Here is a 144179-nt window from a genome sequence, read left to right as displayed (position 1 = left end):
AACATACAGAACCTCACTGGTTTTAGATACCTGTTGGTTCAGTAAAAGATAAATAGCCTTTTTTTCCCCCTCACGTGTAACAGGAAGAACTTCCCTTAGAATTCGATGTGACCAGAACGGAAACCAAATGGAGGGGTAGAGCTCATCTGCCTTGGAATTATTTTCCACCAGGCATTAACAAGTTCAATGCCTTTGCAATCCACGGCTCAGAAGATCAAAGAAAATATGAAGCACTTTATCCTGTGCCTCGACACAAACTTCAGGAAGGCCAGAAACCAGACTTGTAAGCATAAAATCAGTTCTTCTGTAATATATTTGCACTCTTCTTGGAGTACTTGTAGAAGACACCAATCCAGGTGCCACTGATATTTTAACTATACTGTTCAGCCTCAGATCCACTGTACTTCGTGTAAAGAACTTCCAGATAGCAGTAATTAGAGCTTGATTTCTGTGTTATCCCCTAGCTGCACAGCAAATGATGCATTCAATGTAATTTGCATCTGTTATCACCTTCTCATCTAAAAAAAAAAAAAATCAGAGATGGTCTGCTCTTTTCTCCTTGCCTACAGCACCTCTTGAAGTGCTATTTAATGTTAATTGTACCAGAGTAATAATATCCAGCGGGTCTCTTTTGCCTTAGAGATGGCTCTGAGTTATGGAAGAACTAGAGAAGACAGATGGAATTGGAAGTGTAAAGAAAGGATGCCCACTATGAACAGCAAAACTAGAGCATGTTTACATTGTGCTGTGAGTGGACTTGTTTATTTTCAGAGTCTGCAACAAGTTAATAAGGCTGTTACTTGTGTGTGGGCAGTTAGTGCAAATGAACTAGCTGTACAAGAGTGCTGCAGTTCTCATGAAAACTTGGTACTCAACATAGAGATAGATGAGTAAACTGCAGAATGCCTGTAATAATTTTCAAGAAGGGTTGTTTTTTGTTTTCTAAGAGTATGTCTTCATAGAAATCCTGACTTGTTCAGAGATGAACAGTAAACGTATTTATGGGAAGAGGTCGCTCCATGCTGCTTTAATTGCTCTTAGCTGGCCTTCACATGTAAAATGGACACTACTTATTTAGAGAATTTCATTTACTTAAATGATGCTACCAGCTGTTCTATTTACTGTTTGGCAGCTGTTTAAGTATTACTAAGAAATGAGCCTCAGTTGATTCTGCTTGGCAATGCAAAGGAGAATTCCTAGCAAGAACCAGTTTGTAACGTTTGAAAGTGAGATGCGGCCTTACAGGAGAAGAATACTTATTAGCTTCATTATCCTGTTCTGTCTCCCAGTTTTCTGTAAGGAGAGGTTCTCCTTGTGCAATGACTTTCCAATTGGTCAAAAGTTGTAAACGATATTTGGCTGCAGTGCAGATACGTTGTAGAGCAGGTAGTCATTTTGTGTTTGCTCTGACTGCATTTTTGGTCAACGTAAGAGCTCACCTCTAAACTCTGCCTTTTAACTTTGTACCATTGTTCCTGTTTGTAGCTCAGGATTTTGCCTTCTTTCCAGTACAAGATTTTCAGAAACAGTGTTTACATTCCCAGAAAGGATGGGAAAAAACATCAGTTAAGCCTACTGAGAATGTTCTAAGATGGTACTTTGGAACTTAATGTTTTTTGTTTCTCCTTTGTCTATAGTCATCGCCTGGAATTTTTCCAAGAGTTGAATCTGAAAGAACTAATGGGAGAAGACTGGAAGCAGCCTGAATCAGACATATGGAAGTCTCATACTAAATAGCAAACTGGATTGAGGCTTACGTTTTTGCTCGCATTAAGTTTGGATGCAAGTGTATGAGAACGAGTGATGTTGAGCAGAAACTGTGGGAATGGAATGTTGTTTCTGCACTAGAAACTACATTAGAACTAATGAGATAAATATTTTTCTACATAGCTCTTTTTGGGAAGGTCTTTTTACTTCACCAGGGGTCTCTGATAGTCTTCGCATGCTCAGCAATAGGTGAAGTAATTTATAGCCACAGAAATTAGGTAGATGGAGTAACTTGTAGGTACACAGACTGCAGCTCTAGTCTGTCCAACCAATTCTTTGAAAGATATTTTTTCAACTACAGCGTCTGTTTGTTAAAGCAAGGAAAATTGCCCCTCCTCAGTCACTGAGACACAGGTTATGATGCTCACCTTTCATTCTGATAGCAGACTACTTGGTGCAGGACTTGGTGACTGCTTTGAAATCTACATAGTTTAAGTTCTAGATGAATCTTGCGATGCAAACGAGCTGGCAGACTTTGTGCAGACAGTAAAACCGTAGGTCAGATGAACTGAGACAAATCTACTCTTGGAGAAGTTTAAGGTTAGCTTTAGTTCACTCACTGTTGATGAATTATAATAACATAGATTTTGGCACTGACAGTAACCCATTTTTAAAGAATTATCTGCAACATTATCGATCATACTCAACTGTGTGTAAATTGTATTAAACTATCTACTAAACCACAATGTCTCAGTATTGCTTTTTCTCATAAACTTTCATTTAAATAAGTAAGCTTTCTTTCAAAAGCCCGTGTCCAGGAACCGCTCCTGTAATTTCCATGACAAGTTCTGAACCAAAAGTAATGCATCCAAATCCTTTTTGTTTGAAAACACTGATCATCCAAGAATCAGAAATGTTAACATGTGACCAGTAGTGCTAAGAAAGGAGCATGTGGAGAACCACACCAAACAGTCCAAAGGCCCAGGGGAGATGAAGTAGTGCTACATCTTCTAAAAAAGCATACTATGCTAGAAGTTTTCTGGCTTAGTCTTCCTCCAAACCTTGCCTGGAGCCATCCGTTCTTACAGCATAGGCAGGGCTAGAAATATGCCTCACTTACCCTGCTTTTCTGCTTTCAAGAACAAGGAGGAAGAAGGAGGTATGTTGAGATCCCTGCAGTGAGGAACTTGAAATTGTAGGGGAGAAGAAACAGCTACCTGTTTCTCTGGTTGCAAACAGTGGAAAGTAGTGGGAAGGACTGAGGGCAGGAGGAGGCTATGTGAACAGCCAGCAATGAGACAGAAAGGCTGACAACAGGCGCGGACAGAACCAGGACAGAATACAGCATGCTGCCCACTCAATCAAGGTTTTTTCATTCTACAAGCTCAAATTGCTGCTTTCTTAAAGCTCCGACCCAACTACACAGGCAAAAAGGAAGGAGATGTGTTATTAAAAGCTCCTTTGCAAATAAAGGAGCAGTGGCACATTATTTCCTGCCTACTTAAGCACATACTGGGACACAGACAATTTTCTAGGTCTGAGAGAAGTGAGCTAAGAAAGGAATCCGTGTGGGCCACCTGGTGGCTGCAATTCATTTTATACCACTTTCGTACATACCCTAAAAGAAGACAGTTAGCTAGACTGTGCCTTTCCCACACTACAAAACAAGGCTACAAAGCAGACAGCTCAGTCCCATAAGCAGTGATTCCAGTAAGGAGAAAGCTTAGGATTTGCCTGTGGAGGTCGAAAGATATCCCAGCACGGGAACACAGCAGAGCCAGTACAGGTATCTGTATATTGCTGTTGCCTGTTTCCTGAGCTGAAAGGCCAGGTGTACAGAATAGGAGGGAGAAAATTATGACTATTTGCTTGCATTTCTGGTAATAAGGTACTGCTGAGATTCTTAAGAAGAAGTCCAGTTCTGCACGTATGAATTTTTAAAGGTTCAAGGGAAAAATACCACGACAGAGCTCTCTCCTGCACAAGCAGCTTGTTAATACTCAAGTTTCTTTCTCGCTGCATGTCTGATATTATCTAACAGAAGCAGGAAGCCATCTATCTAGAAGCACCTCCTGAGTTTGCTTGGCTTCTCCCCTCACAAAGTAGTGAGCAGACATCCCCAAAAATCAGCAGACAACTGCAACCTGTTCCAGAAAGCTTTCATACATCCCTTTCCCTCAGCAGCTCCTCCACAGAAAGCTGAAAGAACACTGCAGAGAAGCATTCACTCGTGGGATGGTTTCAGCTTTCATCCCTCTGCTTTTTCCATCAGAACACCAAGGCAGAAATCCTAATTAGCAATCTGAAAGCACTGCACAGGCAATGAATATTTACATTTGCCACCGCGTTTGTAATATTTGCACGCTGTTCTGGTGACTTGTGATTACAGAAAGGAGGAAGAGGTCTGAGTCTGCCTTTCAAGCCTTGTGGCAGCAAAAGGAGGGCTGTTATCTGAAAGCTACTCATTTTCTGTATGCTGTGCGCTGCTTGCTGCCCGTGTGCAATACAACACAGCTGCCAGATTTGATTTAACCACGTCAGCCTGCTTCCTCCATTAAGCTGCAGAGATGACAGGGTGAAGTAGCCAGCGTGTTCATCTGTAGCTGTGGCCACTTTAAGCCTTGAACGAATATCATGAGTTTATTGCTCATGAAATAAGAGATAAAGAAATTAGAAATAAGAAATAAAACCAACCAACATTACTTGCAAACAAACAAACAAACAAAAACAACACGCAAAAGCATTTCAGAAATGTGAATCCATACTTGCCTTCAGTGACTCTAAAGCAACATTGAAGAAATGGCTGTTCTTTTTTGTCAGTTAACAAATCCTAGGACTGGAGTTAATTCCTTTTCAAGACACCCTGATCTTTAAAGATACACGTTGCCGAGCAGCACCTGCTCATACCTCCAAAGAATGAAATCATTCACCAACAAAACAGTTGAGAATTACTCCTCTCCACGAGGAATGATTTCCATACTTGTCTTTGCTGACTTCTCTCAGAAAAGCAGAGTCAATACAAGGGGGAAATTCTCATTTACTGCAAGATCTTTTCCTGCACAGCATTTCCCAGAGACCTGGACTTTCTTACCAGATGCAATCGCTTCCGTGCCAAAGCAGAGCATCTGCACAACCAGTTCAGTGGAAGGGAGGGGCGGGCAGAGGTTACATGCCAAGAGAAGGTGCCAGTCATACAGTCCAAATCTGTGCACTAAAAATAAACCCTGTAACGTGCGGCTGAACTTACAACAGGGCAGGGATGCTGCAGAGATCACACGACATCTGTGTGCATCTCTCTCTCTCGTTTACATTTCCCTCACTTTCCCTGTCTCAGCAAGGAGTGGTTTCTGTGGGAATACAGACAGTCGGTTTTCCCCTCGGAGAAAGTGTCGCTACAGCAACCTTACGCAGCGTATGTGGCCAGGGTATATTACTTCACAATAAAGCAATGGCCTTGAGCCCACTGCCTCCATATGCCCTTTCTCACAAAGGCTGACTGACAGGAGGCAACTTCAGTACTTAAAGGTCAAATATTCAACTCTACCAGCATCCAGATAAAAATGTAACCAACGTTCCCTTTTTAAAATGAGACCTGTACAGGTTATTCTAAGGTAGGATTCTTTCTGAAGCTGTTCTGCTATTAGCAAATACTGAAAGGAGTGAAGAAGAGAACAAAGATCGCTGTGTAAAGCACTAACCTAGAGAGTCCTGCATCTGCTTCAGATATTGGCTGCTCATCAAGAATAGAACCAAACTTCAGCATCTCTCATGGTAAAAGCATTTACAAAATCAGTCAGAATAACTACTTTTAGAGAAGACAGGCAAAATGTCTTTTGTGATGGTTCTGTGATGTATCTAGGTAATAGAGATGCTGAGTTGCTGCTGTGAATGTCTCCAAACACCTAGTCTGTTTCAAAGATCTAGATTTCTGCCTGAAGTGCTTAAAAGGACTGTTAGATACTTGAGGCCATGTCTACAATGTGGGAACAGACACAGCTGAGCTGGGAGTGATCCGTGTACTGACTCATAAACCTGCAATTATGGAGAAGTCAGTGCAGAAACAGAGGTACTCTCACTCTGTGCATGGTCATTGAAAAGCTGCTGCACTGTGCATGAAGTTACACTCTACTGGGGGACATTTCCAGACCGAGGGTTCCTGAATACCAGCCTACCCCAGAGAGTACGTAGATCCTACATCTGATCTCAATCCCTGCATGGATCTTCCCTGAGTTCAGCCAAGGAAGTGGTCATTATGGGGATTAAAACTAATTTGATATCATCTAGCCTAGAACAGACAGGTACAGACCAAATTTCTGTTTCAGTTCCTCGTGGATTTCCATTTCAATCAACGCTCCCAGCTGCAGGCCTATTTTTTCTTTGTTTTAAAAGCAGAGAATATTGCCAAGGCTGTGGCAGTCAGGCCAGAAAACAGTGACAAATACTGTAATCAGATCTGGCAGGCTTCATTAAGGCAGATTGTTGGTGTTTAATCCCCAAGGTTTTTGTGATACAATTGCATGATGTGGCCAATGAACCATTCACTCCCTAGGATGACACGCGGAGATGACTTTCAACTGCTGAGGTTGTGGAACACGAACTGCTGTGTGAAATTATACGTTGTGACAATGTAACACTCAAAGTGCTATCTCTAAACAAAGCTCTTCACTACAAAAAGCCCTGCCCTTAGTTGGATACAAGTTTGCCCGTTCCTAAGAGGGCTAGTTAAATCAAGCCACCTGCATAAAGTTTAAGTGACAACTCAACATTTGAGCCCTGAACTCGGGATGTTACGCTTTTTTTTTTTCTTTTCCTCCAATGTTAAGTCCATAATTCTCATAATATGAGATATTTTTTTCCTCGAGAAATATTTGAAAATGGTCACCCCCTTACTGGGTCAAGTAGTATTACATCAGAATGTCAGTAATTAGGGTTCTCTTATTCCTTTGTTCTTGTCAAGATTGTCATGCCTTGGACCTAAAACAGCCTCCAAGTTCTACCACCTACTTGCAATCTGATGGTTTTCCTTGTACTACAGGGTGATAGATCCAGCTCTTCTATTCGAAGACTGCAGGATAATATTTCCCTTTTCAAACCAAACTACTTACATCACTAGACCAGATAAAAGGTTACAATCCCAAATACTATCACTTCACACTCTGTTTTACTTGATTCTTCCTAATCACCCATTCTATCCAAATCAAATGCATATGGAACCAAATGTTTTACAAATAATGTTTTTTTAAGTCACACAACATCAAAAGAAATATGTTAGCTGGTGATCTTGATCTGATTTGTAGGCACACAATGGATATAGCAGAAAGAAGCTGTACTGAGTACACACAGCTGAAGCAGAAAAGGCTACATTAAGGTAACAACAAACAGAAGAGTAAAATTTACCATTTACTATCTGAAATTGTAGAGTTCTAGTGTTCATCCATGCCTCGCCACTTTATCTAGAGAGGCAGGAAAAACAAATACATAACCATTAACATAATACTTGAAAAGTGGGAAAAAATTCTGCAAGATTCCATAGAAGAGAGGATTCCTAATTCAGTCAGAAAACTGTCCAGGTTCCTTCTTTCTCTGATATGATCTGGATTGTACCTATCAGCAGAAGTTCAGAAGACAAAAGAAGAACTGTTGAAGTTGTCTCATACCCAGAGAGCACCACATTTATAAGACAGAGATAATTAGCTGTCTCACAGCTTTGGCCTCATCTAAGACTCTTTCAGTGTTGCAGTTTATACCTTTAACATCCATTCATGGTCTGAAACACATCTGAAAATGTTTTAATGGGATTATACCTAGCAAGGGACTCTCAAACACAGTACATGCGGCATTCCATTTTCAGTGGTCTACCCAGCCTTTATTATTATTAAATAGATTGTTCAGTTTGCTTACCATTACTAAAGGACAGCAGGTAGAAATGAGTTACTAGTGTACACATGGTAAGGTGTATCTGTAAAAAGCAAATACAACAGTTTTATATGAAAAGCATATGAGCAACCAGTGTCACTTGTCTTGTCTGCCTTCCTCATTCTCCCTGCATTCTAGTACCTCTGCATGCAAAAGATGGAAATTACTCAATACCTTCATTATAACTGATACCCACAACCTTCCACAATTTATCCCTTTCAGACAGGGACCTAAGAAAACAATAAGAAATAATTACATTTAGCTCTTTTGCTTCATTGAGTCAGCACAGACACTTCTTGCTTGCTATGCCCATTTGTGCCCTAAAAGTTTGTCACAGTGTTATCTAGAGATCTGTGCTCATGATAGGGACATTTTCAGTTCTGTACTGAAATGAAGGAACCTTCCACAAACACCACTTCTCAACTTGGAATGTCTCCCCTTGTGGTTTTTATTTTCCAAATACAAGGAAGCAAGTTAAAACGAAAACCAACATTATTCTCTAGGAAAGTTATATTCCAGTGTGGCTAACACATTCAGCTACTTATACCTCTTTATGTCTTTATCTCAAATTCAGAATGAATTGAGTCACTTGCTGGGCGTGTGATTGTTCCAAGTGGAATCAAAATGATAAAAGCACTCATTCAAAACACTTGTTAGTAATCTTTTCCAGCACTTCAGTCCAATTCAGCTCTTCAAGGGAATTCCTTGTAATTTACAAGTCACACACTGTGTCATGACTGCAAAAATGAATTCCTAAAGAGAACCAGAACGCTGCAGAAGTCACTGAAGATTAAAATGAAGATTATTGATAACGAGAAGAAAGAGCTACAGTGATATATGTTTGCAATACCATTTCACTTCCTTAGACTTCGCAGAAGTCTTTTTCCATGCACAAATTGTTCTTTTATTTCTGTACGCGAGCGCTCTGGCTTGGTGAGAAGGAATCAAAGGTGTGAGCCTATTCCTGCTATCACTTTCTGTATATAACAGAGATTGATTTAGACCTCAGATAATCCCAGTGCCTGGAACTCCTGACAGCAAGAAAGTTTGGATGAAATCCTGTGCTCACTGTTTTCTATTGGCCATTTCTACGCTGAGCGTGCAGGTTTTTCATCGATCCCTCGAGGGTAGCTAATTCTGGTTCCCAACTGTTGAGTCTAAATGTAATCTTCACAGCTATTGCAGTGCAGAACTAGAATTCATCAAGTAGATATTTCCCATCTAAAAGAACTGCATCCATGTTAAAAGACTAAGTTGTTAGCCTTATTTCTAAGCAAATTCACAGTAGCATCTCAGGATGTACAGAGGTACTCCATACGATTCAAGCATATAAAAGTTTCTCCCTAATCCCTGCACTCACTGAGTATAGCCAAGTTCTTGCTTACACAGCTCAGATGCAGTATCATATGCATCTGAGCATCCCTGTGTTAGGAATACCAGATCCTAAAGAAGTCAAACATTATCTTTCTCTCCTGTCAAGCAAGTTATTCAGATACAACCAGCAGTATACCCAAACAAGCAATGAATTTAACAGAACATAAGCAAAAGGGAATTAAAATCTCATTATTGACTCATGTGTGAAGCAGATAAATAGTTTTCCTCTAGCATTAGCACCTCACTTGCCTTATATTACCCCTCCCCTCCACCCCAGCGCCTGCAAAGAAAAGCCCCAAATTAGTTGAGAAGAGCCCACAGTTCTCAGCTAAGCATCTGCCTCCAATTTCTGTTTGGGCACTTAGTACACAGTGACTTCACTCCTTCTTTAATTAAGGAAACTCTAGCACAGATTTCCACAAAAGCATCATTTTCTTACTACGAACAACTTACATCTCACCATAAAAGAATTTCAAATTAATATTATCAAGTAAATATTTAAAGTCCATTCATCTTGCTTCTTTAAGAATATCAGTTGCTTCTTTCAGACCTTATTGAAAGCACCAGGGAGGGTGATAAGGACACTCTCATTTCATATTCTCCCAGTCCCCTAAACCTTACTTCAAGCCTACACACCTCCATTCTGGTACCAGCTGGCTCCATAACTGTGCTGAGCCAATTAAACCCGGCCATCAGAACCACATTCAAAGTTACTGACTAACAGAAGATTGAGGTCATAACCACTGCCAGATAAGCAGCTGGTTGTTGTGATCCCAAGTGTAGATTTTCACCCTTCTTTTGTGAAAAGCCATAGTTTTATGGATTCCCTTTATCCCTTGCATATACGCAAACAACAATGCATGGTGATTGCCGGGTTACTAAGAAGAGAAATTGTACTGCCATCTTCTGACTCCAAGGAGAACTACGCCCTTAGAGCACCTCCCTCCTCTATTAAGTCACTGCATTAAGTAATCTCCTTCAAACCAGTGAATGAAACAAATACATTTCGGTATGAAAACAAAGGATGTCCAGCACAGTCTATGAGCTGAGTCCTTTACCAAAAGCAATTTGGTTTGAATGTACCCACAAGAATGTTTGTAATTTTGGACAATCACATTACACTCAAGGGAAAAACACCAGACTTACAAGGGACTCAACATATCTTACTAAACTGCTTGGAATTAGCTCCACTATTACAGCTCCTTATTTTCTCTGGCATTTCCAGTCTGCATAAGTACAACGGTGTTCAGTTCTCAGACAGACCAGCATAGATCAGAGCTGGTGCTGATTATACTCCTACTCTCAATGAACAGTTTTTACCTAGACCTGTTTAGAAAAGAAGGACAGTGTGAGTTTCTGAGATGCACAGAAATCTATATAAAATTATTTTAGTTCCTAGGGAGGTGTCACACACAATTAATTATCCTTGAAGCCTTAGCACTCTGAAAAGAAACCATTAGCATTTACAGAGTGCTTTATAGCACATGCGGTTTTGTAGTGCTTCACCACTTTATAAATTCAGGGCAAAACCTTGGCTTCATTTAAGTTAATAGGATATTTGCTACAGGCTGCAGTGGAGCTGGGCTTTCATCCACAGTATCTAAGAACTGAATCTATGGTCTGGAGAATAACAAAGGAGAAAACTGTTTTTAAAAACAGTGTGCAGTCTTAAAGAACTCTCAAATGTTTTTACATATTTAGAGATGCAAAGAAAATGGAAACAGTATGTATGTACAACCAGACTGAAGTCAAGGCAGGCGTTATCTTTCATTTACTTCTCTCATTAGCACAGCTCCACTAACTTGCAGATCCTCTGGTATAACTGAAATTATATATGATGGTAAAGAATGGAGCTACTAACTCAATTTTTTTGTTGTTCTCAGCTGAAATGTTAAGTAAAGGGAGCAATTCTATTGCAAAGGAGTGATCGAGTCACATTTCATTTTGACCTCTAATCCACATCCTTTCCATAAGACTTTACCTACCGTAGCACAGCAGTGGCTAATGCCTTCACACTGGGCAACCAGTGTATGTGTTTAACTTCTACACCAGCTGGATGGAGATAACATTGGACTGCTGAATAATTCTACAAATTCACATGGAATCAAGAAAAAAAGACTTTCTACAGCCCCCGCCCCTCAGCAGCACTGAAATCAATGTATCAACTCTCTTAACTACACAGATCCTACTTTTATCCTGGGTATATTTAAACAGAGCAGAACTCTTTTTCTGGCATTAGTAACAATGTTTTTCTGCTTAGGCACAGAGTCTGAGAAGTCAGTCCACTCCATTTTTATCTCTGGGTTCAGACAATAACTTATCACGGTATTTCTCAAGGCCTGAGGATCCTTGATCTCTAATCTAGTTCCTCACCTAAGACATTGGTTATTGGCAGGTTGAGCCTCCAGAAGTGGTAATGCACAAAACTTCTGGTCTGCACTCAGTATTAGAAGCGTTTGTTTACAATGTTATGTAAGCAGCTATGCATCACACAGCAGTTCCCTCTACCCTCCAGAGTGGAACGGGGGAGAGAATTAGGAAAATATATATATATAAACTTGTGAGTTGAGATATAGATATTTTAGAAGGATGGAAAAGTGAAAATAATAGTAGATTACTGGTACACAAAACAAGTGATGCAAAATGGGTTTGCTCACTGGCTGCTGACTGATGCCTAGCCAGTCCCCAAGTGGCGGCAGCCCTCCAGCCAACTACCCACAGTAGTGCTGTACCATATGACACTATACGGCATGGAATGCATCATATCATCCTGTATGATAAATGTTAAAACCGACCTCTAAGAAACCATTGCATTAAAAGAAAATACGAGGAGTGTGAATCCGAACAGAATTATAAGAAAAGTCTGGGCATCTATCAGATAGAGGTAACCCCTAAACAGAGTTTTCAACAGTGATATTTAAATCCAGAGCAGCGTTCTTTCTCTGAGAACTGGATGCCTCCCATAAAGCACCAAAGTATTCTGACTCTTTTGCTAGCAAAAGTTGAGCTGAAACACAGGCAGATAGATAGAGATGTTTATTTTGGCTAGTCTCTTTACCTACTAACTTTGTTGTTTATGTTTGGTTTATTTAAGTAAATTATTCTTCCACTTTTATCTTCTGGAGGATTTTAGGTTAGCTGGCAATAATTAAAACATCCCACTCTCTGGTGGGTGTGGGTGATCATTAAGACATGGGGATTGGATCACTTCTCAGAGTGCCTATGTCATACAAAATTAAGAAAAGGTAAGGATGGACTCCTTCTTCTAAGCTGCTTTGCCTGACTTGGAAACTGGCAGCATAGGGGTCACCGTGAATGGAAAGACATCCCCACTGACTTACATCAGCTGGAGACATTCCAGCCTGCACAGGAACAATGGGGAGAATCCAATGAGCTTGCTCATCACTCAAACTTTGTCAGTGGTTCATATAATATTACTCTACTGTGGCTAGACAGCACCAAGAAGGACTCAGATACGCAGACGTGCATTCCCAAATCAGAAAGATGGTATTGAAAGCTCCTGCTGCTTACCCAGCAGTAAGGCACAGACGAAAGATGCTTTCAACTCTGAAAGTACAGTCATCAAACAAATCCACTACATGACAAAATTGCAGTGTAAGTATTAGGTGCTCTCGTTAAGGGGAACTGTTAGCTTCTTTATTATATTCTTTCCTGAAATTATAAATAACACAACCAGCCAGACAAATGAAAAAGCAAAGATCTGAAAGATTATGTATTTCAGGGTTCACGAGCTGTAGTTATTTACACATTCTGTATCATGTTTGAATGGAGATTTCTTTAGCAGTTTTGGACTTTCAAGTTACAAGACTCAACTGAAATATTTGTGGTGACATTCCCAATGTTCAGAACAAGGACTCTTTCTATTTCATGTGGAAATTGAAATAAGACCCCAACTGAAAAGACCAGTCCAATCAAAATAAAAACTACTTGCTTAGAAAACTGACCCATGAAATAGCATTGTCCACTACAAAGGCAATACAATATTTCATGATTTTTCATATTTACAGAAATTATTTATATGTATTCAATCACAGGCTAGAGTGAACTCTGAGATTCCTCTGCATGCTACAGCATGAAACTAATAATCTACGTTTGATCCTAGACGCCCTGAAGGTCTGTGTTGTGATATGCCTTTTGTCTCTTACACCATTTTTCTTCAAAAACATAGGCTTCTTTTTGCAATATATTAAAACCACCTGCTTTATGCATATGTTTTCAAGCTTTTATACTATACCAAAAATACCTGGAAAATAAGATGACAGCACAAGTAAATATCTAAAGAGATTTAAAAAAAAATCAGGACTGGCAGTATATTCTGGAAAATGCCAAAGGGTTTGTGGAATAAACCCAGTTTGAAAACTTCAGAGATAAAAGAATCCAGCTGCTTTTGAACACCAAATACACCACTAAAAGGTCTCTAAAATTGCAGAATTGTCTTAAAATCAACAAAACACATCCTCCTACACAAAACAAGAACAGCAGCAACAAACAGCAACAGAACATTCCTATTTAGATAGACTTCAGAACTAGATGTTGTCAAAAAAAAAAAAAAAAAATACACGAAGCTCAAAGGGGTGAGGGACTTTCTGTTGCTTCAGGCTATGGCAAAGCTAAGCAGAAGATGAAAACAGTTAGGTCCCTCAGCAGCATGTGTAGAATAAGGAACCAGGCTGAGGCACATAGTGGCTGGAACCCCCTCCAAAGCTTTCTATCCACTTGACTATTTAAAAGACTGCATTAATGAACATGGTTTAGAGCTTAAACATTCACTGAAATAAATTGCGGCTTTCTACAACTTTTAAAAGGCCTTTGGATCAGATGCTAAAAGAGTAAGATCTGTCCATTTTTGTATCCTTACTTGCACTGTGGAAAACTTAAAATTCGAAGTTTAGGTATAACTTGTTCAAATGATTCCTGACACATCGAATATGGAAGCATATGTGTGCAAAACACACTTCCTTCTAGCAAACACTGGAACTTAGAAGTACCTAAGACAGAGACTAGCTCCTTCATTGTAATGGTAGAAAATATTTCAGGAGCAGCCTACAGAAGTGACAACGCTGCTCTCTTAATTCTAAAGAGATTCTGTATTGTCAGACTGCTATCCCTTGCCATCTCCAAAAGGATATCTAGTATAGTAGGTTCCTAGCTCTGCTTCTCACAAACACAGCCCTTAGGCAGAAAATAACATCCTGCCTAATTCACCTACTTGTGCGACCGCACTCAAAAACAGTGCTGCAAAATGGATTGGTCCTGCTGAAATGTAAACGTATTTTATTTCAATTTAAATGGACCATTTCCCAGATCTAGTTTTGAAGCCAGTCACACCAGCACACATGAAAGCAAGGTAACCTCCACTAAATGAAGACAAATGAGCCAATGGAAGCTACAGAGAGATAACACTACCCTGGGATAACAGCCTGGGTGTTCAAAAATCCAGCCAAGATTCTTCACAGAGAGCCCTCTCAGCAGATAACTAAACCTCATAGGTAGCAATTTCATGAACTCTAATACGACATAAAGAATCTGTTAACTGAAAGTCCCTAACGCCTCTGCTTCTGATATAGGTTGTGTGAAGTTTTGAAACTCACATTTCAAGCTGTGAATTTCCAGGTGTCCTTAAAAAGGTAAAAGTACAACCTAAGCAAAAGCAGGTAAGTAACTCCACTGTGTGAAAAATAAATATTAATGTTACTGCATCTAAACACACAGCCATACAAAGAATGTAAAATTTGGCTTACCTTAAATGCCCATATTTCCCTCCCCATCACATTCCGCTGTCATAAAAACACGCTTTGAGCTAACTGAAACAGTCACAAGCTCATCAAGCAACACTACCTGGTGATCAGGGATGAATGTTTTTAGCTGATATACTTTTATTATAGAACATAACATTAGGAGGGATTCACAATAGGTTAAATACATGCAGGAAGATGCTTATGACTCAAATCTACCCATACAACAAAGCATTGCCGTAACAAGTACAGCTTACAGAACAAACCTCACAGAAGGTCAGTGGAAGCTCCAGATGCAGACCAGAACAAGCAACAGGAGCCAAGCATGGTGATAGCTAACATGCTCTCAAAAAAAGGAGGCAAGGATAGGGCTTGAATCTAGAGAGCATCAGGTATCCAGCACAGATGAGCAAACATTCAGCTTTAACTGCTAAGGATCTGTAGGCCTCTACAGCAATGAGAGTGAATGTGATTTATCAGAACTGGAGACAAATGACAGGATGAACAGGGGTACAAATCCTATCTTACATCAACATAGAAAAGAGTTTGCTACAGTTACTTCAGCATAAGAGATTGAGGGCTGTGCTCCCAGTCCTTCCAGGCGAGGTGAGAACAAATTAAAGAGGTATGAATAGTCTCCTCACCTACAATGCCTTCGCCATTCACAACAGGATGAGTGCAGACCTTTGGGTAAGGTTACAGATTCCAAGTCCCATCAAGAGTGAGTTGGTACAGCTGATTTTAGAGGTAAAAGTCTCACAGTATGAGCATTTACTACTGATCAAGTTTGAGACAAAGCACCTATTCAGAGACTTCCATTCACCTACTTTAAAAGGCTTTTCAGGTGTGGCAGGTAAGAATTAGCTGTGCTTCACTGCTGAAGTCAAATGAGGAATTACCCCATAGGGTGGTTGTTTTTTGTTTTTTGTCCAAAACACCTTGAAGTGCCCTTATGTCTTGATCCCCTCCCTCCTGAGGCAAACCGCTGACAAGACTAAATATTAGAGGTCTCTCCCTGAAAAATCCCATCACAACAGGTACTTAGCGTTTCTGAAAATGCTATCAGAGTCTGAAGATGAATATTACAAGCTAAAATTTCCAGATCCAAAGCATAATTATGAATATACAGTCCTATGTGTCCAAGACCACGATTCCACAGAAAATTGTCAGTAGAGTCAAACACCGTTCAAAGATGTTTCTCCTTCAAAGCTAGTGTAAATGCAGGCCAAGCTGCATGGTCAAGCTGCCCCATGTGGCCTTTTTGCTCAACAGAAGTAGCAAGAATAATTTTTATGTGGAAAACTTCTAAATAAAACGGCATATGTTGGCATGAAAATACATTAAAGAACTACAGTGCAGAAATACAACAATAATAATAATACTGGGGGATCATTGTGAGGGCAATGGTCTAAATTCTCAGATGCAGTTTCTCAGAAATAGGAACAAATAAATCTCTCTTAGCTGAACTTGCAGCACTGACCCTCAAAGCTATTAATAAAATCCCCCAAAGAACTAGAACAAATAAAAGATGCTTTTGTTGCACTCTTTCTTTCTTAACTTTTCAGGAATATTTCAGGGCTAGAAAATTTACCAGTTTCACTGATGGATTTTATTTCATCTGCATTTTGTTGTTGTTGTTGTTTTTACTCTCAGTTTATTTTTTTTTTGTCATCTTATATCTTTGGTTTTGCTTTCCGATCCTTTCCTTTTTTCTTCCTAAGTGCTTCAAAATAACCATTTGAAAACAAGCTAACAGGGCAGTGGGTTACAGTTTTCAAGAACAGGGACGAACATTGCAAGAGGGGATAAAAACATTAACACACTATGCCCTGTGTTAGGTCAGCCACAGTGCAACATGACCTACCTTTGGCCTAGCTCAAGCCACCCGGAGCACCTTTCCTCTCTGACATACTGCAGGCATACTTACATTGAGGGAGCTAGACCTGCTAAAAATTCAAGTCCTAGCGTGTTAGGTTCTCTGGGTGGTTCCCCATACTACCCAGTGCTGGTCACAAAAAACTGACACCTCCGGCAGAAAAGGCCGCTAAAAATATATCGTATTTTAAACTTCAGTGATTTTTTTTCTGTCCAGGAAAATAAAGCACAAGAATTTTAGTCTAATCCCTGATCAACAGATGTTCAAAAGGATGAGAATCAAAATTCATGAGAATCAAACTCCAAACACACATATTTTGCATTCTGTTTGAAAACTTACTTTCTTCCTCTTCCAAAGAACTTCCTTTCCCTTGCTGCCAGAGTTTGTGTTTTGCCTAAGGCTTCTCATAATCCTCAATTCTTTGCAGTTTTGCATTTTTCTTCTTTCTTCTCTCACCTCAGTGAGACCTTCATCATATACACTTCATACATGTATTTTTCTCTTTTTTCCTCTCCCTCTCTGGCCCTCTCTTCTGTGCTCCTATTTACATCGAGCAATGTTTCATACTTCCTTGCTATTACTTTCCAAAGTATCTGTCCCATTTTGTAAAGAATATGCCCATGTTGCTTACATCTCTCCCTGAGGCACCCTTTCTAATCTATATCAATTCCTCTCTCTTTTTTTTCAGTAAGTTTTCTCTTCAGCCTTACATCACCCTTCTGTGCTCTTACCACTATCAAACTGCTAAATTGTTTCTGTGGACATCTGGGAGGCACTTATTTCTCTGAAGTTAGCATCCATTCAGAACAGGGGATGTTGATGTCACTCCCCCTACTGAGTTCTGACACACATTAAAGCCCAAGAATTGTTGTCTTACAGCTGTTTGAGACCAAGGAAACGCCCCTGTAGATGCAATCAACTTTTGGGAATTCTGGAATTTGGGATTGAAACGGGATTACAGCATTTCATCAATATTAACCCTTCTCTGGTCTTTAGAACACATTTAATTCTGATCAGTACAGCTTAGGTTATGACAATTTTTATTTACTTCGAAGTTATAACCTCAGCTCAGTAAGGTGCCACTGGCTATGGCATAAAGCACTGTGATAGCAATCATGTCAAGACTAGTTTATTATCAGGCAAGGAAACAGCAGGTGTAAAATTTGTGTCTCTCTCTTGCTAGGCAGAACAAAGCTGTCAGATCAGCATTCTAAGAGGTGAAAATGTGCAAAATCAAAGTTTGCAGATAGAGCTAGTAAACATCACTGAAACACATGTATGTTTGCATATTATTTGACATGCATGCATACATTTTTCTCTACACATTTATCCAAACAATCAGTGTGCAAGCACACATTAGATGAGACATTCTCCCAGGAGCATGGAAAGAGGTTTTTAACTTCTAGCTTTGCAAGCCAGGGCAGGGGAGGAAAAGGAGATACGTGATCAAGTTCAGGCAGTGCAGTTCTTCTTACAATAGCCATTATGAGAAGCAACCCCATGGCAAATCACGGACTGAATTCAGATTTTCCTAAGAGCCTCAGTGCTTATAATCTACTCTACTGTTCCTCTGAGCAGTTTTTTCTCACATCACATTAGCTTTGCACGCCAAATGAAAAGATGCAAGCGCTCACACACACCTATTTTTCCTTTTAAAAAGACCACTGCAAGGTAGCTGTAGCCTACCAGTTTATTTATTGTAATTTAATTCCTGTTTTAAAATCATCTAATAACTTCTAGGCTTTTGTAGTTATAAAAATAAAAAAAATAGAACAAAAAACTGCTGAACACTACAGTTTTGTAGCTCTAGTGAGTGAACTGAAATCAAAGTAAAGTTTGGAGAGCTTTCTATTTTCTTAATCATGTTTTAGCTGAAGTAATTTCCCAAGTAGCTGCTATGCAGCTATACTTGTACTATACTGCTTTTTCCTCAAAATATCTTACGAAGGTAGCAAAAATTTGTTGAGCACATTTGAGGAAAAGTTTTCCCTACTCATCTTTGCTTCCATTGAACTCAATCCATTTCTTCCCTTACTTTTCAGTTACTTGCTTGATTTAAAAAAAAAAAAAATCTTTTTGCTCAGTTGCACTGATTTTTGCTCACTCACTTTGGCTGCACACACACTCTCCTCCTCCATCATTTCTATTCACAGTCTTCAGAAAACAGAAAGGAAACTTCTTAAATTAAGATGTAGGGGGAGACTTCATTCTGTAATTCAAAGAAGTAATAGTTCTGCATGAAAGTCTAATGCATTCGTTTGATCCAGGAGCAGAGAACCAAAATCTTAATGCTAGCTCATTTACTGATCTAACAATTCACTTCAAAAGGTAACTGTCCTCTTTCTATCAGAAAGTACTACTCCAAAAACATACTGTGGTTGAATATTAACTCAGGAGTGACTAAGTCACTTCCAGAATTATGCAACATTGGTTCTAAGTTTAAACATACTTTACAAAGAAGATTTTAAAACCTCCACACCATCTCTTAATTCTGACAAACTGGCAAAAAAAAAAAAACAAACTGTAAGGTTTTCAGTAAAACATGGAAAAGACATAAATGTAAATCCTCCGTGCAGTTGCAAATACTGAAACTGTAAGAGCACAACTTACCATCCAAAAAATCTTAATATGTATCTTCTATGTTTCTAACTCACTGTTATTTTTAACATCTGCTCACTAATAGAAAGACATGGTTACTTACATATAATCTTTTTGTGAATGTGTGCCAACAGAGAAGGACTGGTGGGAGAAGTGAAGGTTTGGGACTGTCTTGGGCAGAGCGACCACAGAATTGCAGAATTCTCCATTCTTGGGGATGTCAAAAGAGTGATCAGCAAAACTACCTTCTTGAACTTCCAGAGGGCGGACTTTGACCTTTTCAGGGCGCTTGTAGCTCAGGTCCCTCGGGAGTCACTTCTCAAGGGTAAAAGGGCCCAGGAAGCCTGGATGCTCCTCAAGACAGAAATCTTAAAGGCACAAGAACAGGCTGTCCATGAATGCCATAACGCGAGCCATAGGGGAAGATGACTGGTGTGGATGAGCCGGGAACTACTGCTGAAACTCAGAGAGAAAAAGAGAGTCTACCTCCTCTGAAGAAGGGACAGGCTACCTGGGGAGATTACAAAGAAGTAACTAAAGGTATGCAGGGAGGAAGTTACGAAGGCAAAAGCCCAACTTGAGTTCACGTTGGCCTCTGCAGTAAAAGACAATAAAAAAATCCTTTTATAAATACATCAACAGCAAAAGAAGAACCAAAGATAATTCTCATCCTGTACTGATGCAGCAGGGAATGTGGTCACTGAGGACAAGGAGAAGGCTGAGGTCCTCAATTTCTTCTTTACATCTGCCTTTAATAGCCAGGCCAGTTAACCTCTGGGCTTTTTATGCCCTGATCTGGAAGTCTGGGACTCTGCTCAGAATGTGCCCCCAGTGATTCAGGTGGAGACAGTTAGAGAGCTTCTCCTCCATCTGGACTGTCACAAGTCCATCGGACTGGATGGGCTACAGCCTTGGGTGCTGAGGGAGCTGGCAGGGGTGATTGCCGAGACCCTCTCGGCCATCTATCAGCGCTCCTGGTTAACTGGTGAGGTCCTAGAAGATTGGAGGCTTGCTGACGTGACTCCCATCTTCAAGAAGAGCCGTAAGGAGGATCCGGGGTACTATAGGCTTTTTAGCCTCACCTCAGTACCAGGGAAAGTTATGGAGCAAGTAATCTTCGATGAGATTGCACAGCATGTGCGTGGTGTCCAAGGATCAGGCCCAGCTAGCATGGGTTTGTGAAAGGCAGGTCGTGCTTGACCACCCTCATCTCCTTCTATGACTGGATGACCAGTCTGGTACACGAGGGAAGGGCTGTTGATATAGTCTAGGTAGACTTCAGCAAAGCCTTTGACCAGGTGGCCAAGAGGACCAAGAGCATCCTGGTCTGCATTAGAAACAGCGTGGCCAGCAGAAGCAGGGAGGTGATCATCCCCCTCTACTCAGCACTGGTAAGGCTGCACCATGAGTACTGTGTTCAGTTTTGGACCTCTCATTACAGTAAAGATGTTGAGGTCCTGGAGCGTGTCCAGAGAAGGGCAATGAAACTGGTGAGGGGTCTGGAGCACAAGTCTTATGAGGAGCAGCTGAGGGAGCTGGGATTGTTCAGTGTGAAGAGGAGGTTCAGGGGAGACCTCATAGCAATCTACAACTTCCTGAAGGGAGGTTGTGATGAAGAGGGATTTGGCCTCTTCTCCCAAGCAACGAGCAGGACACGGGGCAATGGCCACGAGTTGTATCAGAGGAGGTTTAGGTTAGATATAAGGAAGAACTATTTATCTCAGAGAGTGGTCAGGCACTGGAATGGCCTGCCCAGGGAGGCTGTGGAGTCGCCATCCCTGGCAGTGTTCAAGTGGCATCTGGATGATGTGCTGTGTGACATGGTTTAGTGCTTGTGGTGGCAATGGCGATGAGGAGATGATTGGACTAGATCTGTTTTTTAAATCAGGTCTGAAACTAGCGTACACTGACAGGAAAAGAAATTGAGAAGGTTATCTCCCACTGACCTGTCAGCTTCTTCCTCACAAAAGCACTGCAGCTCCAGGGTTGAACATTCTTCAGTCAAATCTCAACAGCTCTGTAAACATCCGCATGATGGTTCATCAATTACCCTTCCATGCTTTCTGTCATCATTGAAGTTTAAGGAGAAATTCCTGAGCATATCTGTTTGTTGGCTTCACTACAAAATGACTTTTCTGGAATGAAGTCTTTTTGTTGTTGTTACACACCTAAGAACAGAATGAAGAAACACAGTCTGTTTGTAAGCATTATCAACTGCCTAACTAGAGGTATTCTTCTCCATTTTCAGCAGGCTTTTCAGTTTTTCCTCTCTTTTTTTAAAAAAAAAAACAAAAAAAAAACAAAAAAAAAAAAAACACACATCTTTAGGTCCCTAAAGATGACTTTCAGGTTTGCTGTCATTCAACACTGTGAAGCTGTTGCACAAAGCAAGACGGGGCAGTCACCTCAGTACAAATTTCTTCCACAACCAGTCCAGGCTAGTACACAGAAACACCCTATGATAAATTTTCTGAGCAGCCACATACTTGTCACATAATGGGGACAAACTTTACATGTTTTCAAAAGGCAAAGTTTAGTCTACTCATTGCCTCAATTCTACCCATGTAAGTAAGACATTATTTCCAGTGGCACTGAAGAACAGTTCAACTAAAGGCTGTGATTCACACAAGTCACCAGTCAGCCCTTTCAAGCAAGGTTCTTTTTTTCTCTCTACGGCAGGTAGCTTCACCATATCCTGACCTAAGATAAGGGCTTTGATGCATATAACAAAAAAATCAATACCAGTGTGTGTTTAAAGGCCCATCTGTAACTTAGGGTGGAAAGATAAATTGCAAGAAAAGAATCCATGGCCTAGAGGTGATTCTCACATTCTCATTTACAAGACCTTACAGCCTTGATCCATGATCTATGCCCTTTTAATCCTCGTTCTCCTTTTGCATCCGTGAGGAATTGTTATCCTTTGTCTCACTCAGCTAGAGCTGCAAATGTAGGGAGATCAAATCTTTGTAAAGTGCTTCACCTGCATGTGGCAGTGTTACAGTGGCAGCTTTCCATGGCTACATTTCTCTGTGGGAGCAGGATTATTTTCCCCAAGCAGCAGGCATCTGTCTACTAACCCTTATCATTACAGAGCACTTGGAGATCTTTGACTGAAAACCACAGCAAAGTATCATTGTACTCATTTTAAAATACAAAAGAACCTATGCTCTCATTTCAATGAAACTGATCCACGTCTATAGTTTTTCAGGATCTTAACTCAAAACCTGTGATTACAATACTTTTTGTTTCAGAGTTACCACAGTGTCCCAGTGTAACACAGCGCAAAGCACAGCAATGACAGCAGAATAGCAAGTTCCCAGGCAGCACCAAGGACAGATTTGCTCAAATCATAAAATCGTAAGTTTGGAAAGGACCTATAAGATCATCTAATCCAATCATCCACCTATCCACCATTACTATCCACTAAGTTACTAAACCGTATCTCGTAGCTTCTCATCCAGACGCCTCTTGAACACTGTTAGGGATGGTAACTCCGCCAGCTCCCTGGGCAGGCCATTCCAGTGCCTGACCACTCTCTGAGAGAAAAAGCTTTTCCTTATATCTAATCTGAATCTCCCCTAGCACTTGTGGCCTTTTCCTCAGGTCCTATTTGGTGCCTAGGTGAAAAGACCAACCCCCCTATGCCCCCTCATCACAACCTCCCTTCAGGAAGTTGTAGAGCATGATGAGGTCTCCTCCAAGCCTCCTCTTAGCCAGAGTAAACAAACCCAGCTCCCTCAGCCACTCCTCCTAAGACTTGTGCTCCACACCCTTCACTAGCCATGGGCACACAAATGAAAGAAAGAAGCTACTTACCTTCAGAAGGCCTCAGTTACACAAGGATCTGCAGAAAGAATCACTTGCCTCCAGTGCCAACACTTAAATGAGGTCTGGCAAGGGGTGCGTCCTGGCTCCACCTCTTCTGCTCACTCAGGTACATTGCATGCACCTGAGCTCCCCTGGGTTGGCCCTGCCTTCCCACCACGTGCTCAATCACTGCTTCAGGCAATGACTTAACATTTCTACTACGCTCAAAAAGTAAAAACACAGATAAAAACATGCCAAAGAAGTCTCCTATAGAATCTTAATACAATAATTATTCATTTATTTAGGACCTGTGGACCCAAATGCTGCTTAATGAGACAACCCAGACAAACACTACAAATCAATAAGTTAGTCCCACAGCATTCTTTCCTCTGTAACCAGCCAGGTTGTGCTCACAAAGATGTGTTTGTTTAACCTGTGACATAGGGGCACAAACAAGACAAACACAAAAGAGTGAATGGAAGAATGTAGACAAGAGAAGATGATTTTGTGAGAATCTAGGCAGAAACCAGCTAAGATAATTAATGGTACGAAGAGTTCTTCTCTTAAGAAGGGCTATTCTCATTTCAAACTAGAAATTGTAACATTCATTTGTAATATTGTGAGATCAAAATAAAAAAAAATATGCAATGGAAATGGACAATTCTATCTCGCTACACATGCACATGTAAAGAAGGAAAGAAACTGAGCTCAAATCTATGCTTAGCTGCTCAGAGCGTTTGCTGACTGGTAAATACATACTGAGTGAAAATGTTTAGGGATTCATTGGCAAAGAGAAAACTCATCATCTGCATTCCTTACAGCTGCTGATACTCAGCCAACACACCCCTACTCTGATGTCAGTGGCCTAAATGAGGGCCATACCCTAACTGACAGTTTAATCCCAGGAGATCTCTGTTGAATTATTAGCTGAGCCTTCAACTTCCACAACTACATACTGTTCCTCAAGCAAACTGAATATTTCCTAGTTTCTAATTCAGGCATGAAGGATTCTGCAACCATTAAACTCTGCTCAAATTCCAAACTTACTTTCAGTATAAGTATTTTTTTTAAAAGAAAACACATTTTCACTGCCGGTATAAGCCCTCAGCCAAAGGAATAGAATTGTCCAGTCCCCTGGGTGATTAGAACTGGGCTGTGTCCATAATAATTATTAACTGCTGCAAAATGTCGCCTTGGCACTGAAGGAAGGTATTCAAAATACAAGAAAATATTGCAACGGTACTTGATCTTCCACCCCTCTGGCTGGAAAGCTGGTCTGTTCCACTTTCAGTCTCTTGTGGATATAATCATTCATACATAAATGGAAAGCTTCTTCATGACTCATCTGCCTGTATTACAAAGACCATTTTTTAGTCTAGTAGCCAGGCGTTCATTTTGAGGGCTGCTAAGTGATTTACACTGATTGAGTATGCACTGTGTGCAGCTCTTCCAAATTTTATATCCTGGCTGTACAGAGAATGAATGCATGCTGATTATGGCCCAAATAGCAATGAACCAAATTATCTAAGCCACTAACTCCCAGTAAGGAAGCCTGAAATACAGCTGTTGCTTCGCTGCCTTAAAGAAACATGTGCTGTTTTGATCTCAAGTACTCACAGTACTACTGTACATTGAAATAAATGTCAGATTTATATTAGAGAAGAACTGGCCTCTGAGTTTCTTCTAATAATTGTTACTTTCTTGTGCTCCAGAGCTTGCATTCCACAGCAGAGCCTAACCCCAGATTCAGGAAAGCAGACAAGAATCCAGCTACTTCATGACTGTGAGTGACTTATGACATGGAGCCACAAGGATGAAAAGTCTGGGGAAAAATATATACATTGCAGATATGAAACCTAAAAGACATTTCTGAATTAGCTTGCATTAAAAAAGCCTGAATCCTGTCATACGCAGCCAGAAAGAATTTCATGTAAGGAACAGGTGAGAAAGACTGCAGAGTAATTACTTGATAAAAGAATTTTGGCTGAAAGCAATGTCTGGAGGTCACCTAGTCCGAACAACTTTTTCACACTATGCTAACTTCACTTCAGATTTTGAGATCCTGGGCCTTGCCTCTCTGAGTTCCAGCGTACAGGGTCTGCTCTGAAAGTAATGCCTCCTGTTTTACAGCAGTGAGTCTGTAAATGTTCAAGAACAAAGAGACACTACTACCACAGGAAACAGCTGCGGTTCTGCAGGTTGAGGGCAGCTAGAAATTTAGCCAAGAGCCTCACTTAATAAGCTCACATTGCACTTCAGGGTTCTCATGCACATGTAATGACATCACTTCAGAACTCTGCACCCACAACGTTGCTGAGTCTGTGCTTAAGGAAAAGTCTTAAAGCTACGACTGGAAAAACAGGAAAATCAGAGGAGGATGAAGAACAAGCTTACTAGTCAGTTCACTGAGCATCCTCAGCGGTCACATTCTCCAACGTATCCATTAAGGGATGGAGATTCTCCTTAGCCCTGCTCTTACTGTTAACTTACTTGTTAAAAAATAAATGAATTTTTGCCTTTTGCTACAGTGGCCAAGTTGAGTTCAAGCTGGACTTTTGCCTTTTCAGTTTCCTCCCTGCATATCTTAGCAACTTCTTTATACTCCCCTCAAGTTGCCCACCCCTTCTTCCACAAAAGGTAGATTCTTTTTCTGCCAGAATCTCAGCAAAATTTTCCTGTTCACGCATGCTTAGAAAAGATAAAAGATCCATGTAATTGAAATTTTATTCCTCTACTCCTGTTCACTGAGCACATTATTAAGACTAATGGTCATATGGCTTCCTAGACCAGTCAATAATGAAATTGCTGCCCATGGTCAACAAGATTTTCACTACCATTCTGGGCTCTGAGGTATATCCACAAGATTGCCACTAAAAGCACAGAGGGTGAGGCACCCCTCATACACAACACCAAAGACAACCTGAGATAGTTCTATGCTTAGCATCACAACTGATCCAATAAATAAAGCCAGAACAACTCTTAAAACAAAAACAAAACACTTTTGCAAGTAAAAGTTATCAATCTTCAAAAAAATCTCCAAGTGTTTTGTTTGGTTGTTTGGTTTTTTTTTAATAACAAATTTCATAGATGAGGCTTAAGCATATTTTGGAATCTAAGATGGCTGTCTGCACCTATTCATTAGGTTTGTGAACTGGAAATAGAACATAGCACAAAAATACAGATTCTCCAGTTAGCAAAACGCACTGTATTTCAGCTTCATCTGAACAGAATAAGGCAAAGCAGAAATAAATTAATCACAAATCTCCTCTCTACAAATGTGATTTGTGGATTCAGTTTATATTCCTTTTTCTCGGGAAAGGCAGATAAGGTACTTCAGAGGATCGTTTCAGGCCAGTGTACCCACCTATTGTCCCTTGTGTTCTGCATCTTTTAGATTACTCTGTACAGGGCCTAGATAGGAGGATATGAACAGATGGCTGTTTGCACTGATAACCATGTTTGCTCCTAGTTAGATTAACTGGTTAAATCCCAATTAAAGATTACAGCTTGGCAAAACGATACAGACAGTACTCATTCACTCTGCACACTCCTGTAAAAAGATTAAAACATATTTCTATAAATAAGAACTGTTTCAATACATATTAAGGGCTGTGCAAAACACGTTGCTAGAGCACAACAGTATATGCCTCTCAAGCGTACAGTTTTAAAAGGCATGAAATTTACGTAAATATGAAGGTCAAATGGAAGTTTAGAGACATGAGTCAGTCATGAGGATGACTAGGATATAGAACAGTATCAATATCATGACTACTAAAAAGTAGTAGTTTAACCAGACCTTTGGAATCAAGCAGCTCATGAGACTTTGACACTGCAGTATTATCTAATATCTTACCCCTTCTAAATACGCTGAGAAGATATTTGTCTTCAGAAAAACAGGGACCATGCCAGAAGACTGGAGCATCGTGCTAATACTCACTGAAAAGGAAACTCTGTTGACCTTAGCAATTACCTTCAGTACAAGACAAGAGAGTGACAAAACTATGCAGTGCAATCAGTAAAGAAACAAAGGAAGGGAACATAAGCAGGGTAGTCTGCCCAATTAGATGGAAAACAGATCTGAATCATAAACCTGATCGCATTCCCTGAGACTATAATATGGATTGCTAATGGTAATTGTAAAAATGTAAAACCTTTAGCAGAGTACTTGACATAACGTTGCATGATACTCTATTTAAAATACATCTCTTGAAGTACAACAAATGGATTAAAAACTCACTAACTGGCAGAGCTTACAAAGACAGTGAAAAAACATGACCAAGTGGGAAAGTTTCTAGCAGAGTTCTCCAGGGTTCCATTTTGGGTATATACCCCATAAAAGCTATATAAGGATTTTGGGGTTAGGCAAAATTAACAGATTCACAGACATTTCTGTAGAAAGCAACATGAGTGAGTAAAACTCTGTAATTCTACTGTGCTGCAGAACAGAGAAAGGGAACAGCAATGGAAGAGGAGCTCATTTCTCAAACATTTGATTAAGAACAGGGGACGAAGCAGAAACAGTTGTAAAGAAGAGTATGAGAAAATGCTTGGCAGAAGAGGCCCGTGGAACCTCAGCTGTTCAGGCTACCAAAAGGAAGACAAAGAGATGGTGTGGTAACATCACATAAGGCTTTTGCAAGGAGAAAATGTTGATTTTTTTTTTTTTTTTTTTTTTTTTTTGAGAGCTCTGTAATAAAGCAGAGAAATACACAAAACTCCAATTGTTCAAGCCAAGCAAATTCAAACTAAATTTTAATCTGCAAAGTGATTACCATGAGTAGCAAAGTACTTGGGGGAAGATTTTTCATCATGAAGAACAGAAGCATTAGTCTGGATTAATAAGAAAACAAAACTAAAACTGCCAAAATCAACAGCTTCAGCTGTCGTGACCAGCCAGCTGTTGACTTCAGAGACCTCCTCCCGAGTGGCTGAGAAAACCTTCAGGAACACATCCTGTACATTCTTTATCCACAAACTGCTTTGTTTGTTAGTTTTTTTTCCCTGCAAAACCAAAAGTGCATCTTTACACAGTGTAAACAACAGGCTCTCTCAGCTCTTTGTAGAAACACACACCTCTCCTTCACTCCCTTCCATTTTTTCTCCGTGCGCGAAACAGATGCAGGGTTAGATTGCCGCTCTCAGGCGCAGCTATCAGCTCGGTCATCATCATGCAGCGGCACAGCGGAGGCACAACCAGCAACGCACAGCACGGCACCAGGCCACAGCCACGCAGAGGCTAAACGGCGGCTGACCCCGTGGGCACCTTTGGCGCCACCCAGCGGGCACCTCAGGCCACTGCCGCCGAGGGAGTCCAGTCACTACTGGATGCTACGCGCAACCCAAAAGCGCAGCCTGTCCCTCCCTTAAACAAGCGGCAGCGGCAGCACACAGGTGTTTTTTAGTGAGCTCAGCTAATGCCATCTGCTACCCATTTGCCAGCTGCTAAACGGAATTCCCACAGGTGCTCCCCTTCTGTCAGAGAGAAAATTCATCTTGCACCAATGTTTTTAGATCTAGCTCCCAACACAACTTTGACCAAAAAAAAAAAAAAAAAAAAAAAAAAAAGAGTCTGTGCCCCCAGCTGTGAGATCTAGGCCTGCAAATTTGCTACATGATTTTTAAAAATGCGATTTGATTCCAAGAGTTCCTGCCAAAGTTTGGTGGTAGGACTGCACCGGGGTGGGTGCGACAAAGAGGCACAATGATCTCCTCAGATGCCTTTGGACTTACCGCCTCCTCCAACCTCTTAACTGATATAAACAGCTAATTGAAAGCTTTTCTTTTTTTTTTTTTTTTTTTTTTTTTTAATATCACAGAGGTGCTGCTTGTAATAGCTTAACACATTTTTTGATATAATATTCAAATCCCTTATCTAGCATCTCAACATATGTAGGAGCTAAGCCATAAAATATAATTGTGCCTAAAGTGCATACTTCAAACTGAGTCTGGGCTGACTCTGGTTTTCTGCCTTTTCACCCAAGAAGCACGCACCTTCCATCATTTCTTCCTCTGTCCTTGTGCTGCTTTCTCACCTGCAGCACCAGCAGTTCAAACCCTTCCTTCATCTCCATGGCTCTTCCCACTGCTGTACACTCCTGTCCTCCTAAGTTATATGCTCTCTCTGGCACAGCTTCGTTAAGTCCTGTTTTGATAACAATGAACAGATCATTATCAACAGACAAGACAGCAATGCAGTGTTTCCCAGTTGTTCTAGTTTCTATAGCCTGTCATTTTTATGATGACAGGGATGGTCTTTTCGGTTACCTGCAAAGTGGTCTAGTAGCCTAATTGTATTCTTGGTTTCCTCTGACCTTCTCTAAGACTTTTCCTTTTTATAATCCTCTTTCCACATGCTGAAAGTAGCATTTTTCTTAGCATTGCTGTTAAGTATTTGTCTTTTGAACTTTATAAGCCTCTTCCCTCTATGGAGAAGAACATTAATACATGTTCCAGAACACTCTGCCCTTCTCTACCACCTGTGGTACACTTTTTAATAAGCTATTTTTCTATTACTTAACTGCATCAGTGATCATTGCCAGAGACTGCTAGCAAAGGAGCTGTTTATCCACTCTTTCCCTTGGAAATGGCTGTCAATGGGCAAGCATAGTTTGTACCCACACAAAACCTTTCTAGGTGTGTGGTGTGTGTGGACCTAGGCCCACATTCCTGCAAATACTTGTGGGCACAACCAAGTTACATTAAGTGTTGTCTTAAGATAACATTTCAGATAAGTATTTACATTTTAAGATGAATATTGTCTCAATTTTACACTCTTTAAAGCATATGGACCATCTTGCCATCTGCTCGTTCAGCGCTTGCCACTTTGGTGTCACAGGCTACCAGAACTGCCAGATACTCTGCCAATACAAACAGGTACTAACAAGCAGTAAATTGTCATATGGAAACCTCACTGTAAGTTTTTCTCTGGAGATAGGACACAAAATAGCATATATCCTACATACAAAGGAGAAGTGCCCCAGCGATCATTTTTTATGTGTTCACTTTGAGGGAAACACAGGTGAGTTTGAGTCTGATTTTCAGAATTTTCAAGCCTGTATAATGCCTAATCCCCACAACAGCCAGAGAGAGCTGAGATGCCTACACTTCTGCAAGGACATCCACATGGACAAGGGGAGCTCTGTATTCCAGTGCTGAGCATTCTTCTAGACTGTGTATTAGAGACGAAGATCAGGACATTGATTTTGCTTAATACATGGCTGACAGTCCCGTTTTAACACCAACATCCTCCCTCCTAATGCTTTTAAAGAATAAGGAGCCAGAGCTTGTCAATTAGATTAGCCATATGTCAGCTCCTCAGAGCGCACAACAGCAGAGCCGTAGTTAATCTCAAACCTTGATCACAAGCCAAAGGGAACAATTATATAACTTAGAAATCTGAAAGATGAATAGAACAAAAACAAACAAGAAAGAACAATCATCCTGACTCGCATGTGCACATTTTACTACAACTTTAGGCAACCAAGATTGTCATATAATTGGCTTTTTTAAATTAAAAAAAAAAATGATGGAAGGGTTGCAGTAATTAAAAAGCACAGACAAGACGTTGAAAGATGATAAATTACATACAGTGCAAATGAAGCAGTACCTTTACAAGGATTTATTTGCTTCTCCAAAATTTAGAGAACTTGTGGATTTGCTGTCTGTTCCTGACTCCTATGGACAAGCCAGTGCCAATGTGGTCGGAGGGACATGTAGCCCACAGAAGGAATCAAGTATTAAAATAGAATATGATTTTTGAGAAATGGTATCAACCATTTCAGTGGGAGTGGGTATTTTCATTGGGACGGATTGCATAGGCATGTTCTGTGGCACATGTCTGAATTTGTCATGAACATCCAAAGCAAACTTCTAAAAACCAGTGGAAGGAGAAAAAGATCTGTTAGCATTATTTCTCCCACACTGTTAAAGGAGATGATGACACGATTTATTCAGCTTGTTCAGTAGGACAGTGTCTAGAGCCCATTGACATGGTGCATTTTTATGTTAGGCACATGAAAACAGAACAGATTTCTGTCCCAAAAAGGCTTATACTCTTCCTGTACAAGGCTGAAGAGAGGAGGATAAAATAGAAACCAAATCAACTAGCTGTGGAATTGAAATTAAGACATTACTCTATGAAACACACTGGGAATTATTCTAAGGAGAAGGTGTCTACTTCAGTACAGGAAATGCCAGCCTTTCCACATTGCCTCAAAGCCATCCTCCAGAGATCTCCTAGAGAAACAGAAGTTGGCATTGCATCACCCAGGAATGTCTTACAGGATCCTACCTGATCACAGCAGATGATTTTCCATAGAATAAAAATGCAGGAAGCTAATAGTAAACCTGCTGCTCTCAGGGTCCTGGTAGCAAGGTTCCAAACGTGGCAGGGAGCTGAACACTAGATATTCAGATAGATGTTCTAGTACCCATTGTCTATTGAGAAATTATTTGCAACACATTGTTTGCAACCAACTCATTTGAATTTGCAGCTTCCATTGGTCTCTTTTTCCTTTTTTTTGTTTTGTTTTGTTTTCCAAAGATGACTTAAGTTGCATTGCCATCCAGCACTTCACTTACACATTTCTGAATCCACTGTGGATATGTGGCACGGCTTCTCACTAGCATAGGTGTACGATTTTTAATAAGTAGTGCTAGTAAAAATAACACTTCTTCTCTTCTTTTGCATCATCCAGCCACTGAACAAAATAACCATCAAAGCTTCTTGGAAAGTTTTTTTCTAGCAGCATTCCACATTTAACAAAACTACCCATTTGCGCTGTGCCCAAGTTCTCGAGTTACTGCAGTGTAAGTGCTATGGTAAGCTAAGCAGAGAAATGTCAGACTTGACATCATCTCCACTTCAACGTACGTGTATGTATACACAAGCCTATAAACTAGGTGTGTGAGTTGGGCAGATGAAATCACAGATTATGGTTGCTATAATCGTGGTTGTTTTTTTCACACATAATGCGATTTCAACGAGAATAACCCTTAGTTTGGATTAAGGAACAAGGAGAAAACAACCCAAGCAAAATATTAGTGAAAGAAAAATACAGACAATTCTGTCTGCTAAGCCTGTTTTGAACTGGAGACAAAATGGCTGGCAGGCTTTCTTACCAACTTAGACATTAACAAGAGACAATGAAGCCAAAGCATTGCACGCCTGTCTCAAACTCAGAAAACCTGTGCTCCACAAGCTTCAGCTGACTGACATAACGCATACTTCCCCGTGTCTCTCTTTCCTTTCCCACCCATTGCTTCTTTTGTAGATTGTGAACTCATCTGGATAGAAGCTGGCTTTTTAATTCTGTCTGTGCGCAACAGAGCCCTGATCTCAATTGGGCCTCTAGGCAGTGGGTTAATATGTATAATAACAGCATGGTACAAAAAAAATCAAAAGCATAACAGTTTCATGATGGAACGCATCTCAGATGAGTTAATATGTGCAAAGCACTTTGAAGTTGAAAGGTACTGCTGCATGTGAAAGCTGAGCAGTACTTTCCTATGGATTTGTTGATCTGGGGGACTCAAGAAGCCACTCAAATTATACCTCTCCTCAGCAAGGCACAGAACTCAAATCACTGCTATACATGCTGATCTCCAGTTTGAGAACTATGTCCAAGAAATTCTTACTTGAGGATGTCATTAATAAAGCTCACTTCACTATAAGCAAACATCCTCACTTTTTGCACCTCTCCATATTAAAAACGAGCATCCCTGGGGAAAAAAATGCAAATAGGCTTTTCACAATCCTGCTGATTTTGGCATTATCTCTCCTCCAGTGCTTTGAGTCACTTGCTTTCTGGTTCTCCTACATAAATTGCCATGAGAAATAAAAAAATTCACAGAAGGAGAGTTACAGTCTGCCAACAGATTGACATGAATCTTATCCATTCTGGATCTTGGAGTGAAACTGACTCAAAGGCTCACTGAAGACAAACAAATTCCCAGCCAGGAGTGAAGAGCATCTTGTGACTACTTCCAGGCTTCTTGGCTGGGTCCTTTCACAGGTCTGAGGCTGAAAGCCAACCCAAGCACTCCCCAGAGTGACTGCAGACCTAAACTGCTACTTAGGGTCATGGTTACTCAAGTTCACCATGTCTCACTACCATTTAAAGGGTTTTAGAAGCACCAAGCAGCCTATGTTAGGCTTATAGACCTGCCTCGTGAAGGACACCTAGCAGTGGCCCAGGACTGCGATGCAGCACCTGAACAAAATAGCCCTTGAGAGAAGACACAGTAGTTACAAGAGAAAAGGGGGGCTGCACAGAGGAGCTTTGTCCCTAAATTCTGCCTTACTTCAATACTTCAGCACCGTTTTGTGCACCTGTAATACATAGCAATCTGCACCAGTATGCTTACATACACATGCATACACCCAAAAGGAGAAAACAGTAATCAAATAAACCTGATGGACACCCACCAGCACTCACCCACGACCACGGCTGTCTCTCCAAAGACGATGCCACTAGGTGGCATTACAATTACTCGCTAGTCATGTGCACAGCTGCAGCATCAGCGGCATTGCCTAAACCACAGGTTTAAACACGTTTCTTGCTTACCGGGCACTAATGTTGTTTCCCCAGCCAGTTGATACAGGGACAAGCTGTGGCGAATTGTCATTAAGAGATTGCAAAACCCTACTCCCCAACCACACTGATTCAGCCTTAGCAGAGGATGATGTCAGCCCGGGTAGATTTGGCAGCCAGAAACGTGCTTGGGAAACGAAAGGAGGGGCTTCTACATGCCGTGCTTGTTTTAGGCTGGAAGGGCTCATCTGCAATGGCTACTTTTGGTTATGTAGGGAACAGGAAACCTGGCAGGTTTTGAACCCTCACTGTGCTCGTTTACAGCCTCCCAGGAGCTGGCAGATGAGCAAGGAAGGAGCTATTTGCTTCCCGGGGCTGCCCTTCTAGCCTTTGTTGTTGCCTCCAAAGGGCAGTCCTAGCTTCCAGATGGTCCGGTGACAGCACACTAGACACATAGCTGTCTTATCTTCCTTGGTGAGGGGTACAACTATGGGGAGAAATACAGGGAGTAAAGCAAGAACACAGTCCTGCAGGCCACACAACAGAAAGTTCAGGGAAATTATTTAATTGTGGGCACCTGTGGTAGCAAAATGGCTGTCACTGTACTCTTAAGTGGGTGTGGTGACAAGAGGCTGAAAACCAAAGCTATGGAAAAGCACAGCCCTGGGACTCCCCGCCTGCAAGAGGAAACAGTGCCAGCTCTTGTTCACCCAGACCTCTTGCAGTGATTTGCCTCCATCACCAAGCAGAGCTTGGTGTACACAGCTGCCCACAACAAAAAGGATTATCCCACCATAAAGGTTGTTTAAACCATTCAGTTTATTTTGTAAACTAGTTTACATATAACCATGTCCATACCTAAACAAATATGGTAGGAGAAAATCTGTTTATAACTTCTTAAAGACAAATGAAGGGGGATGAAGGTAAAAGAAAAGCATTAGCAAATCAATTAATTGCAACAGCAAAAAATCATTAGGATGCAGATTGTCAGGCTAAAATTGAATGACATCAACTAGTAAATATTATGGACTGTGGTGAGGAGGGAGGAGAATGAATACAGCCACAACTTTTAGCACTACTTAGGTTAGTTGTTGAAATGGGAATAGGGATTAACTAAATCTGCATTACAGTGAGAGCTGTACACACAGATTGAATATAAGAGAGTTTCAGAGGAACTAGTGTGAAAAGTCAGGTCTTGAACTTTGTAATGCACTTACACAAATTACCTGGTCATGTGAGATAAAAAAAAAAAAAAAAAAAAAAAAAGACATCTACTAAATCATTAGATAGATCCGCAGATACATTTTTTTCTGTCCAAGCCTAAAAGTACTACCCAAAAAGCAGCCTGGTTTTGTATTTACCTTGTCAAAGAGGTGTACCTCCAGAGGTACTATGCAATTCCACGTGGGCCTCATATTTTTACAACCTCAGTTTTCAGTTATTACAAAATGAATGATTTCTGCATCCCAGTTCTCTAAGTGCAAATGCCTTCAGGCAAAGCACCATTAGCACGCATTAATGGTACATCATGCAAAGCCAGTGGTACAGTCTAGTCCCTCATATGTAAACTGTCAGAAGGCCACTTTCTGTCAAACGAAAAACTCCAAGATGCTTTTCAGTCCAAGCAAGTCAAAGCCTGCAGGAAAGGGTGTGGTAGGCTCAAAGAGTGTTGATGGTCAAGGTGTGTCTCCAGTGAGTCATTACTGTCACACTGCTCAGCTCCCTGGGACAGATGACGTTTGGTTGCCGTGTTAGCAAACAGAAGCACTGGTAAGCCTTGCTACCTGCAGGCACTAGGGGGTGAGGTGACCATCTCGGAATTTCAAGGAGCATGAAGGAGCACAGCTGGACTCACTTGGAGCTCGAGGGTCATCACTTAAGGAGAGCTGGGCCCTCTGTGCCGTTCTCTGCTGAACAATTATGAGGAGACACAGGGTGGTCAGTTTCCAGGTTCTTGACACTGTGATGAACAGAAATAGCTTGGCAGTATGAAAGTCCTCAGGGCTGTTCTCCCATGCACATGGAGGGTGTCAGCCCTGGGCTCACCTTGCACTGCTGCCCACACCCCAGGCCTGCTAGAACTCATCTGCCTCCCTTGCACACTGGCCTCTTGATACAATTCACCATCGTTTCAGCAATGAACACAACCCAGCCGTGTTTTTCCCTTCCTCTCTGCCTTGTCACTACCAGGACTGGCTCCTGCACTTACAAAGCAGCCTTCTGTCCTCCCAGGACATCAGAGAGGCTGTTTAAAAGCCTGGCCTCTATCATTCATGGTTTACAGCCAAAACTTCAGCTTTGAGCTCAGATCAATGCCGTTGCTCGAAGTGCTGGAAAATGTGCTGTTACCACCAGCCTTCCTCTCATTTGTTTGTATTCTTATGCCATGTGCTTCAGCTCCAGGCCACAGGCCTGAGTGTCTCAGTGCAGATGTGCCCAGCAGGTGCTAATGCTCTTTCCTGGATGGGAATCTCCTGGGGTGCCTGCCCTTACCATGTCCAAAGACCCCAAAACAAGATGAGAGGTAGGGGGTGGTAGGTGCTGCAGCAAGATATACTGCTGCCAGAAGCCACATGCCCTGCCGTAAACTGTTCCGACCAGCATTCATAAGGAGCTAGGGAAAAAACAGCAAGCCACAGGTGTGCTTGTGGCTGAAGGGATAAGGTCAGCTTAGGCAGCATGTTCTGGGAACAACTCAGTAGTTCCACATCACTTGTAAGAAAGCCAAACAAACCCTTGCACAGACAGAACCGTTGCTCTGGCAGCTCCTAGAGGCAGCTACCTGTGTCGCACCCGGACTGGCGCAGGGGTCCCTGAGGCTTTTGAAGGATCAGTGCCCATTTCAGAGCATGCACCATGATGCTGGTAGTCCTGGTGCCTCCACTGAGCCTGTACCTGACAGAAAGCGGACAGGAGAAACACAGCCCCACACTGCTGTGAGACAGCTGGGGTGGGAGCACAGGTTAAAGCCACTCATTTATGTAAACTGCCTCCAAATACCAAATGCAAAATCAGATGCTTAGAGGCAGAACTGTCATACCAGTTTCAGTCAGGACTGGTGTGTAAAACGAATTATATACATGCCAAATTTCAAACAGGGTTAATTAGGACGGGCTGAATTCTGCCCACATCTTAATGACCTGAATAGATTACTCTCTCCCTCCTTGCTACCTGGAGCAAGCTTACTGGGGACTGTAACTACAGAGCTTTTCACTTCGTTTTGAACCATAAAACACAACATCAGCTTCATGCACAGAGCTGGAGGCTGACGATGCACTGCTGCACCTGAGGAGCTCTGGGGATTTGCAGGGACAAACAAGGAAACAACAGGGTGGGACAGGCTGCTCAAAAATGAGTGTTTCTATAGTGCTCCTCAAGCATCATCACAGGGAAAAAAAAAAAAAAAGAGAGAGAATAAATGGAGGAAAGATGCAATGTAGGAACGCTAATTGGATGGAGAGTTTCAACAAAAGCTACACTGCCCACCTCACACAGATTGGCTTTGCCAGGCACTCACTGCCCTTACCAACCATTGGTAAATAATCCCACACCTGCACACCTTGGTGCGAGTGCATTTTTCATGGGTGAATACAGATTTTCCAAGTGATCAAGATAGGCTAACCGGGAGTAGGAGACTTGATTATACAGCAGGGCTGTTGAATTTTCACAGAGGCCCAGGAATGCTGTGTCGCAGGTATGCACTGCTGTCACCTGTATTATTTTCCACAACTGGTTTCCAAAGGTGATTTTCTGCTTTACAATAAACAGTCTTGGAGTAGCTCTGACAATATACTCAGCCAGGAAAACAAAACATTTGCTTGGGAAGAAAATATGAGGGTTGGTGAACCTCAGCAAGCAAAGCTGAATGTCATTTATATCCTTGTCTGTTTTTTCTTTGTAGATCTCACCTATTGACTGTTTTCTTATGCAGCAGCCAGTGTCCTTACAAGCCCAAGTCGACTTGAGCATCCCTTCAAGCCCGGGGCAGTGCAGAGAAGGCAACCTGGTGCAGTCCACGTCCCACCACTCTCTGCCAGGCAAAAAGTGCTGCTGTTTGGCTTCCCATGTAGTTTTATTTTACCCTCTTTTATGCTAAAGCTCTGCCTGTTTTCTTTAATATAATAAACAAATCACAGTTCTTGCTTTACATATCACCTCACATGAAATCTCTTTCCGGCACTTTGTCTAAAAAGCACCTAGCAGACTGCTGCATTAAACAAAAGTGAAGTCAAACTTGGAGCGCCTCTACCCAGAGCCCCGGGGTTTTACAGAGCCTTCTTTGTGCCGTTTCTATTTCTGTCTGATTAAGCTATCTAATTCTCAAAGATAAAGCTATCTGAACTGACAGAGCACTGGAGTGTTTAAAATGTAAATGCACTGGGCTTTAATCAGCCTGTAGACTGCCCCCTCTCTCTTTCCTCCTGCATATGCATGGGGGCTATTTCCTTGCAATTTCTGCACCTGTACATCCCACTGTTAGCTAGAGCTGTGCAAATCACATGGAAAGTGCCTTGGGGATCGCTCATCCTGCAGAATAGAGTGAAGTGGAGGCACGTGCGCTGAGGCCCCTGCCTCAACTCCTTGCAAAGTACATGGCAATGTTGGGGACGTGGAGATTTCTTTCTATATTGGGAAAAACTACCTATGGTTGGGGTATTACAAATTCTGCATGGAGAACCCTGAGAGGAGAAGACACACTGTCTGGGCTGCAGCTCTGGTCATGAGGGGAGAGCAGCTTCCTAAGCCACAGGCAGCATCTGCAGTATCAGCCACACTCGGCCTCTGCTGGTTGCTGTCCCATTAATTTGCCTAATTGCTTTTGAGCCAATGTATAGTTTCGGCACCTGAAGCATCCCGTGGCAATGAGCTCTGCCAATTAATTATGTCCATGTGAAAAAGACTTCCTCCTCAATGCCCTAAAAATATCTGGTCCATGACTTCATTTAACATCCCTTACATCTCATGAGCAACAGCTCCCATTCTTCCTGCTATTCATCATGCCCTAGGCTCCTGCCATAGCCCCCAGCCCTCTCTTTTCGAGGCTGACATTGATGGATGGGTTCTCCTATCGTAGAGGCAGCGTCATACACCTACAGACATTCCTGCCTCCCTGCATTTCCCCCAACAAACAGTGGGATCACCAGGAGTGCAACGCAGCCATCATCCTATGTCTGCTCAGTGATAAGCTCGGCCATTGGGCACCCTGTAAGAATAACATAAATATGTTGTTGAGCAATGAAGCTGGCCATGGCTACCCCAGCAGACATGCTGGCCTGCTTCCCAGATGGGCAGCCCCGTGCTGCCTCCAGATGGGATCACCTGATCACCTCCCAGTGACACCCACAGAATGCTGTTGTTTACCAGCATCTCCATCTATAAGCCAGCAAATGATAGGTTTCTGTCCCAGTGTTTGTGGCTGGGATCACAGGCACAATGGAGGCAATATGTTCATTGGGCAATTAGAGGTGTTACATCAATTAAATGCTTGAGGGCATTTGCAATAGAAATACTGCAGATAGGAGAAGAAATGACCTCAGACAGGATCAAATATTCAAAGCTAACTGCAGCTTGGGACTTCTCCCACAAGGCAAACAGGCAGCTCAGTCCCCGTGCCTGGCTTCGCTGCAAGCCATGTCTGAGGGATGGCCCTACGAAACAGTGGGATCTGCAGCTGCAGTCTTGGCTGAGCCGTGCTACCTCTGGCCTTTTGCTAGCTCAGCGTGTTATCCACCCTTGGTTCAGCACAGTTGGTTTCCCTTAGGTAGCACTACTGCTCCCTGCATGACGCTGCTCCATGTATGGAAAAGAAGCGGCATAAGCGCAGGGCTGGCACTGCACCACACCAACGTGCCCGTGCTGCAGCTGGGTGGCTCCCGACAGCGCCAAGCTGCCGCTGACAGCTCCTTTCTCCAGCAGGTGAACCAGGTTAGTGCCAGCAAGGACCTGCCCATGGTAAACCCCAACTTCTCTGCTGGGGCAGGGACTTTTCCTGAGGCTGCCAGAACAAACTGCAGCCCGAACCTCCTGTTTCATTAGCAGGAAGCAGTCACAAATCTCTGCTGCTCCTTCTCTCACATTGTTCTACAGAAGCTGAGTGAAACAAAGGAATTGTTGGCTCTGCAAGAGTTAGGCAGCTCTTCTGTTGAGCAGAGAATTTTGATCATGTCTTGTTATTTCATGTCTTTAGAATATTCACCAGACAAAGCAATTTTCTTGTCTCTGAGCAATGCTAAGCTTTCAGGCTCCTTTTATCTGAGCAGAAGGTAGTGCAGCATCTTCCCCCTACACGGTGCTTTTTTTGGGAAGAGAAAAAAGAAAAGGAAGAATAAGGAAAAACACAACAACCCAACACCTCCCTCTCCACGCTGGTCCCTTAAAGGTACACAGTCTTCCAGAGAGAGCAAGAAGAAAATCGTGGCTGTTCATTGAAAAGCCTCACAGCTAGGAGCTGCCTGCTGCCTGTGGCACCCAGCACAGCCAGCCCACTGGGTAACACAGTATCAGGAGGTTCATTAGGCTGCTGGACCAAAATCCTATCCTGCAAAACTCACCCTCATTTGGAATGAAGCAGCAGTGGGGCTGAAATTGGGCCTCAGACAGGGTGGGGGGGTGGGATGAAGGGTGGGGGCAGAGCAAGGAGGGATTACCCAGAGCCCTCTCCCACAGGCAGCAGAGACACTGCCCGTGTTGTTTCATTAATTGCAGAAACAATGCGCTCTTTCACAGGCTGCAGGTGGCTTGGGGCATGGCAGAAAAGGGACATTATGGCTTTTCACCATAGCCTGCTTGAAAGGTTTGGAGCCTGATGCACAAAAAAGCCTTTGCTGAGGGTATAGCTGCTGCATCAAGTATCAATAAAAGCTGCGTAGCTGCTGCCATGAATCTGATCGCCATAGAAAATGAATGGAAAGCATTAAGAGCAGCAAAGAGTATTTTGAGCTGCAGTGAACAGCATCCAATTCATCTCAGGAGGCCTGGGTCAGCGGAATAATAGCTTTGTTTGAAAGAAGTGTAGAGTCTGTGGAGGCAGATGGGCAAAGGAGCCAGAGATGAGAGCACTTCTGGATCCTAGCAAAAGTTGTGTGCATGAGTGTGAGCACCCAAGGGTATTGCTCTGTATGTGAACAGGCTGTGAGGGCCTTCCGCAGCCCTGAGCAAGGGAGACAGAGGCTGGGATCCCAAAGGAAGCATGGATGCACGGGATTAAAGCCTTGCCGGCTGCCACCACAGGGGCATCACCCTCAGCACAACAGGAGGTTATCGAAGCAACATCCTAGGCTTCAAGAGGCTCTCAGAATGGGAAGATGAGCAGGACCTGGCTGCCAGTGTACTGGAGGCTCCCACGTGTGCTGCTGGATCAGGGGGACACTCGGGAACATGTCCCATCTGCAAGGGCTTGGAGAGTGCAGCGCACATGACTCAGCTTTACACATCTCTTGCATATAGTCTACTGCAGTCCAGGGACAGGTCTGGGGATGCACCCATCCACTCTCTCTTCTGCAGTCCCGCAGACTCAAAATCCAGAGCACAGTGAGGCTCAGCACAAGCTTCTAAGTGCAGAAGATGCCCAAGAGCTGAGCTGCCTCATTTTTTGTTGCTTTGATAATTTGTATCCTGTTTTATAGTTGTTGATGTTACAACTCCTTCAACATGAAAGATGGCAAGGCCCCTGCCTTGCAGAGCTTGCAGCCTAGTACAGACAGGTAAACATAACAAGTAGAAACATTAAACCTGAGCTAGGGAGGGGGGACAGGTTGAGGGAGTATGTTAGAAATTATCTTTGGCACATCAAAGAGCTGGAAAAAGTCCATCAGAGGAACCTTTAGGCTATTTATGTATTTCAGGTAGTAAGATAAAATCATGAATAATGAGTTCCTTCAGCCTCTTTGCAGAACCAGCACTGAAGCAACGCTTACAGAGCAATGCTCGACTCACCTATGTCCTTCATTTGGGGAACAAGGAACCCTCCCCAGGTTTACATTGCTGACTTTGAACCAGTAAAGAACAGAAGAAGCACACCCAGCATTCTTCTCTGTGAGGATCTGGTCCTTATCTGTAACAACCACATGTGCAACTGCCCAGAGCCATCAGCATATCTCTTTTCTTCTTACTTTTCACAGTTTATCTGTTTTCTTAGACAGCTTATTCAGAACTTCAGTCAAAGCTCTCAACCTTTAGTCAGCTTCCTCTGGCTTTACCCAGTCCATACTCCCGTGAAATGCTGCAGAGCCAAGCAAGCTGCACACCAAGGGAAGGAACGACCAGACGTAGCTTCAATCCATCTCCTGTCATTGAAGAAACAGTGTGTGCACAGACCATTTCCACTAGTGCATCCCCACACTGCTCCTCTGGCCAGGAAACAAAGCCCTGGGACCCAACCCTGGCAGGGTTTGCAAACCCTCTGTTGCAAAACCCAGGGATTTGGTAGGGAAAAAGCAATTCAGACAACTTGCTCATGCTATACTGCTGGGCTGCAGGAAGCTCAGGCTCATGCGGCCTTGAGACAGCTCTGGTGCAGACCCAGGGAGGATTCCAAGTTTATTTTTATCATTTGTGGGGACTCTCTCCTAAATAAGAGTCAAGCAGACTGACATAAGGCACAAGCTTTCTGACACAATATACAGATATATCATCCAAGAAAGACAAACATACGTGGCAGCACTGTTCACTGTCTCACTGCTAAACAAACTGAGGCAAAAATGCAAGTTGATCAAGCCATGATGACACCCTGTGTTTACAGAGGTTGTGCATGCTTTCCACCAGGCTAATGTACCGACTGCCAGTACAAGCCTCAGTAGCTATGATGTGGAATTCAGCAGAACTGACACAGAAAAATAGAGGCCAATCTGCTCCTACTGTACCAGCCCCAATATTAGTATAAAGAAGTAGGTGAAACAAGAAAAAGATCCATCTGAGAAACAGCCTGACAGATCCTCCGGTCCAGTTTATCCTATAGCAGTGCAGTAGCTGTGGGCTGTACCAAGCCAAAGGCTGCTCAGACTCCATCCTTAATCAACCCCCGGGTTACTGGGTTACAACTTGAAGGCAAACCATTGCAAGAGATTGCAGCTGTGGGGTTGATTTTGTTTCTCACACGTTTTAACCTATCTATCAGTTGCAGTATCTCCTGTGGTTTGTGGCAGATGAAGGAGCTTTGTGCCATTCGACCGGAGCATCATAGAATCATGGAACATTCTGAGTTGGAAGGGACCCACGAAGATCTGTGAGTCCATCCAAAATTGAAACCCTGTGTCTGAGAGCATTGTCCAAATGCTCCTTGAGCTCTGGCAGCTTGGGACCATGCCCACCACCCTCTGTTGAGAAATTTTTTTCTAACACCCAGCCTGCCCCTCCCCTGACACAGCTCCATGCCATTCCCTCTGGCCCTGTCTGTCACAGAGAGAAGAGCTCAGTGCTGCCTCTCCACTCCGTGTGAAGAGCTGCAGCTGCCATGAAGCCTCCCCTCAGCTCTTCTGCTCTGGGCTGAGCAAACCAAGGCCTTAGTCTCTTCTCATACTTCTTGCCCTCCAGACCCGTCACCATCTTCACAGCCTGCCTGGACACTGCAGTATTTTATTATAGTTCCCTTCAGACAACTTGCTCTGTTTCTTTGCCCCCAGCCTACAGGCAAAAAAACCTAGGGGAAAACACCCAGCCCAATAGCAAACACCACTGCCACACAGCTTGGATGGTGAAGGGGCTGGCTGACTGGCTGCTCCCCTTTGCACAACTGGTGGCACATGTAGCTAATAAGAGTCTGCCTTTAGCTTCCTGACAAACCCTGAGACAACTTCCTAAGGCCTTTATCCCTCCTTGTGTCATTCCCCCCAGTGCCAGTGCTGGAACCCTTCTCTCCCTGCTCCACTGCAGTGCCAGCCACATATTAGGTAAGCCACCATCCACCTCCTCACCGACAGCCAACATCCCCTGGCTGCCCTGCTGTTCTGGCAAGCTGTGGGACAACTGTGAGAAGGCAAAGGCAGATCTCTACCATCTCCTCCTTAGGTGGGAGAGCAGCAGGGAGAAAGTGCAGTCTCATTCAAGCAGTCACGTAGATCTGTGGACATAGAGCACTGTAGGCTGCAGCTCTCTGAGCTGCAGAGCCCGGCATTTTGCTAAGGGCTATGCTGATGCTTTCTGGACACCTCTGATATAAAATCCAAATCAGTTATCTGATAGCAGTAGCACTGCTTGAGCAAGCCAAATGACCAATTGCTTCAAAGCAAAGTAAACAGTCAGGGAGAAAAAAGCTTGCAAGTGGATTGGCTTAACCCATGCCTAGAGAAAAGGATGTTTGTTGCACAAATAAAGTGAGTGGGAGCAAGTCTTTCCTGCCCGACTGGTGGAAAGGTCCATAAATCAAGACTGGAACTCCCTGCTGCATATATGAATCAATTAAAGCACTCGATGAATCATTTATTTTCAACATAGACAATCAGCAGCCATGGTTTGATGTTCAATTGATTTCTCATTTGTCTTGCTTCTCTGAGTAATGACACACGGCTCAACCCTTACACACTGCATGTCCCAGCTCGGCTGCTCCTGGAGAAGCTCTTCCTGCAAAGCAGCAGTGAACACCTGTTTCTGACACTTGGTCATTGCACTGCAATGCCTGTGGCTCTGCTCACCTCATCAATCTCTTGCCCCACTATGTTCTAGTTGGAACCATTTTCCTTTCTTTCTTTGGCAAATTAAATGAATAAGGACATGAATGGGAAGCTGCTCTGGGTGGCCCTGCTGGAGCTGGTGTTGGTCCTGGTTGACCCAAAGGGTCCTTCCAACCTCAGCCGTTTCGCTGAAGTCATGGTCATTAAGACCCCAAATCAACAGCATGGCTTCCTATAACCAAAGAGTTAACTTTAGGGTGTGCAACTTACACAGCCCCAAATATCTATCCTGAGACAGGAAGGCCTGGCTGCTGCTGCTAGGTGCTCCCCAGCTGATATGAGGCACCACTGGGATGAGGCCAAGGCACGCATTAGCATAATCCTTTTATGAAGAGTAAACTGATAAAAGACAGGCGGAAAGAATGGGGCACGCTGAGCTTTTCCATTCATGAAAACAACATGCCGCAGTGCTTAGCACACAGGACCAAACACCTATGTGGGGGCACATAAGCCAAGTACCCCGGGGGCTATCAAGACATTCAGCACATTCCTGGCCTCCAGAAAACAAGAACCTGAGCTGCCCTGCCTATTCTGGAGCAAAAACCAGCAGGTTTCCTCCACACTCAGAGCGATTCCAAATGCTCTTGTTTTTCAGCCACTTCCCCCTGGAGAACCGCTCCAAAGACCTCTACTACTTACAGCCAGAATTCACAGATTGCAGCTCACGGCTCTCACACATTCACACTCTGGCAGTGTAGCAGAATAACACCTGCACCTCTGGGATGGCCCAACGTGCACATGAGGCTTTTAAGGCATCTCTTGGAGCAAGCTTTGTGTCACATTCTGCAAACAGCTCCAGATGCACCTCTGGAGAGCATCCAGAGCTCACCCCACCTGCACTAGCATTGGCTGCCTCATGACATTGCAGCTATGGTGCGCATCTTTATGATCTGAGACACAGCAGGGACACAGTGGTCATGCAGAATGTGCCCAGACCACACCACATCTGCCTGGTGTTCTGATGTATTCATGCACCAACCGGAAAATGACTCCTCTGGAAAAGGCAAGGGACTGCTCCCGTGAGGTTTTCTACCTGACCTGAAAATTGCTCCAGAGCTTCCAGAAAGAGCAGCCTGCATGTGCACAGTGATACTTTGCCCCTTCATACCAGCTTATCATACTTTTCAGTTGAAACATGAGGCTGCCCCAGAATGGGCAAACATTAAAACCAGATCAGGAAGATGAAGGGAAGGAAGAAAACATGCCAAGCCAAGAGAAGACATCCCCAAACCTGGGGGTCCCTGGGATGAAGCTTCCTCCTCTTTCTTCTGGAGCTTGAGTTCCAGCTACCCATCTCTGTGTGACAGGGACATAAGATCTGCTTGGAGCCACTCTGTTGTTGCACATACCTCCAGCTTTAGCAAAATGCACCCCATCAGCCCCTCCTGCCACAACATGAGATGATTTTTGATCATGGTATATGCCATTTCAAGACAATATTAAAAAACTTTACCACTTCTCTGCATTTGTTTTAATTTTGAAAGGCAACGTCTTAAATTTGTAATAGCAATTTTCGTAAGTTCTTCACTTTGTCTTTGAAGGAGGAAAAGAGGGTTTCTGTGTTTTATGTTTGAATTTGGAAAAGGCCTCTTGACACCTTCTCAGAAATGGGTAAACTCTTTGAAACAATGGCAGATCCCACGGAAAGGTTGATGTGATGAAAGAGGCAAAAGCACTTGACTGCAGTGGAGTGGAGTGGCTCCTTCAGATGGGTTCAGCCTGCTGGCTTGAGCCAGCACTGTGGGAACTGGGATCCACTGGCAGGAGGACACAGTGTACAAAGATGACACCACAAGAGTTTCTATCCATGATGACAGGGGATATAATACTGCTGGGAGAATCACAAAAGCAAAGTAGGAAAAGAGACACCAAACTAAATTCTTTAAACCAACTCCTCCATGAACCGTCTGCTTCATCATCTTGCAGGTTTTGCTGCGACAGAGTGAAGCATATGCACCTTGCCACTCCTCCTTGCTCCCCTATGGGAAGTGTCTTTGTCCTGTATATCCCGTAACACCAAAACGCGTGCCCAGCTGGACCACCTGAGAGCCTTTCCTGGGAGCTTCCCGCTCCCAAAGCAGAGATCTACATGACTCCATCCACGTGGCAGGTAGTGGTGTCACCAATGCCCTCCTCCCCGTGCCGCAGGAAGTGCTGCAAGTCTTCTCAGGCTGCCGTGACTCACGGCAGAGCTGCCAGAGGTGGCTGAGGTGAAGCACAGCCCTGTGACTCACTCATGCTGGATCAACACCCCCAGCCCAGGCAGCATTTTGGGGCCTTCCTTCCTCCTGCTCCAGTTGCCATAGCACAGGACTGTGTAACAGTATCAATAAAGGAGACCTGGGATGAGGCCATCTGTGTGACAGCTCCCTGCAGGCACCACAGCAAAGTCATAGTGCTTGGTTGAGTTGTCTCTCCTTTCTGGGGCACCCAATGCAGCGAGTGGGGACACCTGCTTAAAAATGGGAAAAGGCTGGGCAGGAAATTGTCCTCTTTCTAAGAGGCCTTAACACATAGGAAATGGTCAATATGGACAAACAAGTTGAACTGAGAAGAGGTATCTAATCAGCACACCCATCAGCATAGCTCCAGGTTCCACACTAAGCTCTGCTTAAGGCAAGGAGGGGAGACAAGGGGACAGGCTCAGAGCTCCCTTTTTAAAAGACATCAGTAAGTAATCACTAGATGTTATCACTGCCTCCTTAATTACAGAATGCCCCCACTGGGAAAAGAAAGAGGTTTACTGAAAATAGCTTAAGGGTCAGCAGGAGAAGAAAGGAGTGCTGCAGGATGGCTGAAGGAGGCAACAAAGGGGTGAGCAGACGGGCCTGTCTGTGTGAGCACCTCCTGCCAGAGAGTGAAGAGCAGCAAGTATGGTGGCTTTGACAAAGGATGGCTCTGGTGATGCCTTTTCAGGCAGGCAGGTTTCAGGCTTCATAATTGGCCATAGAGCAGATGCCCAATTAAAAACAAATGTTTAAACACAGACATGGTTTAGCTCTGAAACAACTCCCTCTGTCACGCATGCTTTCATTCTGACAGAGAAAATGTTGGTCCCTAAGAGTGGCCTGGGAAACCACAGCAGTAAAATCCAGACCAACCCCATTGAGCTTCCCTATGCCCCAGCAAGCTCCTGTCCAACAGGTTGTAGGAGCAGATTTGGGTCATTCCAGGCCAGGACATTGGCAGCCCTTCAGCTAGCATCCAGACCTCCTCCACAGCCCAGAGCTGCCATGTCAAACTGGGAGCAAAGCCAGCACAGGCAGAGGCCTGCAGCAGCATCCCCAGTTCTAGCACCAGTCCCACTGCAGAATCACGGCTCTCTCCCTGCAAGGGCTACCTCTAAGAAGCAGGAATCTGGTAACAGGAGCTGCCAGCTTGGCACACAGAGCCATAACAGATCCAGTTACCAGCAATTAGACACTCCACCCCGATTAATTTGTGCTAGAAACACTAAGACGGTTCTAAACAGAAAGCTTGATAATCTGTTTGAACTATTTGCCAAAGGTTGGGATAAATTCTCTGTCATTTAAAATCTTGTATATTAAGGCTGGACATGTTATTCAGACGTATTTACTGTAGGTTAAGTGAGATTTATTCAAAGAAGTAATTTCATCAAACAAGAGTTTGGACTCCGTCACACAATGGCCCTCTGTGATTACTCACATGCCCACTTTGCCAATTCATGCTGAATGTTGGAGCTATACATTCTCGCCAGTCTCTGCTTTGCAGCCTTTACATACCGTTGGTTGCTTTTACGATTACAAAACATCTCTTGCTGCACTCCCACTTGCCCATCTCTGATGGGTTATTTCTGCCACATCTCATGCTCTTTTGGATATCACTGCACGTGGGCTGGGGATACCAGAGCCCTGGTCTCTGGGTGCTGGCATGAACCCGGTGGCCTTGTTTGAACACTGATCTTCTCACTGTGGCCATCTCCATGCTACCTTGCTCCGCCTGAGGACCATCCTGAGCTCTGATCCCGCTCTCTCCCCTTGCTGCATAAGTGGTCTCACACCTTGGAGCAGTGACAATGGCACCAGCAGGAGCTGCTATGTTCCATCCCACACTCCTTCCACTGAGTGACAAACCTCTGGCAACAGATCGCATCAAGTCCTTCTGAGGAGCAAAGACAGTTTTTCGTGCAATGAAAATATATTAGATAGATTTCCAGGGTTACTAGCTAGCTGCTGCTTTATGTACTTAAACATTTGAATTATTTAGGATAAACATGATGGTTCTAAGGGTGGATACACTGAGTTCATTATCAAAGCCATGTTGCAAGGAAAGATATGCAACTGAAATATCACATTTGTCAGGAGATGAGCTGCTTTGCCTTATCCTTATAAACAGACATCCCATCCTGGAGTACACAAGAAAATCGTTGGGAACATTGACCGTATCTTCTTATTATTGGTAAGCCCTTTAAGAGCAGGGTAAGCAAACATCTGGCAGAAACATTCAGTTGTAGCAAATGCTTCCCTGGGGCAGGGGCTCAGCTGCTTCCTTCCCCAGTTCTCTCTGGGTCGTTGGGGGCACTGCCCTCAAAGCCTACCCTGGGGTGAGCAATACTGGGCAGGCACACAGCATATATGAGTAAAAAGAGCTCAGAGCAAACAGCAGTGCCTGTGCTCTCCAACTACATTGTGCACGCACTCAGTGTTCTCTGGTGCAGCAATTAGTCACTTGCACCAGAAGGAAAACTGAACACATATTCTCCAAGAGCCATCTCTGGTCTTCTGAGAGCAATCTGCTCTTATAAAGAGGTCTTGGTCCTCACCATATAAGAGAAAAACAAAGCCGCTGCAGCCTCAGCCTGTACCATGGACACCTACATGCTAGGCTGAGATATGATGCAATTACTTTGCTTGGATGCGCAGGGAAACAGCACCCAACTGGCTGCACAAACCTTTGCTTGTGGCACCAAGATCACAGGTGGGTGAGGCATCCTGAACTGAGCTGCTGATGTCCTTTCAATTAGGGCTTTACAGACCGGAACCACGGAGCTAAATGACCCACACCTTTATTCGGGCAGAATTTCCTCAGCCACCTCTGCAAAATTTTCCCATGCCCACATGGGCTGCTCAGTATGGTGGGGTGCTGCATTAGCACTAAAAAGATGAGATATTGGGTGTTAGAAATTAAGTTATAGATATATAGATATGGATATTAGGAAAAACTTGTTTACAGCGTGGCAAGCATTGGCACAGGCTGCTCAGGGAGGTGGAGGAATCACTGTCACTGAAGGTGTTCCGGAACCATGTGGATGTAGCACTGAGGAACATGGTTAGTGGGCATGGTGGGGGCAGGTTGAATATTGGACTGGGTAATCTTGGTGGTCTTTTCCAACCTTGATGTTATTCTAAGATGATTTGAGGTGATCTCTCTCATTGGGGACAGCAACCTCCAGCAATTTGCTCTCAAGGACAAAACAGAGCTACAAAATACAGACTTGTAAATGTGAAAAAGAATTCCCACCTCTTACTGGAAGCAGCAGGGAAAAGTGTCAGCTTGCAGGCTTTGCAGACAGTTGTTTGGAGAAAGGTGACTCATGGCAGAAAGGAAGAAAAAAAAAATCAAAGGAGCAGAACAGCCACCAAAGACTGCAGAGACACAGAGACACTGAGAGAACAGAATAGAGTGAGCTGAAGAGTACAGAAACACCAGAGTGCGAAAGGGAGATAAAGAGGGGAGATGAGTTATTAGTAGAAGCCGGAAAATTTAATAGAGCGGGATGGAAAACTGTAACAGAGGAAATAGGAGCGGGAGGAAACAGTCATGGGATGTAAAGGGGCAAATACAGCTGTGAAAGGGTGGGGGAAAAAAAAAAAAATCAAAACCACATTTACAATCATCCTTCATCCCCAAACGAGAAATTGAAGATTCGCACAGGGAATAGGTTTGAATCAGTTTAAATGTTGCATAAGAAAGACTGGGAACAAAAACGTGGAGCTCGCAGCATGTCCTTGCTCAGCACAAGAGCTGAAGTGGCTCCAGCAGTGCTTACTGGAGTGTTCTCTGCAGTGATGGAGCAAGGCCAGGTGCTGGGGACCCCTGGCTTTTCCAGGAGGCCGTGCTATTAGCTGGGTCAGCCAGGAACAGCTGACGCCCAGGGAAGTGTAAGGATTGTAATGAACAGAGAAAAGCTCCACATTCTTCTTGAAAACTTGTCTCAGCTCTGCCTGCTCATTTGTAATCATCATGTTTTCCCTCTTACACGTTTCCCTCATTTCCACAGGCAGCACGCCAGTCACCAGATAGTAATTCAGAACTACTGCTCATGCACGTGTCCATTTTAGAAATACATTCAATTCCTTCCTGAACTTCTAGACCACCAAAAAGATGGAAACGTTTACTTTTTTTGGAAGAAACTATGCAAAGTGCACACAGGCAATCCATTCATTTTTTCCCTGGAGCTCTAGGGCCCTTGCGCAGCTGAGAGTTATTTGAAGCTACCAGCTCTGCTCGCTGGTCAAAGTCCTATTGTTAAAAATCAAAATAATAAAAAAAAACAGAGGTAGAGTTCATCTCTCTCCTCTGCTTGGCCTAAGAGGAGGCAACAAAGCCTGTAATCATTCATCCTCCCAAAGAAATAAGGATAGAACAGGGAAAAGAACAGGGGCTATTGTTCAGACATGATCAAAAGTAGGAGATGCATAACTGTTCAACGGCAGCCTGTCCAGCACCCCTGCTTCAGATGGGGCAAATGTTCTCTGCAATGCCCCACTCTCTCCCCCCTCCCTCCAGACTAGGCCACCAACCAAGCACTTGCTCAACAGCTACAGACCCGATTACCATCTCTGGAATCAGTATCCTAGCATGGCCTCCACGCTCCCCGTGACCCAGTGCAGAAAGGAAGGGCATCAGCAGATGGACGGATTTTTTGATTTGTTTTTAAAATCAGAGTTAAGTTTCTAGCTGAGACAGCGAGTGTTCTGCAGTCTCAGCTTTCAGCCTAAAAAGAGACAGAGGCCAACTATGCGGCAAGGAACCACACAGTGTTGGCTGGAAGCAATTCTGTCCAAGTGCAAGCAGTGGATGCTGGTGGTGATGACACGTGGAGGAGAAATGCCTGGTTGCCACGAGAGCCCTTCACGCATTCTTTGCCTCAGCATCATGCTCTTTGCTGTTGCTGAGGTGTTTGCGCAGATGCCAGCCCTCTCAGCATGCAAGATTTCCAGAAGGCATCTTTTGGCCAGGAGAACCAGACTGATTTTTATTGGCTTACCAGCAATAAAAAAAGCGATCTATTTCTGGCTGTTTAGATAGTGACGTGGCTAAAACAAACGCCTTTGTTTTCAGCAGCTGCTAACAATACCTGCAGGGAGCTGTTCCCAAGGCAGTTATCTCTGGCACTGGCAGCAGTAGGATGTAAACAGCATGTATCAAGCTAATGGAAAACACTGACTGGCCAAATTTGAAAGGAGCTGCATTTAGCTGGGCCCCTCTCGCCAGGATTGCGTTCTCACAGCAGCAGCAAAGACGCCTTCTGGAGGACAGCTCTCCCTGGCACGTGGGGATGCAGTTTCAGCCAGGGCAGGACAACTCAGGGTCAGTGGCCAGCCAGCATGTGCTGTGATTCACTCCCAACCCAGAGCTCACTTGTGCCTGGCTAGGTCAGAGCCAACGGGCAGTACTCTGCATCCCTCCACACAGCCAGAGCCTAAGATGAGAGAGATACCAGTGGGTTATTTTGAATGACATAGTCCAGACTTGTACACTGTGGGAGGCGTGATGGGAACTCTGTCTCTCCCAATAATTTAATGAGCTGTTGTAACGAGGGATGCAGTGAGCCCCTCATTTGTATGCAGTTCCCACATGAGATGTGAATATTAAATTCCTCCAAGTATGAATCAGCATCTCTCCTCCTCCCACAGCTCGCTCCCCTATCTCGCAATCTGCAGCAGCTCCACAGCCCCAGATGCCCTCGTGTCCCCCCCGGGCTCCCCGACTTCACCATCACCTTGAGAGCCATCAAAGGAGACGGACTCGCCTCTGATGATGATGACAAGCACCCGCTGCTCGGCACAACAAAGCCCGAAAAAAGCTCTCGTGTCTTTCTTCAAACCCGCCTGCAGCCCCACAGCCTGTTAAGCGTTTGGGAAAATCTCATGACATGGGAAATTAAACCTACAGGGCACCGCTGTCTCTGACAGCCGGTAGTTTAAATAATGAATTGGTAATCATAAACCCTTTTGAAATCAAAATGAAGTTTAAAAAGGGAAAAACCAACTTTTGAGACACACCTTTTGATGGCGAAGGGCTTTCCCACGTAGATTCCATCAGCAGCTGTCACTCAGTGCTGGCAGACAGCAGGTGCGTGCTGCTCCGTGCAGGAGAGCCGCACTCACCCAACGAGAAAAGTCAGGGGCTGAACGAGTTTGCAAATAGCAGCAATTCCAGTCCAAAAACCATTCCCATAGCAGAGGGGAGGAAGTATTCCCTGAGGACAAGGAGGCTGGCTGCCTTTCTTTCCTTCTTTTTTTTTTTTCTTATGCAAAAAAGCAGGAAAAAAAGTCACAGGAGAATGGGATGGAAGGTAAAACTTCAGAATTACAGTGCAGAAATCACCACCTGCTCCTGCAAAACAGGCTGTTCTTTATTTGCAAAGCCCTGGGAGCTGTAAACTGGGATTTCCCAATAAAGTGCACTAAGCCAAAAGGCATGAAGATAGTGACAGATCCAGACTTGTTACTGCCATGAACATTCATCTTGGCCTCAGCACACAACGCATACACAAGGCGTTGCATCCACCACCTAATACCTTTCCTGTTCTCCCCAGGACCGTGCAGAAAGCCCTGCCTCAGGAACATTTAGAAACTAAAGATGAATTGCGCATCTGAGTACAAAAACAAGCCTCCTATTTCAAATGCCAGAATTTCTACTGCAAAGCCCTTTCTTGGAGATTTTCCTATAGGTACCTCTAACTGGTCTCCAGTTGCTGGGGATCTCCAGGACCAAAGCCAAAAGTACAATAAGAAATAGAAAAATGAAGCCCATACCCAGTAAATGGGAACTTTATTAAACTACTGAGTTACTCCGAAATGTATAAATGTTCCATTAAATACATTCAGTTTTCTTTTACACAGATTTATAGAAATTTACATATACCAAAACATATTTAAATTAGTTTTCAAGCTTGCTACCAATAAAAGTTTGGTTGCTTTTTTCTTTTTTTCTTAATAAAGGAGAAGAGTCAATTATCTGCTCTTGCAGATGTGCATACATACACACAGATACAAATAAGGAGAAGGGAGATGCTTTTCTTTCATGTAACCCACAAGGGAGGCAGCAAAAAGCTTACGCAGGGTTTCGAGCAAAAATTCACCCTTGCCAAAAAGTGGGCTATATAAATTCTCCCCCTGGGACAGACTCAAACAAGAGGCCCTATGTAATACCTTGTGTTTGGGTACAATGTCTGCAGTAAGACATCGTGAAACACTATGGGCCCCTTGCCAACTTCAAAAGACAAAGGTAGCTGTCCCTGATACTAGCCCTTGAGATGCACATGAGCAATTAAACAGCTTATTCTCACTGCACTATACACTTCAAGCACTGAGGGATAGAGTGGAGAAGCAGATCTACCCTAAGCCAATGCCACTTGTCTGAAGAGATTTCCTTTTTATTTTATTCTTGCTTTTATTATTAAATGAGGCTTCATTTGTGAGCGAGTGGAAAGGCAACTCTTTAAATAGGATGCTCAGGAGAACAGTGATCAGCTTCCCCACCTACAAACATTTCCCTTAGGAATATGCATAGCATGCTGAACAAGTTCTCCCTCATTCTCCATACCTTAGACTAGCAAGACATGAAAATTTGTATCCGCAGGAAAAAGGAGGTGCTTTTATTCGTAAAAAGCTTATCAAATACTAGTTGAAGTCATCCTTTGGAGTATTTAAACATTAAAAACCGCATTTGAAGCAACGAAGGAAGTCTACAAAAACATTGTCATGCGTAAGATCCGTGTTTCATGCTAAATATTCATGTTGACAAGGAGAGGAGGGGGCAGGGAAACAGATGGCTCAATCAGAGCCATTGCAACATTCAAGTAATTTGGTAGTACATAAACCAGTGGAAACATGGAATCGTAAGAAAGTGCTCAGCACTACAACGCAGCCTTCAAGAGCTGAACTGCAAACATCCTTGATATGTATCATAAATATATGGCACTTCTGTATGACCAAACGCTGGCAAGTTTGCCTGTGACTGGAACAAGTCAGATAAGGAGTAGTCATCATCCCAGTGGTTACTAGTGGCCCTTCCAATGGGCACAGCCTGCAGCTGTGAAGCACCAGCCCTATCTACTTGTGCATGCAAGACAATTCCTGGAGAATAAGCCTCCTGGCCAGCAGAAAGTTTTCTCCAGACACACGTACACATTCATAAAACATGCTAAAAATTCTTCAGTTAGGTTAAAGACAGCCACAAACAGCAAATATCCCGTTTTACTATTTTTTGGCCAGCAGTTCCCAGCTTGTCCAATTGCCAGCAATGGACTTTGCAACAGGCAAAAAAGAGTTCCTGAATCCAAGGCAGTAGAAACAATGTAAAGCACAATCACCTACATTCATTTTCAGTACTGTTCCACAGGATTCTCTCTGACGTTGAATAAGAAATCAACCAACACAAATGCTTGAGCCCCAGGAAGAATTTCATGTACACAAAAACTGGCCTTTATCCACATTTTCTGTCACAAAGCATTTCATCCCATAGCTTAACTCCTTTAAACTTTTTGGCTTCTGGTGACCTTCCATATCACAAATGCTCAAAGACTTGCTGCTACACTCCTATTCCATCACAGTAGCTTCAAACACATTCAAATTCTTAACAGAGGATTTAGACCAGAACACAACCAGTTGCCCTTTTCCAGTGGTGTGCGTTACGTTGAAGAGCACGTGATGCCGCTTATCAGCAATGTTACTGCTTTAAGGAATTCCTCAACAGAGACATCCAGTGCAAGAGACATTCCAAGATTCAAAAAACCTCTCCTTACTTCAGTAACGGCTTCAGTATTTTACCTATTGTGGTCCGGTTTGCATCTTTCATTTTAAGAGAAGACTTTTCCAATGCCCCCTGCTCCTTCGGTGAAGCCTCTGCTTTTGTGCTGACAGTGTCTCCCTGGAGAATGCTTTTTCCAAACACTCTGGCACTATTTGCTCTCTTTAAAGTACTCCCTCCATTCTCCTTTGGACTCAAATCATCAGAGGTTGCTGCTGGCTTCACTTTAGGCAGCCTCTGGGATACCGATCTGGTGATACTTGGAGGTTTGGACGAGGTGGAGAGATCCACTTTTGCACGCTTTGAAGAAGAAGCCACTGTATTCCTTGCAAAGCTGGGGACACTGGATGGTGTTTTGGGAGCACTGACAGGGCTAACTTTGGTGTCATCTACAGGGGCCTGGGGTTTTACACTGGAGCGACACATCTTCGTCTCATCTGTCTTCGACTTTGCAGTATTCCTAACAGGTTTAGAGCCTGGCTTCTTGAGAGCAACTCTGTCTCTCTCAAAATGAGCACTGCTTGAGGTGACAGTCCCCCTCTGTAACCTTGGCTCTTCTACTGACATGCTGTGCCTGTAAGGACTTCTAGGCAGTGTGTCTGTAGTGCCTCGGACAGAGCTGCGACGAGACAGGCGGCTTTCCACTGTACTAGTCTCACGAAGCGCTGGCTTGGCTTCTGGCTTTTTCACACTGCTTGGTGCTTTGTTTGACCGAGAAATAGGCACCACTTTCCTCATACTTTCATTCTCAGAGGCATTCAAAGTTCTAACAGGTCTGGAAGAAGTTGTGTGGCTAGGGCGAGTGCCACTGGGTTTTGAGGAACTTGGAGATCTGTCTTTCAGAGAGTTTCTCTTTGGTCCTATAGGGTCTTTGTTTTTTACAGCTTTTTCTTTAGAAAGCGTGTGTTTGCTGTTGGCATCGTCCTTATCATTTGTGGAAGCATGAAGAGACAGATCCTTGGCAGAAGCTGAATTTAGATTTGGGAAGAGTGTTCTAGGCCTGTACTGAGCACCATTCACAGAAGAGCGTGTTTTGCCAGCCTCACTTCTTACTTCATTGTCTGCTGATTTAAAATCATTCCCCTCTTCAGAGTCCAATGTCAAAGAACAGTCAGTAGTAGTATCTGACACATAGAACATTGGCCCATCTTCCCTACTTCCCGAAACACTTGTGTCCATCGATACAGGGCTGCTGCTGCCAGGCTCTGAAGTTTCACTCTTGCAACCCACTGCCTTGCCTGTATGGTTGTGGGCCTCTCTGGAGCTTCTGCAAGCTGGAGGCAGATCGTCATCAGCAGTGCTAAGGGAATGCAAGCTTAGATCATCTAGAGTCTCCACATCTGTTCCACCGACATCCTCTAAATATATTAGAGGCATATCCTCTGCTGGCTTTGCTCCTTGAATATCAAACTTCCTTAATCCTTTAACAAGTTCGTGCTCCTCAACTGCAAGGGCCAGAGCATTTATATCAGCAGACTCCTCACAAGAGGCATTGGAAGCATGCATGTTGCAGTTGGTGCTTCGCTGTGGATAATGGGGATTGGTGGTTGAGCCACCAAAGTGATTGGACTGCGCTGGACGCAACTGCAGCAGGTCACTACTTTTCCCTTTGGTTTCGGACTGTTGGTGTAAGTGCAAGGTATTTAAATTGGGATCTCTAGTTTCTTTGGATTCAGTCCAGGCTACATTGGGTCTTACTTGTCGGGTGTTTGCACGGGGAAGGCTGTTAAATTTATTGGAATCCTCTTCTTTTGAAATTTCCAGGAAACTCTGCAGCTCTCTGTCTGCAGTAATTCCCAGAGAAAGTCGAGAGCGTTTGGAATTGGGGTTTCTGTATGAAGGGCTTTGAGGTCTCTGCTGCAAGAAGGGAAGAAACTCTTCGAGTCCTTTTTTGGCCAACATTTCCACATCATTTTCACTGCTGCTCCGCCCAAAGCTTCCAAGCTCTCCAGCAGCCCAGGATCGACGTTTCTCCTCCAGCTCCTTTCGCCTTTGCAGATGATGAAGTTCCTGGATTTCTCGTTCCCTGTTTTCCTGACAAGGAAATGCATAAATCCATGTTACAGAGAACAACATTCTATGCACGAGAACAAGTTACACAGCTTTATCTTTCCTTTTACTTCCTCCTATCAAAGTTAGTTCCTACCGCTATCACTTTCTCTCCACCCCCAATACATACACACAAAAATTCACCATGGCAACCAGTCTGTAATCATTAACCATACGGACTGCAGTTCCCTGCATAACTAATGCTGGAGGCATATCAGTCCAATTAACATAAGAAAAAAATGCACAAGTCCCCACAGAGCCTGAAAATGTGATCTATCAAACCTAACTAGCTTTTATGTCCGAGCAAAGAATTGTTGCTGTATACAGAGACGTTCAAGTCCATGCTCAGTAGGTTTAGAGAGAGCAGTTTTATCTGTTGAGTAAACTTCCAGCTGAGCATTATATTCTTATTTTAAAACAAACTTGTCTGACAAGAATGCAGTCACGGCGTTCTCACATCCCCCCATATTACAACAACTGTTATTGAAGCAGCAAGTGGAGTTTCCAAGGGTTGCTGTTTATCCCCAACTTGAACATAACAGATTACAAATTTTGTGAAAAGACATGACTTGCATACAAAAGCAAACAAAAAAGCTTGCACAATGTCTCACGATCATTACGTAGACATCAACTGATGCCACTTCAACCTCATTCCGGTTTTGGATCTCTTGTTTGCTGTTGGCTTCAAAAATTGACAGCTACAGCACAGAAGTTGCCCCAGGCACGCTAGAGATTTTGGTAGCTAGGCTGAGGGGCTGAGGTTTAGAAAGACATAGAAAGAGGCAGTTTGTGTTTAAAGACAACATAGTAACACCTTTCTGCTATAATCATTAGCGGTGGTTTACTATGAACAACTACACTTCAGTGGACACCTCTAGACTTCAGATTTAATCTAAGTTAAACTTGAGAAAATAACCTGGAAAGTTCAACAGAAATGAAGAACCTGGTTTTCTTCAGTCAGTACAGCTGCAGCAAAAGAAGAGGAAGGCCTAGTCTTCATAAAGATTCAAAAATTAGTTTTCCAGCATGTTAATTTTGTTCTCAGAAAGCCTACATGGCTGTTTAAAAAAACTCCACACACCTATATTGATCTGAAGCACTGTTTAGTTTGATTTTCCCATTGTTGTGACAACAGAAGAACTGAACAACTATAAATAGTTGCCTGAAAGCTTCCAGTAAACAAAAGTCTAATGCTGAAGCTCTTTTTGATAAATGGGTTAATGTATACCTCTTAACTGGGATTTGAGATGACACAGGGCTGTGAAAGATAAGATGTGCTAGAGACCTCAGAAACTCAACAGCTAAGAAAGGACAAAGAAAAAACTTGCATTTCAGGAAAAATGTGACAGGGAGACTTCTTTCACAGGTATGGGATTACAGGATTAACTCTTGACTAAAGCTAAAGCTTAATTTTGAATATCCTATTATAAAGCCAAATAATATCTGCAACAATTTTTAACTATGTTCACGTTCTACGTTAGACACAGAACAGCAGAATATGTTGTTCTCACCCAGAATATGTTTATGGAGGTTTCATTCAAATGATAAACCTATTTTAAACACTCATGAGCACGTTCTAAAATTGCAAAAACAAAGTGTTTTTAACACGTGAGATATGCACAGTTGGCCATCGTGGTATAAACCACCTTTTTTGACTGCTGGCTCTGCTGTCCACATGTTACATTCATTTCTCAGAACTATAGTTCATTAATGTTTTAGGTTAATCTTCACAAAATACTTAGCAAGAAAATCTTTTTAGTATTTGTAATTAAGAGAGTAATTCATCATTTCTGACTAGTTTCTACATAGTTAAGAAAAGCAATCCCCATCGGGCCTTGGAGTAACAGCTATCCATTGACCACCCACATGCAATGTGTGATTATGAATTAAACCCTCAATTCCAAATGACTGAACACGTCCTTTGTAACATGCATGAAGTCACCTCTCACTAAGAAGTCTGCAAGCGTTACTACCATTTCGTTTAATATATTTGTGTATTATTCACACGTATAACCACAGTCTGGGTGGTAGAGGGCAAGCTAAAGGTACAACATGCATGTTAGCTGAACTTTCAGTCAGCTTGCTACTTACTAATCGGGAATGTTTTTCTCTCTTTCTAAACAAAAGATTTTATGAAAACTGCTGTCAACTGCAGATTACGTAAGGCAGAAAAACAAATCTGTGTATCCACCTAATTCATGCTAATTATAAAGTCCTAAAAATTATTTCTAACGATAGGTAGACTTTTCTAAACAAAAAATTGTAACCAATGCTGACACTTTTGTGAGTTTTCACCCACAAAAAGCATTTAAAAGACCAAAGTAGCCACTGCCATCACCATTTTGACAAATAGATCAAATACCACAAGATACAAAGCATCCCTTACACAGAAAACTATTAATTCATGCGAACCAGTATTTATTTCAAGAGAGTGAGAATCTCATTCTGGGCTCAACAGCCTTATGGCAAGCTTAACAGTGCTTACCTTAACAGCCTTGTTGAATCTTAAGCAGAAGTCCCTAAATATCTGGAAACATTCATCCAACTTCATAGTTTCTTTGTCCTCACAGAAAAAGTCAATGAGAGCATTTCCTTCCTTTTCTAATTCTCGTTTCTGGTGTTCTAGCTCCTTTAGATGTCTCACAGCAAACTGTAGAAAAGAATATACAATGGCAAACAGAATAATTTAAGTAACAACAGTAGAGGTGTATATTGGGAGCTTATGTGTATATTAGGAGCTCGTGTTCCATCCTTGAAGTTGTTACAGATGCCTGAAAATTAAGACTTTGAGGAAGAACTTCTACTAATCTAAGGAAACTTCCTGTCATTTCAACAAAATGAGGAAAGAAGGGCAAGGAAAATGCATCAGTCAACATTCAAATTCTAGTGAATAGGATACAAACTGGGCAAGAGTTCAGAACTTTGAGCAGCAGAACTGCTTAAAGGAATAACCACTGCATTTTTTTGTCTCCCCAGTCTGCATCACCAGCTGTTCAATGCCATCCTTGCACAATATCACATCTGAGAACATATCTGACTCAAAATAACCTGGTGGAGAAAGTTAATTTCCAGACAAATCAGTTTTCTGATACTAATTCACGACTCCCTGAAGATTTTTCATGCTGCAGCACTGGATTGTGAGAAGGCAACTGGAAGCACGAGTGACCACTTAAGACAACTTGCTGCCAGGAAGTTTCTTGGTAAATTATGCTGGTTGGGTAGGAACAAATCTGACTGGTTAGCATTTAGTGAAAAAAAAGAATGGATTGAAAATAAACTGGACAATTGACAAGAGCATACATAGAAAATAAGTTCTTCCCACATATTTCAGTAATTTATTCATGAGGATGAGATAATGAAAGCTGACTTTTAATCAGCTTGGTTATGACTTATAATTTGAAAACAAAAACCGGAAGTCTTTATGTAAGGTATGCATTTATAAAAAGATATTTTTTTTTCCACAACATTTTTTGGAATGTGGCCTAAACAAGGTTGTAGTGTTACATAAAACCAGCTATTAAATTAAAAACGAAAAAAAAAAAGCCAAACATGTCAGAACATAACATTAAAGAGTCTGGGTGCAATGGATTTAAGCCAATGATTCAGAGTAAATGAGGACAGCTATTTCAATCTTAACCCACCTCTTTCTTCATCACCTTCACATCTGAAAAACTACACTATTAACTATACTTGCAAGTTGAGAATCAGGGTGGGTTAAGTTCCAGATCAATATCTGTCTTTCTCTCTCTTTTTTTTTTTTTTTTTTTTTAAACTTGTAATAATTTTCTATAGCATGAAACAAAAATCATTTAATTGAAATGTAATGCATATTTCTCCGGGCATCACCACATATTTGGAAAATACCTACAACTTTGCTTCAAAGTTAAGCGCCATGTACATTAATATCTATGAAGTTATTGAGATACTGAAAAAGAAAAGCAGAATCTACCAAGCAGTGATGGTATGGCTTAGAATAATACACCCTGTGCAATGGGTAAATTAATACAGAAAACAGGCTTTTTTAGCATTCAAGCTTCTAAGAACCCCTCTTCAATTAAATATTCTCAGTAAAAACTCACATGGTCCAGCTTAACATCACAGCTGCCCAAAATATCTGCAAGTTAAGAACAGAAGTAGAGACCAACCCAAATTGTCTTATATTTTAACTACTGATCTTTGTCAGGCTTTTAACACACTTGCCCAACAAGCCTTGGGCAACATACACTCCATACCCCTCCCAGCAAAAACACAATCCTTCCAACTGTCTTACTTCACAAACACCATGTAGTTGGAACACCTCTGTACCACTGATATGGTCGACATATTAAAACAATGCTTCTGTTTATTGACATGTCCACACAAATTACTTTGAGCTGAGGAATGCTCCTATATTCAGATGACAGTAAAACATCAACACGGGTATCCTACAAACCTGCAGAAAGCTTTCCATCTGATAAAAGAGTTTTGGGTCTCGTCGGATGCTGTCTTTAACAGATCTTGTCTTGAAAGAGAGTGAGTGGAGCTCTGCTTCTACATTATCAATGGATAACCTAAAAATGCATATACAGAGAATGCTTATTGAGGAGGAGGAGTTGCCCTTAGGTTAGCCACAATATGCTTCAAAATTGATGCTCAACATGAAGTGCAACCTGGCTATCAAACAAGACCTACCTGTTCAGAATATCTTTCTAAAGTATAAATCGAAAGTTAGGAGAGAGATAAGCACATTTCTTCTTATTTGCAACTTAAAAAGATTCCCATGGGGTGTGGTTTCACAATTAATTCCAGCCAGTCCTACCCAGCTATACTGCCTGAAAGGGCAATGCCACTCTGCCAAGTGTTCTTTTTTCTCTCCCTGGGCACTCACTCATTTTCTAGATGGTGGTCATATCATACTGAGCACAGAAGATTAATCCGATAAAAGCATAAATACATTTCCTTCCAGATGGGTCATTTCCTTAGTCCATCTGACTATATGACCGTTCCAGTGCCAAAGATAGTGCAACAAGGAGTCACACTGCCAACCGGGGCTCCCATTTTGGCAACGGCATTTGGCATCATGAAATTGCACATTACTTTCTTCTAAGTTGCCACTTAGAAGACAGACTAAGAAGACACGGGCAACACAGCCCACAGTCTCAGCCCGGTAGTTGTAACATTTCATCTTTCTACCTCATACCAGCAGTGGAGCTGCTTCTGTTTTTGGGCACAGGTAACTCAACAAATCTAAGGCCACAGGAAAGAGCTCTCATCCGATGTAATCTGAGCTGTATCCTGGGAGACTTGTTTTCCATATGATGAGAACTCAAACCCAAATCTCTCAGTCATTTTGAGGATCAACACTTCTAAACCTATGGCATTTCTTTCACAGGAGAATTGAGCTTTGTCTATCAGCTGATGCATTACTGTTTCCAGAATGGTAAAACAAAAAAAAATAACAACTGCACATGCGTTCCTAACTACTTTCAATCAACAGCACTTAAAACAGTGAAGCTGAAAATACGCAGCCGACCAACTGAAGCACACATGGTGAGAGCATGGTGACAGCACGCATAAATAAATAGAATGCTGGAGTATTTTTCTGCGTACTTCAGGTAAGCACTCTGTGCTGGGAAAGTCTTATGTGTTTTTGCAAATGAGAAAAGGCGTAGACAATTCTGCTTTAGAAGGAGGATAAAGGACTATAGGGTTGAAAGGCAAGATAAAAAAAAAAAAAAAAAAGACGTACATAATGGTGGTTGTTTTAACATGGTCTGATTGGAAGGATTTACGAGCAATTTATACACGACAGCTGTCTCTCTAATAAAGAAAGATCTTCCTCACACCCAATTGTAAGACACGCATTTTGTTTTGTTTAATTTTCCTGTAGAATGCATCCCCTGAAAAGATTTCATCATGAGTTACAACAGAACATTTTCAACATTAACAAATGGGATCAAAGAACAAAATGGCTAGAAAAGTACCACCAATTTTCAGATTCTGTCTACTCCCCTGCAGTTTTCCAGGGGGCTTGAATACTGAGGGAAGCTACATTCCTCAGCAAGCAATAGGGCAGACTGCCAAGAAGGTGTGTGGGTTGGATGGCAGAGAGCCACACAGGTGGTCCATCAAAAATTTTCTGATTAACTGCATGGCCACTCCTTTCCTCAGAAGATTTCGGAGTTCTTTGCAGACATGACTTAATTTTTTATCAGATGTGAGAGATTGGAGCAATTTTACAGTTCAGACAACAATGTAAATAGAGTGCCCAAAGGTCAAGGAGTAAAGAAGTAGTGAACTGGGAACAGAACTCCAGGATCACTAGCTTCCAGTTTTGTGCTTTAGATCACAACATCTCACAAAAGCAAGTACAGTTATCTAGGTATGAATTAGATTAACATTATGCAGCTAAAGACAATGATGTGAACTTGCAGAGCCCCCAAACCTTTCAGATTTTCCACCCAAGACCGAAACAGAGAAGCAAACCAAATATAAAATATCTAGAAGAAGCCAAGGCCAGCACTTATATCAGAAACCAGACTTGCAAGAATGCTGTAGACTGCTCAGAGACAGATGAAAGTTGTTTTAAGGAAAAAAAAAAAAAAAAGCATAATTCTGATCTCTTAAAAGCAGCATATATGCACACGTTATTTGACAGAGACAAAACTGCAAAACACCTACGGAGATCACGTCAGAAAAAAACCTTATACCCGAAGGCACATTGCAGGCATACTTCTGCTAGCAAATGGAAATGAAGCCCTCAAAGCTACAGTAAACATTTGTAAAGATCTCAGGTTTTGTGCCAAGACTGTTTTGAATAAACCTAATTGCTGCACGAATCAGAGTTCCAAGTCACAGTTTAACCATAAGTTTTCAGGTTTCTCTTGACTTACCTGGCAGCCTCATGAACATCCCTAATTTTCTCTGAAAAGTTGAGAAGAGCAGCATCTTTCTTCTGGGCTTCCTGAAACAAACAGAACAAAGCCAAAACATACACAAGCTATTAACATTCCATTGCCACAAAGAAACACCTAGAAGTCCAGCAGTTCTAAAGCCTCTGGGGGCATACTTAAAGGTTTCTCTCCGTGCTCTTTCTTCCATCTCAATCCTAACACAATTCAGCAGAAAATACTTCTTTAAAGAAAGACAAGGATCAGAACTAGAAACAAACAACAATTCCATTTTGCAATGCACAGCAATAGCAGCTTCTACCACTGAACACAAAAGACACCTATACTGATAGGGAATGCTAGAGAAAGGACAATTTACTGATGGCCATTGTTTGAGGAGATACAAACATCAGTTAATGCTCCATTGTTACCCAACTAGTAATCTCTTAAATCAGTTTGTATACAGTTAAGCCAAGTCACATATAGAAACATTTAAATTTTAAAATCAGCAAGTTTAAAAATAAGAAAAAATAGCTGAAAACAAATTTTAAAAAAGGTCACAGCAGCTTTAAAAGCACTTGTTAGTCATCAAGGGTGGAAAAAAACAACAAACAACAACAAGGAAATATGCTGCTGAAATGATTCAGCAAGAAGAATAAGAAGCCACATCTACAGTATAAAAATTCAGGACAGTAAGAGAACTACCACAGTGACGAAGTTAGACAAAGGTAAGATTCTACATGAGATTAACAACTCAAGTTTGCTACGGATTTCCCATGGATAGGATGGCCAGACATAGGGAAAACAGTGAATTTTGTGGTTGAAAAGCAAACATTTAAATCCAAGTCGTAAGCCACTTTATGGAGACACATGGCTCCTTCTGTTCCTGATTATCTATGGCTCCAGATTTGTATCAGTTACTTATACCAACAAAATAGTTTTCATATATACCAGTGCAACAAAATGCAGCAGACTCATCCCAGGTTTGTTGGCTTTTGTATCCGCCAGCTTGAGGAGTGATGACAGCTTAAATCCAACAGCATTGCCAGCATACCCTCCCTAAAAAGAAATGAGCAAACAGTTGCGGTGTGTGAAATAAATGGACTGCAATACTAACAAGGAAGTCTGGTCAATCAGCTGTCCACATTCTGGATGTCACTTACCGCGTTCATAATATTCCCAGCCTGAAGGACCAAGTGCAGTATGGAATGCAGCTCCTCACAAGTCATTAGCTCTGTAAGGAATAGAAAATTGCTGTCTAACAGTTGTTTGTTTAGCAATACGTGCAGAGTTGCCAAACTCTTCAAGCTTTCAAAGATGAGGATTTTTATTTTAACAGGATACTACAGTGAACTGAAAATTGGGAAAAAAAATATACTCTATAATTCAGAGTCTCAGTCACAGCTGGCAAACCTCATATACATGTTCAGACTTCAGCTCTGCAAGTGTAGTATTTCCAAGGCAACCCATGGCAGCTCACAAAACATTTGGGGTCTAATCCTGCAATGCGCAAAGTATCTTATGCAAGTACCCTTACCTCCTACTAAAATTAGTGCAAGGCAAATGTTCTGCACCTCACAGGGTCTGTTTGCCATCTGTCAGGATTGGGCTAGGAACCATTATTCCTTTTAGGAAACTCAGCCATCAGGTGTCAAAAGACGCCAGGCAATGTTTAAGTTTTCAAGACGTACCACCCCACTGCCACTATGAATCACCACTTTATTTCTATATGATAACCAACTTGGAGTGACATTTATTTCACTTTAGTGGCATCAAAGATGATTCAGCACAAAGTTCTATTCAGTGTGAAGCAAAGCCAAATGGAATAAAACTGGTACTTAAAGGTTCTCCATCAGAAGCCTGCTCTGCACACATGCCCTTTTTGCAAAATGCACAGTACTGCTTTATCTGAATTCATACACTTCTTCATCTGCACATAGGAACACCTGCTGAGGGCAGCACCTTAGAAATAAGATACAGAAATCCAAAACTGTTGAGAGTTAACAAATGAGCATTACACAAATGGCACAGTAAACTAAGTACCTGCAAATTCATAAATCACTGTATAGCAAGAAAAATAATGTAAGCTGTTTTTAATGTAATAAATATGTTTTACACTGATTAACATAATAGAACATAGAATCCTCTTGATTACAGTTTAAACATTTTAAAGAAGTATTTTACCACAAAGTTCACATTTTACAATTCCTTAACCCACATTTAACTGCTTAACATAGTACACTATCATTTTGGAGGCAGACAGCCCTTGTATCTTTGGATTTCAGTATTAGCAGGCTAAAAACATGTAACTAATTACACAGTCTTTGATCTAACAACATAGAGGTGAGAGAGCAAGGGAGAAGAAAGAGGACAGAATACAAAAGGGAACACCAAATTTCATAAGGTAAATAAGAGAAAGCAATATCTAAAGACTCTGCATAGTGAGAACCTGCTCAGTGTCATTATGGGATGCATCCATTTGCAGGCTAGATGAGAATCCACCAAGCTATTTAGACCATTTTAACCCTGAGTGATTATCAGCGTTAGAATTTAAGTAAATGTTCTCTCAGCTTAATTACAAGGAAAGAAACCTGGTAGATAGGAATAGAAAAGTAGACAGAATTCCTAAACAACTTCAGGCTATCAACAAACCCTGAAGTGCAAAGACCAAATGGAAAAGTGCACACGAGTTCGAGTGGACTCAAAACAGGGAAGCTCAGTCTGATTTGCATGACTGGCCTGATGAAGGAGTTGGAGACCAAAGTGTCTCGTCTGGAGGGAATGAATTCATCAGTTCCCAAATGTCCTGGGTGAAGGACATGAAGGACAATAGGGTGCGGCTGCTTTAATGCACAACATATTCCATCACATGTGTCTGTTGCTCAAAACAAAGTACAACAATTTCAATGAGCTCCCAATAAAAGGTCAAACTCAAACCTCAGCTTAAGGTAAGGGATGCTTTCCTGAGACAGGAGGACCAGTCCAATCCTCGCTGTTGGGAAGAACACAACAATTTTTTCCCCTTTTCCATCACTAGAAATGACTACCCTAAGCACTAGTGCTCATAGTTGAATTATTTTTAGTACTGTGCCTTTCTGCCCTACTAGAAGTAGTTTAGATAATATCACTGAATTTACCAGCAGGAAGCAGGACTTTCTTACTAAGGAAAAAGACAAATAGGTAACTCACGGTGTCTGAAAAGGTTAGTATTAATAATAAACAAAATTAAGAAATGAGTAATTATCATGCAGAGTACAAGACACCAGATTAATTTAGGAATAACCAGTTGGAACATTTCAAAGCTTGTGAAATGCAGAGAATATAAATTCAACAAAAACAGTTTTTAGCTCATCAATACTGCAATCTCAAAAGGCAACTGCATATAGAGAAATTTCAAAACTATACAGTGATTTTCACTGTACATCTCTGAATGTGAGCAAAGAAGAGTAACGACTGGAGTCAGTCACAGTGTCAGTGATGCATGAATGAGCAAACTGCAGTCAAAAGACAATGGCTTGCCCTACTTTAGTCATGGACACTTTGGGTTCTGTTGGTACGAGATACACTGTTAGTATCTTTGGTCACTAACTAGTGAGTCCAAGGTCTCCAGACTTTTTATTTTGGAAGCAAAGATTCACCAGGCACACCCTGATGGCGTTTGTCAGAGGGGAGTTAGCTTCTTTTTAATTGCCAAGGTACCTGAAATTCAAGCTCTCGTCTTCATAATGCAGACTAATTAACATGCTAACAAAAACAAGAGTATTATACGTGTCCCAACATGCTTAATTACCTTTTGTTGCCTGTCTTATAATTTTCATGTCATCCTGTAGAGAAGCACAGGAGGGTGAGAACTCCCTCTCTAACACCATGGCTTCAATCCTAAGAGCATAGCTGGAGTACACAAACAAAAAGGTTTAGAACTGACAGCCAAAAGAGAATACATAATGAACAAAATAAACCTAGCATCTCCTTACTTTGGCACCTGGATTAGTAAATACATGAAGGAATCAGCTTGAGACAGTTTTGATACATCTCCATCAAAGGCTTTTAATTTCTTCACCTGGAAAAGAAAAAAAAAAAACACTAGCAAAAAGTCTTATGGAAGATCAAGATTAACTTGATTCTGGAAGGAAACACCCAGAAAAACAGTAAATTTAGCAAGAGTTGAGAGAGTGTGCTCAATGGTTTCATTGCCCAAAGTCCTGTAATTTGCACACATGGTAATCAGAAAAAAAAATAAAACCAGTAACATCACTCTCCTCCTAAATACCTAGCTAAATAATCTGATGGAATAAACCTGGTGCCATCACTCTGTCATTCATCCATGTCCCCAGCTATTCCTTCACACTCATATTCACTCAGTGTAAAAAATAATGATTGGCCTCTTCACTACATTTAGAACACCCTGTTTGCCAATGTCCCCAAGAAAGTTGGCTCTTTTCTGTCTCACTGGTCCATTTGCCATTCTCTAGCTGAATTTTTGTTCTGTCAGAAAACAGCTGCTTAAGTGATGATCTGAAAAATGATTCTCAACTCTCCAGCAACTATGATATACACTTGGGCATAACCTATAGTATTGGGTGTATTTTAAAGCAAACCGTGTTCAGCATTTTCAGCAAAGGACAGACTAAGTCTCTTTGGTACAGTGCAGCTGTCTCCCAGATACCTGATTCAACCATCTCGTATAAAACTCCCTTAAAGGGTAAAACTTCATGCTCTTGAGTTTTTTGGGTTTGGTTTTTTTTTTTTTTTTTTCATTCCCACGAAATAATTTAACAACAAATGCAAGGATGCATTTTGAAGTTCTTTGTGGTCAGTGCTTTGAGAAGAACATTTACATGTTAAGGAAATATCAGTGCATTCATTTTGTCAATCTTCCCTCCCAGCTCCATGAAAATCCATATATTTGCATGATCTACAAGCCACTCATCTGCCCACGTACTTAGTATTTGTTTATAGTGAAGAAATGGAATATATATGCACATATATTTAAGTATAACTGGGATTTCTTCCACATTTCCCAACACAGCAATCACATCCAAAAGCAGAGCTCACTCACAGTTATGCCATTTCTTCATCTAACCAACTTCACATCCACTGTCAGTTACACATTTCCACTGATCAGCTCACCATCCCTCCCCTTTACAGTGTTACAACTAAGGCCCACCCAGATGGGCTACAGTTTGAGGAAGCACATTCAGGTACAGCATATTCAGGAACACTACATCAGGACATCAATAGTTTCCAAGCTGCTCAGATTTAGCCAGATACCAATGAGTTCTTTTAAACATCAGGTTCCAAATTAATCACTTATTTTTCTGTTTTAAAATTTTTTTCTTTTTTTTCTGTTTTAAAAGTTTTTTCTGTGTTAAAAATTCAAAATAAATAAGTTATATATTAACTTTATAACTTTATATATATAAGTTACATATATAAATAAAATGGAGGAGAACATGCTATACTAAATCAGAAATTTAAGATGAGTTCTGGAATAACAGAATAAAAGGATTTTTAAATCGCATTGTCCTGCTTCACTTATATTCTTTTTCCATACCATACAAATAATAGAATTTTTGAGAGCGTATTAGTAAAGAGAAGACAAACATTGGAAATTGGATCTGGAATAATAAAACTTCTTTTTCATACTTTAAAACAAATTAAGAAAAGGAACCCACTAGTAACAGAAAAGGAGAATTCTAATCAAAAGAGCTATTTTTATTCAAGCTTTTATATCTAACTTGATTTTCTTACCTGCCATTTAACTCAAGATACTCAGACAAAAGCTCCTTCTAAAGATAAACTGCATGCCATTTATTTGAGGCCTGAGAAAAGCCCTAATTAACAGAAGCACTCAAGAAGCCTGACAACGAAAAACAGGAAAGACTAGACCTGACATCCTTGATATTTCTAAGGTGTTAAAATACGCAAGAAACAAGACAAACACTTTTTCCCTCCATTATGAAGCGGTGGAGGAGAAATAGTAGATATCTTGAACTTTGCACGGGTGGTTTTTTAACCTTCCCAAAAAACAATGGTCTACCTGTTAAACAACAAAACCTGCAAGTTTTCTAACTTTAATTGAAGACGTTGCAAAAACAGAAGTTTGCCTTAAGATGACACAAGCATTTAGGTTTTAAGAGGAAAAGAGAAAAGAAGTACAACACCACCCGCAAATCACCAAGATCAAGATCAGGTAACCACAGTCATTTATAGAAAGGTATAATTTTAAGATTTAAATGCACAAGAAGTAAAAAAAAAAAAAAAAAAAAAAAAGTCCTGAGATATTCACATAAATATTAACTTACTCATGCTGCCTGTAATACATTTACATTTTGACAGTACTTTCTTTTGACAATAAGTAGCCACCAATGTTATCTACGTGAAATGTTAATGGTGCAGCGTGAACTTTGTTCCTGAGATTTGAATGTTGAAGCGTTTTATGGACACTGGATGAAATTCACTTTCTATCAACCCATAGTAGGAAAAATGACTGGAGAGATATGAATGAATCCACCCAGAGGAATTTGCTGATAGAAGCAAAATGAAAGACATTAACTCAGCTGCTTTCTGATCGGAATAAAAATAAAATAAATAGTAACAATAAAAAAGGCAGATGAGTGAGGTGATTTCTTACATTTAAATCGTCTGGATGTGAGACTGAATCCTATGTTAACTCCATCTTAAAACTCTAAAAACTTAGGGGAATGGTTAAGGTCAGGTAGGTAAACTTTTTCAGAATCATTAAGGTTGGAAAAGATCACTAAGTTCACTTAGTCCAGCCACCAACCCATCCCCACCATACCCATTAACCATGTCCCTCAGTGCCACATCCACATGGTTTGAACACCTCTGGGTGACTTCCCCACCTGCCCAGGCAGCCTGTGCCAGTGTCTCACTGCTCTGAGAAGAAATGTTTTCTAATATCCAACCTGAACCTTCCCTGGTACACAACTGAAGGCCATTTCTTCTCATTCTATCGTTTGCGTGCATTTCCTCCCTACTATAGATTTCACAATCAAAAAAGATCAGTTCTTCCACCTCTTCCGTCAGGAAGCAGAAAATAAACAGTTACTTGACTTAACTGACACTACCTAAAACTAAACAAACAATTCTTGAACCCCAAAGCTAAAAATGACTCAAATGGGCTTTGGATAGCTGCCCTTCATCTTCCAAGGGAGGCTGCACAGAAGCCCACGGGGGCTGCCTCTTCTCTCTGCAGACATGTTGTCTAGTTCTTCTTAAAGAGAACCAAGACTGCCCAATGGCTCCCACAAGTGGGATACCAATCACGACTAGGAAGTGCTAAGAAACTATGGGTATTGACAACAATGTTGTCATTAATCATGTTAAAAGATAAAACAGGTTTATAATTAGTGCAAGAACACAAAAGAGCTTAAAAAAAATGTGGTTTATTTTAAAGTTACAATGAATAACTCATACTTTTCTAGCCTTGACCTCCTCTCACCAAGCATAACAAAATCTTTTCCACAACAGTAGCAACCACGTAACAAGATACAGCGGCGTAATGCATACATGCAGGACAGCCTAATTATATCGTATGCTCATCTCTGTATTACTCAAATTGGGCAAAGAGCTACTAATTTTTTTTTTTTTTTCATTATATTTGTATATGGAATAAGCATTCGCACTGTTCATGCATGCCCGTGCACATTAAGTCAGATTTTAGATACAGGAGGTTTCTCACGTAAGTAATTTGCCTCATTCTAAAAGCAGTTATGAAACACTGAAAGCCTGACCTTTTAATTGATTTGTAATTGGAGTAAATATGTCCATTGCAAATGTCTCATCATTCCTCACAGATAGAAAAGCTACTGCGCTCCTGCCTCTCACGTTCTCAGACATTTTTCAGTTACCAGCAGTACTCACAAGCAGCAGGATTTAACACAAAAACAGGCACGTTGCACAAAACAGGTACGTTGCACTCCTAACCAGAGACCCACTATCTCTGAAGTAGAGTATAAGCTAGCACAAAACTCATCCCAATATCAGCCCGTAAATAAATATCTCCCCACATGTCAACCAAGTAAGAGAATAATTCCCCATATTTAAAATAAATAAAGGCAAGCGCAGTGGTCCTGAGGAGTAAACACGTTCCCTGCTGTTGGCTTTGAGTGCGGGGACTTTGTTTTGTTTTGTATTACTTCCATGTGATTGCAAATACCCATGGGCACTAGAGAAAAACATAAGTGAAAAACACCAAGACTCAAGAATGAATCACTGAGAAATTATCATAGAATCATAGAATCATAGAATCACCAAGGTTGGAAAAGACCTAAAAGATCACCCAGTCCAAGCGTTCACCTATTCCCAATAGCTCCTACTAAACCATGTCCCTCAACACAACATCCAGTCTTTCCTTGAACACCCCCAACAAACAAAATTAAAACACAAGGGCACGTGCGAAAGCAGCTAATGTATTAGGTGGTGAGATACCACAAGGCTTATGCCCAGGTAGTGGCACGCCTCTCTCAGCTAATGGTAAAAACAAACTGAAAAAAACTTGTAGTGAAAAAAGGTGAAAAAAGGAAGAAGGAATGAAAAATCTGAAGGATGGCTAGCCATGTACACCACTGGCTGAATAAAGAAGGAGGAGACAGTTATTATACAAACATGGCACGAAAAGCGTAGAGCTGACAGACAGACAGCCCAGTAGAGCAGGTGACAGATGACTCGGGTTTTAAAACAGAATGTAAGAGCAAAGGACAGACTTGAAACACTGTGAAGGAAGAGTTGATAACCTGGGCGTGCATTATGGGTGAGCTCATTAGCAGTATAACACACTGGATATTTAAAACACAAATTCTGGCTATTCTAGCTTATTAAACACTGGACTCCCTCAATTTTTTCCAGTCTGGGCCTGCTGAACAGCGCAATGATGTGCAAATAAAAGAAGCTAAAAGCTTCTCTGCTTTGGAAAGGATGCCAGTAAGTGACAGCTGTCAGCTGTTCTGACAGGAGGCAATTAAAAGACATATCTAGGAATCTATTCAGAAGTAACACATAAGAGAAGGCTGTTGCTTCAGCTATGACATAGGCTCCTTGGAAAACAGTAAGTGCTGGAAAAGGGGTTAAGCAGAGGAGATTCCAAATAGACATTTCCTCCTCTTACAAAACTGCTAATCACGGTAAGGCACAAACAGCAGGATTTCTAACAAGGCTCGCAATAACAGTGAGCATATCAAGAAACATTTAGACCTCTCCTTGGTCTATTTTTTTAGCCACTCTACTATGGCTGCTCTGGTGCCATTCACAGCCCCAGACAGAACATGGAATGGAACCCTGTAGCAAGATCTGGGTTTGCCAGCTTCAAGAACTTGTCAAGCTTTTCAAATTAAACATTTGAAAATTCCTCAGCATTTTCAGTATGACAGAAGGGCTTCACAGCACCGCCAATATTTTAATAACGGACAAAGACAACCAGCAAAGATCCTCCATTTGCCACTTACACAACCATTCCAACAGTTTTCATAGCTAAGAAAAGAGCAGAAAATTCCTGGTACTGACACCCATTTCTACATGTAAAGAGCTGCCACAGTACAATTCTGCAAAAAGAATAATCTTAAAGACAACAGAGGGTAAGGCTATTTGTTTGCCTGGGTGTTTAGCTCCCATTTTCAGAAGGCTGTTTCATCTCAAAGACACTGGAATGCCTCTGCCAGGTGAGATAATATGGACTGAAATGGTATAAAATGGGTCGCATACGCCAAACCAGTGACTGGGATAACATTGAGGTAATGTGACTTCATAGCATAACACTTTCAGATAAGATAAGATTAGAGTATAAAGCTGTGTTTATCCACACTAGATAAACTGCAAAGGCTGTTGGTCAAAATGTAGGAATGAGCCGTCCAGAGCTGCCCTGCCTCCAGCTATGGCCAGGAATGGTGCTCCTCCCTCTCTGCTTTCACTTTGTCAGACCAAAGGTTTATAGTAACATATAAAAGAAAGAAGACAGCTCCAAACACACTGCTATCAGGGTGGAGCATATGACTGGCAGAGGGTACTTGGACCTCATTCCAACTTGCAAGACAACTGTGCTGCTGGGAAACGTGACTTAAATAGCTGAGCTGCTGAAATGAGCATGCAAAGGGGAACTGCAGAAGGACACCCATGGTCATACCAAGACAGGTTTAGAACTGGTAAATGAATAAAAGCTATCTGTCTGCCTAGGCTCTGCTCATAGTAATTCTTAACTCCTACAACAATAGAGCAGGTCTGTAAAAGAATGGGAAGTATTCAGGGGTAATCTCAGAGACACCTGGCTGAGTACAGGTGCAACGCTCTGCAGGACACGCCAATGACAGTGCTGTGCCAAAGCTGTCATGTGGACCACTAGCTTGAAAAGAATTGATGAACTATTAAACCAGAAAGGGTACACCAGAACAAATAGCATCCCTTCATCTAATATCTCGAGTGATTTGGGATTATTTCCTTGTATGTACCATTCTGATGCCTTCCCCTTAAAAAACCGTGAAAAAATATTCCAGGGCATAAATATTCCAGGATTCAGATTAGGAAGCAGATAATAAACTCACAAAAAAGAAGGAAGCATGCAAGGAGAACAATGAAAATAAATTTAGAAGAAAAAAAAAAAACAAACAAACAAACAAAAAAAAAAAACCAACAAGACAAACAACAAAAGCTCTAAGGCATCTAAAGAGAAGGATTTTTTTTAACTGACTACACTAAAATTCCAGGAGCCAGAAGTACCAAATGAGTTACAGGGCCCACTTACTCTTCAAGAAACTGCATTATGAGGACATGAAGGCACTGAAACACCTTTCCATTCCAACAGCAGCAATAGTCCATCACATGACATCTCCCTGCCCTGCCCCAGCTCTAGCTGTGGTGCTTCACAGAGCTTTCCACAACGCAGTGAAAGCTCCCAGTGAAACAATTAAAGGGAGAATAACAGTGGGGAAAGGGGTCTTTCCTTTTCCTGACAGTGAGCAAAGAGATCTCTGAAGCATGGAACTAATGACATACAATACAAATATTTGCACACAGGGAACAAACTTCTTCTCAGCCTTCCCTTGAGAACAGCAATAAATCTAACACTTAATGCCCTGTGATTTCTCATACTCCCCTACACCACAAAATCTCTTCTATTCATTCATCAAATGTCTCCATAAAAGCACTTCTTAAGTGCTCTGGACTATCTTGATAGGTAGGCTTGTTGTCAAATTGCCTGATAGGAAATACAACACCTACATCACATTGGAGCATGCTCTTCAAAACGTTTTCTACTTGTGTTAAAATATGAACCAACTCTAGACAAGAAAGAGGAAAAGAATGAAATATACCTTCCTTTCAGTCTATTTTGCTCAGAACACAGTTAACTAGGAGTCACTTTCTCTTAAGCTCCAATGTTTTCCTCTGCCTGCCTCTTTAAGAGGAAGAAAACAAACTGTTTAAACATAGGAATATGCACTGAAATTCAAACAAAGAGGAAAGGGTGAACAGTTTGAACTCCCAAAATCACTTCCATTCTTTTTTTCAGATTACTTTTGTACTTGCTGACACCCTCCAAGTTTAAGAAAAACAAAAACAAAAAACCGTTAAGAGAACAACATAACACTTATTTTTCTTTCTTATGAGATTCCTTGCAAAAATAGCTCAATTTAAGGCAATACACTAGACAGTTTCTGTGTGTCAGACTGGATCTGAGATTTGCTGCTGCATAGGGGAAACACCGCTTGGACCGTATGACCTTGAAGTGGTAAAGTGTGCGTGCATTGAGGTTGATCTATGAGTGGATGTTAACTAGCAATTTCCCGGGTTTCAGTCACTGCTTTGATGTGAAGCAAACAAGCAATTCTAATGTTAATTTTCTCAAATCTGTGGTATACATTTCTCTCGAGTACGTACTAATGGGTCAGTGTAAATACATGAACAGACAAGGAACTGTGCATCATTAAGCAGGGCTTCGCCTCCTTAGTCATCTGAATGGGCTTGAAGGGTGGGACCGGGAGGGGAGAAAGCAGCACCTGTATCTGCACGGTATCATGGCCTAGGGACAGAGCAGAACGCGCTGCTGGTGATTCTGCGTCTGCTACCAGGTCTCCTTTGGAGCACAGAGCAATGTTTGCAAGTTCTATGGCTGCTGCACAGAGAAGCCTTTCTGCACTTGTTGGAACCCGATGATCCAGGCCAAGGAGCCAAGAGATCCCATATGCACCAAACAAGCAGCAAACCAGAAGAGAGAACAGCAGAGGGCTGCTCATATGCAACAGGGAACCATAAGGCAGATGCTAAAGAAGTAAAGCTTCATTCGTTTGCATTAGGATATACTTTGATTCTGAGTTTTCTACTCTGCACCCAAGAGCATTCCAACTCTTGGTAAAATATTTAAGGGACACAAACTCCCAAGGGACATCAGAGAAACAAAAATACTTTCTTTAAGCAGTGCCTCAAAGGTAGGAGAAGTTACTAGATGTGAAGGGAACAACTATGTTGCAACTTCCATACCAAGTGTAAAACACAGATTAAACCTCAGCGCTTGGTGGTTTCCTACACCTGAACTCAAGGTGACTTTACATCAAAATAAAACACTTCATGTTGGAATGCCAGGCAATAGCATTCTGCAATGAAAATAAGCTCCATGCAAAACTATCATTTACCTCCTCTGCTTCTGGTAATAATTTAAGGAACTCATTCAGCAATTCAGAAGCGTAGGGCTCACTTCTTCCATGATAAATATCTTCAATGATGGATTCAGCAGACCTGGAAAAAACAATGGAGTATTCACATTTCTAACACTTGTAGGGCAAATAGTCACATAAATTGAAAAAAAAAAAAAAAAAACAACCCATGCCTGTGCTACTCAAAGGATTATAATGAGGTTATCAGTAATGGTGTTCACAGTAGTATTATTCTAACACTGCTTTCAGTGATGCCTTTACAAGAGGGTAACAACAGTGAATAAAGATAGCATTGAAACAGCTTACTCTCAAAAAAAAAAAAAAAAAAAAAAAAAAAAAAAAAATCCTCACCTCTCTTTTAACCCTGTCCCAGTTGAAACCAGGAAAAAACCCTTTTTTATTAACTCTTTATAATGAAATAAAGGCAATGAAAAGAAGCTTTCATGCAGTATTACATGATATATGTGGGATTCATTGAACTGCACCTGAAAACTCACTTCAACTGGTTAACAAAAACAAAATCTGGATGTTTGGGGCTAAATGATAATGGCACTCAAAGCTAAACACATTTGCACACAAATTCAAGATGTAGTCACTTATGACAACTCTTATAGAGCTGCTAACTCTGCAAGAACAGAGCACGGTATACTCTACATTTGATGACAACTACAAAGATTAGTTTGCACTTGCACCAAGGAAAAAAACCCAAATCTTACTTTTTGAATTGTCTGAGAAATATCCCAATGTTCATACTTCGTTTTGCATCCAAAATGGAAACCTGAGAGAGAGAAAGATTCATCAACCAATACTTAAGAGAAGAGCATACAATGCAGGTGTCATTCCTTAAAATGCAACAGATAATTGCACATGGTTATCATCAAATCATAAGCAAAATGACTACAGAGTGATTTCTAAGCAACAAAGGCCAATTACAGAACCAGTTTTTTTTACCTGGGAAATTGATTGCCCACCCACAGTGCCTTTTTTCAAGCTAAGTGTAAAAACATAACAACACTTATAGAAGGAAGGAATCAAATTCTATTTCATTACAAAGCAAAACCCATTCCTTATTTCATAACGTTGTACCTATGAAACATTGCTTATTAGGCAGTACGTTGTACTGAATTTGAAGGTCGTGCAGTCAGCTGGCATCACACCCCCAAATGCGTGTATTTCAGGAATTATGCAACAAATATAAGGATAGACTTTCTCTACACAGCCCTGATTTAATTCACATCAACAGTCACGTTGAGCAAACAGAAAAATCAATCATTCAACCCCGAATCAAAACCTCAGACAGATGACATTCAAATCTATGTGCATTATCCAAAATGAAACCAGGAGACCACAATAAAATAGTAGCCTCCCTTCACACTGATGATTCACCAGAGAAAAAGACTTTTTCTTACTCTAACAGCATACATGTGAAAACCTGAGATGAAAGGCACTGTTAAAGAATCACGTCCTTAAGGTTAACACAGTCAGAGCTATTTTGTGGCAACAGCTACAAAAATCGTGAGGTTTAGGAGGACAAGAGCACTGTTACATGTTGACAGTACCACCCGACTGCTACAATAAATCAACGCAGTACACAAAGATGTTCAAGACTGTTGGTGGGCTCACGTGATGTTTGAGGTTTTGACAAGCAGAAAGGTGCTTTGACCTCCGTGACAGGGTAACGCTTGGAAACACGTCTGTAAATGAAAAGCTGGCATTGACAAGGAACTGAACCAGCCCACAGTCAGCCGTTTAGTGAAAATGTAGGTATGGCTCATGTGCTATCCCCAAAGTACTACAGCGTAACTCCAGGAGACAGCCTCCTTAGGTGCTGCAAGTAAATGAAACTAATTCAAAAGTTTTCCAAAATGTTGCAATTTCCTCTCTTTTGAAACTGGTAAAGACTGGAGAACAGAAGAAACAGGAGAGTATTCCATTAGATAATTCCTACTAGAACAGTTTCAATTAGCTAACTGCCAGCCTGAAACCCTTCAATTTTAGCATTTGCAAAGATAAGAGGACAGATTGTGGTTTACTCTCTTCTTATCTCGGGAGCTGAGGCCCCCAGATCATTAAGGAAAGCCCCTTACATAGGGCTGGTTCAGCTATCTCTTCCCTCACAGTATTCTAATCTTTTTTCAAATGCAGAGACCTCTCAGTGACCTCTGCAGCCCCAGCCTCTAATTGCCCCGCTCACTGCAAATGCTCTGATTTCCCGGTACTAGTTTAAGCCTGCAAGTTCTGCCACCTTCATTTTAGCTTTGGGCTCGGTTTTTGCTCTTAAAGCAAATTCAGAATTAATCTTCTGTACATACTTGCAGTCACTAACCACCACGCTAACCATTTCCTGGGAAAACTGCTTTCCATGGCACTGCTCAGGTGTACGGGACAACCTCAAATCAAACTAGAGAACTTTTTCATGTCTTCCCTTGAAGATAAAGAACAGATTATAAGATACACAGCTAAATCTGCCTTATCAGCACAACATGTCAGAACTGTCTTTACTGTAAGTACAAGGACCTTTTTGCTCTGGGTGTGTACTCCAGATTTTCATACTTTCTATTTCAAGCACACAATCAATAAGTGTATGGCTCACTTTTCAGTCATTCCTTACTTGCTGTTCACTTTAAGATTATCAAAAGTTTGAAAAAGCTGACATTACTCTGCTGTCTTGCATAAGTTTCCAGATGGGAATGTGAGGACAATGTGAAGGGGGACTCAGTAGGTACACCATAAATACATGCTCCTATCCGTGCACAAAAGCACAGCACTTTCCACCTCATGTTCCACAGCACCATGCTACCTATCAGATTCAGAAGCTTCCCCATCGAACTTCCACTTCAATTTGTCCTTGCAGAAAGCTGCCTGCATGTTTTTTCCTCCCAAGTGCTTTTTACCCTTCAAACATGACCTTAGCTTCTGAGAAAGTCTACTCCTATCTCCTGCTCATACACACCTCCAATGCTGGTGCCAGCACCCAGGCTCTGCAGCTCACTGGACACTTCTGCAAGCCACCAGATCACACTGAAATAGCAGAAAAATATTCCAGTAGAAAACAAGCAAAAATCCCCAACAGCATGGTACCAAGCAGCAGACCAGTTCACAGAGGGCCTGAGGATGACCAAAGGCAGCACGTAGATGAGGAACTGGAGCTGAGGGCTGGCACAGGGCAGTGCAGCTCGCTGGGTGGCCACCAGCCCTCCTGCCCCCCGCTGCCAGGATGGCCACAGCCTGGGAAAGCAGGTGCTGCACTGCTCCCAACCGTGGGGAAAGTAATTTGCAGTTGGTGTGTAAACATAATTCTACAACCCCTGTTTTTCAGACTCAAATTACGTGAAACCATAGGGGCAAATTAAGCTCTTAGGGAAACATGTTAATTAATCTCCTAAGGGTTTGGGGAAGACTTGTTTATGGAAAGGAAAGCGTGTGTTGGAGGAGTTGGTCTCAAATCTCAAAGAGGCTTCTGTTATAATGATGATGTTTAGTAGTGAGCCTCCAGAACTGAGATTCCAAAACCTGAACTAGGTACCTCATCTGCCTGTGTAAAGCACCGAGGAGTCAGGAACTAAAAGGACATGCAGTCCTGTAAGGGTAAGAGAAGGCTTCTTCCAGAACTGCCCACAATTCTATGACTTTTCTGCAGGAGGCACAAAACCCATTTCCCTTCTGTCTCCAGGGGAACCCTCAGCACTGGCTGCAGAGTCCATCTTCGCTGCTCCCACTGAAGGGACACTGCTATACAGAGAGCAAGGAGTCAGGGGAGCAAAGGCTCTGCCCATGCACAGGTGCATCATGCTGGACAGATTTTCTTCAGGTTTGGAACCGAGAATTCTTCAACTTAGGCATGTGAAAATTTGCTGTTGACATACTACAGCAACTAACTAATCGCAGAATGGCTTGGGTTCAAAAGGACCTCAAAACCCACCCAGCCCCAACCCCTGCCATGGGCAGGACTGCCCCCCACCAGCTCAGGTCCCATCCAGACTAGCCTTGAGCCCTTCCAGCAATAGAGCACCACAGCTTCCCTGGGCAGCTGTGTCAGGGCCTCGTGTCCTCTGATGAACTTTCTCCTAACATTTAATCTAATCCTCCCCTCTTTTAGTTTAAAGACATCCCCTCTTGATCTCTGAAGAACATTTTTCGTTGCTAGACCATAAAGCATTCTCTAAAATCAACTGTGTTTTACACAGAATGATGAGAGGTGCTGAGACACAAAACACCTTCTCCACCTTCCCTTGTTAGGCTAGTGACACGACCCAGAGCAGAACCACCACCTCCTACTTTAATGCTCTGCCCACAAGATCACACTGATGCCACATGCACCTCAGCTCCTTTGCAGCTTCCCAGTGAGCCCAGGGTCACCACCATAGCACTGCCAGATGACAGAAATCACAAGGTCTGCTCCAACCTCCATAGCGGTGCTGAATGATGGCTGCAGTAACGCGCAAGCAGTTGCATAGCTGTTCTTCCACACTTGCAGTGACACATGGCTCTTTGGGATTATCTCCTTCCCTTCTTACTAAGCTGCTAGCACTGCAAAGCCCATTAACACTCGAGGCATTGCTCATCGCTGTCAGACATGCTGTTGTGGCATGCTTGACAAGGGAGCTGAGCACTTTGTCACTTCAGCAGCGCAATCAGCGCCGAGAGGCAAATCCACTGCCTCACTGCCTGCCATCTGCCAGCAGCAGCCCTGCGATGGGCCAGGCAGGCATCAAGCCACAGGCATGCCTGGGTCCACTGCATCAGCTCTGGATGTGTGCAGAAAAGCATTAACTTGTAACAAGGCAGAGGTCTGGCTCCATGGGGCCCTACCTTGGAAAGCATATATTCTGAAAACCTTTAATTTTTTCCTCTAATTCCCTCCAAGGAACCCCCAGCTTCAAGCTGTACATGAGTTCTGGAGCACAGTGGGGTCTTCTCTGCCTCCACCTACTGTACACCAGAGGCCACGTTCAGTTAATGAAATTTATTAGCATTTCTAATATAGATCTTCAGCACATGTCAGCCCTGGATGGGGGCAGGTGCTTCACAGCAAGCACGCATGGATGGACGTGCATCCACACGCAGTGCAGGAAGTCCACTCACTGCAGTCTGACTCCAAGATGCACACATCTCAAGCACCGCAAGCGGGCTAATGACTACCTCTGGTGATGGCCTCAATTACCTCTTCCTGATGTCAGGGTTGCAGTATACATGCCTGCTTAAATCTCCTATTACCATCTGTGTACAACAGGAACACCATCAGCACACCAAGTTCTCACCTGACACTGATTATTCTGCCATCTTCCAAATTCTGCAAGATACCATCTGCTTGCAGGCCCTATTTTTTCACTAAAAACAGTCATGCCTATTAACCCTGCGCCCTCTGTTCTCCGTTTATGAGCAAACACGCATAGAGACACACATCTGTGATTAAATCTACATTTCTATCCCCCAGTTACTTTGCAGAAAGATCACTCGAGACAATCCGGCTCAGCCTACACAAAAAGGCTGCCCCTAAGTCAGGATTTGGGTGCTAGAAAAGTCACTTCTCAGCACACTGTGGAGGGTTTGAACAGCAAGCATTGGGAATGCAGCCCTCCCTACCAGACCACAAAGGAGTCTTCTGGTAATACTGCAAATCAAGGTTAGTTCCGAGTCCTAAAAAAGCACAGTAGATGCAATAAGTAGATGCATTCACTAGCAGGAAGGCTACATTTATGAAAGTTGAAACTTCACAATTATCCCAATTAGATAGCAAATTCCCTTAACCACTGCATTAAATTTAATATCCTTGTTGTCATTTCGGTACTTCCCCTCTTGACATATATAGTACACATAACATTAACCCTTGCCATTGGATTCTCCTCCCTCCTGCCTCATACTTTTGCATTTGACAGTGCAACAGCCATTGTGGAAGTGCCATCTGTGGCACTGAGGGACATGGTTAGTGGGCATGATGGTGATGGTTTGAGGGTTAGACTAAATGATCAAAGAGGTCTTTTCCAGCCTTAAGGATTCTATGAAGAGCTAAAGAGAAAGACTGCAACACACACATTTCACACCAAAAGCTCAAGAGCTCTCCAAAAAAATTAAACAAAGCGCCTTCGGCTCCTTTCATTTCCATATACTTAAACAGGAGGCCAGAACAGCAGCACTTACACAGTTACAATAAAAAAAAGCAGTTAGCACTCTGAAAAACATATCCGTGCCACCAAGAACAGAGCTGATCCTCCCTGTTGTCCCCCTTCCCTTCAAACCACAACACATTTGCATTAAGAACGAACTACAACAGAAAGGCAAGACGGAATTCACACCAGATATGGTGTTACATACATCACTGTGCAAAAGAGATTTTTCTTTGGTTCTTACCTCCTCTTTAGTCTCTTTAAACGAAGCTTTTAATGACCGGCTCCTCGGGTCTGGTGGCTTGGTTTCCTCCTGCTGCCCAAAGAGCTCCTCGATCGTCTTGGTGTCGATCTGGTACTGTGGCCTCGCAGCAATCGTCCAGATATTGGTTTTGCCCCGGACTTGTTCCTCAGGGATGGTTTTCCAGAAGAAACTCCTCATCCGTTTCTTCCTGCTGTGACCGTCATGCCCGTTGGTCAGCTGTGGGTGCAGAGGCAGGCTGGGCCCTGGCAGCGGGGGGGGCGGCGGGGGCAGCGGCGGAGCAGGGGGGGCCTCTGCTGGGGGGCATGGCGGCGGGGGGGGGGGGGAGGTGGCCGGCGGGTCCTCACTCATCAATCCTGCTGCCACCGAGAGAGCTCCATTCTCCTTGTCATTGGCCAGGGAGAGACAATTCATAACATGCATGTTAGGCCTCTCCGGGAGGAGAGAGCGCTACTTCCACGGGGCTGCCTGGAGCATGGGTCACACTGCTTCACGCGCTACTCTGCTGGTGGAGCATCTTCACAGCCTGCAGCAACAGACAGGCAACTCGGGTCAGTGACTGCATGCTGCCCCCCACACCAAAAACACAGCGCAATTCAGGCATGATAGCCACCAGCTTGACAAAGCTGCCCCTCGTTGCTGATTTCAGCACCCAGGTTACCAGAGCAAGTGCAGTAAGCAGGGAGAGAACTGCCCAGCACCGGAGTTTTCCACAGCTGGTAAGGGTTTTGCATCTCTCGATGAGGTTCCCTCTCAAAGCAGCAGAACAGGAATTACAACCGTTCTGAGCGGTTTTCTCACACTGCCACCTACCAAACAAAGATACTGCCGATGGCAGTGAATTGTCAAGTAAGAATCCAACTTTAGTAAAAGGTACAATCCTGACAAGCTGCACCTGTCAGCTTCATTTTCCTTACACCTTTCAGAGAAAAATGACCGTATTTCATACGCAGACTAACAAAGAATGTTTTACAAAAACATTCTCAGAAACATTTGGGTATTTACTAAAAAATGAAACAAACCAAAACAAGAAGCTATCTCACAATGAAAACCGAGATAGACCTGAACAAGGAAAGCTGCTGAGCACAAAGCAATGACAGAAAACTTGCCAGAAAGAGCTGAAGTCATGCCCTGGCACCAGCACAGAGGTCTGGCAGTGGTTTAGCTACGTGTCTACTCAGCGGTGCTCAAGAGGAGCTAATGGCAGTCCCGATCAATTTGACATCCGATAATGGTGACGAAAACCTTTGCTATTTCTGCCAGTGATCCATCATTAGGGTGCTCATGAGCAAACAGAGCCAGGTACGGAAACAGCCCTCGGGGCAAATTCTCTCTTGATCTGCAAAAGCCTCAGCTACACACAGCTTCTCTGAAGCCAGTGGAAATTGACACAAAACGATCCGCTTCACTTTTTCTCCCCAAAAAATGCAATAGACTCCACTTTCTCGCCTCGGATTTTCATCTTTTTCCACCTCATATGGAAACTGTGTGACATTTAAACCATAGGAAAGATGGAAAGCATTTTAATGGCAGGGTAAAAAGGGGAAGAGCCACAAAGAAAGCAGAGCAGGATAGAGGGTTTCAAATTCAAATTAGCATTAATATCCAGCTGCTATTACAGAGCTCTGTGCTCATTCCTCTCCTCCCAACTTCATCATCACAGAGGCACAGAGGCATGAAAACGCAGGTGCAAGGTGCTGGAGAGAAATTAACCACTCGGAGCAATTAACCGTTGCATTAATTTAAAGAAATACTCAACTTGGAAAACCTTTTCTTCGTTTACCTTGGGACGCAACATGTATCCACCGTCTTCCACTGACACAAAGCTGCATTCAACAGTTATTAATTCCTAACTCCAGTTCCCACGTGTTAAAGAGGAGAAAAAAAAAAAAAAAAAGAGACAGGGAGGCAGAGCTGCCATGCCCCCGGGCAACGTGCGGGAGCCTGACTTGGAAATTTCCAACAAATCTTGAGGAGAGAGGACTCAAACCCCGAGAAAATCAGGCCAGAGGGGTGAATCACCAGTCCCAGCACCCACGCAGAGGCAGCCCCGTGGAAAAGGACCGATCTCAGCCCGAGCGCTGCGGAGTTAACGAGAGACACTCCTAGAGCAAGGAGCGGAGTACACCATGCAGGAAAACATCCCGACCTAGATGAGAAGGCTGATAGAGCAGAAAAGCTGTTTTCAAGCCACCGAGCCCTGCTCCACTCTAGGTGAGGCAGCTGCCAGCCCGGAGCAGGGAACGGGACGCGGCAGAGGTAAGGCAGCTCCGGAGGCACGGCACGGAGAGCGGCATCCGCCGTGCCTTCAGGCAGAGACGCGGATGGCAGGACCGCGGTCTGCAGATGCCGGCCACGGCAGGCACGGAGCTCTGCAAAGCTGCCTCCCGAGGGTCCCCTTCGCACCCTTCAGATTGAAGGGAAGAAAGGCACGCGAGACCAAACGTTTGAGAGGTCTCAACTACGCTTCTCTACCCGGTGCTTGTTATCCAAAGTAGCCCGAGGAGCCAGAGCACGTCCCGACTGTGCCCGTATTTGGCATAAAAGCAGCATTTCGTTTCATTGTTTCAGGCAACCTCATCTAACTTGGAAAACGCACTGTGGGAGCAACTTGCTCCCCGGATCAGAAGACTGAAGCAATTCGTTTCTTAAGAAGGCGGCGGCGACGGCCGAGCCGCGCGTGGGCAGGCAGCGGAGCGCAGGTGGGGCCGAGGGGCGCCGGCACCGCGGAGCGCCGCGGGACTGCCTGCTGCACTGCCGGCACCGCGCAGCCCGAGCGCGGCATGCGGCTCTGCGGGGCCGGGAAGGGGCCTCCCTCCCCGGCGCTTCGTCAGGGGGCGCGGCTCCAGCTCCTCTGTATTGGTAATAAAAAGGATTAATTCCCGCTCCCAGCCGCTTCACTCACCCTATTCCTCCTAGGAGGGGACCCAGACCGCGCGAGAAACTCCGCTGCCCGGGGACGCCCTTACCCGGTGCCGAGGTGCCGGAGCGGCGGCGTGGAGAGCCGCTCGGACGGAAGGACGTAGGACGGCTGCGGCACTCCGAGGCGCCCCGCGCCCGTCGCTCCCTCGCGCCCTGCCCCCAGGGCCGGGCCCGGCCCCGCCGCCCCCCCCGCGCCCCCGCCCCCCCCCCCGCCGCCCCCCGCCACCCCGCCCCGCTCGGCGGCCGCCCCCGCGCCGCAGCCTCGGAACCCCGGCAACGGGGCAGCGCCGAGCCCTCCGCCCCGCCGCGCGGCCCCGGCCAGCTCACCTCCGCCGGGCGGCACCACGCAGCCGGCCCAGCCGCCGTCTCCTCGCATCGCGCCGCCGGAGCGCAGCCGAGGGCAGCGGGCGGGGTTACGCGCACGCGCGGCGCGGGCGGGGCCGCGGCAGGTGACAGCGCGACCGGGGCGCCGCATCCCCCCGGGCTGAGGGGAAGCGAGGACCGCTGGGGAGCCGCTGCCATCCGCGTCCGGGCAGGAAGCGCCGGGCTGCGGGGCGTGTAGGAGCCCCGGCAGGGACGGGGAGCGGAGCCGGGAGCGGCGGGAGGACAAAAGCACATCCAGCGCAGCTGTACCGTCCTTCTTGAGCGCTGCTGCCGCCCATGGCGGCAGGAGGCGGCACGTGAGAGCTACCTTCACCCGTGCAGGCCCCTCGCAGCTTCCCGACACGAAGCCCAGCCCCCCTGTGGCAGGGTGAGCTGCTACTCCGCTCGGAACCAGCACTGACCTTCCTCGGGAGCTCAAGGCTTCGGCAGCAGGGCAGTAGGAGCTTGGCCAGATACGAAATTAAATCCTTAACTTTCCTTCATCCTGTCGGATATTTTCCTTCAGCTTTTGAAACACAACGTTAGCAAATTAAGTTGAAAATCCTCCCCAAGAAAAATGTGAACACAGAGCCTGCAGAAGTTCTGCCCACATGGCTAAATTTCAGAGGCACAAGCAGCCGAGAACAGGTCTTCACAGTAGGAAGCATTGGGCAACTTTAATAACAGGTAAAGCAAAGAGCCCCACCTATAATAAGCACCAAACACACCTCCCTAAAACAGATAGCGTTGAGATGGGCTGGCACTCTCCAAACAGAAGTCCCAGTGTCAATATTTTAAAATTACCTGTTAAATACAATACTCAAGACAGTTCTCAAGGTACGTTAGTGCATTGCTTTTTCATTAGAGGAGAAAAAGTCTTGTGTAAGTCCTGTGCTTTTTCCAGAGCATGAAGAGCTTCTAATGCTGTAGGCTGAAGATGAATTTTGTGATTAAACTGTAAGAACAGCTTGTGATCAAGCTGTAAGAACACTGAACAAATGAGGTAGTTACCTTCACTACAAGCCCTCAATCCTACTGTGCCTGGACAAAAGCAGGAGAGAAAGCTAATTGCCACACTTCAGATGCATTGAAACCATATTCTATTTGGTTTCAAAATTAATGACCATGATAAGTTAACCTCTTGCAACAAAGCCCTGCAATTAATTACCCCTATCACATAAAACCAGCATGATGCATACATATAGGTAAGAAAGGCAAATCAAGACTGAACAGGCAACGCTTGTTTTTAGTCCTATTTAATTCCCAAGTACTTGAATTTACAACCTTCAATATTCTTTAAAAGGCAGTAAGGTGTGTAATTATTATTTTAATTAGCATAGTAGGACATACCATTTGCCGAGTACCATTAACTGGGAGCACACTGCTGACAGCAGAACTGTTCCTGACTGAGCCAATGCATTTACACTGCCATGAACAGTAAGAAGCCCCAACAGAATGTTTGTTTCAGGTTTATTCTGTTCTCTGTCAGATTCCTGCACTTCAGAGATGTTATCACAGCCACAATAGCAGCTGTGATCTACACCTACAAAGACAAGCAACAAGATGAACAGAGAAAAGTAAAACAGGCAAGTCACCTCTGTGCATATTACAGAAAAAAAAAGAAATCAATTTCACAAAACTTTCCTCCCAGTAGCAGGATAAATTTAGGGTAAGGGTGATCACAAAACATGAAAAGATTAACAACTAATGAAGAAAACAGTGACTAGTACAACCTCCTTATTAAGTACGCAGCATGAAAAAGATAACCAGACAAAAATCTGAAGGTAATTGCAGATATGGAATGCTGAATAATGATACTTTATCATTGTTCTAACACCACAATAAAGAGCTGGGGCAGAGAAGCAGAGAAGACATACTGAACATGCCTCCAGTTCAGTTCAAAACAGAAAAGGTGAGGGGGATGTTTTGCCTTGTTTTTATATTACTTTGATCATTTTTTGAAGCAGAGACAGAACAGAGATAAAATTGTTGGGAGAATCTGTTAAAAAGATCGGAATCAAGTTGTTACTTTAATGATAGTGTTACTGAGCTCTGCTTGCATAGACTTCTCTTTAAACACAGCTATAGATACATTTTGCAGTCAGAGGTCTTTGTAAGGGCTTGACAAAGCATGAAGTATGCTAAAGAGCATCTTGCACATTAGAGTAGAAAATCAGTTTGTACAAGCCATACAAAATAAAAATATATTTGAACTTTCTTCACCTCCATTCACATACTATAAAAGGAAGTTGCTAGTACCTTATCCACCAGCTGAACACAAGATTCTCCTCTCTGAGGCAATCAATTAAAAATTGCTTTAGTGAGCAAAATGGAAATCATTCTCCGTTATCTCTGCTATTAAACACTACACCAATTTTGAGTAATTTCTCTTTTCAAACCTTTTCTTCCAGGTGAAGACACTCCAGCAGTTCCAAGCCACCGTTACTCTTTCAAAGAAACCCAAAGCACATAATCCCTGTATATCTCCTATGTATGTCTTTCCCACAGTGTTCTGAGGGCTGATATTTCAATTGTAATCACTATGTTTGCATTCATCACCGATGCTACTATCTGCACTTTCCATCTGAGCTGCACAATCATGCAGTTAACTTCTCGCTTGTACCATCACACCATATACATGCCAAGATTCAGAGAAAACTGGAAACCAGCACTTCATTTAAGCTGTAAAATATGATGAAGTTATCTCTGTAAGTTTAAAAATCAAGAATACTGAAGGATTTGTTTCCTTGAGTTTGCATTCAACTTCAACTTGCATGCTATTAAACCATTCTGTAATAGATGAACAATATTGCTGTTATAACCTACTACTGACATACATCCCTACCCAATAATTTCTGGTAACTCAAATATAGAGCTCTCGCTGCAGAAGCTGGGTTGCGCTCTTAACCATCACAAGTCAAAGAAGTTTGGCTGCAAACATCTTTAATATGAATACAAAATTCACATAGGATATACGTTCTGGGGAATGTAAACTAACTATTACAAGAGATTCTGACAGAATCAAAACATAAAGAAGACTGTCAGGCCAAGAATTTAATGAGGAATGATTAAAAAGTTTGATTTACCGCTACATTACAATTCTGTTAAGCACTGAAAACTTTAAGAATGTCAGCTGAAAGGCATTTGAACATACAGTACATAAATCATACAATCCACACAGTTGTAAATAACATATCTGAAGTATTTCAGTTTTACTTCATAGAACACAAAGCAACGTAACATGTGCAAATGAGGACTCCAATAAACTGAATTTAAAACGGATATGATAAAACTGACAGAATTTTACATTTGAGGAAGGACTACGCTACAGACGGAGAAATTAAAAAGAAGTATCCTCCACACTGCTCTCATTGCTGAAGTATGCTTTTCAATTAAACAGAAAAATCATACTGGCCCAATCTCCTCACTCAAAATTCTAACTGCCCATGAAGGTCAACTAAAGCTTTTACTTGTTCTAAGTACAAACAAACAGCATTTATAGTCTCCTTTCCCATGCTGGGAACCGACAAACCGTTTACATGAAAGGGTTTTTGCATCATGTACACTGGTTGAAAATATCTTATAAAAAGGCACATACCTGTGATTTAAGGCTAGTATGGTTGTTTTTTCTTTTCCCATAAAGTAAGATTTTAAATGAGATTAGTACATCGTATGGTTGGCTTCACTCAGCAAACCACTTGGTGCAAAGCAAAGATGTGTGCTTAGAAGCCTCAGACTGCCAGTGATTCTTGCTTTAGTGTTTTTTGTTTTTATCTCTACAATGGAAAGGTACATCTTTTAAAAAGGCATCTGCTACAATTGTATTAGTCAGAGCCAACCGCTACTGCTGCCTTATACGCATGTACTGCATACAAGCCTCATATTATTAATTTGCAAAATATTCTTTTAACTCTCTCCTTTTTAAAAGTCATATGAAAATTATTAAAGATGTTTTCTCTATTTGTCTATAAAATACCAGATGTTGGTACAAATCATGTAAATCTCCATTTGGAAATATTCGGACTAGCCACCAAAATGACCAGAAATCAAAAACATAATTTGTCAGTGCAAATCCATATAGTTTTTTTTTTTCCCCTCCCCCCCTCTCCCCCCATCCCAGCTACAGAAGTAATCACCAGCCTTCACGTACAAAACGAGTGCTCTGTATTTGAAATGATAGAAATTATGTTTAGTTACCTTAAAGTTACCCATTTTCCCAACAAATTCAGTTTTACAATGTCATAAAAGGGAAAAAAAAAAATTAAAGCTCTCTGTGCAAGAATCACTATAACAGTCCTCCAACCCCAACCCTTAATTCTTATTAAAGATTTTAGGTTAACATTGGGTCCTCTTCTCTCATTATTGTTCTTCAAGCCAGGATGGAGCATCTGTTCCAGGAGTTTTCAATTTGATGTGAAACTGTTTAAGTGTCTGTTCAAGCTGCTTTTGATTCCCAGCGAAGTATGCTGCAATAGCATTGTGGAACAGGACAAGCTGATTGTGCAAGACCTTCACCTGCAGACAAGGGCAGACATTCGTTAAGATGAACAGACACTGTCTGTCGTATGTCCATTACAACAAAACAGGCTTATTTGAGATGCTCAGACTTCATACAAGATTCAGTGCGAGTTTCAAAATAGATATACAAAATGCAAATACAAAATTCTGTAACATTAAAAGTGATCCAGTATTTTCATAAAGCACACTTAACAGTCAATAGCAACTCAACATACATGCGTTGCTCTGAGTAATGTCTCCTATTTATTTCCATGGAAACTACAACAGATACAAAGAGCACAATAACATTGTTTAATAGAGGAAATTCTCAGCTACAAAAAATTTTTTCAACATGGTCACCACCACTAGCAATGCATTTTCAACAGCAATGAACGAGAGTCTGCATGCTGCACTCATAAAAATCAGCATGACTGTCCGGAACACAGCTTGACTTCCATGTTGCTGTCACCACTGCTAAAACGCACCACCCACCGCCTCACTGTGCTCACATCCACTGTCTGATTTCCATGAATGTTCAGCAAGTGTCAATGAATTTCAGTGAGTGTCATTTTTTCCACACGCAGGAATTCAATGCCACATCTTTGTACCATACGCATTTCTGTGTCAGATACCATTTTGTCAGACTGCCACTTTGCTGCCATCTGTCTCACAGCAACAGCATGTAATGGGATAGTGGCAGGAAGGTTCACCTTCAATTGCCATACCACCAACATCAGCCTCTGACATCCTGAGCTAACAGAATAAAAAAGGAGGCACTGCTTTCAGAGCAGCCTCCACACATGGACTGAAAGCAATTCACTAAACAGATAATGCTATCACCTACCAAATAATTGATTATGAATACTTGCTTCTTAGAAAGTAGATGCCACGCTACTGCTCAATATACTTACCTGCAACCCAAGCACAACACCTGATAAATGCATTTAAATATACAGTTCATTTATTTGCCCCTCATACAAAGATGTGTACTTTCTAGCTCTTGTATACTTAAATCAAAAGCAACTGATGCTCTTTCCCAACAATATTTCTTCTTGTCCACCTCTGGTAATGCAGGATTTGCAGCACTTGGTCACTGCTTTGATTGTAACACATGTAAAGTAGTTGTGAAACACAAAGCTCCTCACAGCAAGAACAGTGCAGGCAGAAGAGCATAAGAGTAGCTGGAGGACATCTCTGTTTCTCTTCTTATCTAGTCTACAACATCAAGCTAGCTGATCAAGTCTAAGTCAAACAATTGTGAACATTTTCAGTATAGCACCTCAAAGACATGAATAATGACTAGTACCATGAAAAGGCATCTTCCCAGCTTTTCCCTGTAGCCAAAACTCGTTCTTTTTTTCCTACCATGTATTCTCAGCCCAGCACAGCCCCACTCTTGCATCAAAGAACCCCACTACTTCAGCTGGTGACCCTGGGCCCATTTCCAGCCTACAGTAAACTTCATCCAATTTGCCAACATGGAAGAGAACAAAGAAACGGAGGGGCTGACTGAGCCCAAAGGGACGATGACATCAGCACAGTCCAAAAGGGACAGTCTACTCCTATCATGACGGGATGCAAAACTGTCCCTGGGTCTGGTTTAGTCTATGCCTACCAGTTGACCGTGCTTTTACAGGTTATTGAACTAACATGCTCTTATGAGATTCATGCGATTTAGTACAGAGGTGCTTTATTGCCTTCATTTAAGAAAAATGTTGAAGTAAAAAATGCTATGCATGCTTTTCACAGAACATCAAGGTTGGAAAAACCTACAAGACCATCCAGTTCAACCATTCACCTACACCAAATGCTCACTAGATCATGCCCCTCAACAAAGAGTCTAAAGGTTCCTTGAACACCTCCAGGGTTGGTGACTGCACCACCTCCCAGCATCTGACCACTCTTTCAGGAAAAACAGCATCTCCTAATGTTCAGTGTGAATCTCCCCTTGCACAAGTTCAGGCCATTCCCTCTAGTCCTATCACTAGTTAAATGAGCTGGGGATCAGCCACTTCTCTCACTACAACCTCCCTTCAGGTAATGACAGAGACCAATAAGGTCTCACCTGAGCCTGTCCTCCAGACTGAACAATCCCAACTCCCTTAGCCGCTCCTCATGAGGCCTGTGCTCCAGACCCCTCACTCAAGATGTTACTGCTCCTTCCTTGCTTCTTCAGAAGCTGATTACTAAATGAATCTAAAAAAAAAAAAAAAAAAATAGTTGTGGCATCTCCACTAAATTTCTAAAAACAAACAAAAAAAAACCCCAACAAATACCAACAAACCAAACAGAAGCAAATCCTGCCACACTACGAAGAAGTATATATCCAATTCCTCTCCTTTACGCTCTACAATGAAGCAGCAGTTAGCTGAGACAAGAGAGGAAGCTCTAATATATCAGATCACCTCATGTCCTCTGAAACAAAATCTGAAATCATAGCTGAGAACTAGAATACAAGAATCCAAGTTCAAGTCTGGCCAGATTTCCACAAAAAGTTTCAGTCTTCTCTATTTCCATAATCACCCACCAATTCCTACTTCCACAGTTTTTCTCCTTAGCCCTGCACTGGCAAAATATTCAGGCAGTTGTGCAGTCAGTTGGATTAGGGAGCAGATCTAGATTAAAACTAACCAGACAACAATGTATTTGCTTTAAGCTCTATCTATGCACAGCTGCAAAAACACTTTTCTAAGCACAGAGGAAGCACAGCCAGGGAAGAGGCATAGACAGGAGGAACAGACCACTTTCTTCCAAGTCTACAAGTCACTGCTAGACTGCAGCACTAAAGGACAAGTGTTAAGCACTAAGTTGCAGCATTCATTCCAGGGAACAATTCCAGTTACTAGAATACAGGTTCCAATGTGTGCTTAACGTGTCTGTCCAAAAGCCATTGTGACTTTTCAGTCGAAATTCATCTAAGTTATTGTTCCCTCTTAATAAACTATATGCATATTTATTCCTAATTAAAAGCTGAGTAAGCACTCCATAATACACCTGGCAAACTTAAGACTCAAAGTAAAACTGAACTTTGTGGATAAACAAAAATAGAAGTAGTCTAAGAAGAAGATGCAACTTTTACATTTCGTATGCAAGATAATGTAGGTTGTAATTGAGTTTTCACCCCTGGATATTCTAAACATTTAAAGTTGTAAAAATACTGTCTTCTTTCCTCCATACAAGCTTCCCTCTCAACACATTTTCTGTAGCACCAAAGGTAAAAAAAAAAAAAAAAAAAGGCTGCTAAGCTTGAGACTCTACTGTCCTAAATCCTGTATCAGCATATAGAAGACTCCAAAGGCTTTAAAATCCGCAACAGAAAACTTACACTGCTATCATACCATTTTTACTGAACAAATATCAACTTACCTCTTGATTCAGAGCCTTTACAAAATGTATTAATAATAATGACTAGAGATTTGCACATTCTAGTGTATTGTAACATAAGTCTGGTAAGGCCATGCCTTGTTTTATGTAGCTACTCAAACAACTATATTTGAGTTGAATTAATAAACCTGCAATGTGGTGGGTATTCCAAAACAGCCTACAAATGAAGTATTTCGTGAAAGCCCAAATAAAATAGTATTCTGTGTGCCAGATCTTCCTTTATTTTGACCTCTCATTCTATTAAGTGGGCAGTAATTAAATTTGGGCCTATGGATGATCACACAAAATAATCGGGAAGTCCACGTTACTAGGGATGTTGGATCAGAATAACCACTAATTCCCTCCCTGGGACCACTGTAAGAGCTCAGCAATATTAAAATTGCTCTCCCCTTTGGGAGTTCTGCATCCTATATAGTCTTCAGTGTAAGCCATCTCCTAAAAAGTGAGTGCACCACACCACCAGCTGAAGCAGCTGTATTACAAATACATATGCAACTATACCTATCAGGCTCTTCTTCCTCCTCCTTCCAGTCAGGCACATGCTGTATTTATAGGTATTTAAATTATGAGGCATTATAGCAATTGCCATCACATACCTTTGGAAGAAGTAGAACATCTCTGATTGTAAGAATTAGATGTTCGTTTCTGTTAGACTTAATACTTACTGATTATACAAGTTAATGGTTAGGTCGTGGTTGGACTCAAAGATCTTGGAGGTTTTTTTCAACCTGAGTGATTCTATGATACTATTTAATAATCCTTACAACATAAAAAGTAATCACCTTAAGAGCAGTCACATATACTTCATATATGCCTAAAAATTAGAAGTAGTGTCTATAATGGGTATTATGGTTATCAGTTGGGCATTTCTATTCACTAATACTAGCTGAAGGATCAGTATGAGGTCTAACAGGAGCTTCACTACATTGATATTGACAAAAGATGACTGGCATTGGACAAAGGAATTAAGATGTCAGATTGGGAAGAAACACTTATCACTTCGGTAACCACTGCCTCCCACTGAATCCCAGGAAACATTTTGGGGAACAGAAGAACAAAAACCCAGAAATGGATGCAAGCTAGAAAAAAAAAAAAACACCTCACAGATTTAGAATTAAGGTTAAACCTATACAACTTACTTTATATAAAATACTACAAAGTAAGTAGAAAACAGCAAAAGGTAATTTACTTCAGTAAAGCTCTTAGTAAAGAAATATATAAGCCAATATTTGAAAGTCCTATGTCTTATTTGGGAACAAGGTTACATGTTCCCGTTAGAAAATATTTTGACATCTCCAATATCAAAACAAAGAAGAGTTAACCAGTGATAAAAAGGTTTAAGCATGTGACAGTCCCTTCTGTACTTTTTTTTTTTTTGGGGGGGGGGGGGTGAGCGGGGCAAGGGAGGGAGGGGAAGCAGTAGGAAGGAAAAAACAGTCTTACAAAAACAAAATTTATAGGCTGCAACTGTTAACAGGATGCTAGATCTTAATTCAAGACTGTCACTAAGAAGCTAGCTTCACTGGTGTTTCCTAAACAATCTAATTAATGAACAAAATTCAGATCTCAAAAGACCATCTTTCTAAAAATTTAATTAGAAACATTTAGAAGGACACCGTTACCAAAGAAAGCACAGTTTAACAGTGTGCCCTGTTTGACAAATGTATTTTTGTCTGGCAAGCAGAATAAGAGGGGGTAAGAGTCCTGTCATTAGGAGGGCAGAGATGAAATGGCACAGCTTGAATGAACACCTCTGGTGACAAAAACTTCATGCCTACAGTTCTAAAGTTTAGAATTAGGAAACTGTAAGGGCATTAACTACAGAAAGCTGCAATTTTCAATTCAGGGTTGTTTTTTTTTTTTATTACATTAAGTTTCATTTTGAAGTAACCTCTTCACAGCTCTTTTAAATTTCGTGATGCATATCCCCCAGGACAGCACTATTAGATGTAAATATTACTGTAATCTTAAATCAGGGGTTATGTGCCTTTATTGATTAGATATTACATTTTTTCCTTCTATGTCAATACATATTAAGCCTCCTGTATCAACCAAAAACTTACTGCCATAAGATTTGTCATCTGTAATTGCAGTAACTTAATTAAGGGCTTTTAAAGTTGCCTCCTCTAGAACTATATTATCCACTGGTAATTCTACTTAATTCTGAAAATTAAGTTCATTTTCTTGGCTTGCTCTACTTCTAGATTAAAATGTATTTTAAGATGAAATAGCTAAAGCATTTTTAGCAAAGCAGAGACTTCCAGGACAAAAGGTAAGCACAACACTAGAAGAAGGTGCAGCTTACCTTATTTTCTTCCAGAAATTTCAATTTGATAGATACATCATTACGCATTTTGTCATATTTCTCTTTATGCACTTGAAACATCTGTTGTGATTGCTCGATCTTTGGTAGAGTGCTTGCATCACGAGGGCCAAGATTAAGTTCTTCCAGGTCTGTTCGATAAGCATCATATTCAATCCTGAGAAGAAAGAGGGGTAGGAAAAAATCTAAAGGCTAAGTGCCTCAAAACAGACTTCACATATAGGGCCAATTACAATAGCAAATTAACAAAGCAGTCAAGTACAGAAAACAGTGATGAAACTTGTCAATTCTCTTGATAAATAGGAGGAAGAAAAAACAACACCCTTATGTACATCATATAAAAAAGCCTCAACAAATACCCTTGCCCTTCTGCTCCTGTCTCACCCACATGCTTCCAACCTTTTGTTTTCATCAAATCATATAATGGTTTGAGACCTCAAGGACCATCAACTTCCTACTCCCCTGCTGCAAGAAGAGTTGCCAGCTACTAGATCAAGTACTAGATCAGGTTGTCCAGGGCCCCTACAGTCTGATCCTAAACACCTCCAGAGACAGGTGCCCTCCTTGGGCAGCCTGTTCCTGCTATGTGCTGGCCTCAGAGGTCAGGTTCTTTCCTGGAACATCTCTGCTTATTAACTCAGTTATCTAGTCAGAACTGGTCTTTTGTCCTAAGAGTTTTCAGCAAGAGCAAGAGAAGCACTAAGAGCTGGACATCTCCTTCAAGTGAGCAGTGGCTCACTAACTGTGTCACAAAGATTTTAAAACGTTCCAATTACAGTCACTATCCCAGAACTGTTTTGGAATTTGCCTGCCCTAACAAAAAAGCTGAAAGAAAACATGTTATTTATACCCTCTTGATGATCCATCTAATTTACATAGGAAATCAGATACACTGGACCAACACAGCCACTGAGGGAGCTGAGTTGCAACAACAAACACTTAAGTTACTCAAGTAAACAAGCTAATTCTGCAATCAATAGTTATATCCAGCTTGTAAATAAGACTAAGTAGAAAGTGTTTCCTAATTTATCTACCCAAGTCAGCAGTAATTAAAAAGTAAACATGTGCCAACAATAAAAAGCACTAAATAAGAAATTCTGTCCTAGGCACTGCTAGTGAAAATGGAACTCATGTTATGCACGGGCACTTGCTTGATAACATTTTAATTGAGCCATCTAGTCTTCATATATCACTATCTAAAAAAAAAAAAAAAAAAAAAAAAAACCACAACTAAAAACTAAGCCTCCTTGATATCCTTCCATGTTAGCTGGTACAAAGACATTAGTTAGATCACACAAAGACATACACAGTCATACCTTTTCTCTTGTTTTAATGGAAAAAAAAATATATCAAAATAGTCTTTAGAATACTTTGAAGTTGTATTTTATTCTATCAGGCACTGTCTTTAGAAACACTGAGTACATTTTCATTAACAAAATTATTTCATGTTAAGTTTTCTATTCATCAGTATAAAGCATTTTTAGGTGGGAAAAGCACCTGTGGAATATTATTAGTGTAAGGATATCAGTGAATTTCTCTTCTGCTTTCCATTGTTACAGAAAAGCCTACTGAACAATGGATCCTTGCCAGATAAACTAGTTTTATATTTAAAAACATGAGTACAGATAGATGAAACAAACACAGTAATAAGCTTTCTCTTTTTTTGTTCCCCTTGTCCTGCTGTACAGTACTGCTCCTTTGTGCAGTGCCTTCAGTGCCATGGAACACTTGACCAGGTACAGCAACTGACAATAGCCAGAAATCAGTCAGGGTCATGCACAGCCCTCCCCAAAGCAGGGCTCTTCCTCCCATAGTTTTCTTTTAGTTTTAAAATAATGGAATGTTCTGTATCAACATGTGATGGATGCCAATTTTAAAGGAACAAATCAATCTATTTCTGGCTTTGTTAATACTCTCTCTCACATAGATATTTCTGAAACTGGAAGTAACAGAACTAAAAACTGTTAATACAAACGACTTTGGGGCTGGTGGCACAAGCACTCCAAAAGAATACATATTTTCTGAGATAACAGTAAATACAGAATTCACAGCGCTCTTCCTGATTCTCATTATTTAAAGAATTTAGGAATTAGTTCCAAAAAGGAAACAGATGAATAAAGAACTCACAGAAGAGGGGGAAACTGATGAGCACTGAAGTCCAAGTGGAGAAAGGAAAGACGAGGCACAGAAATAAATGTGAACTATTCTCTCACTGCCAAGACTAGTTATATATAAACATATATTTGCTTTGTCAAAGCAACAAAACACTTTCTTTAATGAATGAAAAGAAAAAATCATGAAGGTATTTTAGGAGGGAAGAACCATACATTCAGAATAACTGACAAGACCAACCATAAGTTTACTTTATATAACATTTCAAGAGAAAGACCCAAATGCGTGGATGGATTTTTATTTCAGTTTAGTTCTTCACATTGAGGCTAATTATACTTTTCAGGCCGTTTGAAAGTTAAACTAAATATCAAAGCAATGACTTGCTACTTTGCTTATAAAAAAGCTTAAGCATTAGAACAGCAATGAAAAAAGGCAGGAAAAAACCTTCAGAACTCAAGAAACCAGGAATTTTTGACTTAAAAATAGCAAAAATAAATGTGCATTAACTACACCTTTCAGCAAATTATAAGACAGACATATACTCTTTAATGAACCTGAAAGTCAGACAAGAACAAAGTATCAATGAAGACCACAACTCCAACCACACAGAAGGAAGCCTGGCTTAAAGTTCTGCACTACATCCAGAGTAAAGTAAACTCCAGGACAGGAAACCATTATTGACGGCTAGATATTATTTGCACATTAAGAAATGCCTCTTTGTTTTCCCCTTTCTAGACCAAACTTGCAACTTCTACATGAAAACTGAAGTGTTAATTACAAGCACTGGGCATCAAAAGAAGCTCAGTATAAACTGTCTTTCATTCAAAGACGATTTCACTAATTACAATATAGCTAGATATATAATGGTTCACCTTGAACTGTTATTTGGTGTAGAAAATCATCTTAAGCTAGCAGACAGGGAAATAATAGCTACTAACTTGTTAGAGAAATAAAGCTATGAAGTAAAATTACGCCTACAACAGAACATTTACAAAACACTTGAAGACATGTAATGAGGTGGCTAATGTTAAAACCCAGTTACATGTGAACTGTGTTATTCTGACAAGGCTTACAGCTAACAGGTTAGTTGCTCAAATACAAGAACTAAACTGAAAGTTTTTTTTCCCTGAATATTAATTTATAATGAAAATAGCTAGACATAGAATAACTACCTGGCACTTTCATATTGTTTCACAGTCAATAATGTATCCTCAATTGTTTTATTCACCAATGTATTCACACTGGCAATAAAAAAGTTAATAGCCCCGAGAAGAGTCTCTCCATTTTTAGCTAGAAGTTTCTGCGTATCTGCATTGTAGCCAAACTCCTCCTATAAACAGAGAGCAGAGAAAACAAAACTGCACATCATTTCAAATCATAACATTCATCAGCAACTATATAAAAGACAAAAGCACAGACATAGAAATTCTGCCTCTTCTGTTAGGATACAGTTACAATTAAACGTGCAAGATTTCAATAGAATATTCAGTTTACCGTTTTTATGAAATCTCTCTAACATCAGTAAAGTACTACTTACAGTTTTGATACTATACGATGTTAAATGCTATTTCAGAATGATTTTTTCCTTTCAACTCTGAAATCTTATATGCTATTTAAAAATGCTGATGTAACTTTCACATTGTCATTCAGCACTATTTTAATCCATCATCTCTCATATGATTGCCTTGGTAACTCTTTAATACCAACAGGAATACCACTACATTAAATACAGTAAAATAACTCATAAGGGAACACAGCATTAATTAGCCTGTAATTTTTACTCTTGACACATTCTGGAAAAAAGCACTGAATTTAAAAAGTCTTACCATGTTTTAATAGGCTGTAAATGACCAAAAAAGCTGAGCATTATAACAGTTCACAAGTAAAAATGTACATTAGCTACAAACTTCAAAGCGATCAGGGAGAAATTATTTCCAAGGCATTTTGGTCACATTTGGATATATGATTCTTAATGCTTTTTTTTTTTTTTTTTTGACAGCAGCATAAGCACTGACCAAGGCTGCAACAATTTTCCTAATGCATGGATGCCAAATAAGTCCAATTATTTATGTCATCCATATGGCATCTTCATATTCTGCAGATGGGAGTTCTCATAAAACAGTACAATTTCTGGTTGTAAGGATTATAAAACACTAGGAACATATTTGGAAATCGGTCTTTTTAGCCTTGCACCCTGCCAATAGCTGAGTCAGAAGTGCTGTACTCTCCCATTTTCTTTTCATCTGTCTAGATGAGACGCTGAAGCCAAATGGTATTTCATGTAAACATGAATGACTTCATGACAGAAAGGCTAATGGACAAGGGTAAGGGAAGAAGCCTCTAGAAAAAGAGAAAACGAGATGCAGTGGAAACAAGCAGTTTAATGGAGAAAATAGAGAGAACTTAAGGAGAATTTTCATGAGCTAAGGGCCTACAAATGCTGCTAGAATATTACCATCTCCTTTCTTTTAGACACTGCTTATGTGTAGGCAGCCAAATCACTACAGATGCTGTTGAAATCAAGAAAAATATTTTTCAGCTGCTTTTGCTCTGACATTGCTAACTAGATAGCAACATGAGCATATAGGCAAAGACAAAAGCAGAAGTAGGACTGCCCCTCTGGCAGTATTTAGTGCTATCTTTCCCTCCTCCAGGCAAGACCACAATTAGCCTTCCAGCTGGTCCCGTGACCCAGATTACTGCAGGCACAAATGAGCAAAACCAACAGTTCAAAGCAGGAGGGTAAGAAGGATGGGACTGCAGTGGTGTACCATATTAAAATATTTGGTGCTGGTCACCAAAGCTGTCTTTTTACTGGTTCGTAGTTTCATATAAAACTTGAGTTTTGTCCATGACCTCTGCAGACACCTCTTATGAAAGGCAGGAAATCCTTTCTGTATGGGAGTTTATACTCAGTTCATGCTCTATGCACAGGTCAATTACAATTGGAATTCACCACTCTATATAATTAGAGGCATATGAGCCTGGAACCAGGAGTTATCTTTGTATCCAAAAGAGAAACAGCAGAACATATTGAAGTAATGCCTCTGTAAATACCATATTAAGATCTTATTTTGTTAACATGTACAAAAAAAACTACCTATAACAGGTTATGCTTCTTTTTTTTCTATTTATCAAATTAAACACTGAACTGTTCAGAAATTTTACTTTTAGTCCTGCACAAGATTTGGAGGCAATGATAACCAAACATTCAAGAACAGGCCAGGCTACAGATGGCAACGCAGTACAGATTAAACAAAGGGAAAACACAAAGAGGAAACAGACAAACATCAGGCAAGTCTCCAAGAGGCAAAGGTTAGATAACTTTTATTACAGCAGCAGAAACCTTTATTTAATTTTCATGAACAGCCCCATTCAATAATCTACATAGGAGATGAATGACTGAAACAAATTCCAAGACCAGTAAAAGATGCTGAAAGGACCTGGAGGAACTGTATTCCCACTAGAAATACAAGCTATTCATGAAAAAACCGTTCATTAAATAAGAGCATGATTCCAGATTAATCCAGGTTTCGGAAGAAACATCCAGCTTCAGCACGCACTTCACAACAATCACTAACTTCTGCCACAAACCACATACCCGTGCTCGAGTCAAGAATCAACAGATAAAACTACTCCTCTTAGGAGATTTTATTTCTTACCTGCTAGAAGTGGCATATTTTGAGATCTTCATCTGTTAGGCTATAATATTAAAAATTTCTGTACTCCAGTGGAAGTCTGATTTTTTTTTTTTAAACTAGCTATTGGTTAAAGTTCTTCTACACAAACATTTACTCCTCTTTTTCCCTATAACTCAATGAGAATAGGCAATCATGAAAAGGGAAAAATAAACTTAAGAGTGACATTTAATAACAACAAACCAAATTTGGGCTTTCTCATTAGCCACATTCCAGGGAATCATTAAGCCCCTTGACAGTGGTTTCCCAAGAGATCAGGCAGAGTATGAAGTTGATTTAACACTGGAAGTACAGAAGGATTTACATAGAAGCAAACCAACTTATTTTTTGGTATGCAACACCTACCTTCTCTTTCTTTACAAGAGTTTTGTGATCAGTAATGAAGTGACAGCGCTACATAAATTTGTGAACGTCTAAGAACAACCCAAATGCAGATATCTGAAGATTGCCTTCCTTGCTCAGAAACTCCAAACATAAAAGGAAAAATTAGTCCTCTTACCATCATTATTATGATTAAAAAAAGACTACAAGATGAAATCTCAGTGCTTGACTCTACTACAGAAAAATCATTTACTCACATTAAACATGCAGCAGTGAAGTAATGTGCCCTACTCTACCCACTGCCAGGCTTATTTCCCCAGAGACATCCTGTAATTGACATGAAGTAATGCTCCAGAACGCTTTGACATCTCATTAGAAGAAAAAAGGAATAGTAAAATGCATTTTCTATACAAAGCAAAGTTGTCAGTTGCCAAGTCCAATCATCAGCTAAAGGCCAACATTTAGAAACACTTAAGAACTACAATAACTCCAGTGATATCCTACAGTTTTAAATGAATTACAGATGCTTTTAACAAAAAGAATACGTAATGATGTTAACAAATGTTCATAGGACCGGCTGCTAACTACCACACAACCTGCACAAGTCAATTGGGCTTATCTTCATCTCTGCCGTTTCGTTATGTATTTTTTTTTAAAACACCATAAAAGTCTTACATGAAGTTCCAATGATTTCAAACTCAGGTCAGCAAAAGCATCTCCAAGTTGCCTTTGGGTATGTACCATCTGGAAGAGCTGTGTAGACAGAGTCTGTGCCAGCCTCAAGATATTTTCATACTTTTTTTTGTTATCTCTCAGTATATCTATTTGAGCTTCCAATTCCAGATCTACTGTTCTTGAGCCACGACCCAGTTTTTCAGAGATGATCTGACGTGTACACTGGAAAAAAATTTAAATTATAAAGAATCAAATATATCCAGACATCACAGTATACACCCATTTTCAGCTTCAAGGGACAGATAATTATACACAATTCTTTCACAATCACCCCTCCCAATATAAGTTTGCACAACAAACTGAAAAAACACCACACTCTTTAGAAGTTCATCAGGACTCAGCAAGAACAGTTGGACAAGTCTCAACTCCTACTAAAATGAATATTCAAGTTAGCAAATCAAGAGTGTAACTAATTGTTTCTCAAGTAAAAGAATGCTTATCTCTTTTTAGGTTCAGTGAACCTTACTAAGTTAAAAGAAGCAATTATTTAGCTCACAACACTCAAGGCAATTAATGAGAATATTACCAGTTCTGCATAACAATTTCTGCTCCGTGATCTTTTAGACTTTGCCTACTAACCATCCCATTCCAGATAATCCCTGTTATTTTTTGGAATTCCCATTAAGGCTCTGGGAATGTATAAACTTTTAAATCTCGTTTTCTAAGGAAGGAGCAGAAGATGGATGGAAGGGAGTCTTCAGCATGTTTTTTAAAGGTGACTCAAAACTTTCACTCATGTGTAAAACATGAAGTGTTTCTTGTTATTAACACGCCTATAAAATGGAGCTGATTGTTAAGAATTCTACTCGGGTCTGAAAACAAACATTCTGAGACATCCTTGCAGTTTCTTTATACAGTGAGCAGCAAGTCTTGCCTTTGGAAGGCTGAACCAGCCAGCCAATGGCTGTGACAGCTCAGACAGCTACCACGTTCCAATTGTCTGTGACATTCTGCCAGAGACCAACATGAGAGAGCAAGGCTCTCAAGACACACCACTTGGGCTTCCCTTGACTAATGCATAAATGTAATTTGCAAAGCAGAAAAGTGGCAAAACAATCCCTCTGCAAAACAGGGATTATTTGCTGCTATGATTACATTCAAGTTAATCCGTGAAGACAAAAACTAAATGATACGTTTGAAGAATGACTGCTAGAAACAGGATTACAATGAAACTCAGTAATAGACAAGGCTACAGCTTCACCTAAGCACAAGAATACAATTTTGCTGAGAGACAAAGACCAACCTTATCTTAATTCACATCACCAGAACACATTACAGCACTGGATTTTCCAGTGTCTCCGAATTCAAGGAATTCGGTTTAGTCCAGTCTTTACTTATTTTCAAAGGGGACAAACAGACTTATAATATCTGTTAGAACTTTCCAGTACTTTTTAAATTTAATAGACAAATGAAAGAAAGACTCAAGAATTTGGCCAAACAAGATGGTCATAACTGATAAACTCTGCAGTAGAAGGTACAGAGCATTTGGACTATTTCACTAGATTCAATCAATTAACAAGAAAGAACACAGTTTATCTAGCAGATTTTTCTGTAAAGATTCATAAGTTTTGAAGAGAACAAATCATACTATCATTGAATACATCAGAAACACCAAGGCTTGCAAATGAAATTAGAAAATATAGCTTAGCAAGAAGTTTGGTAAGCTCATGATGTATTTAACAAAAAATAAGTGCTGGCTATTTAAAAAAAAAAAAAAAAAAAGCTGATTCTCACATACCTACAGAAATCCAAGAGAAAAATGTAACTTAAAGAAGTGAAATTTTTTTTGGGGGGGAAAGGTAAAAATAAATTACACAGGAATATTTTCCCCAGAAGTTACAGCAAAATATCTGAAAAGACAACAGTTCAAATGAGAATTAGTCATCTGAAGTATTTATTCTGCTTGGTTAAAACTAAGGTTGAACACTGAACAAGAGCAACTAAAAAGATGTACCCAGCCACCGTTTCCATTTACTCTAGTTACAAGTGGACTGGTATAAACACAATTTCCTGTGCTCTCTCACTAGCAAACAGAATATTTGACACAAACTTCATTTTGCTTTGTTCTAAAAATTACCTAGAAAAACACTGTCCAGCATAATTACACTCATTAAAAGTGAGAAGGCATCCAAGGCATATTAAGAAAGTCAATTTTGTCAAATGAAATATCAGCAGAAATAAATTTAAAGAAAGTTATTTTAAACTGTGTACATTAAAGGATGAACGGAGAACTTATTGGACAGTTCTAATTAGTAGACCACTACTAAAGAAATTTACAAAATACATTTAGTATGTTCTTCCTTGAAATTTAAGAAATTGTCTGAAAAATTAGGCAAGCTTACTTATTAAAACTACTGAAAGCAAAGAAGAGTTGCAACTTGCATCCATATTAACTCATAACTGAAAAAACTTCTCTCATCCGAAGAAGTCTACGTAAAGGAAATAAAAAAAAAAGAAAAAGCACTTGCCATTAGATCACGGAAAATAAGCAACTCCTCCTGAGGATAACTAGGGAGAAGACTGGAAAGACTCAGAACGGCCTCACAGTTGGAAGGAACTGTTTGGATCCACTGGTTCCAACCCCCTGGGCAGGGCTGCCAACCACTAGGCTGCCCAGGATCCCATCAGACCGTGTAAAAAGACAGTCCCCTGCTGCTATTTAGCTCCCTTCAAGTACCTGAAGGCCACATTGAGATCTCCTGAGACCCTTCTCTCCTCCAAGCTGGATAAGCCCAATTTCTGTCTGATTTTATTCTGGGGAATGGAGAGCTCTTGTGCTCTCAGAAAGGCATCGTTGAAGTGCTGCCAGCTCTGTTCTGTTTCTCTGTCCCCAGAGACAGTTTCCCAGGGGATCTCATCCAATTGCATAAACAGTTTCAAGTTCACTCTCTTGAAGTTCAGGATCCTGATTCTACTCTTTGCCAGACCCATGTTCCTTGTGATCATGAACATGCAGTAACATAGTTACTGCAGCCCAAGCTGCTTCTGATCTTAACCCCTCTAATAATCTCTTCTGCATTCACGAGGACCTGATCCAGAAACACTTGATCTCTGGTAGGTCTCTGTCCAATATCTGAAACGGAAAGTTGTCATCAGTAGATAACAGGAGTCTCTTTGATTGCTTGCAGGTCACAATGTTGTTTTCCCCAGCAGATATCTGCGTGGTTGAAATCCCCCATCACGATGAGAGCCTGCAAACATGACACCTCTTGCAGCTGATGTAAGAAGGCCTTGTCAACAAGCTCCCCTCAATTAGTTGGCTTGCAGTGGACCCCAATCACTAGATGCCCTTTATTAGTCTGGTCCCTACTTTTAATCAACAGGCTCTCAACCTGTCAACAACTGATTCTCAGGGCAGCTCTTAATGAAGAGGGCCAGTAGCCGCAAAGGCAACAGCCTAGTTTTACAAGCCTCTAAGTTTAGGGAGAAAGCTAAGCAGCCTTTGAAAATTCACAGTTAGGCTAGGCCAGTAGTGTCAACTTCCTGTAATTTTTCACTGGTAAGCAATTGCTTAAACACAGTTTATACCCTTCTCTTATTTCTGTTCTCATTCATGGAGATGCACAATAGACAAAATAGTGAGGTATACAAAACACATACAGGCATACTTAATCATCATTTCACAGATGAGTATGATTTCTGAATGTATCTGCCAAAGCAAGCAAGGAGTGATACTTGCAATAAGTGTGTGAACTGGCTGAGATTGTTAAGAACACCTGGAAACAGAAACCTAAAGCAAAAAGTGTATGCCGAAGTCCTTATGAAGAAAGATGGATTTGGAAGAAATTACAATTAGCCATTAATTACCTATCCTCTTAAAGATTTCAGACTTGTAGTCATTGAGAAGGATTCACTGAAGACCAACGTTTTTAGCTATTACAAGATAGCTTGTAAAAAAAAAAAAAAAGTAAATGTAATCTAATTTCTCCTTTCTGAAGAGAAATAAGGCAAGCTATAATGCCCACAAACTGAAATATTGTCCTTACCCAAATTAAATATGCTTTTTGTACATAAAAAGGGTCACATTTCTGATTCTAACACAACAAACAGCATAAACCTTTTCTAGCGAGTGCAATGTCTACGTTCACAATACTAAACATCCTCACAGGGGAGAATACCCTTCCTGGATTCAAGGCATTGGAGGGATTCAGACCTCTGTTCTACAAGAAAAAACGTTTTAAAACAGATTCTTTACCTCTTTATGGCCTGACATAGCTCCCACTGATGCACATCTAGCTGTCCCCACCTCTGCCATTGGAGTTTCATCCACAATGGAAAGTTATTTTTCAAAATTCATCTTAGCTCCTGACTGTAATACATTTCCTGGCAACTGTTCCTTACTTTGTGGCTATTTCAAGAAGAGTCACCTCTGGCAAACTGGTGTGCTTTAAGCACTTCTACAAGTGCCAAACAAAAGCAAAGCAGACAAACTGGAAACAACAATTACAGTGCTAAGAAAAAAAAAAATAGAGCTAATATAAAACAAATATCAGAATTGCAATTAACAAGTTTATAACTTGTAGATTCACCTGACTTTTTCCATCAGATAAAATTCTACTGTATCAGCAATCAGCTTAGCAAGACATCTTAATCACGAGCATTACATACTGAAATCTGTACTTTCTCTATTTTGAAGGAGTCATCAGACACACAATGTTCTTTTCCTTGTTAAATCAGTATCTTTATCCAGTCAAACAAAGAAAACTAAGCCTTCCATGCACATCCTTGTTTATGCTCACTGAAATGACAAATGCTTTCCTTCCACACTGCAGTGCAATTCTTCAAAAGCCATAGTACGGTTCAGTTGCAAACTCATTTCTAGAATATATATGCACACACAAATTTAAGTCCACATACCTTGTAAGTATTCAGGCTCCATTTCCTCACCAATTCCAACTTCTCCATTGCTGGATTCTTCACTTCATCTGCTAACACAACAGGTCCACTCTTCTGCTGAGCTCTACTCCCTACACGTTATACACAAAGTAAGTAATTAAGGCCTGTGTTTTTGATTTGTTTAAGGAATTAATAGGAGTATGGAAGATTTGCGCAACTGCACATGCAAAAGGAGAATGAGGTGAAAGTAAACACATTGATAAATTTGTTAATTTTCAAGATGAATTCAAAACAATTACATTAAAAACAGATATAGAGCATGTGCATCTCAGTACTTTTACTTGGCAAAAGGCTGAAGGAAGCTTACCTGAAAGCATGGAGTTTACTAACCAACCTTAAAACCGTTTTAGATACCTGTTCTTTACTTTATCTATGTTCTTAACATTCCAGAAGTTGAAGATTCTTCTGGACTTAGCAAATCTAAAGTTTGTTTATATCCTGCAAACCACTAAATGAATGTTATCAACTTATAAAAATTGTTGCCACAGAGTATAACTTAAAGACATGACGAAACAGATTTTCTTTCTAATGAACATCATCCTTTCCAGAAAACACATTTAGCCACCATCAAGGAATTGTAGCTTATTTATGTTTTTCAGATTTTTTTAGCCTGTTGGTTTAGAAGCAATTCATTCCATGCACCAACAGCATGAAAACCGCAATAAAGAAGCATTTGCTAGCATCAAATAAAGATATTCAGGTCCCATGAGTGCGTATTCGCTGTCTACGTAATATTTTCAAGCTAGTACAGGACATCACAGATTCTACGTTTTATTTTTGAAAAACCATTTCCTACCATATGAAACAGTAAAAGCTGCCAAATTCTATCATTTTAAAAGCAGTTTCTCAAAATTTATTTGTGAACAATTTTGACTACTGCTGCTCTCGCATGCTTTGAATAGTCCTGATGGCTACTTACAGTCACCTTAGCACTGCTGGTTATTTACGTAAATAAGTGACTGGAAAAAACATCTATAAAGATGCCTCAAGATACTCCTTCAACATCAAGCACTACTGTATCCTTTATGTCTTCAAAATGCTGTGCAAACATTAGGTAATTAATCCTCTCAACACCCTTATGAGGTAACAGAGTGAGTTTTCTCTTTTTACATAGAAGGAAACAGAGATGTTAAGTAATTTGCCCATAGGCACAAAATGAGTCAAACGGCAAAGCCAAGCTTGGGTGTTAGAAATTCCTAATCGCCACCTCATACTCTGTTTTACAGGAAAATATGAACATTTGGTGCAAAAAGAAAGCCACGAGTTTCAGCTTCAATCAAAATAAAATAACTTGGTTACGCACATTGTAGTTACTGTCTGTTAGTAGTAATTTGTTTTTAACATTATAGCACAAAAAGTAGCAAACAGAAAGGGAAGCAGAGATTACTTAGTGAACAGTTAAAATCCAGAAACCAGGAACACCATAAGCCCCTAGAAATGATGCTTCCAAGTAAGAGTAAATCAAATGACTGAAGAGATGGAGGAGTTAGTACAGTGTCAGCAGAGACAAGGGCGTTATCCGCTCAGTGCTGCGATACCTGTGGGAATAATTAAATCACAACCTTGTCCAGCCAGTCTGCTAGCTGCTGCACTGCTGGCAGATATAACAGTTGATTTGGGTGATGCTGAGGAACCTGGAAAGGGGACACATTTAACCATGAAAATCCACCACCTTCCCTTAGGAGGCAACATGTACTTTTACAGATAGATTTTCAAAGCAAAGAAATATTTGTTTTAGCAACACATTAAATAGAAGCATTCACAGATGCACAAATGCTTTTGAAAAGGTGCAGCTGTTCATGTGAACTACTCCAAGTTTTAGTGATTTAATTTTATTCTTTAAGTCATGATGCCAATTTTTCCTTTCTTTAAAAAGAGTAATCAAAATACAACTGGCAGCTTCATAAGTAAAATACGTACTACCAACAGAGAACTCCATGTATGGCTGCTGCAGATGAAAGCACATTTTCAGTTTTAGGTAGTTTTCACTGCATGCTGCTGCTCAACAATACTTGCAGCATCAAGGGAACAAGCAGGCTGTGAAACCTGGGCCAATTTTAACTAGACTTCAACATCTACTCCTAAACCTGTCTTTTTTTTTTTAAAAAAAAAAACAACAACTTAAAACACACCCACAAAACTCAACGATAACCTGTCCTGATGATTATAAGAATTATTAGCTGTTAAGTCAAGTAACTTCCCTCCCAAAAAGAAGAACTTACAATACTTGCTTGTTCTCACTTCTAAAAGCACACCTTCAAATGACCTGTACTGTGTGTGCTCCCTAAGTAGTTTGGTGAGTTCTGCAACTCTTTCTTATCACATAAATGCAGAGTGAAAAATTCTGTGAGATTGTCAAGAGTTGAACAAAAAATAGAATGAGATAGTTTTTCCTCTGCAGTCAGGAGTCATCAGCATACCGGGGAGTGCTTCTATCACTTATGCTGAAAAGATCTGAGATGTTTTGTAGGATTGAGAGTGTCCACTGTGTGATGGGGGTTTAAAAAAGAAGTCTAAACTTTAGCACTTTGCACTAGAACTTACCTATCACCAATAGCAGAAATGCCACTTGAAGTAACTAAATCAACACAACCAGATTTTGCCTACTAAACACATTCTACAGCACTACCAACATGAGATGCAAAACATTTTAATATGTGGGATATAAAAGTACTTGAACGTTACACAGAAGCAGTGAGATTGAAAGGCGCCATTGTTGTGACCTTCGATTGTTGTACATTACATAAGAGCTGCAAGTGGATCCATCCACACAAAAGTTGGACTACAAGATCCTACTACTACAGACCTGAAGATTAAATCACTTCAGTAAGCAAACAAAGACAAGCAGTTAAAAGAAAAAACTCTAGGACTTGACACTATTAACGCAGCCCCATGCATGCTTCATTATTCAGCACCTCTTGGATCCTTGCCTTCCCCACATTACTGCTTACTTAGCCTGCAAAAATGAAGCCTTAATAAAGACACCTACACAGAATAAAGAATATTTTAAAACAGAGCTATCATTCAAATTTTGTCTCTAGTTTTAGGGAGTCTAATCTTCTGCTATATCTCTATGCCTGATATGGATAGAACATTAGGAATAATTTGAAAACAGTCTCTGAAGGAAAACTGATATTTGTATTGTTAAAAACTACATGTTTAAGGCTCATTATTTGTGTACAAAACTTACTACATTATTACATATAAGCATAGCTTGAAACACATCTAAGATATTCTTTTTCTTACAGTCTAACATACTTAGCACTTCCAAGAGCTATGTTGCAAATAGAATACAGAAAGGCCAGAATTATGAGAGGCTTGCCATCTGCCCAGTTTTTAGCTAGGCGTTCTGCTTATTTCAGTCTTAAAGAAACCACAGTATTTACTTTGTAATATACGTACAGTACAGCATGTAAATCACTGTTTTCATAAGCACATTTTACAAAACAGGAAATGAAGCAAAATGCAAATTAAATGTGTGACTACAAAGGACTTATTTTCACAGCTGCTCCTTTGAGATCATTTCAAACCTTTCAAATTCAGAAGTAGACTAAGCTACGAAATTCATTAAAATATCACTTTCACACACTATATCACAGCACATCTGTTTTTAGACAGATGGCAAACACTGACATGACTTACCTTCTTTTTCCCCCCCACAAAGTTTAACCCAATAAATATTTTATTTAATACTTTTATTTATTTCTTTACAAGACTTAACATGTTCTAAAGATTATCAAGTGAAATTATCCTGCTCTAAACAACTGTGAATCGGTGCTGAAAAAATAAGAGAAATTATTTTAATTACGTAGTACTTGGAGAGACCCATGGTATTATCGCTTCTGACAATACATTAAATTATGTGCACTGTTACATTAAAGAAGGAAAGACTACTTGGGAACAGAAGAATGTCACTAATTCATCTGTTCCAAGTTAGTGAACAGTGTATAAAGAAAAGTTATATTTCAAATTGGTACAACACTTGTAATCTAGACTTTCAAAGTGGTGTAATTGTTCAAGTGTTTGGATTGACAGAGTTTCAAGGAAACTACTTCCCTTCCTGCAAGTGAGGGCCAATTTAACACAAAGTTTTATTAGTCCCTTGACAGATAATAGGAGTGCAGCAGTTCTATTTTAACACCCCAGCTACCAGAGAAAAATAAGGCTGTCACAAACATACATCTCAGCCTACACATCTACATAAAAATGCTCACAGAAGCTACAGAATGTTATTTCTGAGCATATAAAATATACCTGAAGATTATAAACTGCGAAAGAGATTAAAAAGCAAGTTACCTTTCCCTGGAAATGGTCCTGCCTCAACAACTCCCTCTTTGGTGCTGTCAAAGTCATGAGACGTTATTTTGGTTTCAGAAAGTCCAAGTCCAGCTGGTAATGAACGTTTCAAGTCCTTTGAAATATTTGAATAGAATGGAAAACTAATGTTAAAAAAAAAACTTAAAAGCAACTACAAGGTACTACGATGTAATTTTAGCAGTTCTCAGATGGGTTTGCCTCTAGCCTGGAATGTCCTTGCCATTGACACAGCACTCTGCTACGACGCAAAATAAAACTTCAATTAAAAACAATCAGCATAGCTTGTGTATGTATTTTAGATACACTGGTTTGTTCATTTAACGTGCTTTCCTTCTGACATTTGCAAGAAGACAACAAAAAGAGTTACAGAAAACATGAAGCTGTTATAATTTAGGATTGAGGCACAACCAGAATGCATCTTTTTGAGTAGCAATTACCAAAAGCGTGGCCTACATCACCATGCTTAGTGGTCTGAAGCTGTCTGTGGTCCAGACAATCACAGCAGTTTAATTATGCTTTCCATTAAACTGATCAGGGTACAGAAAGCCCTAAGACTAAGGGCAGACAATGGTTTACAATCAAAAGCATGAAAACAACTATCAGACATACAAGTTATTTCACTCTAGGCTCAAAATACCTTTAAATATCACATAATCCTTAATTCCTATAAGCAGCACATGAAATCTCCTCAAACTCTGACATAGTAAAAACAGGAAGGCATCTTCCCTCAGCAACTTCCCTTTGAGCACCTCCCTGTATCACAAATGCTCTTTGCTGCTTACTTCTCCTTGCCTTTAAAATTAATCAATTTTAAACATTCTGAAACTCCCTTGTTTAAGTTTTGCTGGCAACAACGTGTTGAGGCAGAAATTAAGATCCTCCTAAGAAGAAGAAAGACAATAGAACAGTTTGGTTGGAAGAGACCTTGAGACACCAAGTCTAACTGCCACCAGGGCACTTAAGAGCTAAGCAAGAGGTAAAGCATGTTGTTATTGAGGGTGCTGTGCAACTGAGCTCTGGGAAACAGCACTGGTGACCATTCACCAGGAGTAGCTCCATTCACTGGAACCCTTTGAGCTCTGGCCATGTTCTATCTCAAGTTTAAACTTCTATTGTTATGGAATATACTTAGCGCCTAAAAAAAAAAACTATAGGCATACAAAGCAACGTAAACTACTAATTGTTAACAGTAAAAAGTGAACGAAAAGCTACTATAGAAACAAAAGAAAAAGGGTAAAATGCACTTAAAAAAAGAAACTATGCATCAAGAAGATAGAAAATGGGCATTTTCTGGAGTTAGATATACTTTTACATCCCCTTGCAAGAAAAGATAGAAGCGCAAAAGAACATGCAATATTGCAATATTGCAATATTTCAGAATGCAATAGTGAAATACATAGACAAAAACTACACATAGCTCTAAAAAAATTGCCACTGCCTGGATACATACAGTAACTATTCATAATACTTGCAATTAAAAGATTACACACAAAATATCATCTTTAAAATCCAATGTATGTTTCATGTAATACTGCAGTCATCGAGTCCACAAACAAGATATAAGCTATTGCCTAAGAATGATACCGCCTAAAAGCTCAGAATGTGAATAAGTGGCTTTGGATCACATCTCCACAGACTGATTTGTCTTCAGTTTAAGACAAACACCTAGGGGGAAGAAAAAGCAAAAGCTACAAGTGTGAATCCCAATATGGTAGAAATGTCGTTGATGTGGGAAACCGAGGATGTTACTGCAAATGGAGTAACCAACTCCAACAGCTGTACTCATACAACTGGCTATTTCATATAAATAATGCTCCATTTATGTACCTGAAGCATAATACCAAAAAGAAAATGGGAAACAATACATACCATGGAAAACATACAGTAGTTGCACAGAACCTGGTCTCACAAATAAACCAGATCTCAACACCTGATACATACTTTGTCTTTGCAGCTGACTTCCACTGGTAACTCCATTGAAGTAAACATAGTTGGTGGTATGACGGAAAGCTTTGCTTCAACCTAGTTCAACTGGTATTCACAGTCCATTTAACTCAAAATGTTGCAAGCCAGTAGAAGCCACAAGAAAGCATAACGATAACCAAATAGCAGAGAGGAAGATGCATTGATTTAGGAAAACAGAACACAGCATCAAACTTTTTTTCTCCCCAAGGGCACCCTGGCACATCGTATACTTCACAAAAATATTAAAATCTGAAGCCCAACAGCTAACCTCCCTAAGCATGTTCAAAATGGGAATCCAAGCCATCATCTGTATTTCAAGATAAAAAATGCAGAACATCTATTCTGTAAATACAGAAGTTTACATCTAAGTTTAAGCAACCAAAATTCTTTTACACATACTGTTCAATTTTGATTTGAAGCTAAACAGACTGAACAAACTACAGTTAAATGAATCATTCAGAATACTATAAAACATACAAAAAGATCCTTCTGCAAAATAAAAAAAATACTACTCAGTTCATGAAAATACATTAAGATATACAAGGGGGGTATATTAGACAGGTTTTTTTTAATTGGCACGTATACACCTAGGTGCATAAACAAGCACAAAACATTTGTTCAGAGGTATCTTTTCTTCAGTTGTCAAAAACGAAGTGCAGTGTGAAGAAATGCATTCATGCCTGCTTTTAGTACCTATACCAACCAGCTGAAATACACCTTGCTGAAGAAAGATGTTTACGCAATGAGAAATGTCATCAGTGATTACCAATCCACTGCCTCTTTGCTGTTTACAAACATGGCAGCTAACTTCATTGAGTACAGACATGTTTCTGCATGTAAACTTCAGTTTAGCACGATTCTTGCAACTGACCGTGCTTCCTTATAAGCAATAAAGACAGACAAAAAGGCTACTCAGACATCTGTTTCTGATGAAGCAATTTATCACTTCAAGGATAATTTAGAAACACCTTAGAGTAAGGAAAAGATTACCTTTGCAGACTTCACATTTAAGAGAAGCTGTTACAGTGCTTACGGATATTTTGGAAATGTAAGAAGAAAGCGACGTAAAAAGCTCTCTTTTTCCCATCAATATTTGCTGTTACAACATAGGAAGTCAAGTCAGATTCTCCTTCAACAGTAAGGTAAACACGTTTTGACTAATTACTGCTCTTCCAGCTAGTAGGAAGAGTTTGATGATCATAAAACCTGCTTTCAAATTTGTTATTTGACACCTTCTTCATAACGTCACTAGAATTCAAGATACACTCATACATCTCAAAAATCCAAGCCTGTAATGTATTGCCATCACCACAGAAACTGATGATTTAATTCTTATACAATTGAGAATGATGAATGAAGCACTGCATTTGTTTATGCAATTATCATCTGGTATTTCCATTGTAACCCACAATTAGAAGTATAAAAACTACAACTTAGAATATCCCCATGAAGTCAAGACGTTGAATTACCTATGCCATTCTCAGCCATTTAGGATGGTAACGGCCCAAAGGAATAAAAGTACGGTCTAGTTGAGTCAGTGCAAACAACCTGCACAGCACAGAGCATTTAAACTACGTTAGTCTCTGGTTAAAACTCCACTTTTAGTTCAAATCACCACATTATGCTATTATAATGAGAATAGCCTTATTTAAATGTCTCCAACAGCAATATTCTTCCGTTTGTTATACAGGCCAACTAGCATGAACTTGTATCAGTTCTTTTGATATGGTAGACACGTCAAAGAAGTCACACAGAACACACGGAAAGAAGGAAACGTGGACTGAGCTAAAAGACTTCTTTCTATTAAGACATTTCCCATCCATGCTCTACATTCAAATTTAAAATGAAGTGATAAAGAGATCAAAACAGTTTTGTTTCTCCACGGGGTAGAATTTTCGCAGCACAAATGACACTGAATGCACAGTTGCATCAGTCATTATTAACAAAAGTCCAAGTATCACTGTTGGCTTATTACTAACAACAGTTTCAAAACTCACAATTTTAGGTGCCTTTATTACTTTCAGTAAAGCAATTGAAAAACAGGCCAACACGTTCCTTGTTAATTTGAGGAGCCCATTCAAAGTTGAGCAACTAGAACTGGAAACAATCACACGCTCATATATTTTTCAAATGATCAATGATGTTTTTAATAAGACATGAAATTTACCTTTGGGAAGAACTTGTAATACATCATATTGTAAGATCCAGTTTAAAGTCTTAAAGATTATTTTAATGTAATCTTCAGTGAGTAGACATAACATCCATCTAGTAAGATACAGAGCTCTGAACTTGCACTTAGAGCCCTAATGGACGCACTGGCGGGGCTCCTTATCCCACATTTTCCTCTACCCTTTGTCTCACTCAAACTCTATCTTCCAAGAATTCCCTAGATCTTCATATCAGTAGAAATTACAGCTCTCCTGCCATTTATTTTTATGCTTAATGCTTTATTCTACTTCTAACATGCAGAAAACATGGACTGGTATTGCCTCTATTCTCAATACATACATTTCTCTTGAAACAGAAGGTAAGCTTTTCCTGCCACAATCCTTTAGGCTTACCTAACACCAAATCACAATCTGCTTTAATATTTATTTCACTTGTACTCTCATCATTCACATTCATAATTACTGTTCTTTAAGACAAGCAGATCGCTTGGCAACAAACAGACAGACTGAACTGGTTTCATTTCAAAAGCAGTTTTCTATAACTGACATGCCAATCTGAGTTCTAAAACCAGTGTGAATTAAAATACAAGTGCACAAATTGAGTTCTAGACACACCAGTCAGTACAGCAAAACCTATCAAACAGAACTCAGATGTTTTAGGTAGAACATGAGAGAGAAGGCCGGGGGATCGTTTAATGGGAAAAGACAAAATGAGTTGACCTTACCTATTTGCATAACCTGGAAACCTAATAGAATTACAGAACAAGATACTAAATATTTGCACTCAGGTTCACCAAAACTCAAAGTTTATTTTGTGCTTGAAATATAACAGATTGAATACTAACAATTAAGTTCAATTTCTCTTCCCAAAGTTAATTACAAGTGTTATATACATATTTAACAATGTTTTATCCTTATAGAAGGGGGAAAAGAGACAGAAGAAGAGATCTGCAACACAGAAAGCAAACAGAAACACTGAAATGAGAATTTCAGAGATGCAGCCTTCAGAACTTAATACAGATCTCATACAATAGTTTAAGCATAACAAGTAGCTTATGGCTCTTGAGTACCTTTACAGGCAGACCAAATGAATAAGGCTTTTTAAATTATTCCTATGCAGCTCGCACATCACATGGCATGTGATTCAATAAGGAATAATATACTTTCTCACTTCTTATCCCTTCAGCAACATTAAAGCTACTACTATTCTAATAGCAATTAAATTCCATGGGAAGAAAACTTAGTTCTACAAGAAAGGGATAAGTGACTTAAACCCATGAAAAACATAAACCAACATTTTTTTCTGTGTTTTCTTGTACAAAATAGCAAGAAAAACATGCTTAATTAGTAATCACTGAAGTTCTCTGTTATTAACACAGACTGAACAGCATCCAAACATCAGCAAACACTTCTAAACATCACGTCTTTAGAGCTTAACTAAGTTTCAACAGAGCTTGGAGAGCTGAAAAGCACCAGCTCAAGCCTTCCTGTAATGAAACATTAGACATTTTATCCGTTGATGATTTAAGTTACAGGCTTTGTTAGTAAAAAAAAAATTCCATTTACCATAGAGGCAGGACAAAACTTGTCAGAATTCCTTAGGCATTTCTTACTATTACAAACTAGACAGCATATGCAGCAGCATATTTCTAAATGAGATTTTACAGTTCAGCAAACACTCAAGCTACCTTGTAAATGTCTTTTTCATTACTTTTTTTCTTAAACGTACAGGAGCTACAACTTACTGAGGATGCATCAAGTAGTGCTTTAATATATATCCACAAGAATGGAACAAATACACTTCTTCCTGCAACGTCATTACAATCTGTTCTGTTGGATATTCTGCGCAACTAGTCACATTTTTTCTTCCAAAGAACAAGCAATTCTCCTTGCCACTTCAAAATAAATATATTTGTATCGTGTTATCTTGCAAAATGAAGTATTTGTCATGCTTCAGAACATACAAACACCACGTTGAGTCAAAATGTCATGCCTGAGTGGCTTATGGATGAGGTCTGATGACACTGCTAAAAAGGCGTGTAAATCTTTATAACCACAGAATCTTGAAAAGCACACTGTACAACTACATCTTTACTCAATCTACCAAAAAAACATACCAACTATCAAGTGCTTGTGGCAAAGTGGAGTAGAAGAGCAAACAGAAATACGGGATTACTATTTTTTGTTTCATCTTATACCTGAATTATGCAATGTACAGCTGTACATCTCACTGACCACAACAATAAGAAAAAAAACTAAAATACCCTTATTCCCCCAAGTACCAAGAAATTTTGATTGAAAAGTACACTAGAATTTGAGTGGACAAAATCCCTCTGTGCTCACACACTTTACTGAGCACTGCGGTAAGAGCACAACTTCGTGATAATGGCATGTTGCCCCATTTTTAAGCGACCTGCTAAAAAACAAGTGCTTGGCCTCTCCTTCCCACAGGATAATGGGAAGAAGACCCCTGAAAACTCAACATAGAAGTACTGTAGTGCAGAATATTGCCTTAGGTTATAGCAAAAAAAATTACTGAAAATATTGGCAACAAAAAAAAAAAGTATAGCATTAACCATTAAAAATAATAAACACAAAGATGAATGGAAGCTTAATATTAAAATTTGAGACTAAGAGATCAGTAAACAGATAGATACTAATTTCAAGGAGATTGTTTTCTTTGTTTTGTTTGTAAGCAGCCCCACTTATCACATACTCTGAGTTTAGGTCATGCAGGTGTTAACTTGCACAAGACAGTTCAAAAAGTTCATCTTCACTGAATCCAATATGAAAAAAAATGTGTAAATACAAAAATGTATTAAAAGCTACAGCAGAAAACATGATCAAATTCGCACAGCATAATTTTTCTTCGACTCAACCAAATACTTGATCCATTTTTGAGTTTAGTGGAAGTTTCAGAACAGATTTAACTCCAAGCCACAAAAATGCATAGCATCTGCAAGAATCTACCTCAATTTTACCACGCAGCCATAGACAAAAACTTCACTAACATCTCAATTTTCCACAGAAAATGGTGATTATATTTGGAATAAACAAGTGCTGTGACCGAGTCAACAAGAGTACAATCTCATGTACCATAAATACTAAAAAATTATTGAACATGCTACTCCTAAGAAGCAATTTCTAGGTAAAGGACAGACAGCTTTGAGACAGCAGTCAAGTCATATCATCAAAGTTCTAAGGCTCAAAAACAGTACATCTGCTTTTCTATTCCCAAGTGAACCTACACCTACTAACACATTAAGGTTTACTTCAGTTGTCCCACCTAAAACGTAGGCATAACCTAATCAAAATTGAGTTTCTACTTCATTTAATTACACATGATCAGGAAATATGCTCCAGTTGCACATGACTTCTTAAACTTAAGGAATTGTTTTTCCTGCCCCCTACTCAGTAGTTCTATAGGACAGAACAACAAGTCCAAGCTGTGCACAGTATTTCTTATTTCTCTTAGAAATAGTTCAGTACTGCAGATGAGCACAGAACTGTTAGAGCTTAGAGATTTCCTCAAAATCTGTGTATTGACAGATAGCAAATATGAAGATGAGTTAATTATCCAGATCTCCAACTGAAAAACAAACCGAAAAACAAAATAAATGCAAAGAGGACCAACACCAAATCCCTAAAGTTGTAGCACAGCACCCTCTGCTGGGCAGTGAAACAAAAGAAGAACCAGCTGAAAAATACAATCAGGATAAGAAAAGCACAGATGATACATACAGATGAGGTGAAACTCATTCCACATGCTACAAACATAACAGAGTGTAATACTTATCATCTAATAACAGTAATACAATAGTAAATTTTCCAGGTTAACTATAGAAAAATTACTTCTGCCCTACCTACAGCTTCACATCAGAAAGTGACCATCTTTACTTACAGGTGTGCTACCTCCTAACTTAACCTCCCTTAGAAGTAGCTTGCCTTAGACAATATGAAACTTGCTTATAGAACTCATTTGAGGACTTCACAGGGCTTCAGTATTTTTTAAGTGTTTGCTTTCCTGCTTAGGTAAAACTGTCAGGATAAAAAAAAATTGATATCCTAAGGACTTACAAATCAGTAACATACAAGTGCACACTCCTGACTTCGCAAGCCATCTGTACGCACCCTTGGCAGAATTTCTTTATTATTCTTGCCAACAAGATTAACATTTATCAAACTAAAATACCAAAAAACTTGAGAAAACTATGTCAAGTGAAGTACATTACGCATTGCATTCTAACTTCAGCATTTCTGATAACAGTACCTTGTTAGACACTAAGGAAAGCTCTTACCCTGTTAAAGCTGTGCTCGTGAGAATCTTCCAGCTGTCCATTGCTCGTCACAGGAATTTCAGCTGCTGAATTTCTGGGAGATTCCTGAGCCATTGCACCTTCCTATTGTACCAGAAGAAATAGGTTAGCTTTGGTTCTGGAATACACTGAGTGATCTATATTAGAATATTTGATGTGTAGATCTTGTGCCAGCTGACTTATTTCCCTTTTGGTAATATTCTGATATACTAGGTCTGCATACATTCATTTCACCACAAACCCAAATCACATTACTATGCAAGAGCATCTCCGAAATAACACAAAGCTTCAAGATCTAAGAAATAGGAAACACCAGGATAGGTGATGGGAGAGGAGTAGACAAATGAGACATAGAGCCATGCACAAACCTAATCTTTCCATACACACACTTTGACTCTTGATGTAGTTAATGCTGCTCCAACTACAACAAAGGCAGGCTTTGATAAATGAAGTTGTACTGGCTAACAATAAACAAGAAGTATTAGGTAGGAAAAATAAAAAAGCAATAAATTTACTTGTTTATAAGAAAAATAAAATGATGATTCCAAGCCTTAAAGTTGTTTAACTTGCTTTTGCTTTTCTCATAATTTAGCGCCACCTTCTGACCAAACTGATGGCATACAATTCCAACTCAGCCAACAGCAGTAAACCTATAGTGAAACGCAGACACCAGAACTGGAAAGCTCCAACGCAATTCCAGAGCCAAAGTTAGTAACAAGATGCTGCTATTTTATGAAGACTAGAAGCTGCAGCGTAATCACTGCATTCAAATAATAACCCGGGTTAAGATCTGGAAAAGACTCTTGCAAGAAACAGACTCAATTTATTTATAAGAGCAACACTATCAAAGCACAAGACACTGGTCTTGGTTCTAAACAAATTACCTGCTATTTTGAAGCACATCTTGATGCAACCCCTCAAACCACACTTACGAAAAGGGATGTTTGTATGAAAAGCTTTTGTGTTTTTATACTTGCAGACAACATTGCTGTAGATGCAAACATTTGAGTTGAATATCTGTAACTTCACTAAAACTATGGAATGTGACTTTATCAGCTCTGGTTACATCATATAGTAACAACTATGCTGCCCACCCTCCTCAGAATGAATCTCATATTGGTGAGAATACTACTACAACGTGACAACCTCTACCAACCACTTGAACACATGCAAAACAATGGACAAACACTCTGATCACATTCAACGTGATAACAGAAAAGATGAACCATGTCCTGAAAGAGTGAAGAACAGAGAACATCAAACATGGACAACTCCTCTCCAACAGTAAGATTCATTTCACACTTCACTCAACTGTGATTCTACTAACTCTAACATGAGCATGCACGAAAGCCTGACACATGCTACAACAATTAGCCCAGCTCTGACCACCCAAAACATAAATCAGTACATCATCAGTAGCAGTAATTTATGCTCAGTGTACTAATTATAACATAGAGGCAAGAGGTGACTGCACCATCACTTCATAAAAGCTAAGATGAATTGACTACAGTTGTGGGGTGGAATGTGATTAGTATTTCCCTCACTGATTTACATGGAGGTTCTGAGGACTCCCCTTTTGTGCCCGTTACCCCTAATTCTTCACTCTCACATCAGCTTTCCTTATTCCCCTACTTCTTCCCCAGGTAAGTACATATGTGTTTGCTCAGCAAACAAGACTGTAGAAACAACACGGGTTAAAAGAAGGTGACCTGTGCTCAAAAAGGGGCTGTGGAATTTTTCCACTGCCATCAGTTCTCCAAAACTGATGCAATTTTAGAGCAGAGGTTATACAGTTCCAATACTTGTAACTACAAAACAGAGACAATAATGGACTAAGAAAGTACAAAGAACCTGAAGAATTGCTTTCTGCCACAGCCCCAGGTGAACAGCTACAAGAGAACAGTATCTCAAAACACACGCTCTACATACAGATTACTGCCAAAACCAGAAATCATCTCCCTTATGAATGCAGCTTCCTGAAACCTCAGTCACAATAAGCTTACTGACCGCTGAGAAGATGAAACCATCAACTCAAAGTAATATTTCTGTTAAAACAGTGAGTATGATTACTGAACGAAGTGTCCCTTCAGCAAGCATAGCCCACAGCTCATTTAAGCTGTAAATAATACAGCTGCATCCTCAGAAATGTAACAGTATGCAGGGACAGTCCGAAGCAAATCTAGTGAAGTTCCTACCTTTGTAGTGATGAATAAAGGAATGAAATAACTAATATTTTCTACTGTCACTCTACAGCAGCCAAGGAAACATCTACTCTCTATTTCTGTGAAACAGCTTCCTAAATTGTCTATAGACAAGTGGGAACTTCAACAATTTGCTCACAATGGAGATGCAAACTGAATTTGATCCCACGAAAAAGAAAGCCAAAGCAGCCCAGATCCACCACTCCACCAGCAAACACAATGCCTCGCTACACAATGTTGCACAAGAACTACTACCTTGAAGTAATAATCCCTTCTTTCTGCTGTACTTACCCATTTTAGACTCTATGCTGCCTAAATCCATTCAGCTTGTGAAGCAAACCCTGCAGCACAGTGACAACCACTGCTTGAAGTAATCCCTTCTTGTCAGTTAACTGGACTTCCTCCAACATCTCAAAATCAAACCCTCCCATTCACGATTACTCACAAACTTACATCCCCACACTAACTACCCTGTGCCACGCGAATCAACCTCTCCAGGAGCCCAAAACCATTGCCAGGATGGGCTGATTTGACACTAATACAGCTATCACTCAGTCACCTCAGAGTCAGACTGGACCTCTTCTCCAGCTGGATGAATTTCATCAAGTGCTGTGGATTCATTCCTGTGTTCTGACATACCTGAAAATAAAATAGTGATGGCATGCATTAATTGACGTGAAGGAATCTTCAAGAAATGGAAGCAAAAATTGCAGGAGAAATTTCTTTTGCAAGCTCTACTGAAGCAAAAAGAAGCCTCCTTCTTAGAGGTGGACTGGGTCTTTAGGTCACTGAAGTCCAACGAAGACAATGACTACAGTCTAGCAGCATAAGCTCCTATCCAAGACATCTTCCCTGCACAAAACACTGACCTTGCAACCTAAAACCCAGAAAGTAAACGAAGTTCTTCAGCCGATATTTACTTTCATCTGCAACAACACACCTCTTGCATCCTACCATTACAAAGCACGCAGTTTTTCTAGATTTTGCTAAGAGATGAAGCATATGTATACTATGTGAGTTTATGTTGATCCTAAGTCACTGGAATCTAGGCACAACAGACTGAACAGCTTACTAATTGGCAAGAGTCATCTTTCAATTGTATTATCTTGTTTAAAAGGAACACCTTACCTACTGAAAGAAAGAAATTCAGTAACAGTCAACACATACACCAGAAACCAACTCAGTGAGTAGCATGGTTATGACAGGTATCTAAGTTTCTTACTTATTTTAGGTACGTGACCCACATTTGATTTCACATGGGTAGTAAGGACAGGTGATACCACAACTCCCTCAATGCTTTGCAAGGAAGAGACAACCTGTCATTAAAAATTAAACAGACTGTCAGTACTCACTATAATCACACATGACTGAAGTTTAGTGAGCTTTGCACCACTCTGTACAGATTTAGTCATGCACCAGATCAGAAAAAATCTGAGAATGATCACTATTCATATCCTATTTCAATTTTCCAAGGTATAAAACATACTAATTATAACAAATAGTTAGCAAGGTAAGCATCCTGTGCAACAGGGGAACTAAAATAAGGACACAGAGAATGAGAAACTGAACCACCTAGCTCCTATTACACTAAATAATGTCCCAGTTGGCTTTGTAAAAACAAGGTTAAATAAGAGAACTCCTCCAGAAAGGCTGCAATTCACTCAGGGCTACCACTGAATGAGGCTGGATTTCCCTCCTACCTACTAATACTTGTATTCAAATCAATCAGGAAAAAAAACTGCTAGTACAAAAAGTCATACAGCAGAGCTGGCTAATTAAGGTTATTAAATGTGATACGCAGCAAGAAAAGTCTTGATAACTAAAAGAACTCTTGATGTAACCTAGGGGCACAAACCTCACAAATCCGTGCAGAGATACTGTGTAAAAACAAGAAGACATTTAAAGCTTTTAAAATTTATTTGCTATGCTACACTCCTCCCTCCCCCCTCCCCCCCCCCAAGTTTATGTAGCACTGCTTTCCTGAAAGCAGTCAGAACACTCACAACATAACAAGTCATCTTTTACAATGGTACTCATAGTACCCTAAATAGCATCTTCTATCTCACAGCTAAGGCAGAAGAAGAGTGCAGATGATCGAGCCATGAAACATGCCAGACCTACCCTCAGCAGCTAGAAGATACAAAGCACAGTCATCCAATCTGTCCATGTTTCCTTTTCTCTGACCTATAGTTAACACATAATCGCATCTTTCTTATTCTTTCTGTCCATATATGACCAACTTGTTACTGAGACAGCTGGAACATCTGAGTATGCACAGAACCCTTCTGACTCCATCAGAGCATTGTATGATTCTGTCACTTGACCACTTTTTTGTGTATGGTTTCATGCACAGCCATATGTTGCTGCAAACATCACTGAGCAGCTCACCTCCACCCTGCAATAACAGGAGCCAAACAGTGAGAGCAGCTTGCAAACACTCACAGAGTGCAGAGCTGTGGGGAAAAACACAACTCAAAGCTGTAATACTTGCACCACCCACCAGAGCCCAAGATCACACAAAAGAAACTCAGGTTTAAACTTTAAACATTTACTTCAAAAATTACATGAAATGAAAAACTTGTTTTGCAAGAAGCAGAAAAACCTTGTTCCAAGTAAGTCAATGAGCCTGCCCAAAGCAAACAGAAATTTACATCACCTCTCTCCTGCTGACGGAAGTTGTCCCCATAACTACGGAGAGCACTGAAAAATGAGCATTGTTTGCCTTGAAAGAGAAGGCTGGGTGGCAGTAACAAGCCCAAGACACAGGCACAACACATGCACTAAACACACACTTTGGAATTCCAGCAACCACACTGAGTATCCCAGAATGGCACAAAACCAGACATTTTAACATATCATTTCTTCAGCTGGCAGAAGTTAACCACGTGAGAGCTTAAAAACAACACCCTAAGCATCCTCCAGAACACATAACCAATTATAATCAGCAGTTATACGAGCACATTTATGGATTAAGAGCAAGTACAAACAAAGCACGTTATCAGCAATAAACCAAATTTGAAAAAGGACTTCATTCTTAATGTAGTTTACATTACTTAATTGGTAACTCTTACGGTCTTAGAAATGAGCACCACAGGATTCTCAACACTTACATTTGCTTTCCTAAGCTGGATGCACTGGCTCCTTCACTTACATTTATTTATTAATAAATGAATTGCCAATAAGATGAAAGTCTTCTGTCCCGTTAAAGTTTATTGCAGTTACTGTGTTATTACTGGTTCTGCATCTGGTGAAATAAAAGTTGCTGAAACACTACAGAAAATGCAAAGACAGATAGAAAATAACGAAGTCAAGCATGTTTCCTTACTTTTGACTTATAACTAAGGACATCACCACTAATTCTTAGTTTTGCTTCTTTTAAGGAATTAAGAATGCAGTAAACACTTTCTGCTGCAACCACAATATAGTTTCCTCTTTGCACTCTTGCAGTTCCACTTCTGCTCCTCCTACAAAAGCTAGTCATATCTGAGAGTTATAGAACACTGTAGAGATGCAGACTGAGTACTGCAAGCAGCTAACACACTGCCAGCTCCAGGTCAAGCCACGCTCCACTCCTGATCACCTAAGCCATGGGTTCCTATAATGGTCTGAACTTCTACCAAAACATAGAGAACCTTGAGATTAACATAATGTCTCAATATCATTCTTCCCACCTAACATTCCTCTGTACCTAATCAATGCCTCACATTCTAGTTGTGTACGCACACACATACAAAGAGACATACATGTGAATCAGACAACTGCTCAGTTTGGAGTTGCTCTGACCACACAACACAGTTCCCAGCATAGCAGAAGAACATTTCTGTTATCTCTTTATACAGAGATAAAGCTGATAACAGATCCTTGTTAGCAGTCCCACCAAGCACAGAAAAAACACGTCAGATACTGACCACACACTGAGGTCACAGAAGGCAAGAAGGAAGGCTGTGAGATGGTCTGAGGCAAAAACAGAACCTCAGAGACATAACCCAAGCAACACCAGAACTACATATTGTTTGCACACAACCCCCAGCACAATACCCATTTATCAGACGACACCACACAGCTTCCACATTTTACCAGTGACTTGAGAACAGGCAGCCAGCTGCAACAGACATACAGGCACACTTACAGCCCCAACTGCCTTGGCACAGAACACGTCCGAGGGGCACGACACGGACGCAGCACCCAGCAGTCTTTCCCTCTACCAGCGAACGAGCTCCCAGCTCCCTCCTCAACTCCACCTCTTCCTGGGCACGGCCCCGCACGGTGCCCGGCCAGCATTGTGGAGGAAGGGCGGGAGGCAGGCAGCCCGCCCGCAGCTAGCTCCGGGCCCGCGCCACACACCGGGGCCTTTCGGAGTGACCAGGAAGAGGCCTCGGGCCCGGCCGCCCTCCCGCAGGGACCGCAATGCGATGCGTAGGCCGGCGGGCGCGGCTCGGCCCTACCCCAAACCGGGAACCAACGCCCGCCACAGCCCCGGCCCGGCCCTCACCTGCCGCCGGCGGAGCCGCTGCCACCCCGGGGGCGTCACGGGGCGGAGGGCGGAGGAGGCCGCGCTGGGCCGGGCGGCGCAGCCCCCGCTGCGACTGTATTCCTCCTCCTCCTCCGGGACCAGCAGCAACCGGAAGTGCCTGGCCGGAAATACGGCGGCCCGGAGGGGGACAGGCCGCGAGTAGCGCCTTTCTAGGCCGCGGCGGGCGTGTCTATGGTCGCTCACAAGTCACGCTGTCGCCGTAGCAACGGCGGGAGGGAATGATTTAAAATGATGAAAAAGCACCGTGAGCTGAAGTTTTCGACCAAAAGCCATAAGCTTTGGTGGGGAGGGGGAGGGCGGGGTGAAGAAGAAATTACTTGAATCTTTAATGTGGTAACAGTAGAAGGTACAGCAGGGGCGGAAGCCCCTTGAGTTGTTGGGTGCCCTAAGAGTAAGCTGGTGCTACTGAGAATTCGTTCTTAGAAAGAGATTAGCGCTTCCTCGCCTCGCTAATTTCACCCGTGCCTTTGGTGTCACCGACAGTGTAACAGCAATAAGTGGGCGTGATGCTTTAGATACTTAAAGACATTGAGTAACACAAAAAATAAATGCCCGACTTCGGAGAACTAAGAGCTTTTTTAAACCAAATTTTCTTGTCTCTGTTCAAGAATTCTAGCCTGATTTATTTTTGAGCGACGAACAATAGAAATTTAGCAGCTTTTCTTTCTTAAAGCTGCTCACGTGTGGACACACACCAGTGGCACAAGCATTTATCAACGCATCAAAACACAAATACAGCCCTACTTGTGCTTTGAACTGGTCACTGAGGAAAGCCGTTCTTCTCCCTCTCAGCCTTTCTGATACTTATATTTGATACGGGCCCTTGTATACAGCTCCATATATTACTACAGTCAATAACAGGGAAAAAAGTCAGCTTCTGCAGTATCTGCATTCAAGATGCATTAAACTGTCACTGTGTTTACTATACTTGATAACAAAACCAAACACCTAAGCTAGTCTTCATACTTGTGCAGCCCTACATAACTTGGAGGCCCTTCTATAGGGTTTGGTGCACCAACTCAGCTGACTGTTGAAGGTACCATTAACACAGATGCTGTTGGCATTAACGAAGTTTGAAGATGAGTAAATCACAGTACACTTAAATCTCTTCATGTGTGTGTTTCAAGCAATGTAATCTGTAGCCAAAAATCTCAATCTGTATCTTTCTCCTGCTAAAGGCAAATTTAAGGAAAAGTTCAGGGATGCCCAGACAATCAAGGCCAGTCTGGATGGGGCCCTGGGCAGCCTGAGCTGGTGAAGGACAGCCCTGCCCATGACAGGGGCGTGAGACTGGGTGGGCTTTGATGTCCCTTCCAACTTGAGCCATTCTGTGATTCTATGAATTGTTTCCCTTTAGTAGTTTTGAATGTCCTTTACTATTCAACTCTGCAGACCTCTCATAGTGCAGATAAGGAGGCTCTCTGTTTCCTTCTGAGAGCACTCACTGTGAAGTGCTGATCTGTATGAGAGAGCCTGATGCGATCTCAATAAGTGGGTTCAGTTTACAAGAGCTGCAGCCATAGCTCGGTGAGGATTAGTAAGTCAAGAGGTTGGAGATACCATCATTAGCGGATGATGGAGGAAAGTAATCAGAGTGCTGCAACACTCACAGGGGAAAACAACAGGAAGAATTTAGTAACTCGGTCTGAACTTTGAAGGTAAATTTTGGAGCTTGTTTTAAACAATGTACAACTCATCAGGATTACAAATCTTTACAAAGCCTGTGACTTTCTCCTGCCTCCTATTTCATTTTAAGACAGCAAGCTCAAATGCAGTCACTACAATCATTTCTTTATCAAAGCCCTTTGTATCTGAACGCCACAGTTTCAAAATTATTTAGGAGACCAAATATCCCTTGATAGATACTGAGACTGTAGCCACATTTATCCCCGAACAGTGTATGTGAAATCGATTTTGAAGCTTGTTGCCATTGCAGGCGTTTGTTAACAGGGGAAGCACAGACTCCTTATGTCCTGCATGCTAACAGTGAAAAGGGAAGTGGTAAGCTATGTAGATGTTGGTAGTTTTAGAATGAGCATACAGTTCTGAGTGAGAGATTTTTCTACATTGCCTGAATAAACCTTCAAGATACTACTAGCTTCATACGGCTGCAGTTGTATCTATTAGAGAGTGAGGTGGAATATTGTTTTAGACAGCACAACACTTAGAACTAAGAGCCTTTTCTACAAAAAGCAGGTTCTCGAAAACTTCAGATGTTCTTTTCAGACAACTTTTTCCTGAACACTTTTCTACGTCATGCTATAGTTAGGTAATAGTACTGTGCTGTGGGAAAGAATAACTTGCAGAAACCCAAAGTTCCTTCTTGCGATATGAACTGCAAATATGAAACTATAAGAATATAAGTAACTTTAAAACAAGGCCAAAATATTAAGAGAAAAAAGGGGGAAAAAAAAAGGGAACTATATTTGATATAATTAAAACCATCCACTGAGTCACTCCTGAGGTAAGTAATGAGAAAATTGGGTGTGTTTTTGAAATTTTTAAGAAATATTTCATTATTTCTGATTTTTTTTTCCATGTATTTATTACTAATTCTTACAATTTTAGGAGACAGTCACCAAAGCAGGACTTGGCAAAGTTCTTGTTGGGAACTGAATGGTGCTGCTGACAGAGCTAATCTTTTGTATTTAAAGAAGGAAATCAGTATTTGCATTTAGATGTCTTAATATGCCTACTTTGCAGTTTCCTTTCTTGAAAAACTGAACCAAAATTCATCAGTACACGAGCAAAGAAATCTCTTCTAATTGAAATTATAAAATCACCAAGATTGGAAAAGACCTCCAAGATCATCCAGTCCAACCGTCCATGAAATATTTGCTATCTGAGGAGCAACAGCCTATTTTTCATTGATCCCTTCATTAACAATAGAAAAATCATTGCCACAGCTGAGAAGAGAATAGCCCAGTGCCTGGCAGCCCGGTTCTGTACACTGTTCTTCTACAGCTTCATACAGATTATGGTTTTTGTGTAGTTCATTGCCATTCTTTCTAGGCCAGCCCGCTCTCCTGAGATACATTCTCTTTCTTACAGCTGTGACTGTGGCCTTTACCTAAAGCCACTTTGGTGCGAGGACGGGGCAGTGAAACAAGCAGTGCCCTGACAGCTTTTTTACAACGGTGTCACCTCTGCTCACTGTGAGCTGCAGAAGAGCTGAATTACAAATTTCAGCAGTCAATCAAGTGAACGAGTGCCATCCTGACTTCTCAGCCTGTTTCAGTGAAAAGATAATTTCCCACAGTTTTTAAAATGCCATGCTATACTTCTCAGCATTTCCCTTGACAGACATGTCTACTGGTGCTTTCACAACATCCCATCTCCTGCTCACATTCTTAGCCTTGTTCCTGACGAACACTGAGGGAAATCAGTCAAATCTGAGCCCTTTCCTGATATTGCCTCTTGCAGGTGGTATTTTTGAAGCACCTCATGTATCAGCTGCTGTCACTCTCTTGGTATTTGTACTCGTGATCTCAGGCCCTAATTTCTGTGTTGCTGTATTTAGGGGCCTTCCCAAATTCTTGCTTCATTTAGTGCAGAATTTTCAGCATGTCTGTATTTTTTTTTTCTCCCCTGATTTGCTAGTATTTTCATCCAGCTCTCCTAAAAGCTTTAGAAATAGTTACAGAAATAGAAAACTTGGTCTAGCTATGGATGTTCCTGTTCATTGCGAGGGAGCTGGACTAGATGGCCTTCAGAGGTCCCTTCCAAATCTAAGGATTTCACGAGTCTATGGTTCTAAACTAATCCAGATGAACTGTAGCTTCATTTTACAGATGAAGAAATGGAGGCCAGGTGAGCTGTGATTTTTGCAGCAGTCCTTGGATGTCTGAGAGAATTGGTAATAAAACACATATTCCTCTGCTTTCAAGTGTCTCCATTTTTTGCTTCTATTAGTGGTCCCTTCTGATCTACACTTCTGAGAGTCTCAGTTTGACATTTAATATCTTCATCTGAACTCCTCCATTTCTTTTTATTTATTTATTTTTATTTATTTATTCTTTTTATTCTTATATACCTACATAGGATTCTTGCCACGAGCCACTTTTATATTTCCATTTCTAAGTATCACTCTTCCTAATTCAGTTTTTCAGATCTTTCCTCCCTTCTTGTTTACTGGCTTCGTCTAAAGTTTAACAGCATTTCAGTCCCCTTTTTCTTCCTTTCAATGATTTGACATCCATTTCTCTTCTCTAAAATCAAATATTTAACTCTTTCTGGAGAGAACCAGTTCTCCAGTTCTCCAGTTCTTAAAGTTCTATTTCATATTTTCACTTGGTGTGTTTTCATGATACTTGGTTCAAAGATTATGTGTTAATTGAAGAAGTTATTTTCCCTAAATCTACTTTTTCTTCATTTTTTTTCCTCCAATTTTTGGTGTGAGGGTATAATTCATTTTTTACATTTGTAAAAAATTAAACTCATGAACAAAACCTGCATGAAGAATGATTTTGCTATTCACATAGCTAATGGTGTTACAATTTTGCCAAAAAAAAAAAAAAATTAGACTGACACAAGCAGCTCAGACATTAGCTATCAATGTTTTTATCTGAACTGGCTTTTTGTTTGTTTGTTTGTTTTTTAACTCTGTTCCACCAGTTCTTTATGAGTTTCTATATCCTTGTGCCCTGTTTGGCTTTGTAGCCTGTCCATTTGGCCTGGGACTCTCAGGGGAAATCAGGTAGATCACAAAAAGGTGTCAAAAGGCAAGGTCTTGGTCCATTAAAATTCCCTTGCAGAAGATCAAAGAGAACTCATTACTCAGGCTGAGCAGAGCTTTTTATTCAAAATTAATATTCAAAGTCCTCCCAAAGTCTACATCATCCATATGCAAATTAGCCACAAGAAAAGATAAAACATAAACAACAAGGGTTGTCTCGATTTAGGATGGCGAGAAATGATCACCTACTCCTCTGCTCCACTTCAAAACTAATTGACACAAGTTTCTTTCCCCCCCCCCCCCGAGCTAATCATCTATGTAAACTGTATGTCACAGTACTGCCCAGGGCTCGTCTATGTTCAGTAAGCAAAGATAAATTTGCCTAGAGACAGAGCAGAACTGAAGCAAGTTTCCTGCGTAGGAGAGGTATTTCAGTGTAGCTCTGTGCAAGAAGAGTTGGATGGGCTTGAAAACTGGTGTGGCTTTCATCAGCTCCTGAGTTTGGCCACGTGACTGTGCTGCAGCCTTGTGGGAAGTGGAAGTGGGCAGATCAGACCCAGTACAGTGGAGCTGCAGAGGGTAAAGCCAACATGGTAAGGGTGAGGGGCTTTCCCACAGGGGGCTACCCGTCCTGCCCCAGAGCCATGCTGTGCCTTCGAAGATCCATCAGAAACTGATAGAGTGACAGTCTCTTGGCCACCACTGCTTGCAGTTGTGCTGGGCAAGCTGACTGTCCTCGTAGCTTCGAAACCAGCCTGAAACTGCATCTCAAATATTGATGGTTTAATAGCAACCAGAGGTTCTGTGGGAGTAAAAGAGCTCAGTCATTGCCTAATGATTCCTCTATCACGGTCTGTACCTAGCTGTGACTCACAAGTGCAGTTTCAAACCTGCATTCCCATTTAAATGCTGCATTCCTAGCAACAATCTCTTGAGTGCTAGTACAAGGAAGACAGATATCATCTTGGGCAATGAGATTATATGAAATTCAAAAGAATGTAATCTTCCTAAGAGATTATTCAGAATAGAGATTAGGAAGCTTTATGAATTTGAAACTTCCTTAGGACTTCTTCATCCTTTCACCTCATCTCGAAGGCTTGCACTGGTGCACTCAGCACAGAAGCAGCATGATCCTTTTGAGCCACTTCCTTTATGGGAGCTCTGCTGTCATTTCCCTGTATATTACAATGCCTGCAGAGCTGGAAGGCCATGCTGCACTCTGTGGGCCAACCCTCATGCCCCAGCGAGCATCAGAGAGTTACAGCTATGTCATGAGCCAGCATCTTGCTAGGACGCCGGCTCCAAGGGCAAGGTACATAGAATCACAGAACTTCTGCGATTGGAAGGGTCCTCTAGAGATCATAGAGTCTAACCCCGTACTAAAGGGGGTTCCTTCTTGAAGAATTTTAATGTTGCTTCCCTCATACATGGGTACACATTAGCACAAAAACTGCAGTTCTGTGCTGTATCAGCATTCAGAGCACTGCATATAGGATGGAAAGGAGCACATGCACACTGCAGCCAACCCAGTGCTTTGGGAAGGATTTTTCCCATCCCAGACTCAAGCAAGAAGAGGATATAGACAGCTACCTGTGTTTTGGTAAACTCAGGAATCCCAACACCTTTATGTGTGAAGTTCTAATGTCAAAGAACAACATGGTTGGAATGTAGGCTGACAGACAGACTGACAGCCTGCATTTTGCCTCTGCTTTGTGTACACAAATTCAATCCCTTTTGTGGAATTTCACAATCTTCTTAAACATCATGTGTCTGCTTCTGTGATTGACACTGCCTCTTTGACTCCAGCAGGAGTGTTTGGGTTCTCAAATACATGCCCACATCCTGCAGAGCTGATCTAAAGCAAGGCCAGAGGCTGCCTCCATGACTGTAGAAGATTGCTCCGGCACAGAATTGGGCTGTAAAACTGGATCCGGTAAAGGCGTTTAGTGGCCTGCTAGAAACATGTACTTTTGCGGAGTCTCTGAGAACCAAATTTCTCACAGATCAGATACCTATACTTTTGAATATAGTTAGCACTTATTTGCATCCTTAGGTATGAGAACAGCTTTAAAAAAAATCGTTCTTTAATGTTCCTTTATAGTCTGGACCCTATATTAGCTATTTGAGAAGTGAAGGTCAGTAATTACAGTGAAAATACGCAAAGGAAAATGTAGAGAATATCTTGCTTCAAAGATACAGAGAGGGACTTAGATGGGAGGATCAAATGACAGCTGCTCCAGCCTAAGAAAGTCTCAAGCAACATTTAAGCAGCATTATTTTAGGACATCAAAGTTCATCTTCAGATTTAAGGAGTGGCTGGAAAATTCTTACAGCTCGTGTTACAGTTTGGGTGTGCTGTTGCATTTTTTATGGTAGAATACTACTGCACAATTGTGATTTTCTTCTTTTCTTATGCTTCTTTCACAACTGAGAAGATAACATGCTGTCAGTCTGAAGCACCCTAGAAATAAAAACAAGGGTTTTAAAAACATACTTTGCTTTTCCTCAAGTATCTCGTTTCTCCACCCTTCATTTTGCTGAATGCACTGATGACTATACCCGAGGCAGTTTTGCAGTTGTTTTTCAATCCTCCCTTTCATCAGCTTCACTTTTTATTATGAGTCTAAAAGAAATGTATTCATTTCTATAAAGAATTGCATGTTTTTTCAAGATAAAACTTAATCAAGCATTGCCTTGAAAGTGGCAGCTAATTACTAGGCACCTCTGTAAGGCCGACATGCCATGCAGAGATAATTCAGTGCTCTCCTGCCTCTTCCCCCGTTTGAGTTGCTGAAAGCACGTCCCCACTCCAGCATCTCTCCCTTGGTCTCCCCTGTGCCAATATAGTTTCTTACAGAAAGACTTTATTCCCAACACTTGAAGTTATAGCCAGATCTGCTGCTGCAGCAACACTCGAGCACTGTCCCCATCCCACTGCGAGGCCTCCAAACCAGCCTCCTTCTGATCGGATGTCTTCCCAAACCCTGACGGGGAGCAGAAGGGGGTCCTCTCCTTCAGCACAGTTGCCATGCCCCCTTGGACCTCCTGCTGCTTAAACTAATCCGGGATTGCTTACAATACGTGCACTTAGAGTGTGAGTTTGGGATATGTGGCAACCCAACAGAAAAATTGTATCTGTGTCCTTTGGTCTCAAACTCCAGCTCAGCACTGCAGAATGACATTCACATGACGGTTTCCAAAGAATGGGGAAAGCCTTTAACTAGCACTCCCCTGTGCTACTCTGCAAGTAATCAAAGCCATTATTAATACAGAAAGGATCAAGAAGAAAACCCAGACCCTCTTAAAAGCAGTGCACTTCCTTTCAGTCACACCCTGCTTCTGGTCATTTGACCAAATGCAGGAGGTGAATAACCTCTACATTTCTGTCACAGGGCTGTACTGTTGGAATTAATAGAAGTGCCTGAAAATCGATTCCTGGCATTGCAGTGTGCAGGCTGGGATTTTTTTCTGAGACGTCACAGAGCATCTGCTAGCAGTTATCTTTCTGTGCTAACTCCAGGTGAATTTGGAGATGCTATCTGTCCTCCTTGGAAGCTTTCATTCTGTTGAAAAGGAACTTAGAAACAAACATCTGCATCTGCTCAACTATAATTGTATATTTTCTTTCAGCTCCTGTTGAAGTCTCCAAAATATTTTAGCCACAATTTTATGGTTCGTGATGTGTAGAGGTGAAAAATAAAGAAAAAGGCAATAAAACTGGGCAGAAATGTACACAAGCAGTTATTCAGAGAGGTTGTAAAAGTGTCACATACTGGGTTTTATACTTTTATTACCCTCTAATTTCAGCTGTGCCGTTTCAGTTAGGGCCAGTATCTCATTTTTTAAGCACTGTTCTAGCATTCACTGGTGGCACTGATCTTAGAAAACTGTAAATTTCCTTCCTGAGAATCTCTGAAATAAAAGACAACTTGCCCATGATCTGAGGATTGCTGCTGGACAGAGAGCTTTACTTGCTGTGCAGACCCACTTGCGTGACCCACATGCGTGATTCTGGCAACTTTATTTCGGCAGCTTCCACCTATCCCTGCAGCCTGCAGAAGCATGGGTGCAGCCAGCACTGAGGAGGGCTCTGAGAGCTGCCACGGGCTTTGCTCACCTTTCTGTCTCCTGGGGGCCTTTTGCATGGCTTTTAATGCCATAGCAAATTGCGACGCAGTGCAATTTCCCTTTCTTTCATGGTGACCTGTGGGAAAATGTTATCTGTCATTTCCCAACAGCTCTCAGGGGCAGGAATAAGATGCTAACTAGCAGACTGGCAGAACTTGACTGGCACCTGCCCTGTCTGCGCTTCAGAGCAGGCCCATCAGCTGCTGACTTCTGCAGCAGACATGCTGTACCAGCACAAATTTTTAAGTTCAGCTCTATCACCAACCAGCAACATGCTCCACTGCTTTCAAAGGTTCAGCTGCTGTGGTGTTCTTGGGGCTCTCGTAGAAAAAGGAACAAAAAGAGGGTGAGTCAGGTGGCCGCAGTATTGCAAAACACTGCTGTTTTTCTTAAGTTGTGACGCTGGTGTCCCTGGAATCTCCACGATACAAACATTTTGCAGATTAAAAAGGGATTAGCAAACAGCCCGACTGCCAACAGTACCTAAAACATGCACAGATGTTTCCAGCTGGGTGACATCCACTGAAAGCACACAGGAAGCTTACATTTGTCTCTCATTTCTCTTTGCTAGGGTGGATCGTAGATTCCACTCAGTACAGAAAAGGCTATAAAATCACCAGGCACCACTTGACTCTCTCACAGTGACCCTATGTGGCTGCAGCCACCCCGGTTTCCAAATGCACACGTTTGTTTTTCCATGAGGTGGTCACTGCTCTTGTGCAGCTGAAGGTAGCGAGATCTCCAATTTCAAAGCAGGTTGAATTTGGACTCCCTCCTTTTGTATTCACTAATGCAGTCAAAAAAACATGCTAACAAGGTACAAAATGGGCTCAAAAAAAAAAAGCTGAAATTGAGCAAGTGGCTGCTAGGAGCACTCCTGCTTGGGACTGGCTCTGCAGGAGCAGCTGCATTTCATGCATTGAAATAGTTAAATGTATGCCAAGTTGCCTTTGTATTGCTCTGAAGTCTTAATTAAAATGTTATGTGGCATGAAGTCACGTTTTCTGAACTATAATTTGCCTTATAAATCATTAATTAGGTACACACCAGTGGGTGGTTATCTTGCTCTCAAGGGGCAGCCATAAGTTTTCAACTGAACGTGTGTCAAAAATGATTGCTGGAAATCCAAGTGGGAAATGCTATAACCTATCTGGAAAGACTTCAAGGGAAAAGAGGAAAGGATATTGTCTTGTGTAGTAGAAATATGAGGGGAAAAAAGAGCAGTAAATAAGCCCTTTCCTCTTTTCCCTTCCAGTCTATCTCATGTTTTAGTAAGGGATGAGTGAGCTGGGCTACACCTACAGAATGTACACAGACAGATCTGCAGCACATGGTAAGCGGAGAGAAAAATGTTTGCAGCCCACTTGGCATTAGGAAGACCGAGAGTGGCAAACTGGAGAAAGAGAGGGAAGAAATGAAAGGGGTATAATGCATCCTTTGTACATTAAATCAGTCGGCTCTTGGGAAGAGGTTTTTGTCTGCTGATATTTTTGGTGTGGAAAAGATCTAGCCCTGGACTAGGAATGCCAGGCACTGCTGCGATGTGGATGAGCAATAATTGAAAGCAACCGAATCAATTACTCACTATTAATAACGCTTGGAACTTGTGCAACCTTTTAACAAGAAAATCTTAAATGCATGCACAATCCTCACTTCAGAAGCATCTGTCTGGGAAGGATTAGCAGGTACTGAAGAAAGTCTCTCAGAAACGGTTATCAGCCACTTGGTGCTGTCAGAACTCCTCTTTATCTTCTTGCAGCTGCAGTGCTGTAGCTTGCTTTTTTTCCCTCTCTGTCTTAAGCAGTGCATAAAGGTACACTGCCAATGATACGTGACCAGTTCCAATTGTTAGTTAGCTCAGTCATTCAAGCGTTTTAAATCTATTAACAAGCTGGCCATTAAATGAATCGCTGACCTATTTCTTTGCTACTTGAGCTGAGAAACCATAACTGATGACCTACAAAAGCATCAATGTGTTAAGAAAAGTTATTAGCTGCAGAACCGGAGCAGCAATTAGTCACTTCAGCTTCTTCCACCAGCTTGAATAGAAAGATTCACCATTGCCAACTTCCAGTAATTCACCAGAAACTAAATTTTGACAGAGACTGATGTCTGGGGGAGCAGCATGCATCTCTTCTTCCTCAGTTCAGTACTGGAAAGTGCTCTGGCAAGCATCTAAACTGGCTCAAAATTGGGATGCTCCAGAGCAAAACCTGGGCTGAGGACTCTGCTGGATGCAGACAGGTGAATTTTAGATCTCACAGCTGATTTTGCAATGGAGCAAACAAACCTATGATCCAAAAACACCCTTCTGCATGGGGCCAGGTGTGGCTGAGGTTCCTCTGTCCCCTTGTCGCCTACTGCCCTCAGAGCCACCTGCTCTGAACAAGAAGCTTTTATGTTTCTCTTTACCAAAATTATTCCAAAATACTGGATGCTAGGTGGGCCAGCATTTTTTCACCCATTTCTTAGAGCCAGCTCAGCTTTGGGGTCTGCCATTTGGGATGGAAAATGAGTACTGCGTTCGATGGAAACAGTAAGGTGTTACTGTGATGCACTGGCTCGGTCACCCCAGAAGACAACCTGAAGCTACCCAGCCTAACACAGACGTGTGGTGTTTGTGCCTAGACCATGCAGGGTGTAGATGCCACTTGGCCCCGCTGTGCTGAGGGCAGTGGATGTGCTGAGGGCCGTCCCAGCAGGCAGAAGCAGAGAGAGTGGGAAGCCCACACACAGGTGCCTCAGCTGGAGGAGCAGCCTCTTCTCGCTTTTGCAATCCCTGCCTGCTTGACAGGCCCGGACGGCATTACATCACTTCCTAAAAACAATCAAACGGAGCCCATCTCCCTAAGAAGCACAACTCAGAGGCACCGGGGGCAGGAAACAGGAAATGTAAATGCTCTGCCGAAGCCTGCAGAGAGCCGCGCAGGCCGAGGCAGCATGCGGGTGCCCGGCTGGGTGCCTCTGCTCAGCACCTTGCTCCTGGTCCGGCAGGGCTCAGCCCAAGACGGTGAGTGGCCCCTGGCATGGGGACCCTGGGAACTGGATGGGTCTTGGGGGGTGACGGCTGGCAGCTTGTCTCGGGGAGAGGGGACCTGCGGGAGCTTGCTTGCTGCTGCCAGCAGCCGTGTGCCACCTCCGCTTGCCTCGCTCCTTCCTGGCGGTGTCTTTTTATTGCACCTCCTCAGAGGTGAGGCTGTGTGATGGAGATTTAATCCGAAATGTCAGGCTAGGTTGGTGGGAACTGCTGTCTCCAGTCTATCCCATCGCCCTTTTTGGGTCTAATGTTAACCATTTCTTGTACCTTGCCAATCCCACACCCATACTGTTCACTGTATGCAATAGTAAAGCTGAAGACCAAGCTCAAGCTCTCCTTCCACTCAAAAGCCAGCTGCTCATTTCTGCAGCACTGATGATCCGAAACTCAAAAGAACAGCCAGTGCTGAGATAAATATTTGGCGGTCTGCCTTGCTGAGCGCTCAGGAGCTCAGAGGGCAGGGAGGCTGAGTGCTGGGGGCTCCTGCAATGGGCGTGCAGCTCACAGCTTGAGGTGCAGGGCTGCTCTGTGGGGACAGCCCGCCCCTGGTGGGGCCAAAGTACCTCCCGGTATCACGCCAGCCACTGCCTGATGCCTTGTTGTGGATTGGGAGTGTGTTAAAGCTGCGGGCAGGGAGAAATATGTGGATTGCGTTTTGGTTGTTCATTTTTTTTTCCTGAAAGTCAGTACTATTCTAGGCTGTATAATCAGGCTGCAGGTTCCAGGCGTGCTGCAGATCTTATCGCGGTTAGCGATCGTGCTTAGCTATAAGAATGAAGTAAGAGTTGTTACAAAATGGTTTGGTCTTGCCCGCGTTAAAGGCAGCCCCGCCGTGCTGCAGGCATGTCAGGAAAATGTGCTGCAGGCTTTGCACGTGCCGCATGATCAAAGCATCCATGGGAAGAAAAATCCCATGAGGAACAGAGCAGAGCAGAGGTCTCAATGAAGCAGAGAGGTAGGAGGAACAGTCCTGGAGGGATCTGGGTTTCTATAGGGACTTATACAAGCCACAGCTGGGCTGGGTGAATTGTGCTGCGGCTGGCCCTCCCAGGACATCCTGTGCGGTCACCATTTTCTGCTCACAGATCAACAGAGCAGCAGCTTTCTGGAAGTTTTCCTCCTGACTCCTCCAGCTCCAGACATGGCTCAGAAGCTCTGGGATCCCTGCAGTCTCACCTGCGCTATCTGGAAAGCACTTCCACAGCAGGCAATGAGAGCGTGATTAGACCCTGCAGCACAGACAGATGGCAGCCTTGTAAACTCTGTTCTCACACCGCATTGGAGCCTTGTAAAACTCTTGCCTTGCCATTTGGACTGTGTTGCACAGACAGCTTTGTCCTGGCCACCCTGCAATTCCTGAGGAGCGGTAGCACAGTGAGTATGCCCAGGTCCCAGTGCTGGCTTCATGCAGGGGGTCATGTATGTTAAATTTCAGTGAGTGACCCCTGGCTGTAATGTCTTGAGAGACTTCATGATTGCTGCTGAGCCCCTAGAGCTGTTGAATCATTAATTTCAGAGCTCTGCTGAGAGCAGGGAGCACTGAGAAGTATGCACCCATGTGTCTGGATGTGGCAAAGGTGCATATCACTAGCATTGAGCTGGAAGGGCATGGGATCAAACTGTAACTAAAGGCACAGTTTGCTCTGGAAAAGCTGTAGCTTTCAAGGTGATGGATGAGGCTGCAAGCTCAGGGTATGGCTCCAAGCACAGGACTGAACACACAACACTGGCCATTAAAAGAACTTTTAGGTGCAGTGGGAGCACAGCTTTCTATTGCCTAGTTAGGAGCTCGAACACTGGCATCCTGCTCCAGGAACTTCCCAGACAGCACTTTCCAAGCACCCCTCTCTAATGGACTCTTGCCTGCAGCTGACAGAGCAGCCTCCTTGAGATACTCACGGTGCCTTGCAGGGCCTGTGGCAGCGCCAGTAGCGACCTGCTGTAGCATGCAGTCTGGGCAGGCCCTGTGCATGGCAGGGAGTGGCTGCGCTCAGATCAGCACAGGACGAGGGGTGAGTCAGGCACAGCCAAGCCGCCACGTGCATGGCATGGAGCTGTGGGAGTGCATTGCCAGGAAGGGCAGAGGTTGGGAGTGGTGCTGCAAATGGAAGGGATCCTTACTCTGCAGGGCCTCCTGGTCTCTGCTGGATTTGCCTCCCTCTCCCAAGTCTTCCTGCTGCTGTGTTTGTATAACTTACAGGAAAGTATGGAAAAAACCAAAAATTCCCAAATTACTAAACTTGACTGTTCATTGACTGAGACCTGGTCCTTCCCAGCCCTCTTTCTTCTGCAAGTAGGAGCCGTAGTGTAGGTTGGAAAACTCCCTTCAAAAATTGCAGCCCACAAGCTTGATGAGAGCCCAGCGGGCGGAACGGGCCCTTGCCAGCAGAACTCAGTGTGCTGACTGCAAGCGTTTTATTTTGCCTCTCATCCAGCCACAACCAGAAACCTGTTTGCCTGCCTGCTTCATCGACAGCTCCTATCGCCACCTCCAAGTGCCTCAACACAAACCTCAGGGGAAGAAATGCAGCCACAGCAGAAATGCTATTTGTTTGCGGAGCTACTCAGGTCCTGGTACAAAAGCTGCTTGGGACATTCAGCTCGCTTCGCATGCCCTGAAAGGCAGGCTCGGAAGCAAAGATATCACAGCATCCCCCTGCTGGGGACCAGAGTGGCAGGCAGCAAGGTAGCATGGTATGCGCCACAGCTACAGGGGAACAAGGGAAACGAGAGCACGGTGCTTGCAGGAACCTTGTGCAATCAGCTGCCCTGATGCTGAAAGACAGTTAAATTGCTCGAAGAAAATGCCCTAGTGAGAGGAAATCTTGTCCAAAAAAGAGACTGCGTTTTGTCCCTGGAATGATGTAAAGTGAACAAAAATATGTGGCGACAAGGTCACTCCTTCCTGTAATTAGCCATTTTCTTCATCCAGAGACTAGAAAAGGTAATTCTATTTCATGCAGAGATAGATAGCTTGAAATCTGCTTTGCAGTTCAAATATAGGCAAATAAAAAGTAGTGGAGACATTGGAAATGTCTCTCTTGGAAATCAAACACAGCATATGCTGCAGCTGAAAGCCTGGTGCTGCATTTAATGAGATGTGACTGCTTGCTTTTGCTTTAGAGTCACCTCATGCTTCAGACATTAAAAAAATCCATCTTAGCTCTCCTAGTAAATGAAAAACAAACAATTTCCCCCACATCCTTTCCCCTCTGCACTATTTTTAGCAAGAGGCTCGTCCTTGTACATCTACCAGCCCAGGCAGCTGACAGGTGTCAGAGGGATGGCCACAGCAGAGAGAAAATAGAGGTTGCAGGAATGCACCCAGCGGTGCGTCCGCCCTGCCGGCAGCTCTCTGGCCACATGTACTGATGGAGGTAAACGTATGTGGTATAAATGGAGGAGGTGCAAACGCTGGGTCTATGAACTACCTCTGGAGAGAAGACAGATTGATAAAAAGAGTAATGGAGAGACTCTCTTCTTCCTGTCTTCTGTAATGAGAGGATTAATGAGAGCCAGCAGATCACAGGAGCATGTGCATAAGGAGTCACTGCCCGCAGGGATGCAGAGGCTGTGCTTTGCTCTCGGCTGAATGAGTAAGATTGCAGCAGGGAGGCTACTGACATGAAGCCCTTTGCCACCAAAGAGCTGACATTCACATTGTTGTGCTGCAGTGAAAGAGGTTGGTGGCCTTCGTAGCAGACAAATGCCTTACTTAAGTATCACAAGTCATTTAGTAAGTATTGACATTCTTTCCTAGAGTTAAGGAGAGGATGAAACAATCAGATGCCTGCACGATAACTGGCATAAAGAAGCAGATAGATTGCTGCTGTCTCACTCAGAGCATTACTGTCATTTGAAATTGGGCTTCCTGGCACATAGTCTCAGGGGATTCTCAGCTCCCTCTTGAGACAGACGTGGCAGGTGAGGATGTTACAGAGTGGTGAAGCAAGAGGTAGCGCTCTTACCTCAGTTTTCCTCTCTTTCTTAGTGTCCCTGGGAAGGACAGCATTCTGTCCTTCTGATTTCTCATTTGTAAAATGGTGATGATAACTGCTCATCTCTCAGGGCCATTATGAAGATTAATGTGTTTACCAAAGCATTTTAAATGCTAAGTGCTTTTGGATCCAGTCCTGTGAGATTTGAAATGCCAGCAATGAGGAGCTAAAAACCTGAAGCTCTAGCTAACTCAAGTGGAAACTCTTATCTGCCCAGCACCTGAGAACAGCAGAGACAATCATGTCACTGCAGAGGTCATGCCATTCCATTCTGCTTTGTGGCATAAATGCTGTGCCATGATGTCAACCTGTTGAAAGCAGGGGCGGGAACAAAAGTGTCCCTGAGCAAGCTGGCTGAAGAACCACATTGAGGTAGAAACTTGTAGCAGACTTGCCATCTAGTTCA

The 144179-nt window shown here is 41.7% G+C and overlaps 4 protein-coding genes across 7 annotated transcripts in view; 2 read left to right on the top strand and 2 right to left on the bottom strand.

Moving 5' to 3' along the window:
• LOC122179953 (UPF0462 protein C4orf33-like) overlaps positions 1-2450 on the top strand; it is a 4421-nt gene extending 1971 nt beyond the window's left edge. Inside the window, exons 5-6 of the mRNA XM_042871255.1 lie at positions 88-283; positions 1638-2450. Coding sequence (XP_042727189.1) covers positions 88-283; positions 1638-1737 — 296 coding nt within the window. The 3' untranslated portion in view covers positions 1738-2450. The remainder of the gene's footprint in view (positions 1-87; positions 284-1637) is intronic.
• Positions 2451-53329: 50879 nt separating this feature from the next.
• FHDC1 (FH2 domain containing 1) lies at positions 53330-83606 on the bottom strand. Its single transcript, XM_042871386.1, has 11 exons — positions 83166-83606; positions 77531-77592; positions 76794-76896; positions 68127-68212; positions 67943-68043; positions 65316-65386; positions 65104-65211; positions 64156-64226; positions 61716-61833; positions 59769-59933; positions 53330-57268 (listed from the first exon to the last, which is right to left on the bottom strand). Exons 1-11 carry the CDS (start codon positions 83604-83606, stop codon positions 55226-55228), a joined length of 3369 nt encoding a protein of 1122 aa, XP_042727320.1. The 3' UTR covers positions 53330-55225.
• A 4102-nt stretch (positions 83607-87708) lies between these two features.
• Positions 87709-127967, bottom strand: ARFIP1 (ADP ribosylation factor interacting protein 1). Of its 4 annotated transcripts, none has more exons than XM_042871014.1 (10): positions 127894-127953; positions 123961-124040; positions 121183-121284; positions 112731-112845; positions 109973-110068; positions 108396-108505; positions 103479-103700; positions 99957-100114; positions 96655-96829; positions 87709-90983 (listed from the first exon to the last, which is right to left on the bottom strand). In XM_042871014.1, the coding sequence occupies exons 2-10, from the start codon at positions 124036-124038 to the stop codon at positions 90828-90830; spliced, it is 1212 nt and encodes a 403-aa protein (XP_042726948.1). In that variant the 5' UTR covers positions 124039-124040; positions 127894-127953; the 3' UTR covers positions 87709-90827. The 4 variants fall into 4 exon arrangements, with proteins under 4 accessions (XP_042726948.1, XP_042726949.1, XP_042726950.1 ...); XM_042871015.1 differs by having other exon boundaries at positions 109997-110068; XM_042871016.1 differs by lacking the exon at positions 123961-124040 and having other exon boundaries at positions 127894-127967.
• Positions 127968-139636: 11669 nt separating this feature from the next.
• TMEM154 (transmembrane protein 154) overlaps positions 139637-144179 on the top strand; it is an 11998-nt gene continuing 7455 nt past the window's right edge. The window contains exon 1 of the mRNA XM_042871339.1: positions 139637-139748. Coding sequence (XP_042727273.1) covers positions 139679-139748 — 70 coding nt within the window. The 5' untranslated portion in view covers positions 139637-139678. The remainder of the gene's footprint in view (positions 139749-144179) is intronic.

The sequence above is a fragment of the Lagopus leucura genome, unplaced genomic scaffold (genome assembly GCF_019238085.1).
Source record: "Lagopus leucura isolate 7727_CA_CO unplaced genomic scaffold, USGS_WTPT01 Super-Scaffold_100004, whole genome shotgun sequence".
Taxonomy (NCBI): Eukaryota; Metazoa; Chordata; class Aves; order Galliformes; family Phasianidae; genus Lagopus; species Lagopus leucura.
Note: the sequence above shows the minus strand (reverse complement) of the source record. Positions and strands in the feature narration are given on the sequence as shown.

Bases quoted from the DNA above. Each gene is read 5' to 3' on its own strand.
- FHDC1 (XM_042871386.1), bottom strand. From the start codon at position 83,606: ATGCATGTTATGAATTGTCTCTCCCTGGCCAATGACAAGGAGAATGGA. The intron at 68,044-68,126 runs GTAAGGAGATGC...TGTGTACTCCAG, and splicing joins TTACTAATCCAGGTGCCAAA to CTATGCTCTTAGGATTGAAG. The intron at 65,212-65,315 runs GTAAGTGACATC...ATTTCTTTTTAG, and splicing joins CTGGGAATATTATGAACGCG to GGAGGGTATGCTGGCAATGC.
- ARFIP1 (XM_042871014.1), bottom strand. From the start codon at position 124,038: ATGTCAGAACACAGGAATGAATCCACAGCACTTGATGAAATTCATCCA. The intron at 110,069-112,730 runs GTAACTTGCTTT...TCCCCTTTCCAG, and splicing joins AGGACCATTTCCAGGGAAAG to GTTCCTCAGCATCACCCAAA. The intron at 96,830-99,956 runs GTAGTTATTCTA...CTTTCTTCTCAG, and splicing joins AAACAATATGAAAGTGCCAG to GATTGAATATGATGCTTATC.